Here is a 144179-nt window from a genome sequence, read left to right on the forward strand (position 1 = left end):
GCTCTCCTCCAATCTCTGAAAAAATTAAAGGAAGATGAGGGAGGTAGCCCAGGACAGGAGCTCAATGTCTGATGAGGAAAACACCTGTAAATACATACACACACGTCATGCGTAGTACACAGAACAGCCCTCCTCATTCACCAAGGCTGCTTTCATCTTGCACATTCAAGGAGGATGAGGTTGATATTTTAAAAATGATGACATGTAAGATACTATAGGGTTTATTTTGCCAACAGAAATCCAATTTTAAATTTTATAAACTACCTTATTCCGTTATTTATGATGTTCTTGAATATTTTATTTACATTTTGCTTTATTAGAGATATACAGAACATGGATTCTGAAGAATTATCTCTCAGATTGTCAATAGACCTACTAGTTTTACCTAAAGCCAGCTGATTTACTTCCTAGCTGACACCCATGGGCCGTCAGACAGCCCTGTAAACCATGAATATTTAGAAACCTGCTTTAAAAGACTTTATCAGAAATGAATGATGATAACCTGCTTTGTTACTTCTGGATACTCTGCAATACTTAGCCAGTGTCTACTACTACTCAACACTAATTGATGATTCTTTTCTAGATTTCGGAACTCAGAAGAGTCTCTTGAGAAATGACTTACAATGAGGGCTAATTCATAATCCAGCTCAGGACACTCTTGAGATCAAAAGGAGGAATTATTCCAAGACAGGGAAACAACCTAAATGTTCACTAATGAATAAAGATGTGGTACATATGTGCAATGAAATAGTGTTTAGTCATAACAAAGAGTGAAACACTGCCATTTGCAGCAACATGGAAGTGCATACTCAGCGAAGTAAGTCAGACAAATATCATATGATATAGCTTATATATGGAATCTAAAATACTACACAAATGAACCTATCTACAAAACAGAAACAGACTCACAAACAGAGAGAACAGACTTGTGGTTGCAAAGGGGAAGAGGGGGTGGGGGAGGGATGAACGGGAGTTTGGAATTAGCAGATGCAAACTATTATACATGTTAATAGAATGTATAAACAGCAAGTCCCTACCATTTAGCAAGGGAACTATACTTAATTTCCTATAATAAACCATAATGAAAAGAAATGTGAAAAAGAATGTATGTGTGTGTGTATATATATATGTATAACTGAGTCACTTTGCTATACAGCAGAACTAAGACAAATTGTAAATCAACCATACTTGACATTAAAATAAAAAATTTTAAAAGGAGGAGCTATTAATAAATATGCCAAACAAGAGATATAAACCAGCAAATAGAAACCCATGATCACCCTAGCTGAGTTTTCAATCAAACTACCTAAATACAGAGTCTAGGACATTTGCTTTTCTTGAATAGAAGAATAAAAATGTAACTCTGAAGGAAGCAGATGTCACAATGTGAGGAGATACACGCCATGTGTGGAGACTCATGGCTGAGCCGTGTGTCTCCTCAGCTGCTTAAACTGCTAAAGATAGAAGCAAGGAAGAGAGGAAAAAGATTTGATCTGACACCTCACTGCCCACACAGTGTCCACCTCCCCCAGATGGTGGCTAACTCATAGGCTCTCTGACTTAATAACTAGAGTGCTCAGGATGAGTAGGACATTGACTCATGAACCATACAGTCCCATCACAGAAAAGCAGAGCAACTGGGAGCAAGAGACATTCCAAAAGAGCAAATTTTGCCAACTCACTTACAACTTGCAACTCTACAGGATTGCTCTGGGGAAATTTAGACTAGTATAATTTGCCAACTATTTATATTTAAATATAAATTATTTTCTCAGTACCATCTTCCTAGATTCCATATATATGTGTTAATTGCAGGGCAGCAATGGAGTCGCAAATATAGAAAGCAGACTTGTGAACACAGTGAGGGAAGGAGAGAGTGAAACAAATTGAGAGAGTAGCATTAAAACATATACATTACCATATATAAAATAGATAACCAGTGGGAATATGCTATATGATACATGGAACCCAAAGCAGGTGCTCTGTGAGCAGTGGCGGGGGTGGGGGGAGATGAGGAGGGAGGTGGGAGGGAGATTTAAGAGGGAGGTGACCTATGTATACCTATGGCTGATTCATGTTGACACATGGCAGAAACCAACACAACATTGTAAAAATTATCCTCCAATTAAAAATACATTTTAAAATAAATAAATAATAATTTTCTCTATTAATATCTATACTAGAACCTTTTATGTCAACAGAACTCTGACATTAGGGTTATTTATGTAACTTAAGGTTATCTCTCTGATATAGCCAGCAGATATATCCTGGATCACCTCCCATATTCAGAAAGCTATAGATAAGTGCAATTTTCTAACGACCTCTCAGAAAATGGTGGGTTATGCCAAGAGTATTTGTGTTTATTCCTGAAACAGAAAGGCATAACTTTATTTGAATAAATTACCTTTTTGGAATTATCTTTGCCACTGATACATTATCAAAATGGAAAATCATGAACTTATAACACATTCTTTCTAGGCTTTCATTCATGTGTTCATTCATTCATTTATTCAACAAATATTTATTTCTACCAAGCAGGAGGCATTGTGCTTGGTTATAAGGACAAAGTGATGGATAAAACACAGCGTGGCTTCTGCCTTTATAAAGCTTTCCACTTAGTGACAGAGACAGACTACAGAGAAGTAAATAAACCTACAGATCAAGAATATGGTCTGAGTCACTAGGAAATAAAAAGGGGATATATTTAAATAGAGTGGTCAAAGAAGGCTCTTGGAGAAGGTCTCCACTTGCTCCATTCTTCGTTACTGCCTTTAGATTCTCTCTCTCTTTTTTCATTTCTTCAAATTTCTAATCTTAAGTGTCATACCCTTAAGAATTCATTTTATTTCTTCTTCATATTTATTTGGTTGTCTTATTACTTCACACTTTTACTCCCTCTTGTGTATGTGGCCTGACAGCTAGCAATTCTTATGAAAATTCCCCATTTTTCTCTGGTATATGGAAATTTAAAATCAAAACTTTATTCATCATTCACCTCATGTTTACAACTTTGTCACATTATACTAGAAAATACTGTTTAAGATGTGAAACAAGGGTCAGAACATGTTATGCAACCTTTTATTTGAAATTTATTGTATGACCAGTATTGTTTTTCTAGAAAAAAATAATCGAATTGGTTAGTGAGGCTACTTGTCCCATGAACATAACTTGGGTTTCTGATTTCCTGCCCTGTGGCTCAGAATTTTACTTGGATTCTTCTCAACACTTAACAAAGCATCTGCAACATCAGATCAAGGCATAAGAAGGTGTTTCTGATCATTTTATGTAAGCAAGTCAACAAATTCATTAAACTGCATATGGTGGGGTATTGCATACAGTAAGGTATGTAAGCATAGCCTTGTCCCTTCAAGCTCATAGGCCAGTAGAGCAGAGAAATTTGCTTTTATTACTAGGTAACATCCATTTATCTAAGCTTCAATAGTCTATTGGTAATAAATGGAGCTCATATTAACAATAATAACTCTAATTTCACTAGTTCTTATCTGATTGCTAAAGCATAGACTTCAACTCCATGCTGAGCCCACACTAATATTTCTGGTATCTGCCAGGTACTATATTCTGCTCCTCCCAAGGGACAGAAGTTCTGCATGCACTGCTCTCTCACATGCAGAACACAGTACTGTCAATGTTTATTTATAACCTCATGCTTAATTGCTCAGTCATGTCTGACTCTTTGCAACCCCATGGACAGTAGCCCACCAGGCTCCTCTGTTCATGGGATTTTCCAGACAAGAATACTGAAGAGGGTTGCCATTCCCTTTTGCCAGGTCACCTTTCCAACCCAGGAATTGAACTGGGGTCTCCTGCATTGCAGGCAGATTCTTTACGAACTGAGCTAAATCTAGTCTCTTCCTAGTACTCAGCTTTGTTATTAACCTGATCTATTGTGCCTGAATCCTATTCTTGAAATGAGTAGGTTCCTTTTCCTGTAAAAATTAAAAATAATTTTTTTCATCTTTGTTCTCTATAAAAGTCATTGGGCAAGTTTTTTTTTTTCCTTGCATCATAAATCTACTTTCTATTTGATATTTTGGGGTTCCACCACATGATTCCTTACACTATGAATGATGACTTTATAGCTGAAGCTTCGAACCATCTCTCTAAAAGCAAATTTCTATATTAAATATTAAGGCTTTACAATTAAAAAGGTAAGAGACACAGGTAGAGGAAAGATAATTAAAATTACAAAGAAAGAACTAGACAGGAAAATAAGTGATCTAAGTATAATTCTGGGTTGTCAAGAATTTTTTAAAATTTCAAAGAACAGAAAAATCCAGATCTCTCTGCACTCATTTATCTCTTTCTCTATCTGCTGATCTAATATCTGCTATCAGTCTCTAGCACTCAAGGCAATCCTTAGACCTCAAATGAAGGTATACAGATTTTCCTGAAATTTTTTGTTTGTGATTACTTTGCCTTAAAGAATAGAGGAAATGGGAGTTGCCAGTTGTCAAGTATGTTTATATAGCAAGTGTTTTGTTTGTTAATATCCTGCCTTAAGGAAAGAAGAGATGGGAGTTTTGAGTTGTCACATTGATTTTAGTGTTGAATAGATTGCTTTAAAAAGACAGGCATAAGCTTGCATTTGTCAGCAATTGCTAACAATAAAATTGTCTATTTCTAGCAGGGTGATATTTTATTTCACTAAGAAGTCAAAAGTTAAAGGCTTGATAAAAAATAAATCTACTTGCGGTGACTGAAATAGAAAAAGGCACACAGAGACGATCAAAACCAGTGAGAGGACCACAACTTCACCAAAGAGCCCATCCTGTTGTTCTAGAGCTTCTTGGAGACACAACCCAACTCCCTCAGCTTTGGATGAGTGTTAGAACTATGACCCAGGAAGGCAGGTCCAGTGCAATGAAATTACTGACCATCTCATCCACTGTCATCTGCGCAAATACAGACCACTGGCCTCCACCTAAAGAGAGACCCATCCCCACAGGGGAAGTAGCAAATGGATGTTTTGACTTTGAATTCTGTATTAACATCCATACTCCAATAGGAAAGGGTCTTACTCAAATACTGAGAAAACTGTGTGGGCTTGAATTTATCTATATTTCTTGGTTATGGGAGTTTTAAAGAAAAGAGGCTTCTATGGTTGGGACATTCTTTAGAGCACCCTCTAAACTCCATATCAGGACTGTGACTTCGTTTTTGGTCATACACTTCAGAGAGGTCAGCAGTATACTTAGTTGCCTGAGTCTGGCTGATGGCAAGTGACACTGATGAGCCCTGTACGTCCGATTAGTGCACGAGCCTCTGTACAAAACAGGGACCAACTGCAGAGGCTGTTTATCTTTGGTGATTCATATCTGGAGACTCTCTCGGGTCTCAGACTCTCCCAGCATTTATTTATGGGTTGGCTTCATGTTCTGACAGTAAAGACCTTCATTTTCCTAATTTATTCTTGAAACCTAACCAGATAAAAGGGCAACTCCAACCACAAACTTCTCCAAGAATTTTTATTAGTCTCTTCACTTTTACCAAAGTCAGAAATCACACTCAAATGAGAATTTAATATTATTCTCTAATCCCAAAAGGAAAATGAAGTATTTGTAAATCCATAGGATTAAAGAACTCTTTTAAAGGTTGATGACACAGAGTTTCATATCTACCATTATTTCATTACACAGCAATGATACTAGTCTTTCCCTAACCAAACCTGAGTGATCAGGCATCTGTCTGTTGCTTCATTATAATGTGTTCAACAGTAAGCCAAAGATAGATATCAAGCTTGAAGTAGAGGTTCATTTACCTTCATGTACTTTGCAGGGAAAGCCTCTGATGATTATGTAAGATGCCATCAGAATTAATTATCAAATGGATGAATGAATTTTAAAATGAGGTTATAATTCATTGACCAGATTCTTGTTCACCATTCTTCAATTACGGTGGGCCTAGTTCCATCTTGGATTAACATTCTTCTTTCTCTTTAATTGATCTCTTGTCATTCTTGAACAAAAAGTCATTTGTTATTGCAGGAAGCAAAGTTAAACAAGGAGCCTACTGATGCTGAAAGATTCTGTCTCATAGAAAGCATGGCATGTATGGTGCTTGCAGTGGAAAGAAATGGATTGCACACACAAATACACCATGTTAGAATTATATTAATCAGAGTTGGTATTCAAAATATGTAACAAGATCCAACCACTAGAATTAATGAAATGCCTAATCAGAGGAACAAGGCATAATCCATTGCTATAGCCATATTTCTACATTTTGATTGATATTAACTTTGGGAAATATGATTTATTTTCCTTATCTTTAATTCAATTTAAAATTAAAATGTCGTTTATAACTCTCAAGCAAGAAATTCTATAATTCTATAATCCTCATTGATATTTGCAGTATAAACCTGGAAATGCAGCCTCAAATGCAAAGGAGCAAGGCAGGAACAATGAAAAGCCAGGAAATACAGCTGGGAAAGAGTGGCAACATGTAAAACAGGAAAATGCATTCCCCAGCCAAAAGTATTCAAATTCAAATATTTGTAAAACTCTGGCCAAAAAAAATCAACAGGCTTAGATTCTGTCCCATGTTCAAACTTATGAGCATTCCTAAATCCAATAACTATCTTCAAATGCTGGAATATTTTTGAATCTAACCATCTATTTCTGAAATATACTGCACTTCTCATGATGGCCTATGTCTTTATGTCAAAAAAGTAGTTTTATTTATTTTTATTATAAATATTCTAAGACAAAAACTTCCCTCGTGCATCATTTAGATTATAAACTGGGCAGCTGAGGATCCCCTCTTAAATCATCCCTCTACACCTAACATGGTGTTCCTCACTTTGTGTTACCCAATGCAGAATGAATTTTTTTAATTTATTAGATCTTTTAATATTTTATAATAAGAAGGCTTTAATTTTTCCAGATGAATAATAATAAGGTATATATATGGACTACTTCACAATTTGTATGGAACTACAAAAAAACCTCGAATAGACAAAGCAATCTTGAGAAAGAATGGAACTGGAAGAATCAACCTGCCTGACTTCAGGCTCTACTACAAAGCCACAGTCATCAAGACAGTATGGTACTGGCACAAAGACAGAAATATAGATCAATGGAACAAAATAGAAAGCCCAGAGATAAATCCACGCACATATGGACACCTTATCTTTGACAAAGGAGGCAAGAATATACAATGGAGAAAAGACAATCTCTTTAACAGGGAAAACTGGTCAACCACTTGTAAAAGAATGAAACTAGAACACTTTCTAACACCATACACAAAAATAAACTCAAAATGGATTAAAGATCTAAACATAAGACCGCTTGTAAAAGAATGAAACTAGAACACTTTCTAACACCATACACAAAAATAAAGTCAAAATGGATTAAAGATCTAAACATAAGACCAGAAACTATAAAACTCAAAATGGATTAAAGATCTAAATGTAAGACCAGAAACTATAAAACTCCTAGAGGAAGACATAGGCAAAACACTCTCTGACATAAATCACAGAAGGATCCTCTATGACTCACCTCCCAGAGTAATGGAAATAAAAGCAAAAATAAACAAATGGGACCTAATTAAACTTAAAAGCTTCTGCACAACAAAGGAAACTATAAGCAAGGTGAAAAGACAGCCTTCAGAATGGGAGAATATAATAGCAAATGAAGCAACTGACAAAGAATTAATTTCAAAAATATACAAGCAGCTCCTGCAGCTCAATTCCAGAAAAATAAATGTCCAATCAAAAAAGGGGCTAAAGAACTAAACAGACATTCCTCCAGAGAATACATACAGATGGCTAACAAATACATGAAAAGATGCTCAACATCACTCATTATCAGAGAAATACAAATCAAAACCACTATGAGGTACCATTTCATGCCAGTCAGAATGGCTGCGATCCAAAAGTCTACAAGCAATAAATGCTGGAGAGGGTGTGGAGAAAAGGGAACCCTCTTATACTGTTGGTGGGAATGCAAACTAGTATAGCCACTATGCAGAACAGTGTGGAGATTCCTTAAAAAACTGGAAATAGAACTGCCTTATGATCCAGCAATCCCACTGCTGGGCATACACACCGAGGAAACCAAAATTGAAAGAGACACGTGTACCCCAATGTTCATCGCAGCACTGTTTATAATAGCCAGGACATGGAAGCAACCTAGATGTCCATCAGCAGATGAATGGATAAGAAAGCAGTGGTACATATACACAATGGAGTATTACTCAGCCATTAAAAAGAATACATTTGAATCAGTTCTAATGAGGTGGATGAAACTGGAGCCTATTATACAGAGTGAAGTAACCCAGAAAAAAACCCACCAATACAGTATACTAATGCATATATATGGAATTTAGAAAGATGGTAATGATAACCTTGTATGCAGGACAGCAAAAGAGATACAAATGTATAGAGAAGTCTTTTGGACTCTGTGGGAGAGGGTGAGGGTGGGATGATTTGGGAGAATGGCATTGAATCATGTATATTATCATATGTGAACCAAATCATCAGTCCAGGTTCAATGCATGATACAGGGTGCTTGGGGCTGGTGTGCTGGGATGACCCAGAGGTGGGGGATGAGGAGGGAGGTGGGAGGGGGGTTCAGGATGGGGAACACATGTACACCCATAGCAGATTCATGTCAATGTATGGCAAAACCAATACAATATTGTAAAGTAATTAGCCTCCAATTAAAATAAATAAATTTATATTTAAAAAAACACTACTTCACAAAAGTGAATATAAATCATGAGGTAACAGAAAAGTGTGTAACTAAATTAAAGGTCCAGTTACTTACTCAATACTAATAAAAGCTAGATGGAGAAAGAATAAGACCACACATACCACCCACAATTTTTTTATCCTCTTAAAAACTTTTGCCAACTTAGTATGGCAAAAGTCCTCTATGAGCATCTTGAAACCTACAAAGTTATCCAGAATTGGCAGACCAACATATCATTGATTCATTCAATGGGATTTCATGAGAACCATAGCAAATTTGTTTTGGGAGAAATATCAATAACCTCAGATATGCAGATGACACCACTCTTATGGCAGAAAGTGAAGAAGAACTAAAGAGCCTCTTGATGAAAGTGAAAGAGGACAGTGAAAAAGTTGGCTTAAAACTTAACATTCAGAAAACTAAGATCATGGCATCCGGTCCCATAACTCCATGGCAAATAGATGGGGAAACAATGGAAACAGTGGGCTCCAAAATCACTGCAGATGGTGACTGCAGCCATGAAATTAAAAGACCCTTGCTCCTTGGAAGAAATGCTATGACCAACCTAGACAGCATATTAAAAAGCAGACACATTACTTTGCCAACAAAAGTCCTCTAGTCAAAGCTATGGTTTTTCCAGTAGTCATGCATGGATGTGAGGGTTGGATTGTAAAGAAAGTTGAGTGCCAAAAAATTAATACTTTTGAACTGTGGTGTTGGAGAAGACTCTTGAGAATCCCTTGGACTGTAAGGAGATCCAACCAGTCCATCCTAAAGGAAATCAGTCCTGAGTATTCATTGGAAAAACTGATGCTGAAGCTGAAACTCCAATACTTTGGTCACTACCTGAATGTGAAGAACTAAATCTTTGGAAAAGACCCTGATGCTGGGAAAGATTGAAGGTGGGAGGAGAAGGGGATGACACAGGATGAGATGGTTGGATGGCATCACCAACTCAATGGACGCAAATTTGAGCAAGCTCTGGGAGTTGGTGATGGACAGGGAGGCCTGGCATGCTGCAGTCCATAGGTTTGCAAAGTCAGACACAACTGAGCGACTGAACTGAACTGATAGCAAATTTGTTAGCATGCCATAGAATCAATGCAGAAATCCCTTGCGTATGCTTCAATCCTAAAGGCACTTCAAGGAAATTCTTTTAATTATGGAATGCAGGTGAGGAAGGCATAGTCAAGATGGAATAGAATACAGCACCCAGTTTTTCTTAGGCTTGATACTTCTCCAGAAAACCACACACAATGTAGTCATTCCTCAAGATCATGTATACTCTGCCCTTCATATCCTCATCCTTAGGTGCTTGGTTTCAGGATCCCTACAGATACAAAAATTTGCTGATGCTGAAATCCCTTATGCATTTGCATATAACCTATGCAATCTTCACATAAACTTTAAAGCATTTCTAGGATATTTACAGTATCTAACACAAGGTAAATGCTATCTAAATAGTTACCAGAGTATGGCAAATTTGTTCTGTTTTGTTGAACTTTCTGGCAATTTTTCCCAAATACTTTTAATCCACCATTGGTTGAACACTTGGATGCAGAACCCATAGATGCAGAACCTGTACATATGAAGGGCTGACTTACATCGAGAAAAATACTATGTTTACTATATATGTGAAGTGAAACTGTTCATTGCTCAATCATGTCCAGCTCTTTGTCATCTCCAGGCTCTTCTGTGCATGGAATTCTCTAGGCAAGAATACTGGAGTGGGTAGCTATTCCCTTCTCCAGGGGATCTTCCTGACCCAGGGATCAAACCCAGGTCTCCTGCATTGCAGGCAGATTCTTTACTGTCTGAGCCACAAGGGAAGGCCACCATACCATATATACTAGTTCTCATATACAAAAAGTCTACTTCTTCATTTTCCCCCAATGCCCTGCTTTGTGTATCTCAAACTTCAATATCTTAATTTTGTGGCTAAAAATTAATTCAAGAATTTGAAAGAGTAAGCTGGAAGAATAGGTATAAAAATGTAAGAGAATTAAGTTATAACACTGTGACATTCATTCTTGATGACCACATCTCAAGGTCATTGGACAAATGATAAAAATAAAACATAAAATCGAAGGTTTTTCCAAAGTAATAGCAATTAGAACACTGATCTCATGCCAAGAAAATGCGTCAGTACACACTTTGTAAAGCTTGGTCGCAAAGAATTAGAAACAATACCATATACTAATTATAATTCACATTTTAAAATGTATTTTGAGATAAAATTGGTGTATCACACTGATGACATTTCTTTTCTTGCTGCTATGCCAGCTTGCATGTGTGGTAGGTGATTAAAGATCAGCATCTCCCTGCTTTGGCATTTGATGAAGTCTGGAAAAAATATTTCTTAAACAGAATTTGTAATAGCAACATTAATCAGATTTTCAAATCAGTTGATTCTCAAGATGATATCACAGTTTTTTATCTTTCTACTGACTATTAATCTCTTAAGGAGAAAAATGTCATGTAATGGGTAAAATGTACATTTATTTACATTTCTACTTTTAAATAGCTACCAACTTTTAAATGCCTTGATATAAGATAGACTATTAATTGCTTCAATAAAATCTATCTCAAAGATAAATGTTTAGATAGTAGACTATAGGATAAATCAGAGAATATATTTATTTCAAAATGTTAAAAATTTATTGAGAAGTCCCATTATATCTTAAAATAAATATGTGTGTGTGTGTATATGAGGACTTCCCTGGTGGTGTATATATATATATATTTAAAAATCATTACTCAGATCCCTTGTTACTGATATCAATGAATTCTTGATTAGAACATTATCTTCATATACATTCATTATTCTAAGGTATCAAGTATATGATTTTGTCAATCTAAATAATAAGATGATAATTCTAGTATAATCAAAGATTTTACAGTGAATCTTAATTAATCTCTTGAATACCTGTGGGATGAGTAAAGCAAAGATTTCTACAATCTAGACAAAAGCAACATTGAAAACAATTTTTCACATAAGCTACCAACTAAAGACTTTAAATGAAAACCCAGAGAGCCAGCCTTGAATGTAGGTAGTCTTGTGAGCCCCTAAACAGGAGACCTACTTGACCAATTCTCAGACTTCTGACCCATAAATATTGTTAAATTAAAATGAGAGGTGTTGTAAGCTTACCTCAGGAAACAAGAAAACTCTCAAAATCACCTAACCTTACACTTAAAGTAACTAGAGAAAGAAGAACAAACAAAATCCAAAGTTAGTAGAAAGAAAGAAATCATAAAGATCAGAGCAAAAATAAATGAAATAGGGACAAAAACAGAAAAGATCAATGAAAATAAAAGATGGTTCTCTGAGAAGATACACAAAATTGATAAAATTTTACCTAGATCCATCAACAAAAAAGGGAGAGTTCCCAAATTAATAAAATCAGAAACAAAAAGGGAGAAGTCATAATCAACATCACATAAAGGATCAAAAGAGACTGCTGCAAATAACTATATACCAATAAAATAGACAGCCAAGAATAAATGGATGAATCATTAGTAATGTACAGTATCCTAATACTAAACCAGGTAGAAATAGAAAATAAAAACAGACCAGTTACCAATAATGAGATTGAAGCAGTAAATTTAAACACTTTGCATCCATGAGGTCACAAAGAGTCAGACATGACTGAGCACCTGAGCTAGAAAACACACACACACACACCCACACATACCCATCACTGATAAAAATAGACACAAAAATCCTCAAAAAATATTAGCAAGCTGAATCCAACAATACATTAAAATGCTCATCCACCATTATCAAGTGGGATAATAATTTTTCAAACTCCACACATCAATCAATGTGTTATACCACATTAACAAAACGAAGAATAAAAATCATATGATTGTCTCAATAGATACAGAAAAAATACTTTTGAGAAAATTAAGCATGTATTAATGATTAAAATCTCTCCAGAAAGTGGGCATAAAGGGAATCTACCTCAATATAATAAAGCCAAAATATGACAATCCCATAGTTAACATCATACTTAACACAGAAAAGCTGAAATCTTTTTTCCCTAAGATCAGGAACAAGACCAGGATGCCAGTCTCACCTTTCATTCAACATAGTACTAGAAGCCTTTGTCACACCAATCAGAAAAAAGAAGAGACAAAAGGAATCCAAATTGGAAAGGAAGAAGTAAAACCATCACTGTTTGCAGATGACATGATGCTATACCTAGAAAATCCTAAAGACACTATGAGAAAACTATGAGAGCTCATCAATGAAGTGGCTACCAATGGGGTGAGAGACAGATGGAGAGCAATATAGGAGTAGGGGATAATGAGGTATAAACTATCATGTATCAAATAAGCTACAAGGATATACGGTATAATACAGGGAATAGAGTCAGTATTCTATAATAACTATAAGTGGATCACAATGTTTAAAATTGTGATTTACTATACTGTACACCTATAACTTATTTCACACTATAAGTGTGAAACTTTATATGAAAGTATGAAACTATATCTCATATTTTTAAAGAATATCTGTGGAATAGAATTATTAGGCTAAAACATTGATACCAGCAATATGAACACATTGCTACCTAAAAATAAACTATTTCTTAGAAATTTTTAAAGTGTGTTGTTTTAAATAACTAATTTGTGTTAATTCAGGAGAGACTACTTCCAAAGACATCCCCTGCTCTGTGTGATAAAACTGTTTATACTATATACTCTTCCCTTCCCACCCCCATAGAAACAATATTGTCTTAGGAGAAAGGTTAACTATTAGTACAGCAATCGAGACACCAACCATTACCCAAGTCAACTGTATAAATGGCCACATTATACTTGTTTTACACTAAAATTTATACTTAAGTACTTCTCTGCTTTCTCTTCCTGAATCCCAACAATTAAACTCCAAATAGAATACCATATTTTTAACAAATAAAGTTTCAAAATTGCATCTTGTTTGAAATCAAAGTTTCAGTGTTAATTGTACATTCTAGCCCCATTTCACTCATATCACAACTCTGAAACTAATTTTTTAGTTATTTAAAATTATAAAATACCTTAAAGAATGAATCCCTTCAACTAACTCTCTAGAATTATGTTCAACCTTATTCCTAAGATGGTTTTGCCCCGGAGACTCAGTAAAGACAGACAATTAGAAGAGACTCATTAAAGAATATGCAATAATATTATCCATCTAAATTCATAAAATTAACAATTTATAAATGCCTGAAAGATCACAAGATTTACCTTCTCACTATTTGTTGGGTATAATTCATATAGACCTTTTGTTCTCAAATCCCTTTGGCATTTGGAAAACGTAAGTTCTAAGCACTAAGTTTTATTATCCTCCCAAGTGAAGGAAAGGCATTTTGAAGAAGAGTAGCCCAAAGCAATCTCAGTTTCCAAATCTCTCAAGATCTGCAACCTAGGAGTGATGTCAGAAACATGGTGAAGTGAAAACCTACTTCTGTCTCTCGTATTCAGCCTATAACCATTAAAGCATCCATAACCCAACAAAGGTGCCTCTGCCCAATACAACAGGATGCCAGAGAATTCCACATAGCTGTACCTCTAAAGGCAGGTGGATGGGATCACACAGAGGAGGTGTACCTGAGGGAACAACAGAGAGAGTGTCTGTACACACAGCCCTCCGACCATAGCAATGGAGCCCAGATCTAGAGAAAATTCAGAGCAGCAGGAAAGATGGCACACACAACTCCATCCACTCAACCACAACAGCGTCCATGGAAACAGGTAATGGGGCAGCAGTGGAGCCGGAGCCTGAGACCCCATCCCTCCAGCAACTGAGGCACCCTGACCCTGGTGCCTGCCCTCCCCCATCTGCAGTAGCAGAGCCTCTGAACTTCACAAAAACAGGATATGGTAGAGGAGCCTGCACAACCCTGGCTCTTCCCTCTCGGTTTCCTTCCCTCTTTAGAAGGCCTGTGTCTCAGGGGATCCCAGGTGCAAGGAGAGAGCTCTGCATATCAGGGACAATAGAGGCTCTGGCAGAAGCAAGTCACCAATGCCCCCTGTGAGCCACACCTCTTAAAGAGAGATCAGAGACTGGAAAGTGCCACTGTCAAGTATAACTTGTGGTCACTCAGGTAAAAGAAATAAAAAGCTTGTGTGATAGTGCCATCTGACAGAAAATCAAAGAACAAAGTCTAACTTCTAACCTGTCATTTAATTTCAAATGCATCAGCGGAGCAACAACTCATCAAGCAACATAAAGAACCACAGATAACACTACATTGCAAAAATAAATAAATAGATAAATAAGACTAAGGCAATTCTCTAGAAACCAAACTTACAGTCACAGAAGATTATGATCTAACTGATAGAGAATTCAAAATAGCTATCATGAAGAAACTCAGTGAGAGAAAGAAAACTCAAAAAGGCAGTTTAATGAGCTAAGAAATAAAATTGATGAATAAAAGGAACACTCTACCTAAGGTTAAAACTGTAAAAAAAAAAGAAAAAAAACAGAAATGTTGGAGCTAAAGAACACAATAAATGAGAAGAATGCATTAGAGAGCAGTGGAAATAGAGCAGGCCATATGGAAGAGAGAATTAGTAAGCCCAAAGATAGAAATCTAGAAACAATACAAGTAGAAGAGGAAAGAGAAATAAGGTATTTTAAAAGTGAGGAAATCCTGCAAGAGTTATCTGAATCTTTTAGGAAGGGTAACATTAGGATAATGGGTTTCCCATAAGAGAATAGAGGACAAAGTGACCAGATTATTTAAAGAAATAATAGCTGACAACTTCCCAGGTATGGTGAGGGAACTGCATATAAAAGTCCATAAAGCTTAGAGAAAACCAAATGACCTCAATGCCAAAAGATCTTTTCTAAGACATGTAATATTAAAACTGTCAAAAGTCAATGACAAAGAATTGTAAAGGCAGCAAGGGAAAAAGAATGGTAACCTACAAAAGAACCCCCTAGTAGGCTATCAGCAGATTTCTCAGCAAAAACCATGAGGGAATGGGATGACAGTCTCAAAATACTGAAAGACAAAAACTGTCACCCAACAATACTGTATCCAGCAAGTTTATCACTCAGATGTAAAAGAAAAAAAAAAAAGATTTTCCTCAACAAAAGCTGAAGGAATCCATCAACACTAGACCTGCCTTGGCACCCCACTCCAGTACTCTTGCCTGGAAAATCCCATGGATGGAGGAGCCTGGTAGGCTGCAGTCCATGGGGTCGCTAAGAGTCGGACATGACTGAGCGACCTCACTTTCACTTTTCACTTTCATGCATTGGAGAAGGAAATGGCAACCCACTCCAGTGTTCTTGCCTGGAGAGTCCAGGAGACGGGGGAGCCTGGTGGGCTGCTGTCTATGGGGTCGCACAGAGTCGGACACGACTGAAGCAACTTAGCAGCCGCAGCAGCAGACCTGCCTTACAAGAGACAGTGAAAAAAACTTTTATCAGAAACAAAATAGCAAAAACTACACAAAACTTTTTAAATACTTTATTATAGTATAAAGGTTAAAGGTGGGAAAAGAAAGCAGAAAAATAACTGTAGCTATCTCAGTTTGGTAACAAATTCACAACACAAAAAAAGGGTCATTCAAGACAACAAAAACATAAAGGGAGAAAAAGAGAAGAATGTCAACCCATATAGGTAACTGAAAATAAGATGCTTTCAGCTGGAAAAGGACTTCTAGCTAAGAGATGCTTATACAAACTTCATGGTAACCACAAAATATAAACCCAGAGCAGAGACACGAAACAGCTTTTTAAAAAAGAAGTAACTGAGAAAAACAGAAAATCACCAAACCAAAATGGCATAGAGAAACAAAAAGGAAAAAATGGAGACAGAGAAACCAAAAAACAAAGTAAAAAATGGCAACACTAAGTTCTCACTAATTGATCATCACACTAAATATAAATAAACCGAACTTGCCAATTAAAAGACACAGAGTAGTTGGATAGATTAACAAACAAGATCAGACTATATGCTGCCTCCAGGAGACACAAATACTGGCCCAAACGGAAGGGTCAGACAATGCTACTTCAAACAAATAACAGCCAAAAGAAAGCAGGTACATATGTGCTCTGGAGCTTCCCTGGTAGCTCAGTGGGTAAAGAATCTGCCTGTGATTCAGGAGGTCCTGGTTCAATTTCTGGGTTGGGAAGATCCCCTGGAAAAGGGTTAGGCTACCCACTCTAGTATTCATGGGCTCCCCTGGTGGCTCAGATGGTAAAGAATCTGCCTTCAGTGCAGAAGACCTGGGTTTGATCTCTGGGTTGGGAAGATCCGCTAGAGAAGGACATGGCAACCCACTCCAGAATTCTTGTTTGTAGAATCCCCAAGGACAGAAGAACCTAGCGGGCTACAGTCCATAGGGTGGCAAGAGCTGGACATGACTGAGCAACTAAGCACAGCCCAGCACATACAGGCTTATATCACACAAAATAGTCTTCAAGACAAAAAAGGATAACAAGACACAAAAATGGACAGAATATTATAATAACACAGGGGACAATTCATCAGGAAGACTGACAGAGATTAATATATGCATCTAACATAGGAGCACCAATGTATATAAAGCAATTAGTCATGGAACTAAAGGAAGAAAATGATAGTAACAAAATAACAGTAGGGGACTTTTAACACTAATCCAATTTACATCCCTTTATCTTCATTATAGCATTATTTGCAATAGCCAATATATATAAACAATCTACATGCCCATCAACAGATAAATGGATAAGGGAGATGTGATGGACAGATAGCAGAATACTGCTGCTGCTGCTGCTACTGCTAAGTCGCTTCAGTTGTGTCTGACTCTGTGCGACCCCATAGACAGCAGCCCACCAGGCTCCCCCGTCCCTGGGATTCTCCAGGCAAGAACACTGGAGTGGGTTGCCATTTCCTTCTCCAATGCATGAAAGTGAAAAAATAAAGTGAAGTCGCTCAGTTGCGTCCAACTCCCAAGCGAGCCCATGGACTGCAGCCCACCAGGCCCCTCCGTCCATGGGATTTTCCAGGCAAGAGTACTGGAGTGGGTTGCCATTGCCTTCTCCAGCAGAATACTACTCAGCCATAAAAAAGATGAAATCATGCCATTTCTAACAACATAGATGGCCTTGAGAAAATTATGCTAGGTGACATAAGTCTAATAAAAAAAATGACTTACAATTTCATTCATATGTGAAGTATAAAAAACAAGCAAGAAAACAAGAACAAGATAAATTTACAAAGCAATAAAGCGGAAACAAACTCGTAGATACAGAAAACAGAGTAGTGTTTACCAGAGGGCAAGGGATCAGAGGAAGAGCAAAATGGGTAAAGACGATCAACTGTACAGTGATGGGTAGAAAATACATTTTTGCAGTGAGCTCATGGTAAAGTATAAAGACAGAGACAAAGAATGTTGCACAGGTGAAACAATGTAATATTATTAATCAATGTTACCTCAATAATTAATTAATTTTTAAAGGAATTGCAACTCATATGCAATAGATCTTAGGTGGCCTGGAAAGTTCCAAAAATCCACTCTTTACACTTCATTAGGAGTTGGTTCTGTCTGCAATCAGAGTGAAACGGTCAGGGTCATCTCAAAGAACTTCTAATCCTTATACGCGGCAATTCCTTCTGACCTCAAGGCTTAGAGTTAACTTATGTTTCCTCTCTTTGACATTTTTCCTTCTCTTGACTCCATTTCTCTTTATCAATCATCTCTATTTCCTTCTCTACCTCCAAACTCCAGACTCTAATAACCTCACACCTCAGTCACTTCAATACTTTCTTACCTTTCCAAAGTCCTATTTTCTTTTAGGACATTTCAGTTCAGTTCAGTTCAGTCGCTCAGTCGTGTCCGACTCTCTGCAACCCCATGAACCACAGCACACCAGGCCTTGCATTATTAGGTGAATCTTTGAAAAACATTTCTAAAAATTAACAAAACTATAATATGTGTCAATCCCCAACCTAGGCTCTAATCACTGTTTCATCCTTGGTGGTTTCCCATGCTTTGAACACCAAGAAACAGCCTGAAAGACTCTCCAGGTTCACTGGGAGATATGTCTTAGAGGGGAATTCAACTTCACAATTTTGGGTTTAACTAAACAGACATTTTTGTCTCCTAAGGAATGTCAGGCATCATGCTTGACAGTGGAGAGCAACAATGAGTAAGACACGGTCCTGCTTTTGAAGAGCTCATTGTGGTTGGAAAGAGAGTTTAAAACACCATTACCACTATAAAACATGAGGCAATTGCTAGAGAGGATTATGTGTAAAACACATGTATACCTGTGGCAGATTCATTTTGATGTTTGGCAAAACTAATACAATTATGTAAAGCTTAAAAATAAAATAAAATTAAAAAAAAAAAAACGCTATAAGAACACAATGGAGGGGCATAGTGGGAGTGAGATTAGAGAACGACCAGGGAAAGCCATGTAGGAGATACAGTTGACTGCTGCTGCTGCTGCTGTTGCACCTGATTAGAAAATTAGGGCTTCCATTCCTAAATAATATTCAAAATGATAATAAGAAAAAAGATTTCCTTAGAGTACACCTGAGGTTGTAGTTTCAAATGGAAGGTGATGGATATGGAATTATTAACAGAGAGAAAAATCAAGGGAGGGAAGGCAGAATATAAACCTGTGTAATAGAGAACTTCCAAGACTCTGCAAATCACAATACGAGACAGAAAATGAGAAAAGGGGATCGAGTTGGGCTCCAAGTTCTCAAGTCTGAGTGCTAAAGGCAAAATAAGATATTGAAGACAGAATATTCAGAACAGAACCAGGGCTGGAGAAGGGGAGAGAAATACATGGCATTTTAGATGGACTAAAGAGACTCCTGTCTGTGCAGCAGGCATTTACAGATGGCACCTAGCATACAGCACAGGTGTGTATTGGGGAACATGATAGGAACATTAGGAAAGATGTGCAAAAGAAGAGCAGGGAGCCAGGATGAGAGGTAAGGATTCATCTACATTTGAAGTCAACAGAATCTGGTGAAACTAAGCAAAGAAAAGAAAAAGGAGCATCCAGAATATTAAGAGAAGCTCATCATCATCTAGGACTTGTCAATCTTTCCAGATATTGCTTTAAAATAAAGATCATGAATTACCTTCTGCTGTAGCAAATAAAAGACCGTTCGGGCCCTTTATCTGCTAGTGGTCACAGAAATTCGAGTTAGCTTTTGAAAATTCATTTCAAACAGAGAATCTTTATAGTATGTACAAGAGTATGTTTTTCATTATGAAGTAACAATATGAGAGAAAATCTGAAGAAATGCACTATAATTCACTTACATTTTACTGAGAAAATGGAGACACATGGCTTGTCTCCAGCTGATTTGACTGCTCCCAACAGCCACACAGCTGTAAACTGCCACCAGCAAGCCTTATACTTCAAAATGATCAAAATAAAAGAACATATAAAGTTCTACATAATAAATAGTATCCTGCATTTAAAGCCAATGTGTTTTATATTTTTAGTCCTCGGCAGAGGTATCTTTCATATATGAACATTGAAAGAACCTACCAATAGTTCATAAATCCAAGGCTGTAAAACTGCACACCTCCCACTGATACTCAATATTTTAGGTTTTTATAAGCCCTCTCTGGGGTAAAGCCTTCTTCTCCACAGGCCAGAAAAGGATACTGATGAGGACTGGCCTATATTTAAGGGATAAAGAGTTCAAATAAATCTAAGCCAAAACATTAGCGATGAACAATGAAAATATAATGCAACCAACCTACACATCAGAATATTATGGCTTTTTTCCTTATATGGGAAGCAGTAGTACTTGGAGTCAGACAGACTGCTATCCAAATTCTAGTTCTGCTACCTAATACTGACGCAAACCTTGAAAATATTAGGGAATCACTGTTTCCACACATGAAAAATTGGATAGTGCGTTTCACTTGTAGGGTCATTGGAAGGGTTAAATGAAGTGGTGTATATAAATTACCTAGGACAGGGCCTGGTACAAATCTGCACTATGTAATTGGGGAGGTTAGTTTTAAAGAACAACATTAATTTTGTTTGATCTCTTTTCTCAACCATGGTTTTATCGACTTGTATTAGTTAACAGTAGTGCTTCTGTAATCTGACATTTTCAAGATTCCACATAATTAACACAATTTCCAGCAAACTGTATTGCTAATTTCTCTAGCCTTTATGACCATCTATGATTGATGCTCTCTTAGCTAGTAATAAATGTGATGATATTATGAGTTCTATAACTCGTTATAAGTAGGACAAAACAAGGTGATTTATGAAATCAAAGACAGGTGGAACAAAACATACTTGATCCTCAGTCAAGAAATAGAAAATAATTTGATAGGAGTGTAGGACCATTTGGGAGAAAAAAATACATCATGCAAAGAAAAAAGATATTATGTTTTTAATAGGTAGTATGAACCTTACATTAATTATGCAGTACAGCATCATTAACAATATGCCTTTTTTAGTTATACAGACCTCAGGTGAGTCACTGACATTCTCTGTGTCTCAGTTTCCTTTTCTGTTACATTTTTACCTCATAGGATGTTAAGGATGGAGTGAGTTAATAGTGTAGGGGAGCAGAATTCACCATCCCCAAATATGTCTCTCTGGCAGAAGTATTATTTCAGGCTGATCATTTTTTAAGAAACTGCAGAGACAGGAGAAGTTCTGAAAATGAAGAGGAATTTACCCTTCATAAGAGACATTTATAAGTACAAAATAAGTTTTAATTTGTAAAGTGTCTCCTTTGCAATACCAGGGAAAGGAGGTCAACTCCAAATTTCTAGAAACTTTTATAATGCAGAAGACAATTTAAATTTGTATTATAACTGTTTACTGTTCTTTTCTTGGTAATTTCCCAGCATCTTCTTTTATCTTTAAGTGAAGTTGGTATTTAAGGTGAGGGCTTCCTCCACTTCACAGAGTTACTCAGTTTTCCTGGGCCTGTCCCATGTACACAGGAGGTATACATGTTACTAAACTTGTGTTTGTTTTTCTCCTGTTAATCTCATGTATCAATTGAATTATTAGATCAGCCATAGACCCTTGAAGGGAAGAAGAGAAAGCTTTTCCATTTGTGAAGTACACAGCTGTCAAGGATAGTTAGTTCTCAATAACTAAGTGTTCTTATTATTTATTGAATTCATTAAGGTCTTTGAAAAAAAGAGAAAACACAGTTAGCTGACATTATGAAAAGCCCTTACTACTGGTATGATTTTCAGAGGCATGGGTAGGAAAAGCAGCAACAAAAGATATTGAGGGAGCCCAGGACTCAGAAGCCATCATCATACAAGGTCTGCAGAGGCAAAGGAGAGGAGGATATTGTGGTCATACATGGCAATCACAAAGGGACAGAGAACCACAGCAGGGAAAGGAAGAAGGAAATATCTCTATTTTCAACTGCCCAAACAAAATAGGAAACCAGAGGGCAGGGGAGTCAAGGTGCTGTAGACCACAGAAATCAACCTCCCAGTGCTCTACTAGAGCAGAGAAGGCCAAAGATGAAGAGGGTGACGAAGGGTTAAAGAGAAACTGTCCAGTCCAAATAATAATTGAATTGAAGGACACCCTTTACTCCTCAGAAATAGCCTAGAGCCTTTATTTTGTTCACTGCCTTTCTTCCTCAGTTCCTCAGACATGCCAAGTCTGTTTTCATTTTAGGAGAAAGACCTAGTATGACATCTGTGTTGCATCTGATATCTTCTGAGTTTGGTAGAATGTAAGCCTTTATTTTGAGACATATAGTTCACTTTTACTAGACCAATCTGTAGTCAAAGGGTGAAAATTCTTGATTATTAAAAAAAAAATGAACCATAAGCCAGATAAAATTTAAGTTGTGAATTTATTTATGCAGAAGACAAAGGTGTCAAAATCTAACAAGACTTAACATTTTTGGTGACTGCTTAGCAAACAGAGCAATGATTCACTTTATTTTTTTTGGTTATTTTCTATACTCTTTCCTATAGAGTGATTTATAATTCCTATACCCACTTTTAGCCAAAGATTTTATCCTTGGTCAGCAAAGAGCTTAAATGAATCATCCTAAATCTTGATAGACAAAGACTCCTTGATAGTTCAGTTGGTAAAGAATCTGCCTGCAATGCAGAATACCCTGGTTCAATTCTTGGGTTGGGAAAATCCGCTGGAGAAGGGATAGGCTACCACTCCAGGATTCTTGGACTTCCATTGTGGCTCAGCTGGTAAACAACTTGCCCGCAATGTAGGAGACCTGGGTTCAATCCCTAGGTTGGGAAGATCCCCTGGAGAAGGGAAAGGCTACCCATTCCTAATATTCTGGCCTAGAGAATTCCATGGACCATACAGTTCATGGGGTTGCAAAGGGTCAGACAGGACTGAGTGACTTTCACTTTCTTCTCTCTTTAACCAAACTTTAGTCAGGTTCCTTGATGTTCTCATTTTGGCTAGGACTTGCACTTGGACTCTGACCCTGCCTTGCTTATCGAGTTTTATCAAGAATCCTGCTGGGTTAGTTTTACAAAAATTCCCTACCCTTAATATCTGATAAAATTCCTCTTTCTATGTGGTATCCAACTCCTATTGATATTTGATCAAATTGTTTATTCTCCACCATGAATATTCTTCACTGTTGGCATGTAGGAGGGATTTCCTCCTATTCCTCTGGGTTCTTTTAGAATCCAGAATCTATTAGAATTCTGGATTCTAATAATTTGACACAAGACAAATTAACAAAAGAAAATCAAATTTAATTTTGTATGTATATAGGTCCCAGGTAGCGCTAGTTGTAAATAATGTACCTACTAATGTAGGAGACACAAGAACATGGGATCAATCCCTAGGTTGGGAACGTCCCCTGGAGGAGGGCTTGACAACTCACTCCAGTGTTCTTGCCTGGACAATCCCCATGGACAGAGGAGGCTGGCAGGCTACACTCCATGGGGTCACAAAGAGTTGGGCATGACTGAAGTGACACAGCCCACATGCACATGTGGGTCTCATAAAATGGACCTAACCAAATGACCAATGCAGCTTCCACACTTTTTAGAAAAAGAAACAATACTTTTGTGAGGTATTTGAAAAGACAAGAAATTTAGGCTCGGGTGCTTAACTAAAAGGTAAATTTACCTGTTCTTAAATTCATTAAAAACATTCCTGGCTACCTATGTCTATATGGCATTTTGAATTCACTTTTGAACCTATTATAACATCTTTTTGGTTTCCTCGATAATGAATCAGTAAATGAATTTTGACATTTTATATTTGTACAAGTCATGATTTTACCTTTTAAAAATTACTATTTAACAGGTATTACTGTTGAATAATTGAACAACATAGGTTTGACAAGTTCAAGAGTCAACAACAAGTTGACTCTTGAACAACATAGGTTTGACCTGTGTGGGTCCACTTATATGCATATCTTTTCGATAGCATATACTATCCTACTACTCAATCCATGGTAAGTTCAATCCATAGATATGGAACCACAAATACAGAGGAAGCTAGTACACAGAGGAACAGCCTATAGAGAGGGTCGATATAAGTTATACATGAATTTCCAACTGCGCATAAGGTGAGCATCCCTGACTCCCACATTGTTCAAGGATCAACTGTACTATTATTCCCAATTTTGTTGTTGTTGTTCAGTTGCCTAGTCGTGTCTGGCTCTTTGTGACCCCATGGACTGCAGCATGCCATGCCTCCCTGTCCCTCACTATCTTCCAAAGTTTGCCCAAGTTCATGTCCACTGCATTGGTGATGCCAACCAGCTATCTCATCCTCTGACGCCCTCTTCACCTTCATCAAAAGGCTCTTTAGCTCCCCTTTGCTTTCTGCCATTAGAGTGGTGTCATCAACATGTCTGAGGTTGTTGTTTCTCCTGCCTATCTTGATTTCAGCTTGTAACTCCTCCAACCCAGCATTTCTCATGATGTGCTCAGCATATAGGTTAAACAAACAGGGTGAAGCAGACAGCCCTGTCGTACTCCTTTCTCAATCTCGAACCAATTCGTTGTCATTTCCATACAGTGTTCTAACTTGCTCCTTGACCCGCACACAGGTTTCTCAGGAGACAGGTACAATGGTCTGGTATTCCCATCTCTTTAAGAGCTTTCCACAGTTTATTATGATCCACACAGTCAAGGCGTTTCTGTTGTTCAGTTGCTCAGTCCTGTCCGACTCTTTGCAACCCCTTGACTGCTACTATAGTCTACTACTACTATATATGACTACTAGATCTTTGATTATATTGGACCTTTGTAGGCAATGTAATGCCTTTGCTTTTTTCTACACTGTCTAGGCTTGTTATAGATTTTCTTCCAAGGAGCAAGCATCTTTTAGTTTTGTGGCTACAGTCATCATCTGCAGTGATTTCGGAGCCCAAGAAAATAAATTCTGTCACTGTTTCAACTACTCAATGTCAGGTCTGACTCAGTCTCTTGTGAAGGTCACTGCTCCTTTCCCTCAGTCCAGGTGGGTACAAGGTTTTGTTTGCATCCTCTGAGTGTCTTTGGTGGGTCTGAGGCTTGATTCTAAATGAGATTGCACCCCTCCTACCTTCTTGTTGGGCTTCTCCTTTGCCCTTGGGCATAGAGTACTTTATTTTTGGTGGGATGCAACATTTTCCTGTTGATGGTTGTTCAGCAGCTCGTTGCAATTTTGGTGTTCTTGCAGGAGAAGATGAGCTCACGTCCTTTAACTCTGCCATCTTGCCTAACACCCAAAGGCTTTAGCATAGTCAATGAAATAAAGGTAGATGCTTTTCTAGAATTCCCTTTCTTTCTCTAAGATATAATGAATGTTGGCAATCTGATCTCTGGTTCCTCTTCCTTTTCTAAACCCAGATTAGATATCTGGAAGTTCTTGGTTTGCATAATGCTGAAGCCAAGCATGCAAGATTTTAAGCATGACCTTACTAGCAAGTGAGATGAATGAATTGTCCAATGCTCAGCACATTCTTTAGTACTACCCTTCTTGGGAATTGGGATAAAGATTGACCTTTTCCCAGTCCTGTGGCCACTGCTGGGTCTTCCAGATTTGCTAACATATTGAATGCAACACCTTGATGGCATCATCTTTTAGGGTTCTGAATAACTCTACTGGAATTTCATCACATCCACTAACTTTACTAACAGCAGTGCTTGCTAAGGCCCACTTGACTTCGTACTCCAGAAAATCTGGCTCTGGGTGACTGACCACACCATCATAGTAATCCGGTTCATTAAGATCTTTTTTGTACAGTTCTTCCATGTATTCTTTCCATCTCTTCTTGATCTCTTCAATGTCTACTAGGTCTCTATCATTCTGTCCTTTATTGTGCCCATCTTTGGGCAAAATGTTCTCTTGATATTTCCAATTCTCCTGAAGAGATCTCTAGTCTTTCCCCTTCTGCTCTTTTCTTCTAGCTTAATGCACTGTTCATTGAAGAAGGTCTTCTTGTCTCTCCATGCTAATCTTTGGAACTCTGCATTTAATTGGATATACCTTTCCCTTTATCCCTTGCTTTTCATTTATCTTTTTTCTTCAGCTATTTGTAAAGTCTCCTCAGATAACCACTTTTCCTTCTTGCTTTTCTTTTTCTTTGGGATGGTTTTGTTCGCTGACTCCTGTACAATATTATGGACCTCCATCCCTAGTTCTTCAGGCACACTGTTTACAAATTCTAATTCCTTGAATCTATTCATTAACCTCCGCTGCATATTCATAGGGAATTTGACTTAAGTCCTATGTGGCTGGCCTAGTGGTTTTCCCTACTTTCTTTAGCCTGAATTTTGCTACAAGAAGCTGATGATCTGAGCTACAGTTAGCTCCCCATCTTGTTTTTCCTGACTGTACACAGCTTCTCCATCTTTGGCTACAAATAATGTAATCAATGTGATTTCAGTATTGACCATTTGGTGATGTCCATGTGTAAAGTCATCTCTTGTGTTGTTGAAGAAGAGTATTTCTACGACCAGTGAAGTCTCTAGGCAGAATTCAGTTAGCCTTTACCCTGCTTCATTTTGTTCTCCAAGGCCAAACTTGCTTGTTACCCCAGGTATTTCTCATCTTCCTACTTTTGCCAATTTTACCGATGGAGAAATTGAGGCTCAGAAAAGTTAGATAACCGACTCATGATTATTGAAGTCAGAGTGCATACTTTTCCCATACACTGTAACTGTATGAATATAAACAAAAATCACATGGTCTTTGTGTGGTACGGCATTTCTCAAGATGCTGAATCATATGCAGCATGAAAACCCAGCCAACTAATAATTACTGCTGATTAGATAATTAGTGACTAGACCTGCTAATTACATTTCAACATAGCTGCTGTATGGTAATAAAAATAATAGCTCAGTGAAGCATACACAAAGTAGCATTACACAAACCTGACCATCAAATGTCCCAGTAAATAATTTCAATTAAAACTCTAAGAAATCTCAGGTATAGTTTTCTTCCTTTCACAGATTCCTAGCATTAGCAGAGATGATTAGCTGGTTTTGATTGGTTTCATACTAGTGAAAAAGAAAAAAGAGAAAAGAGGGCAAGAAATGGAGAAAGAGGAGAAAGAAGAGGAACAGCAGGTTTCAGCATGTGATAAGCTAAAAATTGTTTACTTATGAGATAGGAAATTCTGTTTTGCAGTTGTGTGACACAGGGAAAGTTTCAATCACAGCCAGGTTCTATATATGTATATAAATTGGCTTAAGACCACCTACCATTAAGCTATTTAGATAAAATGAGACAGTTACTATAAACCATCTGACACATAAGTAAGTCTTCAATACATTCTAATCCCCTCTGCTCAACCCTACCCCTATTCCCATCAAAGCACAATGAAGCAGGAAAGAACAAGAATATAGAATTCACTTTAAGTGAATTAAGTAGTGCCCAAGAGCAGATGGTGAACCTAAATGGTGAACCTTCAACTAGATTTGGTTTCCAATGTATACCTGTAAGATATGAACATTAATGACAACTTACATCACAAGTAACTTCAAGACTTACACTGTGAATGTAATGAAAATGTGCTTGCCTTTAAAAATGAGAGACAAGCAAATGCCATATGACTCAGAAGTTGTGATCTCCATCAAATAGCAGCTGAGAGATTCATAGTGGTAACAGTGTGACATCCTGGAGGGACAATTTTATGCTATGCTTATTTTTGTACACAGCTGAAGTGACAAGCTAATATATAGTCTTAAAGCCATTTAAGATGATAGAATGCTCTGCATTTCCTCACTCAGCTACAGTTTTTGGAGGGGAAAAGGATGGGCGTTTGTTTTAAATCACATTTCCAATTTAGTTCATGGAGGATAACTGGCAAAACGTTGAAAAAATCAATTTTTTCCCTAGCTTTTTTTTACCTTTCTCAGTGTCTCTCTAATATCTCATCCCCCAACTCTTTCAAAATGTTTCATTTTCATGAATTCTCTAAATATAATAACACTAAATTTGTTGCAAACAATGCAAAACTAGCTCCATGCTCTATATTAAGTATAAAATGTAAATATAAACACAAAATACTAAGTAAATATTTTATTTTTCTAAGAGGTCAGTTCACAAATTGTTAAAAATGTTATAAGGTAGGTGGAGACTTTTCCATCATGTAGAGGGGGAAAGAACTGCCTTAAAGAGAGCACAAAAAGGGAGCACAGATGATGGGTCCTCTCTGAATCTCTGACAATCAATCAGTTTTAAGTAGAAAAGTCATCTTGGACACAGAGATGTCAAATAGGAAACAATTTCTTCTGAGCAGAGGTCCATTTCAGGTTTTCTGTAATTCAACTGAGTCTGAACACTTCACCATAGGCCACCATAAGACAATCTACAGGTATGTGCAGACACCATGGCCCATAACTATCTTTTCAGACATTCTTGATCACCTGGAGAGTAAAGGCCATCAAATGCCAAGGATTAAAACTATGTCACAGATACCACTTTCATAAGTTACTAATACCTTAGCAAGTTCACATGGACACTTAACCTGATGCTGATTACTTGTTGTTATTTATTTGCTAAGTCATGTCCAACCCTTTATGACCCCATGGACTATAGCCTACCAAGCTCCTCTGTCCATGAGATTTCCCAGGCAAAAATACTGGAGTGGGTTGCCATTTCTTTCTCCAGGGATCTTCCCAACCCAGGAATCGACTCCACATCTCCTGCATTGGTAGGCAGGTTCTTTGCCACTGACCACTAGGGAATCCTATCAGTTCATATGTAAATAAAAAAATGTCAGATTTATATTGTCTGATTCCACACAAGCCATATTTTTTAATTTAAACAAATACATAATGCACTTGGAAAAGGACATGATTTATCAATTATTTATGATACTCAGAAGTGATTCCCAATACAAGGCACAGATACCAATATCTAAATAAAAATGTGAGTAGAAATAAAAAGGGTGAGTTGAAGTAAAAGGAAGTTCACTGAACTCTAATATAATTGATTTTATTTGACTGAGTTAAATTTCAATACAAAGCTGAACTCATTTAACTCTCTCTGTGCATGTGCTACGTCGCTTCACTTATGCACAACCCTGTGGACTATCACCTGCCAGGCTCCTCTGTCTGTGGGATTCTCCAGGCAAGAATACTGGAATGGGTTGCCATGTCCTCCTCCAGGGGGGGTCTTCCCAACCCAGGGATTGAACCTGTGTCTTTTATGTCCCTTATTGACAGGCAGATTCTTTACCACTAGCACCACCTGGGAAGCTCCATTCAACTCTCTGCTGCTGCTGCTGCTGCTGCTAAGTCGCTTCAGTCGTGTCTGACTTTGTGTGACCCCATAGACGGCAGCCCACCAGGCTCCCCCGTCCCTGGGATTCTCCAGGCAAGACCACTGGAGTGGGTTGCCATTTCCTTCTCCAATGCATGCAAGTGAAAAGTGAAAGTGAAGTCGCTCAGTAGTGTCTGACTCTTAGCGACCCCATGGACTGCAGCCTACCAGGCTCCTCCATCCATGGGATTTCCCAGGCAAGAGTACTGAAGTGGGGTGCCATTGCCTTCTCCATTCAACTCTCTAGATGGTATCTATTCTCAAGCAGCCAAGTTTCCTTCCCTGGCACTTCTGCAAGTGAGAGCTGGATGTCAGTGGAGATGCACACAGAGATGTGAATAAAAAGGGATGCATATCTGACTGACTGTTGGGGCAAAGGCAGTAGCCACTTCTGTCAGGCAAACCAATGCAATTCACTCTAATTCTTATGAGTAAACATGTTCTGTAAGGAGAGCAGGATATTTGAGCTGGAAGAGAAACTAACGATCAACTAATCTGACCATTTCATTTTGTATATTGGAACATGAAAGGCAGATCTACTCCTCAGTCTAGCCAAGTCAGGATTACAGCTGGCCATATCATGCTGCCAGAATCACATGAGATAGGAGACTGAAGGGTGGCAGAAATTTCCTGAATAATTTTTCATTTTGATTTAAACTTATTCATTGAGATGACAATTTCAACAAGAGAGAAAAAAAAAACAGAAAAGCTAATGGTATTATAATACTTTTGTAAAAAAGTTTACAATGTTTGGAATTATCTTTTTTATATATAATATGAAAAATTTACATTAAACTCTAAATCACACTTTGTTGAGAATTTTTATTCAGTGACATTACAAGCATATATTCCTGTATCAAACATCAAACTGAACCATTCAAGACAGATTAAGAGATCAGTATGGAACACTCATATATCCAGAACACATCACTATCTCTAGTTTTAGGAATTTTAATACATACATATCACATTTCACAATAACTTCAAAGAAAGAGAGAGAGAGACAGATGCTTTTCATCAAATCAGTTAGTTCAGATAAAACTGTCCCATCTACACACAGGCAGAGTTGGCCCCATAGACAAAACTTGTGCCAGTAAATAACTGAGATCACAGAAATAAAAAGTCCAAGATTTAGAAAACAGCTTTACCTGCTAAGTGTGTTATAACTCTCAATTTATAAATGATGGGTCAGTGGATAACTAAGTAATACATCTTCCCTTTTGGGGTCCTCTGTTTCAACCCCAACTGCTCTAACATCAACAAGTATACTGAAAATCACTTGTCACATAACCCTCTGGAGTGAATGTAGACCCCACAAGTTAAGGGCTCAGTCCTCAGAAGACTGACCCTACTTAAGATGCCAACCACAAGTTCAAATGATCTCTAGGTCATTTGCACCACTGACAAACTGGCAGTGGGAATTCCCATGAGTCTTCTCACATTTGATAATTTGCTAGCACACACAGAGCTCAGGAAAGCACTATACTTATAGTTTTATTATGATGGAAACAACTCAGGGGCAGTCAAATGAAGAGCCACCTGGGACAGGATATGAAAGTGTCCCCAACACAGAGATACCATGCCCCCCAAACCATGGAATCAGCATATTACCCTCCAGGAATACTGATGAGTTCACAAAGCAGGAAGCTCCATTGAATCTCACGTCCAGAGCTTTTACTGGGGTCTCATTATGTCCTTGGTTACATGATTAAAATAAGTCTCTAATCTTATTCTTCTCCCCAGAGGTCAGGCTGGCTGACACAAGGTCGCAACCCTCTAATTACATGACTGCCTATGACCAGCCTCCTTCCTGAAGCTATTGAGAGGGCCGCCATGACTCACCTTATTAGCATAAATTCAGGAATGATTCAAGGGGAATCATGAATAACAAAGACACTTATATTCTCAGGAAATCCTAAGGATTTAGAGTCTCCATTCCAGGATACAGGGACAAAGGCCAGCCAAATCTTAATTATATAACACAGGGACATTGTACTTGTTAAAATATGAAATGAGCCAAACCCAAGACCTGAGTGTGGAACTGATGATTGAATGGTATAGTGACTTGTTCTGCACCAGAACTACAGATCAGCTTTAATTAAAGTGGTCAGCTCTCTCATTTCTTACCTTGTTTTTAGAAAATAATGGAACTTTCAGCCAGAAAATGAACCACTCCAGGGCACTGACACCATACGGATGGGCCTGCATAATCTACACCATTCAGCACTTTCGAATCCTATTAGGAGTCTATTTAGCAGACTAAGAAATTCCTGATCGTTAGCCAAAAGAGCTTTCTCCCTAAGCACTGATGGGCTTAAACAATACTATTTTCTTAGTATATCAAATTCAAAATAGCTGATGCTTATAGCAAACACTTCCAGATAAATGTAGCTATGAAATCTGCAACAGAAAGATATCAAATCATCTATCTGGTGCCTCACTGTACCTCAGGATGGACAAGATGCCAATCCTTTCAAGCTATCATTTATCTCACACTCTTTCAGTATCTCTTCTGGAGATGAGGTTTGTGAAACAATTTATCCTGTCCAGCCCTCCAATTCAGATAGAAAATAAAACACTGGAGCTGGAATTGGCAGAACTAAAAGCTAAGTACCAGCTATACCACTTTGAAAATTTTACTTGACCTCTCTGTACTTCCAATTTATCATTTTTAAAATGAAGATAATGATAATATCGTAATTATACAGTAATGATAAAATGTGATAATACATGTATGACTTTAAGGCACTCTGGAAGATGAAGCTGTTAACACAGGCAGAATCCTAATTTATGTTCTGACATCATCTTCTTCAACAAAATTCTCATTTATTTTTCTTCTGATATGCTGTGCTTTAGGAACAGTGCATAATTACACACACACACACACACACACACACACACCCATGCAAACAGTGATGTCTCTTGGTTCTAACAAAAGCTGATGAGAGACCTAACGTGTGTTCCAGTAGTTGTAGCCCCATCATTGAGCAAGGTAAAAAAGGATGGAAAATAACCTGAAAATACTTCAAAAACCTGCCAGAAGGAATTCAAATACTATCTAATGCCCATAGTTTGAGCACGCCTATAGCTCCTTCAACTTCTCTTTCTGCAGAGATGAATGGCTACCCATGGGAAGTCAGATACCGCCACATGTGTACTAAAAATGACAAATCTGACCCCCAGATTCCCGAGAGCTAAACTGAAACATTCAGAAATACCAAAAACCTAAATTTAGAGCATTCTCCAAAGATTTCATTCTAGAATTGACAGCCATGTGGTTCCAATCCAAAGACCAGAGAAGACGATTCATATTTGAGAAGGACAGTCAACCAATGTATTTTGATCTCTAAGTCATGCCTCTCTTCATGTGTTGTGCTCAGTTATTCAGTCATATACAACTCGTTGCAACTCTATGGACTGCAGCCAGCCAGGCTCCTCTGTCCACGGAGTTCTCCAAGCAAGAATACTGGAGTGAGTTGCCATTTCCTTCTCCAGGGGATCATCCCCACCCAGGGACCAAACTCAAGTCTCCTGCATTGCAGGCAGATTCTTTACTGCTGAGCCACCATGGAAGCCCCAGCCTCTCTCCATGAGCCTCTTCCCATAAGTTCTGGGTTCACAATAGTCAAAAATAGTTATAAATATTTTTGCTTTCCATTATTTCCAAATTATAATCAATATATATTGCATTTGCTTGTTCAAACTATACACACTGTTTTCAGCTACTCCTTTTCAGAAAACAGGCTATTTTCCAACACCACCTCATCTCACACCATTTTAAATTCACCAGAGTCTCCAAATTCCAACCATCCTTTCATTAAGCTATTCCTAAAACATGATTTTTGTCTTCTATTGAGTATGCTTGGAGAAGGAAATAAGATTTGTATTTTAATTTCATGTCCACAATTTCTATGATTTTTTGAATATACTAATTTATTCTTATTCTAATAGTCATGTTGCCTATTTCTTCACTCTTCAAATAATGGGTGCCTTTGAGGGACCAATACCATGCTAGGCATCAGAGACATATTGTCAAAAAGAAAAAAATTAATGTGGTATCTGCCCCCAGGAAGCTCACTTTCTGTAGACGAAGATACACACCAAAAAAAAAGAGAGAGAAGAAGAAAGTAACTAATATAAAAAATTAATTCAAAAGAAAGAAACATATGGGGCTGACAAGAGAATAGGGAGGCAGAAAAGATATCTTAGAAAGAGAGGCTCAAGGAAGGATTATGTAAGGAGGCAAAACAGGCTGAAGAATAAAGTATCAGGAGGAAAAACTGCAAGAACCTGCCAGTTAGAAGGAACTGTAATATGAGGCTATGAGACAGGAACTAGCTTGGGATGGTTTAAAGGAAAAAATGTTCAGTGTGACCAGGCGGTAGGGATTGAAATAAGAGTGACAGGCAGTACCTAGAAGTGACACTGAGTGGTTGTGTGGATAATGAAACTATTTTAAAGTCCTGAGACATGAGATAAGGGGATGTAAAAGGGAAAACTGCCTCCATTTACTGCAAGAAAACCAGCACCCTCTGAAGAAAGCTTTCAGTTTAGGCAAGGAAGCCAAAGGACTGCTTTGTGACAGGCAACTTGAGGATGATGAGAATCTGCTGGCAAGCAGGAAGGAGTACTGGAGGCACGGTGGAATTTGGGCACAAAGTGGGAGTCGGATCAAGGCTGTGCAGAGCAGTACAAGGAGAAGACCCCAGGTGTGAGAGGCTTGAGCTTTACTCCAGGAAGTAACTGGGATAAGTAGGGATAAAAGGCAAATGGGATCTGTCCTTACTGTCCTGCTGATGACAGAGGACAACCAACACCGTTACTTACCTCCACTAGGAGCCTCCAGAGATAGCTACCCATGAGACTACCCATGAGACTGTGGACTGCTTTGGTGAGATGAGGTTGGGCACTACCGTTAGCTTCCAGAGGCTAGTCAATGTGGTGTAGTAACCATCCCATTGGCATGAAATCTATAATGACCTTAAAGATTGCTGAGGTAGAGATCACAGAAAAGTGCAGAGATTCAGTCAGTGTAACAATGCTCATGACCAAAGGCTCATATTTTATATTTCTTCCTTTTATTGCAGGCAAGCTTTAAAATTATTTCTGTAATCTGATGGTGTCCTGATATATAAAATAAAAAATATACATATTTTTGAACTAACACAGAATTCATCTACTTCCCTGTTTTCCAAATGTGGGCCAAAGAAGAAATTAATAAATTCAGTGGGTTGGAAAAACTTGCCACTAAAAACAAGATAAGTGGTCAATTTAAAATTTGAGAAATGGTTATGAAACATATTTACAATTGCAATCCTCCCGCTAAAAACAAACAAAATACTCTGAAGTTAAGCAGGAAAAATATAGACAGAAACTACCATGATTGAGGGAAATGGTAAGGCTGCAGTTCTGTAAATTCCCCACCCAGTTGGGTTAAAAATGTTTAACAGCACGTATATGATTCATCAGTTACACTATATAGATCTCCTGAAAAAGAAATATTCCATTCTCATCCTCCAGCACTTGTTTTGACATATGTTCCATACATGAAAAACTCTATCCCATAGTCAACTCGTATCATCAGTTTTCCAAAACAGAAAAAATGTGAAAATAATGTTTTTACTCTTAAATTTTTCAGATTTCTCAACTTATGAAAGCTACTATAACTTCACGTGGGTATAGGGGAGTTTAATCCAGGCTGCTGCTGCTGCTAAGTTGCTTCAGTCATGTCTGACTCTTCATGACCCCATAGACGGCAGCCCACCAGGCTTCCCCGTCCCTGGGATTCTCCAGGCAAGAACACTGGAGTGGGTTGCCATTTCCTTCTCCAATGCATGAAAGTGAAAAGTGAAAGTGAGTCGGGAGACCCCATGGACTGCAGCCTACCAGGCTCCTCCGTCCATGGGATTTTCCAGGCAAGAGTTACTGGAGTGGGGTGCCATTGCCTTCTCCAGGCAGCTACTCATAAAACATAAATGTAGCATCACTGCACAACTCTTTTTGGTGTGCTGTTTGGTGTTAAAAAGAGAGCTTTTGTATTAAATGTATAACTATAGATACATACACATGTATATTATGGATTATATACTTATATATTTAATATAGAAGCTCTGTTTTTATATGAGTATATAGGGAGAGGGGGCTTCCCAGGTGGCACAGTGGTACAGAATCTGCCTAACAATGCAGGAGACACAGGAGATACAAGAGATGCAGGTTCCATCCCTGGGTCCAGAAGATCCCCAGGAGAAGGAAATGGCAACCCACTCTAGTAGATTCATCTGGGAAATCCCACGGACAGAGGAGCCTGGCAGTCTTACAGTCCATGGGGTTGCAAAGAGTTGGACATGACTCAGTGACTGAGCACAGAGAGAGAAATAGACAGAAATAGATAGCAAGCACACCACAAATGACTCAAGGTACACAGTCTTGTCTCTCTGCAAGAGTCCTCTGGGGTTAGGCTGCCCTCATTCAGGCTTCTAGCTCACCTAAAATCCCACAGTGCACACTGTAAGGTCAGACATGAGCTGAGGATGCCTTGAACAAATGAGAAAATAATTCTCTTAATGCCTTCCTCGGCAGTACACATTGCCTAACAACAGCTTGCAGCTTGTGGGTATCATTCCTTTTCTTCCCCGTATCCCACCCCAAACTCCCATTACCAGGGACTAGAGCAGTCAACCTGTACAAGTCCACATGAGAGAAGACCTATAGGCAGCCAAATAATTTCTTTCACAACATGCAAGGAAAAACACTAGTGCAACTGCCTACTAAAGCTGCACATTGGCCTGATGGTTTTGCATCATCAAAGAGAAAAAAAAACCTGAAACTAGGAGGCTGGTGTCCCTGTAGAGAGACTGATAGATATACCATGGCTCTAATGTGGCAAGGGGTATCAAGATGCTCTCCAAAGTACTGTGCTCTGATAGTATGACTTCCTAATTACCTCTAGTTTGGTGAGACATTAACCAGCTGCTTCCACAGAGAAGTCTTCAAATAACCACCTCAGCTTCGCTGAAGTGATGGTGATGAATGGCAATCCAATCCTCTGAGATGTACATGGGCAAAGAGTAGGAAGAGATCACTAAATTGCAGCTGAGAAGCAATCAGAACAGAAGGTGCAACTGCAAGAGGGAGCAGAACTAGTGCCCTGCATTATAGCTGTAGACTTGATGGATAACCATGTCGCCAACAGACTGATTTTGCAACAGCTACTAGTATGTGGGTACCTCTTTTGAGCCAAGCTTCAGGTCAACTCAGGGCTACTTTAGGTCAACTTCGGGCTTCCCTGGTGGCTCAGACAGTAAAGAATCTGCCTGCAATGCAGAAGACCTGGGTTGGATCCCTGGGTTGGGAAGATCCCCTGGAGAAGGGAAAGGCTACCCACTCCAGTATTCTTGCCCAGAGAATCCCATGAACAGAGGACCCTGACAGGCTAGTCCATGGGGTTGCAAAACATTAAACACTATTGAGCAACACTTTGTTTCATTTTCAGGTCAACTCAGAGCCTAAGCATTATAGTCACATATGGCAACCAACTCTGGAGAAAGTGAAACTTTTTAATCACAATATAAGCTTCAAGTGTAGGGACAGAGGAAGAAAACACAAAACCAACCAAGGAATCACTCACAGTAGCCTTGCTTTTGCAAGTGAGAAAGCAAAATAATCAAAAACAATGCTGCTCTAGAACACCTGAAATGTTCCTAACACCACCATCCAACACAAACATAAAATACCTTTCACTTTCAAGAGAGCAATAATTAGATGATGTTGTTGAATTGAGAAGTCTATGTTGTTTTAAATATAGTTTTTATTAGTCTAAAAGAAATTAATGCTGTTAGTAGGAAAATTATAAAGTTCAGATAAGTATGCAATAAAAAACATTGCTACCTCCCAGAGGCAACCACTATTATTTTGTCATTCCTCTCTTCTCTTTTCTATATATATATTTTTTACATAGTTGATATACTAAATATAAAACATTACATCCTACTTTTTCAGTTATTATAATAAATGTTATCCAACTGACTTTATATTTTAGTATATTTGATTCCCTTGTTACAAATTATTTCTTTTCTTTTAGGCTATACTAAGTGCAATATTTCCCTAGTGGCTCAGATGGTAAAGCGTCTGCCTTCAATGCAGGAGACCTGGGTTCGATCCCTGAGTCGGGAAGATCCCCTGGAGAAGGAAGTGGCAACCCGCTCCAGCATTCTTGCCTCGAAAATCCCGAAGACGGAGGAGCCTAGTAGGCTACAGTCCACAGGGTCACAAAGAGTCGAACACGACTGAGCGACTTCACTTCACTTCACTTCAAGTGCAATATATAGTCTAACTTGTAGATGTACTACGTAGTGATAAATTTTAAAAACAAAGTTTATGAGTTCTTACAAGGTTCAAATCACCAGGCTAAAGAGAAAAATCTAATTAAGAGTGAAGTTTCTGCCTCTAGCGGAATTAGAAATAGGGAACTCCAGTGACATTACATATAAATGAAGAGTTAGGCAGAGACACAGGGAACTCTATCCTTATGCCAATCATCATGTTGGTTACCATTTACAAATGAAAGAAAGAAAAAAATCTAAAGCAATTCTTTTGTGATTTCTCCTTCATTTCTCAACAAACTCCTGGTGTCTAAGACCCACTTCAAAATCATAGTTTCACCAACTCTCCCCATTTCCCTCTCCTCCAGGAAGATGTCATTGTTCCCCATTTGTGGTCTCATGGAACTTTAAACAAAACTCTTTGATTTAGCACATTTATTATATTATTAATTTACTGTCACTTCTTGACCCCCTTCCTGAGTCTATGAGTTTTTTGAAGAAAGAAGTATTTTACATTTATTTGTTTCTCAGAATCTAGCTGTGACCAGTAGAGAGCCAGGGCTCAATCAATATTTTTCTGAGTGATTGCAAGTAAATAAATAAAAATTTTTTTCTAAAAATTTGGTTATGTAATACTGCACACTTTCTATTCTTAATAGAGACAATAAACATATCTGAAGTCCAAAATTATTTTTAAACTATGCTCATATCGACACTTTAATGGAATTCTCAAATCAACATTTAAGATATCATCTCTTTCACTTTTTGAACAATGCAAAAAATGCATAATGATATTTGCATTTCCAAAGAACGGCATTCTGATTATTTTTGTGAGTATATCAGCAACTTGGTATCATGGTGATTAAAACTACAAATAGAACTGGTTAATGATAGAAGCCACAGAGGAGACAAACACTTTACAGCTTAACAGAGGTTTAAGAAGATTTCTTTTTAAATCAAGAGTGCCAAGGAGAACTATAAAATTATTCATTTTCTTTTTCAACTGTCACGAATCCATGTCAATAAATTCTAAAGGACAGCATAGGAGAACAGAGGACAGCTCAGATGGTTTATCCACAATCACATAACAAATCAGAAAGGAAGTGGTAATCCGTGATTATACATTTTCCTCACAAGGATTTGGGACATCTTGAGATTATTTGAAAAGCTTTTTAATCCTTTGTTGCCTGGGGAGGGGTGGGGAGAGTCTGCTCTAAAAGTTAAGGAGGGAAATGCCAATATTGTTTCTTGATTTCTTTTTTCTAATTTTATTTCATATTCTTTGTTATGTATTTTAAATTTATAGAGCACAGAAAAATAATTTTATATAAACTGTCATATTTTACAGATAACATTAGAATGATGGAAAGCTAAAATAAAAAATATATATCCAATATGTAAGACATACTTACAGGATATGTGCAGGAATACATGAGTTTCCTCACAGACAACAATTCAAATTAAATCTTACTAAATAAATTCAATTTTAATTTTGCTTGGCATTGATTCCAAATGAAGCTAGTACAGGCTCTTTGGAGGGGAGTTATCTATTATAGCAATCACCACTGCAAAGAACCAAAGAAGCAATTGAATCAGAAAAACAATTTGCAAACAGCCAAACTGATAATTTTAATAGAGATGAACACTAACATAGAGAAAGTACAAACTTTTTTTTTTTTCCTTCAGCTAACATACAGTGGTTTCTCTTTAGCCAGACAAATAAGGCTGATTGTGTTTTTGGAGAAGTTCATTCTAAGACTTGGAAAATGTCTTTCTAGAAATGCCCTTTCATTCACTAGCCCTGGAACAGCAAACATTCCTGGATAACCTGGTGCTGAGATCATTATTTCAAGCTATCTACTTGACTTAGGCAGTCTCCTATTGAGAATACTATGAAGACCCCCAAGTGTGGCTTGGGCTTCCCTGATAATTCAGTTGGTAAAGAATTCTCCTGCAATGCAGGAGACCCCAGTTTGATTCCTGGGTTCGGAAGATCTGCCGGAGAAGGGATAGGCTACCCATTCCAGTATTCTTAGGCTTCCCTGGTGGCTCAGCTGGTAAAAACTCCGCCTGCAATGAGGGAGACCTGGGTTCAATCTCTGGGTTGGGAAGATCCCCTGGAGAAGGGAAAGGCTACCCACTCCAGTATTCTGGCCTGGAGAATTACATGGACTGTGTAGTCCATGGGGTCACGAAGAGTCAGACACGAATGAGCGACTTTCACTCATTCACTCCCAATCTGGCCAGAGTCACACATTCAGGGTTTGAAAAGACACAGCTCTCCCAGTGAAAACTGACTGCCCTAGGGTGATCATTAAGTGGGGAGACATTTGAGCAGGACGATTGGAAAACAGGTGTTGACTGCTGACTAGAGAGCCCTGAGTAATCATCTTGGCTTAGTTTAAGCACATAAGGTAATGGCTCTACTGCGATATTTCATACAGCAGAGTGCATAAACCAACAAACAACTCATTGGGTATTTTATTATGATTGCAGCCATTCTGACTGTCCACTTGGAACCAAAACTAAAAAACAGAGCAACTGTATTTAAAGCATTCAAATCTATACACAGTTTTCACCACTTTTTAAAAATTAAAAATATTTTTTGGCCCTTATGAAGCTTTTAATGGACCTCAAGAAAATTATTTCAAATAACAACAAAGAATTTTTAGGAATGTCTCATTTAACTCTTCTTGGAAATTTCTATTCAATGATTCTCCAATTCTATCGGCTCCAGAGAGAAAAAGATATCATTATTCTTGGTTTTTATTATAATAATGTTCTATTAAATACAAAAAAAGGCTTATTAGTATATATTCTAAAAGTAGCCCAATAAAATGAACATTGTATACCCTCCACTAAGCTTATAAATAAAACATTACAAAAATCTATGAAGCCTCCTGTATAGCCATTCCTGAACCTAACACTTTTATTTTTTGACATTTTTAAGGTAAGTAGCAACCTGAATTATGGGTTTATCTTTCCCTTACTAATCTTTATAGTTTTACTACACAATTATGTATCTCAAAAAAACAGTAGTTTTTTTTACTTTACATATTGCAATAATTCTATATGTATTCTTTTACACTTTTCAGTTTAACAATATGATTAAGAGATTCATTCATGTGATACTTATAGCTATAATTAACTCATTTTAACTGTTGTATATTATTCTACCATATGATCATACCAATATATTTATCCATAATGGTATTGACAACATTTAGGTTATTTTCTGTTTTGTTTTTTTTTTTTTCTATAAGCAATGGTAATTTGAACTTGCTTCTTGATGACATTGGCAGTAATTTTTCAAGGATATATATGTAGAAGTAAAATATCTAAGTCATATGATACCTGTCTCTTTTTGTGTATTGGGTTCATATGACTTGTTCATGATTTAAATGAACTTGCTTTAATCTACTTGTTTATGACAAGGACCACAAAAAAGGAAGGTTGAGGTATTTCGTTGCATTAGTCATTCAGTCATGTCTGACGCTTTGCAACCCCATGGACTGTAGCCCCCTAAGCTCCTCTGTCCATGGGATTCTCCAGGCAAGAATACTGGAGTGGGCTGCCATTCCCTTCTCCATATTAAGGTATAATTGATGTAGAATAAAATTCACACATTTAAACAACTTTATAAATTTTGATATATGAATACACCCATGGATGGAGCCACCATCAAAATCATGATAATGAACATACCTAACACCCACAAAAGTTTCCTCATGACCTTTTATAATAAACTCCCCCTCTTCCCTACTACCCCGCTCCCAAGCAACTACTACAACGGAGGGCATACAATGTTCATTTCATGGTTAATTTTTTTCATGTAGACAATCAAAACACTTTTAAATGCTGTTTCTTTTTTCCTAAAACTTATTTTTTTTCTCTTGACTTTCTTCATTATTTAGGACTTCTAGCACAATATTAAGTGAAGATGACAGTAAGAGTCATTACCTTGATCTTAATTTTAAAGGAAAATAGTTTATTTAATATTTATTACATAGAATCTTTTCTTTAATATTTCCTTTTATCAAATTCTCTTGGAAGTTTCCTCTATACGTAATATCCTAGGAGTTTAGTACAGTGTATTTATGAATATTACTGTATACTTTCTTCATTTACTGGGAAATTATTTTCTCCTTAAATCTATTTATGGAATAGAAATAAACTTTCTAATATTAAACCAACCTTACTTCTGGGCTAAACCCAAACTGATCATCACAGAGTACCTTGTTTACACAATGCTGGGTACAGTTTGCTAATAAGTTATCCAGGATTTTTACTCATTGTTCATCATGGAAATTAGCGTATAATTTTCTTTGCTCCTGTAAATCTTTTCTGGTGTGTATTAAGGTCATATTAACCTTATAAAAACAGAGCCACAGAGTGTTGCCTCTTTTATTATTCTCAGAAAAAAGTCTGTATACGATCGGAATGAATTGTTATAAATATATATATACCTACATACGTATATACATCAACTCTTCTTTATCCATTCATCTGTCAAGGACATTCAGGTTCCTTCCATGTCTTGGCTATTATAAATAATGCTGTATGAACATTGGCGTGCATGTATCTTTTTGAATTAGCGTTTTCTTCTTTTCTGGATATATGCCCAGGAGCGGGACTGTTGGATCATAAGGTAACTATTTTTAGTTTTCAAAGGAACCTCCATACTGTTCTCCCTAGTGGCTGTACCAATTTACATTCCCACCAACAGTTGCCTTTTCTCCACACACCCTTGTTCTACTTTTCTTTAAATGCATTTTATACATTTTTAAATTTAAGTTTAATTTCCAATCTTTATTCTTTAAGCATGTAATGTAATAAACTGATCTTGAAATATTGCTTTAACATTTAAATCTTTTGATATATAATTTCATAGAATAAAATTCACAAATCTTAAATCTTTATTCTGATGTTTTGACAGTTGTGTATGTCTGTGTGGTATGAATCATATTGAGATCTAGAACATGTTCATTACACTAGAGTATTCCAGCATGCTCCCTTTCCTGCCTTCCTCTCAGAGGCACTATATTTTCTGATATCTTTCATACAGACTAGTTTTGGCTGTTCTTGAACTTCATACAAATGTAATAGTATAGTATGTATTCTCTTCTGTCCATACTGTTGCATGTTATCAATAGGTTGTTCCTTTTTACTGAGTGGATATATCACCACTTGTTTATCCATTCGTCTGTTGATATATACTCAGCTTGTTTCTGGTTTGTTGTTTTTGTTCAGTCACCCAGTCATGTCCAGCTCTTTGCAACACCATGGACTGCAGCACGCCAGGGTTCCTTGTCCCTCGGCATCTCCCAAAGTTTGCCCAAGTTCGTGTCCAGTGCATTGGTGATACCAACCAGCCATCTCATCCTCTGACGTTCTCTTCTCTTTCTTCTCAAACTTTCCTAGCATCAGGGACTTTTCCAATGAGCCAACTGCATCAGGTGACCAAAATACTGGAGCTTCAGCTTCATCATCAGTCTTTTCAATGAGTATTCAAGGTTGATTTCCCTTAAGATTGGCTAATTTGATCTCTCTGCTGTCCAGAACCACAGTTGGAAGGTATCAATTCTTTGGCACTCAGACTTCTTCACAGTCCAGCTCTTACAACTGTACGTGACCACTGGGAAGACCATAGCCTTGACTATATGGCCTATGTCTGCAGAGTAATGTCTCTGCTTTTCAACACACTGTCTAGGTTTGTCATTGCTTTCCTGCCAAGAAGCAGTCGTCTTCTGATTTCATGGCTTCAGTCACCATTTGCAGTGATTTTAGAGCCCGAGAAGAGGAAATCTGTCACTACTTCCACCCTTTTCCTGTCTATTTGTCATGAAGCAATGGGGCTGGATGCCATGATCTTAATTTTTTTAATATTTGGTTTTAAGCTGGCTCCTTCACTCTCCTCCTTCACCCTCATCAAGAGGTTCTTTAGTTCCTCTTTGCTTTCTGCCATTAGAGTGGTATCATCCACATACATGAGGTTGTTGATGTTTCTCCCACCTATCTTGATTCCAGCTTGTAACTCATCCAACTCGGCTCCGTGTATACATTAAATAAACAGGGTGACAGCAGATAGGGCTGTAGTACTCCTTTCTCAGTCCTGAACCAATCAGTTGTTCCATTCAGGGTTCTAACTGTTGTTTCTTAACTAGCATACAGGTTTCTCAGGAGACAGGTAAGACACTCTGGTATTCCCATATCTTTAGGCAATAGGTTTCTGCTTTGCTGCTGCTGTTAAATTGCTTCAGTTGTGTCCAATTCTGTGCCACCCCATAGACGGCAGCCCATCAGTCTCCCCTGACCCTGAGATTCTCCAGGCAAGACCACTGGAGTGGGTTGCCATTTCCTTCTCCAATGCATGAAAGTGAAAAGTGAAAGTGAAGTCATTCAGTCATGTCTGACTCTTAGTGACCCCATGGACTGCAGCCCACCAAGCTCCTCTGTCCATGGGATTTTCCAGGCAAGAGTACTGGAGTGGGGTGCCATTGCCTTCTCTGAGGTTTCTGCTTTCGGGCTCTTATAAATAATAGTTTTTTGTAAAATGTATTTTTTCCATTTTAAAAACTAAGATTTTTATCCTGACATTTATTGTAAATTTTTTAAATAATTTTCTGAACTTAGTACTTTGTCAGATATTTCTCACAGTCACTGACTTGAATTTTTATTTCTGAATGATGTGTTTTAGTTAGCAAATATTCAATTTCCAAAAAGTCCAGTTTGATCTATCTTCTTTCTGAGTTAGTGTCTTTTTTCAGCCTGTCAAAGTATTTTTGAGCACCTCAAAAGACATGAAGATATCCACACTTCTATTGTTTTCTTCTGGAAGCTTAATGATTCTAACTTTCATGTTTATGATCCATCTTGATTTGTGCATGGAATGAGATATGTTACAGTTTTAAACTCTCCACTGAAAATTTTATTTGATTACTACATCTCATTTCAAAATTTTAGTTTTATTATTTTTAACCTGCTTAATGAATTTTATAATATCTTCATTAATATTTTTGATACATTTATTTTTCAAAGGCTGTTTTTTCTTCTGTGGCTATAAATTCCAATAACTTAATTATTTGAAAGTCTCATTCTTATTTGTTTCTGCTAGCCTTTAGTCTTTGGCTTTAAGCAGTGTTAAGATTTGTGATTTTTTTTTTTTTAATTTGAGCTAGACTTTTATTGAGGGGAAGTTTGTGAGCTGGGATTAAAGTGTGTTCCTTAAGATGGAAGCTGTTCTTTTTCTGCTGCATGCTCAGGAGAACTCTTAATCAAGTATCTTCCAAAACAAAGCTTTAGATAAAGGTGTTTGTTCATAGACAGTGTGAATTTTGATCTTAAACCCACTGGGGAAAGGACTTAGGATTCAGATATTCATTCCTCTCTCCATTGGTAGGTGGGATTTTCCTTTCACTGAGGATATAGCTTTTTTGGGGTCCCTGGTTTGGGCAAGATTTCCTTTTAGATTTCTCAATGAATGAAGGCTAGTTTTTACATTTTTTTTCTCAACCTTTCCAAGATTTTTAAGTGTGTCCTCAGGGTCATTATTAATTAATAGTTGCCCTAGGATAACCAGCTATTTTGTGCTTGGTTAACTTTCTGAAGTCCAGGTTACATTCCGTTTTTAGCCTCTGATTATTTTTTCAGAGTTAGTTTGATGGCATACTTAAAATACAACTAGTATTTTTCAATGTCTCAATTTATTTTGAAGTAAAATGCTTGTTGAGGATTTCTACTCCACTATATTGTCACAAATTGAAAACCCATATTTTCTTTCAAACTGTTTACAGTCTCATCACCTATTGATGATGTAATCCATGTGGTAGCCATCAACAACATTAAAAGACAAAATTGGAGGTATACTGCATCTCACAGCATAATTACACACTATACTGCAGTACAGTGAACACAGATGATGTATGACACTTTGTGTATCACTGTGGATCAAAGTGACCAGAGATTTCTGTTGATTAAAATATTAACACTTAAATTGATGTTAATTTAATCACTTGCAAGTTAATCACTTGCATTGATGCTTAAATTAACATAGAAATGAATAAACATCTTCTATCCTCTGGAAGAGGGAATGGCCACCCATTCCAGGACTCTTGCCTGGAAAATTTCAAGGACAGAGGAGCCTGGCAGGCAACAGTCCATGTGGTCACAAGGAGTAGGACACAACTGAGTGACTGAGCATCTCTGAAATGCTCTGCATATTTTATGGGGGTGGTAGTATGGTGTAATGGATAGGCCCCTCTCCTACCTGGATGTGAACTATCCAAGAAGGGGCTGTGAATGAATTCCACTTTAGACCTCAGGGAAAACACTGAAAAGATACTCTAGTCTTTTGGCCTATGTTCTGCTGACCTTCTGAATACTAGGAATGCTAGGAACAAGGTAAATCTAAAGAAAATGTGCCAAAGAGATCTTGTATCAAGCAGGAAGGAACACTCTTGATTCACATGTGCATCTTCCCAATTCATCAGGACCAGGCAAATCTTCTCAGCATTTGGAGTCAAAGCTCCCTAGCAATGTCTCCACTGGAGGATTAGGAAAGTGGAAGGGAGGAGGGCTCTCCACGTACCCACCCCCCTCCAACTCCAGAGATTCTGATCATGTAAACAATGTGTGAACCCCTGCTATATTTAAAATGGATAATCAGCAAGGACCTATTGCATAGCACATGGAACTTTGCTTAGTGTTATGTGGTTATGTAGCAGCAGCAGAATGGGAGAGGGATTTGGGCAGAATGGAAACATGTATATGTATGGCTGAGTCCCTGCTCTGTTCACCTGAAACTATCACACCATTGTGTGTTGATCAACTATACCACAAACAAAATAAAAAGCTAGGAAAAAAAAAAAAAAAAGACTGTGTGAATAAGGTGAAAGAAGAAATACAAATGAATAACAGCATTTCTCAGAGCCCTCTTTTTACATCCACTGTGAACTGAAAAGGAGGTAGAAGACTGACTGAGAATTTGTAGCCTGAAGGTCCGAGCCACCTCTCACCCCTTCATATATACAGTGTATGAAAAGATGACTCACGGCAAGAAAAGAACCAAATAAAACTACCTTCACTGAGTTATTACACACATAAATAGTTACTCAATACACAGTTCAACTCACATATTTGCATTTATTTTTGATTAAAAATATTACCCTGGGTGACCTAGACGATTAATACCCTAATTTTAAATATTTTCTTAATGTGTTACATTAAAAAAATGAGTAAGACTCATCTTGCTGTGCTCCAAGCTGGTCTCAAAAGAAACTCTCCTCAACTTTTTCCAATCAAACAGCTCACTGTTTACAACCAACTTTTAACTCCCATGAAACACTAAGCACCAAGTTCACTTTTGGAAATACACACATCACATTCAATCCTCAGTGCTCCCTTTGTACTTTACTTCATTTCTACTAACAGGACAGAAGTTTGGGGAGCTGCCACATTCTAACAGGAACCTGGCCAGGCTTAATGAGGATTTTTCACAGTAGCCCGAACTCCACAATACCACTGGACCTCATCACCACACTGAGAAGCCAACACTAACTATAGCTATGCTGCTATCCTTGAAACTGCAATATAAAGATTCAAGACTGAGCACGTAATAGCCATCAGTGGACTCAAGCGCCACCTACAGGCTATTACATCTCTATTTAATTATTTTCCTAGTCACGAAGAGTTGGACAGACTGAGCGACTTCCCTTTCACTTTTCACTTTCATGCGTTGGAGAAGGAAATGGCAACCCACTCCAGTATTCTTGCCTGGATAATCCCAGGGACGGAGGAGCCTGGTAGGCTGCCATCTATGGGGTCGCACAGAGTCGGACACGTCTGAAGCGACTTAGCAGCAGCAGCAGCGGGACAAAATTAAAGGCAATACACCAAAAAGCGTGGTAAATCACCTGGACCAGCAGAAACTAAAGCTGATTCTTATGACTGGACTATTCATTAGTTTAACTTTAATTCAATGGGCCATAATTACTCCACAATGGGGATAACTTAAAATATAGCAGAGAACAAAGTTTCTATATTATTATCAGAGGAAGTGAATTACTTACTTATTCTATACTATTGTGCTGATATATTAATAAAAGCATGTATGCTTAAAAGATGATATAATATTAAGAAACTATTAAGATGATAAAATATTAAGAAAATATTGGCATTAATATTATTTCCTTCTTGTGCTTTTTAACCTGCTTAGATCATTAACCTTTGATGGTTAATATAAAATATCTCATTACATGTATACACTATGTCTACACAGTAGTTAATGAAGTGCTTAGAGAGTATTAGAGAAAATTTGTCTGTATAATAATTACCTAAATTATCATATTTAGTAAGTATCTACTTTGAAATGAGCACTGTAATAATAAAAAATCTATTTTGGAGACTTGCATTATGCAATTTGTCTACCTAATGGAAATGAAATCATTTGCCTTATAAAATTTGGCTACATTAACTGAAATTAAGTGATTAAAATTAAATAACTAAGAAATATTTGTTTAGTTTCTACTATATCCTCAACACTGAGCTAGTTAGGAGCGAAACAAGGAAATGAAAGGCATTTTCCCCTATTATCAGATTGGTGGCACTACAACTGGAGAGAGGAGACATACAGATGAAAATGCAAAGATAAGTTCCAGAAAGCATGTTTTATAAGAATTGAAAAACATAAGAGATAATAGAAGAACTAGGATTTTAACTGAGTCTAGAATGAATAAATTGAAGTGGAAAATAGTACAGTAAATGGAAAAAGAGGTATGGTGGCATAAATGCATGAGGTGTATGTGCTCAAAAGATATTTATGGTCAAAACTGTATTTCTTTAGCATCTGCTCTGTGATAGAACTTTTATATACTTCTTTAGTTCTCACAATAACACTTTGAGGTGGCCACTGTTATTATCCCAATTTTATAGATGAGGATATCAAGGTTGAGAGAGGTTGAATAATTTGATCAAAGTCATTGGACTAAGTAGTAAAGTCGGGATTCAAACCCAATACTTTATCACTCCGAAGTGGGTGCTGTGAATCACCATGGCAATAATAAATAAATCATCTGTCTTTAAAGAATGCAGTGTATGACATGAGATCGATTTAGAAGTACAACAACCAGGAGACACATGGTGTATTCCAACTGGGTTATGCAAGTTGAGTTTGAAGCAGCGAATATTTATAAAGGTGTGTGCAAAGATGAAGGGAAACCACAAAAATAAGAGAGGATCCCAACACCAGTAAAATCATTTCCATCCCTTAGCCTGAAAGATGGAGTGGAGAGAGATAATTACCAAATCTGATAATTTGGTAATAACAATTATTATTCCCCAAAATAATAATTTGGTAATGATAATAATTACTCCCCAAAAGGGCAGTACCCATTTGGCATCTCATTTGGCATCCCTCTCAAGAGATGACTTTTCAGTAGAAAGGAGGAATCTGGAGGAATAAATTCCCTGGCTTCATTCTCCTTCCTTTCCATTTCTCACTACGGTTCCCACTGATGTAGTTCATGCAGATCATCCACCAGGGCTGCAGAGTAGTTGAAGAAGGGTGGAGAATGGATCTGGAGAAGCACATGGAAGGGAAAAGATGCTAGAATATTCTGTGAGGTTCTCAAATGTTAGGCTGAACTATTTAGACTTTTTTCTTTTGGGGATAAAGGATCAATAAATGTCCAGGGGTGAGGGAACTGCATATGAAAGAACTGCCCTGAGAAGATTAACTTTTCATGAATGAGGATCGAATGAAAGACTGGCAGCAAGAACACTTCAGATAAGTCTTGGCAGAAAGTTCCAGTGGGACACTTCATGAGCCTAAGAGTGAATAGTAGTAGCAGCAGAAGAGAAAGGAAGAGGCTATGAGAATTAACTTAAAGTGGACTTTAATTAGAATGAGAATTAAAAGAAGTGGACTTCCAATCTCAGAGTCAGTGTGATCTATTGATGAGAGTCACCCTTCCTTTTCTATTTTGTACCTTTTGGGATTTATTTGAACAAGTTATTGCCTTTCAGTCCATCATCAAAATCCTTGGCTAACCGATGCCATTCATTACAAGAGTTATATATAAGTTGAGGGGTTAAGACAGTAGATCTCAGCATTAAGGACCTTACTTGAGTTGTTGAGGGAGAATAGGGAGAGGAATGAAAAGATACCACATACTGAAATATTACAACATGCGATTGGTCCTCCTCAGCAATTTTACATTTACATTTCCCAATACAACTGGGAGTAGACATTTATAGAAAGAGACATTTGTTAAAGTTCACATAGACAGTAATGATCCTTATAAATAACAACAATAATAATAAGTTACATATAAAACTTAAGAATATGTAAATGTTCATGAAATCTGGGTCTGTACCCTTGTTTTATGTTGCAACTTAGTAAGCCTGATTGAAATACACTTAGTATCACAATTTATGATTTATTTTAAAATATATCTTCCAAAATATATTAATTTGATTCCTAAAATAATCAATTTGGTAAGGTAATATAAACAAAAGAGGTCCAAGAGATAGTGACTTTCCTACAAGACTAGTATGTCAGAGCTATCAAACTCAGCAGCTTGTATGTTCTTCTTTTAAATTATCACATTATGTCATGTCTCTTGACTTAATACATTACATCAAGATGTGCATTTAAGCACACTGAAGTTAAAAAGGGACAAAATCCTCAAAACCAAAGCTGGAGGATGAATGCCTGTAAAAGCATCTTATTGTTTCATAGGTGTTTCTTAAATACACACACAAAAAACAAGAGACTAATGGTGGGAGTTGAAGTTAAGAGAGAACCTGGTTTCCTCCTTGCCTCCTGGGAGAAGTTCTCTCAGGGTCACTTGAGATACTGCCTCTTGGGCTTGAAGTCCTAAAAATTCCCACTAAATAAAACATAATTCTCAAAAACAGAGAGAGAGAAAGAAATCGAAAGGTTCATTTCAGGACTATAATTTTCACTAGTTTTCATAGCTCTCAATGATGCCACCAAAGTGAAGAGACTCCTGGAATGGCAAATAGAAAATCGAATGGGCTCAAACCAGGTAATCCGAAGTGCTATTCACTCAAAGTTCCACTTTTGGGGAAGAAAAACTATGCTAAGAAATGAATTGAAAGGAATGACAAATAGAACACCGAAGCAATATTTTCAGCTCAAATTCAGCAAAATGCAGTCAAAGCCAGAGAAATTTCTGTTCGCAGAGATAGAAAATCATAAACCAAAGAGATTAAAGCCTGTACAGGATAATCTAAAAGTTGGAAGTTTTGAACTTTTCTATGTATCTAAGTGAGTGTATCCTCTAATTGAGAGCTATCACCATTAAACAATGGTATTTCTTTTCACTTTCATAAATTATATGGGTAATTATTTCCAAATAATACATCAGAAACCAGCAAAATGAAATAATGCCCTCATGCAGGCACCTACCTCTATCTCTGGCTGCTTAGAGGTGTATCAAACTACCTTTACTTTTTTATTCAAGAGTTCAGGGTGCTCATTCCTATGTTTGGAACATTTAGAAACAGTTAAACAAAATAGGTTCTCCCTGGTGATACAGTGAAGGAGAGGTAAAAGATGCGGGTTCAGTCCCTGGGTTGGGAAGATCCACTGGAGAAAGGCATGACAACCCACTCCCCTATTCCTACCTGGAGAATCCCATGGACAGAGGAGTCTGGCGGGCTACAGTCCATAGGGTCACAAAGGGTCAGACATGACTGAAGCGACTTAGCACACAGTGATCCAGTAGTAGCTGCAAAGTGGAGTCCAGAAAGTAAAACTTGAAGTCCACACAATTAAAAGAATGACATGATTAGGCAACAATGGACACTAAAATGCGTTTGTGGGGAAAGCTAATTAATATTGATTGACAGCTTTTCTTCAAAGAAGCAGAAGCACAAGGAGAGAAAGGGAGACTTCCCAACTCCATAAAAGGGACGATGTTCTCCAGGTTTCACCAAGAAATACAATTTCAACTTATGTTTTTAAAAATTCCAAGGCAATGCCTGTATGGCAAGTCTATAGAGATGGAAACTCGGGCACAGAACTACACTTCGAGCCATATCAAAGACTCTGATGTGCACAGGCAACATGGTAACTGAAGAGCTGTCTAATTTCAAAGAACCCAGAGAGACTAGACCATGGACAGGTCAGAGATAAGCAGTCTGGACACACGTGTGTGCTCAGTCGTGGCCCATTCTTTGCGACTCCATGGACTGCAGCTCACCAGTCTCCTCTGTCTGTGGAATTTTCAAGGCAAGAATATTGGAGTGGATTGCCATTTCCTCCTCCAGGGGATCTTCCTGACCCAGGGATCGTACCTGCATAGTGTTCGTCTCCTGCCTTGGCAAGCAATAATTTACCACTGCACCAGCTGGAAAACCCCATGGGTTTTTCCCCATGGGTTTTTCCCCATGGAAAACCCTCAACATGTATATATTATTATACATGCAACATTGTTTTAAAATAAAGTTATGTGTGGCATTAGACTTAAACTCAAAGTATAAAGTAAATATACTGATGATTAGATAGCTAAATAAATGGTGGAGAAAAGACAAATCATTCTTATAGAATTACAAGTAATACATAAAGATACTCCTCTATCCAGGAAGTACTTTAACTCTCCCCGCACTATGGGTGAGCTGGACTTAGCTACTTGCTTCCAAAAAATAGGTAAAAGCAAAAGAAGAGAAACCTAGCTAGAGTGGAGAAACCTAGCTAAGAGTACCTTAACATCACCATTATCTCATGTGGATACCATGTTCCTCTGATGTGATAAAAAGAGAGTCTCACCTCCCAGTCGAATCATTGGTCAAACATTAGACAACCCCAGACTGGAGGACACTTCTAAGGGACCCCTAGGCAGCACTCCTCAAATTAGCAAGGTCATGAAAAACAAGGAAAGACTGAGAAGCTGTCACAGAACAATAGATACCAAGAATACATGACAACTACAATGTGGTCACATAGGCAGGATCCTGCACCAGGAAGAGGACATCAATAGAAAGACTAAGGAAATCCAAATACATCCTGAAATCTAACATTAATGTACCAAAACCACATTTTTAATTTTGAAAAATGTACTACACTAATCTAACAATGCCAGAAACTGAATGAAGGCTATCAAGAAAATCTCTTTGCAAGATTTATTTAAATCAAAAATTACTCAAAGATAAAAAGCTTGTTTAGAAAAATCAAGTTATGGCCAAGATCCAAAGAACAAACAAATACAAAAATACGATTGCTGCCTTGAAATTGGACTCGCTGATATTAGTGGGTATTGGTGAAATTCTGGAACATCTGAAAGCATGTAGTAATACTAGACTATCCAAGGCAAGACAGCTATGGTTATTATGATGGGCAGATAATTATGGTAACTGTGTACTAAGAAAGGAAAGGACTTCCCTGGTGGGCCAGTGGTTAAGAATTCACCTTGCAATGCAGGGACGTGGGTTCAATCCCTGGTCTAAGGATTGAACTAAGCTCTCACATGCCAAGGAGCAACTAAATCCGTGCAAGTCTGTGCACCACAAAAAAAGATCTCTCATGACGCAATGAAGACACTTTTTGCAAGTAAGATCAGATGCAGCTAAATAAATAAAAATCTTAAAATACATATAAAAAAGGGAACTAGATACTTTTTGATATACAGCTATTTATTGAGCAAGTGCTTTTTTCTATACCCAATGGAAAGGATCAAAATCAGTTTGTTTTTTCAATCAAAGACAATAGTAAAAATTAACTTTTTGGTTCATGAAGCTTTATTAACTTTCAAGTTTTCTATCATATAAGTCTATAGGGACCTTCATTGACTGGATGTTCCTTATAACATTAGGTTATAATATTATATTGATAATATAATGCTAATTGTATGCAGAAAATGCAAGTGTCAAGTGACTTATATGCTAGTGTTCCCATCGTAGACAGTCTGAGATTAAACACTCTGAAGACTCAAGGGCCTGACATATAGACATATCAACAATGTATTTATAGACCTACTTGACTGCAGAATGCCAGAATAGCGCTAATGAAGAAAGAGAAAATCATTGAATGTATGCCTCCCACTACTATGAAAGTGACAAAGCACTGATGGGCTTGAATGCGTTTCTGAAGTAAGAATACTGCATATGGGAGTGTTTTTTTGTCTCATTTATAGGATGACCCAGGCTTCCCAGGGGGTGCAGTGGTAAAGAATCTGCCTGCAAATGCAGGAGACACAAGAGATGCAGGTTCGATCCCTGGGTGGGGAAGATTCCCTGGAGAAGGAAATGGCACCCCACTCCAGTGTTCTTGCCTGGCAATTCCAAGGACAGAGGAGCCTGGCGGGCTACGGTCCATGGGGCCACAAAGTGTCAGACACCACAGAGCAACTGAGTACTCACATAGAATGACCCACAAAAATGCCCATTTTGAATGGAACAGAGAATAATAATAAGTTTTACAATAAGTCTAGGCTGTGGTGCAAGCTACCCTATGAAAGTGAAAGTGAAGTCACTGAATTGTGTCTGAGTCTTTGCAACCCCATGGATTTCTCCAGACCAGAATCCTGGAGTGGGTACCCTTTCCCTTCTCCAGGGTATCTTTCGAACCCAAGTTTCCCACATTGCAGGCAGATTCTTAATCAGCTGAGCCACAAGGGAAGCCCAAGAATATTGGAGTGGGTAGCCTATCCCTTCTCCAGCTGATCTTCCCAACCCAGGAATCGAATTGGGGTCTCCTGCATTCCAGGCAGATTCTTTACCAACCAAGCTATAAGGGGAGCCAAATGATCTTGGCTCCAAATGATCTTGAAGATCCAATGGTGCTGGAAATACCTATAATGGATTAGGATTCTTGTTGGTTTTCCATTAAGACCCAATCATAAAATCCAAGTATAAATATGAGGACTTCTACTTCTACTCCATATGAGGAGTGATGAGGGCCAAAGTTAGAATAATTGAAACAATGGCTTTCAAAATTCAGGGAGCAAGCACATCTGTCAGTGATCCCAGGAGACATGAAATAAATCATGAAATGCCATAGTTGCCCATTTTACTACCTATAGATAATTTATAGACCACAGTACAGAGACAGTGAACCTAGGCCAAGGTCCACAGAGACTGCCAGATCTCCCTGTGAAGTAGGGATAAATATGGAAGCCTGGAGAGGCAAAGCCAACCAAAAATCACATTACATGGGAGGAGAGGACTTCAAAGAGAGCATTGGAGAGCTTCAGAGGGTTAACCTAAAGTCTCCAGCTAAGTACTGATCAACATATACATGTGATAGATCTATTTGAGGAAAGAACCAACAGAATAGGATTCGAGACAGAAATCTATGAAATTCACATGAATTTTCTAAGTTTCCATTCAGTAAAAAATTAATCACACCAAATATCTTAAAGGGCTTTGAGAGAAAAAAAATAGCTTGCCATATACCTGGATCCCATTAACAGTCTTGATGTCAATGTCATTTAGTACATATAAATTGCGAATAGAAAAAAAAATACATTAAAGGGAATTCTCCTAGGGACTTAAAATTTTGCGTTTTATCTTATAGGTTTCAGGAATTTGACTTTTTGCTATTCCCTTGCTAATTATGAAAAGGAATCATTATAGATTGAATATAATGAAAAAAAAATGGAAAACAGAAAAACTTGGGAGCCCAGAAGAGATTCAAGAGCTGAATAGCAGCCTTTGAAAAACCACTTTCTTTCTTCAAGCATCATAATCTTATATTAAAGGGCCCTTAACTTAAAGCCAGGGACACACTTGTTGAGCCATATTCAAGAAGGTAAATGATATTCAGCACATCTATCAGTTAGATATCAAAAGGATAGAAAAATCAGCTTTGCCATGATAGAAATTCTGGGCAAGCAGCAACTGAGGATCAAAACTCCATTATTAGTTGGAAGCTCTAATACTGTGGTCACCTGATGCAAAGAACTGACTCATTGGAAAAGACCCTGATGCTGGGAAAGATTGAGAGCAGGAGAAAAAGGGGATGACAGAGGATTAGATGGTTGGATAGCACAATCAACTCAATGCACATGAGTCTGAGCAAACTCCAGGAGATAGTGAAGGACAGGGAAGCCTGGCGTGCTGCAGTTCATGGGGTCACAGAGTCAGACACAACTTAGTGACTGAAAAACAACAAATTAGTTGGAAAGCAGGGATGTAGAACACAGAGAACCTAGAATTACAGCATAAAAAATAGAGAAGGTGAAACAAATTCTTAAAACATTCTTCTGCATTAGTCAGAAGCAACTTTTCTTAGAAAAAGCAGAGGTCCTCAAGATAAATGTCTATGGGGATCCATTTATCCAGTGAGCTACTTTAAATATTACACTAATTGTCAATACTGTATACTATTATCAAATGTGATATTCTGAATTAAGCTGAAAATTAATGCAGTAGCACATACTTTTTATGCCCAGATTCACTCAGAGTCATTATATTTAAAATATAAATAAAAATTACTAAGAACCAGCTTCAGAAGTGCAGAAGGCAATGGCAACCCACTCCAGTGTTCTTGCCTGGAGAATCCCAGGGACGGTGGAGCCTGGTGGGCTGCCATCAATGGGGTCGCACAGAGTCAGACACGACTGAAGCAACTCAGCAGCAGCAGCAGCAGAGCAGCTTCAGAAGGATGCAACAAGACACTGATTTTCTCCATTTTGAAAGACACTGATAAGGAATTACCTTGTCTAGTTGTACTAAATGTCACTACCTCTTAGATAATTTGTATACAATAAATTGATAAGGAAAAAAATTTCCTTTTTAATAAGGCATATCTATTGAAAGTCTGAGTTGAATATTAGTGTTTCACATATGATAGAAATTCTGAAATCATATTAAATTAAGGCTAAATGTGCTTACAGCATCTCATTCAATCAGGTTTTAACTGATTAAAACCTGATTTTTTTAATCAGAGAGATAACAGATAAACAACGGGAGTTCGTGCTTTAGGGGATTTGAAAATTAAGTCAATAATTTGGGTATTTAAGCATAGAAAATAATCGATGACCTGTAAATTTCAATCACACATATGAAGAGAATAAAAACGTTCCCTTGACTTTTTATCCAATATTAGAAAAATAAGTACATTTGTGGGACTGATAAATGCATGAGTCTCTTGTTTAGAAAAGCTGACAATAAATTCCTGAAAACAGAAATCCCCACTAATCATTTGGAAGTGATTCTGTGTCTTGTCATGAGAAGACTGGAGGCCAGACTCTCAAAGAGCAGTTTGATTCCTGGACCTAGAGATGGAAACACTTTCTGGGTGCAACAAATCTAATGTGTCAACATTGAAAGAAGATGCTGATCCAAAACCAGTCAAGAGAGACATGATCCAAAAAGGCACCAGAACACAGCCCTCTAAATCAAAGGAAACCAAAGGCAGCTATGAAAGCTCCTGCACAGTAATAAGCCTCTGAGTCCAAGCTGCTGAGAGGACATGCAAAGCATTGAGGCACAAATGATGTCGGGGGGAGGGCCTGAGCAGTCAGCACAGAATGGCGAGGCAGGGTTTTCTCTGGATGTCTACTGGTGTGTGATGAAGTGGGGCGCTCTTTTGAAGGCAGGTACAGGTGTGGGTAGGGGCTTCAGGAGGACTGACACACATTTACCAAATGCATCAAGAGAATTCATGGACTGTTTTTCTCGGCGGAGAGAAGCAGCTCTCCAGCAGTTTTCACAACCTGGCACAGGCTAGATGTGAAACAGCACATCACATACACAATCACAGAGCACTGTTCTCTGCCGAGCGCAAAACTAACATTTCATATAAGAGATACAGTTTGATAAGGTCTTTTAATTACTAGAGCTATTTATACCAAATTTTCTTTCTTTTGATTCTGAGGATAAGTGGACATTCTAACATGCCCTGGTTATATGCAAATACAAGTGAGTCATGGCCCATTGCTAAAAAGCACAATTTCTGGGAGTACAGCATGCTAATTACAGTACTTATTGAAAATCACCATTCTGACAACTATAATTTTGCCACCACCTTTCCAAATCCTAAACTGAAAAGTATCCTGGAGCAAATATATTTTAACTAAAATATACTTTTTGCAGCTGGTAAAAGTATCTGAGATTGAGTCCTCTTTTATGAACAATGCTGATTGCTCAGGCAAACAAAATGAATCATAGTAAGGGATACCACATGACACTTTTAAAATATTATGTTGAATACCATAATTGCCCAGTAACTGTTTTACTTTTTAAGACTATACTTCCCCATAGTGCATACAATAATTATTAATAACAAACTTCTATAAAACAATATCCAATTAATATTTATTGAGGGCACAACTACATACCAAACATTGTGCTAAGCAGTGTACACGTAACTATCTATTTTCTCTCCTTTCTGTCTGTTTCTCGAATCTGCCCATCTGTTAATAGCTACTGGAACAACTACACTATTGTGTTCTAAATTCTACTCCTTTCAACTAACATTATGGTATGAGCAATTTAAAAAGAATCAAAAGTATAATTAGAGGAAATCATCTAGTTTATATAAGTTAACAAACATATATTAACTAATAAAGACAAAGGCTTAAACAACTTAAAATGTTCAAATATGACAAGCTTACTTGATGATGTGTGATACTTACTATGTGATAAACTGAACCTCATAATCAATTTCAAAGTGAAAGGTTTGTGAAAAGATTTGCAATGGTCATAAAATTTTACAAAATACTAGTAAATATTTCCACTGTTTATCTTCAAACAGAATACTATAAAATAATCCTGAGGAAATGTAGATACTTTGCATTGTTATAATTAAGGAGTCATTGTAGCACCAAATGGAAAAATCATTATTGCTAGACTTCAGGAAATAAATGTATAAAAATTGGGGGGAAATAGGTGTTGAATAGGTTATGCCCTTTAGCTACTGTCTCAAAAGACACTCCCCAAAACTCAGTGATTTAAAACAACGAGCATTAATTATTGCTTGTAAATCTATGGGCCAGTGTGAGGGTTCTACTGAACTGGGAAACACTCAGCTGATCTTGGCTGGCCTTGTTTTGTATCTGGGGACAGCTAGTATGTTGGCTGGGAACTGGTGCTCTAGGAAAGCCTCTTTCTCACTGCAGTTATTGGCTATAGGCTGAACAACAGGGTTGTCAGGATAATGTGTCTTCAGCATCCAGCAGGGTGGCCTGGACAGAGAGTTCAGAAAAAGAACAGAAGTGCCAACCTTCTTGAGGCCTCAGAACTGACACAGTCTCACTTCCAATGTCTTTGGCCAAAACAAGTCCAAGGCCAGCACAGATTCAACAACGCTCCATCTCTTGATAAGAGGAATTTCAATGGAGTGGGTAAAGTATTTTGCTTTGTTTGTAACCTGTTTTATCACATGAGAGTGAAAAGGAAAAGAATGTTGATGGTTCCCCATGTGTAATCCTAACATAGATTACACAGGGGTGTATAATGCAGCAGTTTTCTCTGAGAACTGTTCACTCCAACTATGGAGGTATCCTGTAAATAGCAGGTCTTTTCTTCTTTTATAAAGGGAACATGGCCTTCTAGTCAGAAATAACAGAATATAGAGGGACATATAATTCAAGATGGGTCAATCAAATCAGCACTCAATAATTGAACTGGGTGATTTACAGACTTGAATTCGAGATTAACAGCAGAGCCCTAGGGGATCCTGAGTTGAGATTGAAAACCTGGTCTAGATTTCACCTTTCAGAAATTCTAATAATTAGTATTTCCTTAGATTATGTGGCATAATCCTGGACCATTCCATTCAATATCCTTTCTTGAATAAGCTTGCTTATATTGATTTATAGACCTAGAACCAAAGCAACTTTAAAAAAAAAAAAAAAGGTGCTGAATAAGCTTCTTTTTTTTAATCTTCTGTTTCTAAATTTTTCTCCTAAAGCAAAGCATCTTCACAGACATTAACAGACAGCAAAGACTGAGAAATGCCTAGTTATTTTATCTATTTTGAATATTTTTTATGAGTAGTGTTTTTCCCCCCTGGACACCATAACACTTGTACTTGCTACAGGAATTCACTTACAGCACTGTATTATTAAATACTTATAAATATTCCAAGAGTTAGAGCCATGAAATGGGAGAATTTTATAAGTGCATGGGACCTTGATTAAAGATAGGAAAATGTTAGTGATTAGCTCAAAATTAGAAGAAGTTAGTGAAAGAACTGCTTTATATTTCACTGACATTTCTACTATCCTCATGAAATAAAGTGTTTTTTATGACATTGAAGGTTCCAACTTTTAATTTGGCAGCTAAAAATAAACTGTAATGTAACAACTCCTCTGGACTTATACTGCATATAAAACAATAATAATACCTACATATTATCAGAATGTTTTGAGAATAATAAATGAGTTAATACATGTAAAACTGATAGAAGAGCAATAGCTTATATAACAGGTGCTCAATACATATCAATACTAAGCATTTTTACCTGTTGTTTAAATATATTATTTTAAAAAATCAACTTTGATCATAATTTACATAGAATAAAATGCACCATGTTAAGTAGAAATTTAGGTGAGTTTGGACAAATGTTTATGCCTGCGTAAACACCACCACAATCAATATAAACTACACTTCCATCGATTTAGACTTTTATTATTGTGCTTCCTAGCCAATATTCACCCCGAGAAACTAATAACTTGTTTTTGTCACTATAGGTTAGATATCTGCTTTCTAAGTTTCAGATAAATGGAATGATACAGTAATCATTTGTGTCAGGCTTCTTTAACTTACTATTGTTTTTGTGACTCATCCATTTTTAAAAATATGTTGAGTACTCAACTCCTTTCAATTGCTAACTATTACATTGTATGATCACACCATAATTTAACCAGTCACACATGTGTGTGCTTAATCGCTCAGCCATGTCTGCCTCTTTGCAACCCTTTGGACTGTAGCCTGCCAGGCTCCTCTGTCCATGGAATTTCTCAAGCAAGAATAGGAGAGTGGGTTGCCATTTTCCTCCTCCTGTAGATCTTCCAAACCCAGGGATTGAACCCGAGTCTCCTGCATCGGCTGGCAGATTTTTTTTACCCCCGAGACACCCAGCAAGCCCAAGCAGTCACATATTGATATATAAATCTTCCAACTTTGTTCTTCAAATTGTCTTAGCTATTCAAACCCCTTTCTATTTTCATTTGAATTTAGAATCAACTTGACAATTTCAGCAAAGATAGTTGTGGTGGTTTTGACTGGAACTGTGCTGAATCTTTACACCAATTTAGGAAGAATAGGTATTTTAACCATATTGCATTATGAACATGGTATATCACTCAATTTATTTAGGTCTATAAAATTTCTCTCAGCAGCATTCTTTAGCTTTCATTATACAAGTTTGGCTTTAGGTCTTTTATACTTTTTGGATGTTACTGTAAATGCTTTTTTTAAAATTTAATTTCTAATTGCTAATTTCTAGAATAAAGAACTACCACTTTATATTGACCTTGTATATTTCAATCTTTTTATAATTACTTCTTAGCTATAGTAATTTTTGTGATTTAAGACAATTTTACTCCATTTTTCCCATTTGTATGTCTTTTATACAATATTCTTGCCTTATTATACTAGCTAGGATTCTAGTAAAATCATGACTCACAGTGGCATTACCCATGTCAGAGTATAAGCATGCATTATCTACCTTTAAGTATGATAGTTACTGTGGATTTTTCATAGAGCCCCTATCAGACTGAGAAAGTTCTCTTCTGCTCCTAGTTCACTAAAAAAAAATTTATCATAAATCAGTGTTGCATTTCTTGATGAATAAGCTCCATGACAAAGGTCTTGGAAATTATTTTTTTGACATGAGACTAAAAGCACAGGCAACATGAGCAAAAATATACTCAGGGAACCAGATCAAATCTCTGTACAACAAAAGAAACAATCAACAGAATAAAAAGACAACCTATGAGATGAGAAAAAAAATATTCACAAAACACACATCTGATAAGGCGTTAATATCCAAAATATATAAGGAACTCACATAACTCAATAGGAAAAAGCTATAAACAAAATAATTTAAAACTTGGCAAATGGTTGGCAAAAATGTGAATAAAAGGTAACACTTGTACACTGCTGCTGAGAATGTAAATTGGTTGCAGCTACTATGAAAAATTATATAGTTTCTCATAAAATTAAAAATACAACTATAATATGATTCAGCAATTCCACTTCTGTGTATTTACCCAAAGGAAACAAAAACACTAACTCGGAAACATAGACGCCTCACCATGCTCACTGCAGCACTATTTACAATAGCCAAGATATGGACTCAACCTAGGTATCTATTGATGAAAGAATAGCTGAAGAAAACATGGTAATACAGATATCCCACAACTTACAATGGAGTTTCATTGCAATAAATCCATTGTATATCAAAATGTTTTAAGTCAAAATTCATTTAATACCCTTACTCTACTGAACATCATAGTTTAAGTTCAGTTCAGTTCAGTCGCTCAGCCATGTCCGACTCTTCACGACCCCATGAATCGCAGCACGCCAGGCCTCCCTGTCCATCACCAACTCCTGGAGTTCACTCAGACTCACGTCCATCGGGTCAGTGATGCCATCCAGCCATCTCATCCTCTGTCGTCCCCTTCTCCTCTTGCCCCCAATCCCTCCCCGCATCAGAGTCTTTTCCAATGAGTCAACTCTTCACATGAGGTGGCCAAAGTATTGGAGTTTCAGCCTTAGCATCAATCCTTCAATGAACACCAATGAAAACTGATCTCCTTCAGAATGGACTGGTTGGATCTCCTTGCAGAGCAAGGGACTCTCAAGAGTCTTCTCCCGTAAATATGCTCAGAACACTTACGTTAGCCTTCAGTTGGGGAAGATTATCTAACACAAATATATTTTATAATAAAAGATTGAATATCTCCCGTAACATATTGAATATTGTACTGAAAGTGAAAAATAAAATGGTTGTGTGGGTAGTGAATGGTTGTACATGTATCAGTTATTTACCCTTGTGGTCCATCACAAGGCTGACTGAGAACTGCAGCTTATAGCTGCTTCCCAGTATCAAGAGTATCATAATACATATCACTAGCTCAGAAAAGATCAAAATTCAAATTTGAATTAATATAGTTTCTACTAAACTTGTATTGCTTTTGCACCATCATAAACTTTAAAAACAGGGAATCGCAACATTATTCAGGGACCATCTGTATATACAATGGAATGCTATTCAAATCATAAAAAAAAAAAAAAAATTCTTACCATTTACAATAAACTGGATATACCATGAGGCGTTATGCTGATATAAGTCAGATAGAGAAAGACAAACATCCTATGAGCTCACTTATAAGTAGAATCTAAGTTTTAAAAAAAGAAAATTAAGTTAATACATATGGAGAACAGATTGGTGGTACTCAGAGACTTGCCTGGAAAAATCCCACGGACAGAAGAGCCTGGTGGGCTGCAGTCCATGGGGTCGCGAAGAGTCGGACACGACTGAGCAACTTCCCTTTCACTTTTCACTTTCATGCATTGGAGAAGGAAATAGCAACCCATTCCAGTGTTCTTGCCTGGAGAATCCCAGGGTCAGGGGAGTCTGGTGGGCTGCTGTCTATGGGGTCACACAGAGTCAGACACGACTGAAGTAACTTAGCAACAACAGAAGTGAATAGGAAGTGGGTGAAATGGATGAAGGTAGTCAGAAGATACAGACTTCCAGCTATAAAAGAGTCATGGGATTTAGTGAACAGCATGGTGACTATAGTTAATAATACTGTATTGTATATTTGAAAGTTGCCAAGAGAGTAAATCTTAAAAGTTCTCATCACAAGAAAAAAACTTGTAACTGTGTTGATGGATGTTAGCTAGACTTATTGTGGTTATTATTTTACAATATGTACAAATATTGAATCACTCTGTTTTACATATGAAACTAGTATAATGTTATATGTTAATTATATATCAACAAAATTAATTATATCTAAAATAATTAATGTATGAAGAAAAACTTGAGAAAGGAGATAAGTTGACATTGTCTACATAATCCAAATCAGTAGTTATATTTCATTATACAGAATAATGTATAAAATTCAGAATTATCAGTAGAATTAGAATAAATCAGAATAGGGTTTTTTGGTGCAAAATTCTGTTCTTTCTGATCTATTTTCCATTGTTCTCAATCTTATTCACTTGCCACATGGGCTGGGTTCTGGAAGATAAGAGAATTTGGCAGCTATGTGCTTACAGATGATATTCTAAACAGAAATATGTATTCAACTGACTCTAACAAAGGATTAGGTACTCCCACCCTCTGTGCACTCAAAAACTTTACAGTTGACCCTCCACATTAGAGAATTCAGCCAACTTTGGATAGCATAGTGCTCTGCTACTTTTTTTATTGAAAAAAAAAAAAAACCATATAAAGTGGACCGATGCAGTTCAAAACCATGTTGTTCAAGGGTCAACCATATTTGTTTTTCAATAAACTAAAATAACAGGGAGAGAATTCCCGGGTAAAGGCCACCATGAAATTTATCATAAAGCTGATATGTCTGGTTCTGAACTTCTTTCCAAATCAGGCATTACTAATTCTTTAATTCATCTTTGAAAGTAAATAAGTGGAACTATGGTGTTGGAGAAGACTCTTGAGAGTCCCTTGCTCTGCAAGGAGATCCAACAAGTCCATTCTGAAGGAGATCAGCCCTGGGATTTCTTTGGAAGGAATGATGCTAAAGCTGAAACTCCAGTACTTTGGCCACCTCATGCGAAGAGTTGACTCATTGGAAAAGACTCTGATGCTGGGAGGGATTGGGGGCAGGAGGAGAAGGGGACGACAGAGGATGAGATGGCTGGATGGCATCACTGACTCGATGGACGTGAGTCTGAGTGAACTCCGGGAGTTGGTGATGGACAGGGAGGCCTGGCGTGCTGCGATTCATGGGGTCGCAAAGAGCTGGACATGACTGAGCGACTGATCTGATCTGATCTGATATCAAGGGATCAAAAAGAAATAGTAAAGGCAAAAAAAACCCCACCTAGTTCCTACTTTCTCACTAGTATCAATAATGTGTTAACTACATAAGCTAATTTGAGAGGGTATTATGCCAATTCATAGTGTTCTATTGTAGACAACAAATTTTAGTTTTATTAAATTGAAATGTACCTTTAATTACCAAATTAATATTTTAGTCTTTTTGAACTACATTTAATTTTTTTTATAAAAAATATTTTTATATAGTTTTTATCTATTTCTTAAGTATCAACCTTACAAGGGCTTCCCAGCTTGTGCTAGGGGTAAAGAACCTGCCTGCCAACACAGAAGACATAAGAGACACAGGTATGTGCTTGGTTCCTTATTTCAATATTCAGCCCTTGAACCTTTCCCATAACCATGTGTAGTATACACCAAAATTCTAAATTCAGCCTAATCTGATACAATGTTGTGACACTCAAGAGTTAAAACACTTTCGAGCAAAATGCATATGACTCAGTAAGTAAAAAACCAAGTAAGGGCTCATAGAAATAAGGGTTATATAGTTAAGTACTTTCCCCTAGGATCTTAGTGGGAAAACTAAGAAACTGTGAATCCAGGATATTACTGTTTCACTCCACTTTTTAATAAAATGTTCATCAGATAACACAACTTTTTCTGGCATTTTGAAGAATAGGTCTATTAACAGCAACATGTAAATTTTTCCTCCTCCTAATGAGTATTTTAGAAAGCTTGTTCACTACACTAATGGAAAATACCTTCCAATAATCAGAGGGAAAAAAAATGGTTTTTGCAATGACAAATAGTTTAAAGCAGAATCAAAATGTTTGTATAATATTTCTTAAACCTGACAAATATTCAGTTCAGTTCAGTTGCTCAGTCGTGTCTGACAAATATTAGGCAACTTGAATATGCCAATACAAAGTACACCCTCTGGTTTTAAATTTTATTTTATGGCTAGAAGGAGGACGTTTTAGATGAAATAATGACACTGTAAGAATGAGATTGACAATTTGATAAAATACACTTTAGCGAGGGTTTAAGTATAAGCTTTTTTTAAGTGTCAAGTTTTGAGAATATAAATAAGTGTTATTTACATTAAATTACTTCACAATTGTGAATATGTTGATCATACTCCAAATTCCTAAAGATATCTAGAATTTATTTTATTTGTAGTCTATCCATAGATCTTACAAATTGAATTATTGTAAAAGTATTAACTTTCAGTGTCTTTTGAAAGCGCAATAAAAGTAGCCTTTTTATTTAGGCATTAATTAACCAGAAAAAACATGTTTTTAAAAGCTACTTCATCAAAATAAGATATCAGTGTTGTCTCGTTACCAAGATTCAATTTGGGTTGTCTCAAATGGCTTTCCTTTCCTAAGCAAGTCTTCTTTTCCTATCTCTTAAAAAATCATTCAGTGAATAAAAGGAGTTTTGTAAATATACATACTGTAATTATTTTTAAAATTTCCCTGGGATATTACCCTAATTGTCTTACTGAATACAGAAACAATAAATTATAGTTCTCTATTAATAATAACTTTTTTCTTATTTTCATAAACATACATATTACTGGACAGAGAGTTGGTATTGAGTGATATCAGAATTGCTAACTTCCACAATTTTTCTGGTGATAAAAATTTTAATAAGCTAACTTTTACTATTTAACTTAAAGAGCAATCGTAATCCTCTACATATAAAGGAAAATGCACAAGATATGTTAATTGGACTTTTTTTATTTTCTCAGTGTTGGAAGACACTATCAATAAATCATGATGACAAGGACTGAGAATGGATTCTGACTTTAAGATATTCAAAAGCTACTAGGGAAATTAAATAAGTATACAGAAAAATAAAATATAAAGTGAAATAAGTGACATGACGACATGTTACAGAAATTTAGAGATGAAAAATGTTTCCTGTCTAAGGGGCAAGGAAAGGAAAGTCAGAAGACATTTATAGCAGAAATCAGTTTGCATATAATAGTAAGGATCTAAAAATTAAGGATAACCAAATATATACTGAAAATAAATAAAACTTCACTGCTATACATTAAAGCTGTTTTAAAGTGTTTATAGCCTTTTTTATGTTTAGGAAGCCACAACTTAAAATGTTCACGTTCACTTTACTCAGTAAGGACAAAAAACCATACTTTTTCACTTATTTATTTCTTACAATGCTGTACCTTGGATATAGCAGTTGCTCAATCAATAATCTCTAAACTAATGAAATACTTACTGTAATCCTACTTCATGGAATGTTAATTTAATTGTATAAATAAATGATATAATCAATGTCAAGAAACTGGATACTTCTATCATAGACATCAGTTTTTTATGCTAGGCAAATAAATTTGTTGTCAAATGTGTTATAATACTGCATTCATAGTTTGTCAAAATATAAAAATTCCATAAATTTAAGAAAACTGGATGTTTAATAATTCAGGCAATGTGCATTTTATGTTGCATAGTGTCTTATAATGAAACTGTTAACTTTGTTCCAAGCAGGTAAAAAGACAACTAGTCTCATTTTAAAACATAGACTTCCAGGAGGGTGGGGTGAATTGGGAGATTGGGACTGACATATATACACTATTTTGTATAAAATAGATAACTAATAAAAACCTACTGTTACAGCACAGAGAACTCTACCTGGTACTCTGTGGTGACCTAAGAGGAAAGGAAATCCAAAAAAGTGGGCATATATGTATACACATGCCTGATTCATATTTCTGTACAGCAAAAATGGACACAGCAGTATAAAGCAAGTATACTCCATTAAAAAAGGAATCTAAAGAAGAAAGAAAATATGTATATTTATAACTGAGTCACTTTGCTATATACCTGAAACTAACACAGCATTGTAAAGTATACTCCAACAAAACTAAAATTAAAAGCAAAGATATAGTATATTTACACAATGGAATACTACTCATACAACAAAGATATAGTATATTTAACAATGGAATACTACTCAATACAACAATGAAATAAATGCCCTTTGCAGCAATGGATGGACCTAGAGATTGTTATACTAAGTGAAGTGAGTCAGAGAAAGACAAATATCATAGTTGAACTTAAATGTGGAATTTTAAAAAATAATACAAATAAACTTATTTATAAAACAGAAACAGACTCACAGACACAGGAAATAAATTTATGATTACCAAAGGAGAAATGGGGTGGGGAGGAGATAAATTAGTCACTTGGGATTGACAGATACAAACTACTATATATAAAGTATAAAGAATATATAAACAAAAGGGTCCAACTATGTAGCACAGTGACCTGTATTCAATATCTTTTAATAACCTATAACAGAAATGGATATGAACAAGAAAAAATACATATAGATACAGATATAAAACTGAATCACTTTGCTGTACACTAGAAAACATTGTAAATCAACTATACTTCAATTAAAGCTAAATTAATACCTTAGGCCTTAAAAATAAAATTTAAAAATTACAAAAATCCAATAAATAAAACACAAACTTCCATGTCTCTGTATATAAAATGTGTCAAAAATAAAGAAGGGTTGTGGGTATGAGAAGTAAAAGAATGTTAACATTAAAACATAAAGAGCAATAGCAATCAGACAGCTATAAGAGAGATTATAAGAAACGTATCTTCAATCATCCCTGGTGGCTCAGACAGTAAAGTGTCTGCCTGCAATGTGGGAGACCCGGGTTTGATTCCTGGGTCGGGAAGATCCCCTGGAGAAGGAAATGGCAACCCACTCCAGTTCTCTTGCCTGGAAAATCCCATGATGGAGGAGCCTGATAGACTATAGTCCCTGGGGTCGCAAAGAGTCAGACACGACTGAGTGACTTCACTTTCACTTAGCTTCAATCATATTTATTATTTCCATAAAAAATAAAGTCTATCAAATTGTCCCTTAAGACAGTCTCTGTACTATTTCTAGAAGAGAGTAAAAAAAGCTTTCATGGTGGATGCTTTGTCTTTTGAAACATTTGCAATTCCCCACTTGTTTAATATTTCAAGCACAACAAATACGATGCCTGTTATTTATCTAAATAATAAGAAGGAACTATATTTTAGTAACAGTAAACTTTGGAATGAACTACCCCATTTAAAATGGCATATCTTTTTTCATTTTTATCATTTAAATCACTTTTTTCCCTTAAACTTTGGAGTTATTTAAGAGATTACAGTGAAGAAGAATAACAATTTCTATATTTTCCTCCAGGATCAAAGAACTCAAACAGACTTTCGTTTTTGGGGAGAACTGAAGACGAAATAACATAACTGAGTCTGCCACTGAAACAAATGTTTTAATGTATGCTAAAGCACCAGAAAAGATGATGCTGTGAAAGTGCTGCACTCAATATGCCAGCAAATTTGGAAAACTCAGCAGTGGCCACAGGACTGGAAATGGTCAGTTTTCATTCCAATCCCAAAGAAAGGCAATGCCAAAGGATGCTCAAACTACCACACAATTGCACTCATCTCACACGCTAGTAAAGTAATGCTCAAAATTCTCCAAGCCAGGCTTCAGCAATATGTGAACCGTGAACTTCCAGATGTTCAAGCTGGTTTTAGAAAAGGCAGAGGAACCAGAGATCAAATTGCCAACATCTGCTGGATCATTGAAAAAGCAAGAGAGTTCCAGAAAAATATCTATTTCTGTTTTATTGACTATGCCAAAGCCTTTGACTCTGTGGATCACAATAAACTGTGGGAAATTCTGAAAGAGATGGGAATATGAGACCACCTGACCTGCCTCTTTGGAAACCTATATGCAGGTCAGGAAGCAACAGTTAGAACTGGACATGGAACAACAGACTGGTTCCAAATAGGAAAAGGAATACGTCAAGGCTGTATATTGTCACCCTGCTTATTTAACTTATATGCAGAGTACATCATGAGAAACGCTGGGCTGCAAGAAACACAAGCTGGAATCAAGATTGCCAGCAGAAATATCAATAACCTCAGATATGCAGATGACACCACCCTTATGGCAGAAAGTGAAGAGGAACTAAAAAGCTTCTTGATAAAAGTGAAAGAGGAGAGTGAAAAAGTTGGCTTAAAGCTCAACATTCAGAAAACTAAGATCATGACATCTGGTCTCATCACTTCATGGGAAATAGATGGGGAAACAGTGGAAACTGTGTCAGACTTTATTTTTTGGGCTCCAAAATCACTGCAGATGGTGACTGCAGCCATGAAATTAAAAGATGCTTACTCCTTGGAAGCAAAGTTATGACCAACCTAGACAGCATATTTAAAAGCAGAGACATTACTTTGCCAACAAAGGTTCTTCTAGTCAAGGCTATGGTTTTTCCTGTGGTCATGTATGGATGTGAGAGTTGGACTGTGAAGAAGGCTGAGTGACAAAGAATTGATACTTTTGAACTGTGGTGTTGGAAAAGACTCTTGAGAGTCCCTTGGACTGAAAGGAGATCCAACCAGTCCATTCTGAAGGAGATCAGCCCTGGGATTTCTTTGGAAGGAATGATGCTAAAGCTGAAACTCCAGTACTTTGGCCACCTCATGCGAAGAGTTGACTCATTGGAAAAGTCTCTGATGCTTGGAGGGATTGGGGGCAAGAGGAGAAGGGGACAACAGAGGATGAGATGGCTGGATGACATCACTGACTCGATGGACGTGAGTCTGAGTGAACTCCGGGTGTTGGTGATGGACAGAGAGGCCTGGCGTGCTGCGATTCATGGGGTCACAAAGAGTCAGACACAAATGAATGACTGAACTGAACTGAACTGAAAGCACTAGAAACATTATTTAAAATATATTAATATGGTTGGACTCAATGAAAATGAGTTTGAGCAAACTCTGTGAAGTGGTGAAGGACAGGGAAGCCTGGTGTGCTGCAGTTCATGGCATGATTGACATGCCTGAGCCAATGAACAACAATGAACAAAATCCCAGTATGACAATAAAAAAATAAGCTTGGTACATTTCACCACTTTTCCCACAGTCCCAAAATACAGCCTTACTATAAATGGGAAGAACTATCCTGGTGGCTCAGATGGTAAAGCATCTGCCTCAAATGCAGGAGACCCAGGTTCAATCTCTGGGTTGGGAAGACCCCCTGGAGAAGGGAATGGCAACCCACTCCAGTATTCTTGCCTGAAGAAGTCCACGGACAAAGGAGCCTGGTGGGCTATAGTCCATGGGGTCACAAAGAGTTGGACATGACTGTGCAACTAACACACCATGAACAGGAAAAAAGAACACTGAATGTAGATATTCCATGGGGGCATTTGTTATACACGGTTGGTCTTGAAATCTGGTTATCAATGACATAATGTTTAGGGGACCCAAGAAAAAGGTGTAGATGCCTAAATCAAGGCAGTATTTTATCATTAATTTATCCAACAAAGACTGACTGACTTCTCTTTGGTACCCCACTATGCTCTGAAAATACAGCAGTAAGTAAAATAACTAAAACCTCCTCCACAAAGGAGATTGTATCAAAAAGGTTAATTCTAATATGTTTTAAATATATTTTAAAATATGAAATATAAACTATTCAAACATAAAAAATCATAAAATAAATATTAAAAAGGAAAAACTGACAATATAAATAATGTTATAAAATGACCAAATAGAGCTTAGAAAAGAGATATTAAATGAAAACTTTAATCGATGGCTGAATATCACTGTTGTATGTAGTGTCTATAATGCACAAAAAATTTTAAATTCAAAAACACATTCAGGAACATGTAGAACAGAGGGAAAAAGTTCTGTAAAAAAAAAGTTTGAGGATGAGAAAAATACTAAAATGGAAAAAGGTTCAGTTCATTTCAGTTCAATTGCTCAGTAGTGCCTGAGTCTTTGTGACCTCATGGACTGCAACACGCCAGGCCTCCCTGTACATCACCAATTCCCAGAACCTGCTCAAACTCATGTCCATCAAGTCAGTGATGCCATCCAACTATCTCATCCTCTGTCAGCCCCTTTTCCTCCTGCCTTCAGTCTTTCCCAGCAGCAGGGTCTTTTCCATTGAGTCAGTTCTTCACATCAGGTGGCCAAATAATTAGAGTTTCAGCTTCAGCATCAGTGCCTCTGATGAGTATTCAGGACTGATTTCCTCTAGGATGGAGTGGTTGGATCTTCTTGCAGCCCAAGGGACTCTCAAGAGTCTTCTCCAACATCACAGTTCAAAAAAGTCAATTCTTCGGTGCTCAGCTTTCTTTATAGTCCAACTCTCACATCCAAACATGACTATTGGAAAAACTGTAGCTTTGACTAGATGGATCTTTGTTGGCAAAGTAATGTCTTTGCTTTTTAGTAAGCTGTCTAGGTTTGTCATAGCTTTTCTTCCAAAAAGCAAGTGTCTTTTACTTTCATAGTTACAGTCACCATCTACAGTGATTTTGGAGCCCCAAAAAATAAAGTCTGCCACTGTTTCCATTGTTTCCCCATCTATTTTCCATGAAGTCATAGGACCGGATGCCATGATCTTAGTTTTGTGAATGTTGAGCTTTAAGCCAGCTTTTTCACTCTCTTCTTTCACTATCATCAAGAGGCTCTTTAGTTCTTCTTCACTTTCGACCAGAAGGGTGGTGTCATCTGCATATACTAGGTTATTGATATTTCTCCCAGCAATCTTGATTTCAGCTTCATCCAGACCAGGATTTCACATGGTGTACTCTGCATATAAGTTAAATAAGCAGGGTGACAATATACAGCCTCGACATACTCCTTTTCCTATTTGGAACCAGTCTGTTGTTCCATGTCCAGTTCTAACTGTTGCTTCCTGACCTGCATGCAGATTTCTTAGGAGGCAGGTCAGGTGGTCTGGTATTCCCATCTCTTTCAGAATTTTCCACAGTTTATTGTGATCCATACAGCCAAAAGATTTGGTGCAGTCAATAAAGCAGAAGTAGATGTTTTTTGGAATGCTCTTGCTTTTTTGATGATCCAGCAGATGTTGGCAATTTGATCTCTGGTTCCTTTGCCTTTTCTAAAACCAGCTTGAACATCTGGAAGTTCAGGGTTTACATACTGCTGAAGCCTGGTTTGGAGAATTTTGAGCATTACTTTGCTAGTGTGTTAGATGAGTGCAATTGTGCGGTAGTTGAAAATTGTTTGGAATTGCCTTTCTTTGGGATTGGAATGAAAACTGACCTTTTCCAGTCCTGTGGCCACTGCTGAGTTTTCCAAATTTGCTGGCATGCAGTTTATGGCATGAGCCAGACATCCTGGAATGTGAAGTCAAGTGGGCCTTAGAAAGCATCACTATGAACAAAGCTAGTGGAGGTAATGGAATTCCAGTTGAGTTATTTCAAATCCTGAAAGATGATGCTGTGAAAGTGCTGTACTCAATATGCCAGCAAATTTGGAAAACTCACCAGCGGCCACAGGACTGGAAAAGGTCAGTTTTCATTCCAATCCCAAAGAAAGGCAATTCCAAACAATTTTCAACTACCGCACAATTGCACTCATCTAACACACTAGCAAACTAAGGCTCAAAATTCTCCAAGCCAGGCTTCAGCAATACGTCAACTGTGAACTTCCAGATGTTCAAGCTGGTTTTAGAAAAGGCAAAGGAACCAGAGATCAAATTGCCAACATCTGCTGGATCATCAAAAAAGCAAGAGCATTCCAAAAAAAATCTATTTCTGCTTTATTGACTATGCCAAAGCCATTGACTGTATGTATCACAATAAACTGGAAAATTCTGAAACAGATGGGAATACCAGACCATCTGACCTGTCTCTTGAGAAACCTGTATGCAGGTCAGGAAGCAACAGTTAGAACTGGACATGGAACAACAGACTGGTTCCAAATAGGACAAGGAGACGTCAAGGCTGTGTATTGTCACCCTGCTAATTTAACTTATATGCCGAGTACATCATGAGAAACGCTGGACTGAAAGAAACACAAGCTGGAATCAAGATTGCTGGGAGAAATATCAATAACCTCAGATATGCAGACGACACCACCCTCATGGCAGAAAGTGAAGAGGAACTAAAAAGCCCCTTGATGAAAGTGAAGGAGGAGAGTGAAAAAGTTGGCTTAAAGCTCAACATTCAGAAAACTAAGATCATGGCATCTGGTCCCATCACTTCATGTCAAATAGATGGGAAAACAGTGGAAACAGTGTCAGACTTCATTTTTGGGGGTTCCAAAATCACTGCAGATGGTGATTGCAGTCATGAAACTAAAAGATGCTTACTCCTTGGAAGGAAAGTTATGACCAACCTAGATAGCATATTTAAAAGCAGAGACATTACTTTGCCAACAAAGGTCCATCTAGTCAAGGCTATGGTTTTTCCAGTAGTCATGTATGGATGAGAGAGTTGGATGGTTTAGAAAGCTGAGCGCCAAAGAATTGATACTTTTGAACTGTGGTGTTGGAGAAGACTCTTGAGAGTCTCTTGGTCTGAAAGAAGATCCAACCAGTCCATCCTAAAGGAGATCAGTCCTGAGTGTTCATTGGAAGGACTGATATTGAAGCTGAAACTCTAGTACTTTGGCCACCTCATGCAAAGAGTTGACTCATTAGAAAAGACCCAGATGCTGGAAAGGATTGGAGGCAGGGGGAGAAGGGGACAACAGAGGATGAGATGGCTGGATGGCATCACCAACTCGATGGACATGGGTTTGGGTGAACTCCGGGAGTTGGTGATGGACAGGGAGGCCTGGCGTGCTGCAATTCATGGTGTCACAAAGCTTCGGACACGACTGAGTGACTGAACTGAACTGAAAGAACTATGAATGGAGGTTCATAACATTGCACAGAAGGCAGTGATCAAGACCATCCCCAAGAAAAAGAAATGGAAAAAAGCAAAATGGTTGTCTGAGGAGGCCTTACAAATAGCTGAGAAAAGAAGAGACGCTAAGGGCAAAGGAGAAAAGGACAGATATACCCATTTGAATGCAGAGTTTCAAAGAATAGCAAGGAGAGATAAGAAAGCCTTCCTAAGTGAACAATGCAAAGAAATAGAGGAAAACAATAGAATTGGAAAGTCTAGGGGATCACTTCAAGAAAATTACAGTTATGAATGGATCTTTTCAGGCAAAGATGGGCATAATAAAGGACAGAAATGGTATTGACCTAATAGAAACAAAAGATACAAAGAAGAGGTGGCAGGAACACACAGAAGAACTACACAGAAAGATCTTAATGATCTGGATAACCACAATGGTGTGATCAGTCACCTAAAGCCAGACATCCTGGTGTGTGAAGTCAAGTGGGTCTTAGGAAGCATTGCTACAAAGAAAGCTATTCCAAAGGTGGAATTCCAGCTGAACTAGGTCTTAAAAGACCATGCTGTGAAAGTGCTGCACTCAATATGCCAGCAAATTTGGAAAACTCATCAGTGGCCACAGGACTGGAAAAGGCCAGTTTTCATTCCAATCCCAAAAAAGGGCAATGCCAAAGAATGTTCAAACTAGCACACAACTGTACTCATTTCACACGCTAGCAAGGTAACGCTCAAAATCCTCCAGAGTAGGCTTCAACAGTATGTGAACCTTGAACTTCAAGACATACAAGCTGGATTTAGAAAAGGCAGAGGAACCAGAGATCAAATTGCCAACCTCCACTGGATCATAGAAAAAGCAAGAGAATACCAGAAAATTATCTCCTTTTCTTCATTGACCATACTAAAGCCATTGACTGTGTGGATCACAACAAACTGTGGAAAATTATTAAAGGGATGGGAATACCAGACCATCTGACCTGCCTCCTGAGACTTATGTCGGACAAGAAGAAATAGTCAGAACATGAAATGAAAACAATGGACTGGTTCCAAATTGGGAAAGGAGTACATCAAGGCTGTATATTTTCACATTGCTTATTTAACTTGTATGCAGAGCACCTCATGCAAAATGCCAGGCTGGATGAAGCACAAGCTGGAATCAAAATTGCTGGGAGAAATATGAATAACCTCAGATATGCAGATGACAACACCCTTATGGCAGAAAGTGAAGAGGAACTAAAGAACCTCTTGTTGAAGGTGAAAGAGGAGAGTGAAAAAGTTGGCTTAAAATTCAACATTCAAAAAACTAAGATCATCACATCAAAAAACTAAGTGAAGGTCCCATCACTTCATGTTAAACAGATGGGGAAACAATGGAAAGACTATTTTTCTGGGCTCCAAAATCACTGAAGATGGTGACTGCAGCCATGAAATTAAAACACACTTGCTCCTTGGAAGAAAAGCTGCAACAAACCTAGACAGAGTATTAAAAAGCAGAGACATTACTTTGCCAACAAAAGACCGCATAGTCAAAGCTATGGTTTTCCCAGTAGTCATGTATGGATGTGAGGGTTTGACCATATAGAAGGCTGAGCACTGAATTGATGCTTTTGAACTGTGGTGTTGGAGAAGACTCTTGAGAGTCCCTTGGACAGCAAGGAGATCCAACCAGTCCATCCTAAAGTAACTCAGTCCTGAATATTCATTAGAAGGACTGATGCTGAAGCTGAAGCTCCAGTACTTTGACCACCATATGTGAAGAGCCAATTCCTTAGAAAAGACCCTGATGCTAGGAAAGATTGGAGGTACGAGGAGAAGAGTCAACAGATTATGAGATGGTTGGATGGCATCACCAACTCAAAGGATATGAGTTTGAGCAAACTTGGGGATTTGGTAAAGGACAGGGAAGCCTGGCACGCTGCAGTCCATGGGGTTACAAAGAGTCAGCTGAACTGAGTGACTGAACGACAAGAAGAAAAATAACAACTTTAAAATCATATAATTCAAAGATTATACTTTTCTTAAAAGTTAAGAATCATGGAAAACATAATTTAAAATAGAAGATATTTTACAATGAGTTATAATAAAACTACTACATAAAAATTTATAGGATACAGCTATCATTAGTCAGTCAGTTCAGTCACTCAGTCATGTCTGACTCTTTGCAACCCCATGACTTTGCAACTCCATGACTGCAGCATGCCAGGCCACCCTGTCCATCACCAACTCCCGGAGTTTACTCAAACTCATGTACATCAAGTCAGTGATGCCATCCAGCCATCTCATCCTCTGTTGACCCCTCCTCCTACTGCCTTCAATCTTTCCTAGCATCAGGGTCTTTTCCAAGGTGTCAGTTCTTTGCATCAGGTGGCCAAGTATTGGAGTTTCAGCTTTAGCAACAGTCCTTTCAATGGATATTCAGGACTAATTTCCTTTAGGATTGACTGGTTGGATCGCCTTGCAGTCCAAAGGACTCTCAAGAGTCTTCTCCAACACCACAGTTCAAAAGCATCAATTCTTTGGTGCTCAGCTTTCTTTATAGTCCAACTCTCACATCCATACATGACTACTGGAAAAACCATAGCTTTGACTAGATGGACCTTTGCTGGAAAAGTGATGGCTCTGCTTTTTAATATGCTGTCTAGGTTGGTCATAACCTTTCTTCCAAGGAGTAAGTGTCTTTAATTTCATGGCTGCAGTCATCATCTGCAGTGATTTTGGAGCCCCCCCAAAATAAAATCTGTCACTGTTTCCACATCTATTTGCCATGAAGTGATGGGACCAGACTATGAAGTGAGTTGGTCTTTAAAGAAAGCTGAGCACCAAAGAATTGATGCTTTTGTACTGTGGTGATGGAGAAGACTCTTGAGAGTCCCTTGGACTGCAAGGAGCTCCAACCAGTCCATCCTAAAGAAAATCAGTTCTGAATACTCATTGGAAGGACTGAGGCTGACACTGAAACTCCAATACTTCAGCCACCTGATGCAAAGAACTGACTCATTTGAAAAGACCCTGATGCTGGGAAAGATTGAAGATGGGAGGAGAAGGAGACAATAGAGGATGAGATGGTTGGATGGCATCATCAACTCAATGGATATGAGTTTGAGGAAGCTCCGGGAGTTGGTGATGGACAGGGAGGTCTGGCATGCTGCAGCCCATGGGGCTGCAAAGAGTCAGACACGACTGAGTGACTGAACTGAACTGAACTGAACTGATGGGACCAGATGCCATGATCTTAGTTTTCTGAATGTTGAGTTTTAAGCCAACTTTTCCACTCTCCTATTTCACTTTCATCAAGAGGCTATTAGTTTTTCATTTTCTGACATAAGGGTGCTGTCATCTGCATATCTGAGGTTATTGATATTTCTCTCGACAATCTTGATTCCAGCCTGTGCTTAAACCAGCCCAGTGTTTCTCATGATGTACTCTGCATAGAAGTTAAATAAGAAGGGTGACAATATACAGCTTTGATGTACTCCTTTCCTATTTGGAACCAGTCTGTTGTTCCATGTCCAGTTCTAACTGTGGAAATGCACAAAAATAAACAGCTTCAAATACTTATTTTAGGAAAGAAGAGGCTGAAAATTCTACATTAGGCACCAACATTAGGAGATTAACAGAAAACTAGCAAAAAATAGCCCAAAGAAAGTAAGAAGAAATGAAATGATCAACATAATAGAGAGTCAGGTCCTAGGCAGGTTGATAGGGAGTCTAGGGGTCCCCAAGGAGAGAGGGGTCTGGAATTCTCAAGGAGGAAGAAAGGACAAACTTCTGTTCTTTCTCCACATTCCTTAGGATTATATAACAATAATGTATCCTGCCTAAGGACAGTCTTTGGATTCAACCTTCTGTTATCTTAAAATGTTAATTATGGGAGTAGACCTGGTCTTTACAAGGATGTATCTTGCCTAAGGACAGTGTTATCTTAAAATGTAAATTATGGGAGTAGGTCTGATGAGGTCTTTACAACCTCCAGATATTCTTTGGATTATATAACTTCATTGTTAACACTAGCAAGCGGGTACTCTTTCTGCCCCCTTCTGATGCCTATGTCAGAAGCTTTCTCTATCTCCTTTATACTTTAATAAAATTTTATTACACACACACACACACACACAAAAGAAAATCTAATGAAATATAATGTATATAATAGAAAAGTTAAATAAAATGAATGATTCCTTCTTTGAAATCTATAATAAATATCTCAGACTTCTGCTAAAATATACCACAACAAAAAGGAAATAAGGCACAAATATTAGGAATGGAAAAGAAAAACCCACATAGTTATGAATGCAACAGATATTAAAAAGATATTATGACTAATATCCTTTATTAGTCATAGGAATAAAAATATAGATGAAACTGACAAGTTGTTAGAAATTTTCATTTTGTCAAATTTACTCAAAAATAAATAGAAACAAAAAATAAATAAATAAATAGAAACTACACCTCCCCCCGAAATCTTAGAAACATTAAGGAATATTAAACTAAGTATTTAATTCATTAGACAGCTTTCATGTTCCTATCAATGCCCCACGTGAATAGAAATATACTATATCAAGTCAGCCAATCTCAAATGCCAAGCCAACACTGGGCCTTCCCATCCTAAATAAGAATGACTATATGGCCTCAGACAATCAGTTATATTCTATTCTTCTCATTGTTTTTCTTTATTCTTTGTCCTATAAAAGCTGATTTCTACCTTATTTTGCAGTTCTCTGAAAGGAGTCATTCTGCTTCATGATGTGGTAAATGTCTGTATCACCTAATTTGTTTTCTTTAACCATTTTTTTTTTTTTTTTTTTTAGCAAAAGGAAAGCCTTGAAAACCAATAGAGATCAAAAAAGAATCACAAACAGAATTGGGGACACAAATAATGACTGACTTCTCATCAAAAAATAATGAAGGTCCAAAGAGAATGGAGTAGTACCTCTGTAGTACCGAAAGAAATAGAAACTGTCAAGCCAGAAATTTATCCTTTAAGGAGGGTAACATGAAACATTTAAGACAATTTATCACAAGAGACCTGTAATACAAGAAATGATAAAGGAATTCATCAAAAAATAAAGTTAACTTCAAGAAGAGAAATATTACTAATGATTAAGAAGTTAATTTCTCAGTAAGTAACATTAGCTCTTGATATTCCTAAATGTATATAAACCTAACTGAGCTTCAGAATAACCAAAGCACCACCTACCAAAACTGAAGGAAGAAACAAACAAATCCATAACCATAGTTACATCTTTAACACCTACCTCTTTACAATAGATAGAAGAATTAAACCAAATAATCAATAAGAATACAGAATACGTGAACACTGGCAACCAACTGCAACATGTTTTCAAGAAGTAGAACAGGTTGTACAATGAGAAGGATATTATATGAAATGCATTTTAAAGAACACTCCCAGAATTTAAGAACATGAGTTTCCAAATTGATAAGTTCTATCATTTGCCCAGCTCAATGGGTGCAAACACACCCTCACAATTCACGTCATCATGAAACTTCAAAATTGCAAAGACGTGTGTCCAAAAATTATCAGAGAAAAAGCAAAGAACAAATAAAAACAAAACAAACATCATACCATAAATCAGAAATCTGTTTAAATGTACAGTTTCAGACGTGGCACAGTGACTAGTATGGGACTTAGCATCCCACTATAAGCAGTATAAAATTAAACAAAATATATGCAATCACTTTTTTCAGGGTTTGAGCAATAGCTATATAAAGCAATAATCCTTGAGAGAAGGGAAAAACCTGAGATGAATCACATTCCCTCTGGGGGCACTTCCTAAACCTACTATAGAGAAGTGGAGGCCCAAAAGACCAGAGATCTTATTAGGAAAACAGACTGGAGTTCATTGCTGATGCAACAAATTACCATAAGTTCAGTGGCTTAGAACAACATCCATTTATTATGTCATGGTTTTCATGAATCAGAAATCTGGACACAGTGAGGATCTTAGCCAACTCCCTGCTTAGGCTATCACAAGACCAAATTCAAGGTGGTGGCAAGGGCAGAGTTCTTTTCTATGGCTTGAAAGAATGATCCTCCAAACTCATTTAGGTTGTTGGCAGAAATGAGTTTCTTGAGGTTAAAGAACTAAGGTTCCTATTTTCTTGCTGGCTTTGAGCCAGGAGCTTCTTCAAGCTTAAAATCATCTGCATTCCCGGTCATATTGCCCCTTCCAGCTTAAAGACCTGCAAGTGTATGACAAGTACCTCTCACACTCAACTCTGACTTCACCTTCTGTCACACCTATTTGACTAAATATTTATATTATGTATAACCATCTTAAAATAAGACACTGGTGAACTATATCCCATTTTCATTGAAGGAGAAGCAAGAAATACTGGTGGAAAGAAGCTATATTATATAAAAATAGCATGTGCATTAGCCATGGGTCCATCTAAGGTCTTTATATTAGAGGCACAAGTAGTAGTTAAGTAACAGAAAACCCATGCATATACTGTGGGCTGCAAGTAATCATGGGATAAGCAAGAAAACCATTTTTTTATATTACCCAAGAAGAAAAATCCAGAGATAGTCTTTCATGATGTCATCAAATACCCAGGCTCCTTCTCTCTTTACATTCTACTATCCTTTCAAGCACTTGCACTTCCCATTAAAGTTGTGAAATGACTCTGAAGCCCCAGATATTAAGCCCAGGTTCACTGAAAAAATAAGGAAGTGAAGACATCAGATGCATATGTTCCTTTTATCAAGAAAATAAGTATTAATATTTTCCAGAATCCCAATAAGAGTTCTGCTTTTATCTCATTAATAAAAAGTATGTCATATGCCCACTCCTAGCTGCAGTAGGGACGAAAATCAGGTACTAAGCTATATAAGAGGATAGAGGGAAAGGAGGGGAAAGGGAATTGGGAGCAAGTCATTCGGTTTTTTGGCCAACAGTGTCTGCTACAGGTAGAACACTTTCATCCACATCCCAAGCCTCAATCTCCACATACGGAAAATATCTTCCTTCTGTTGGGAAACTTAAATAGTAAGATATATGAAAGCATTTAGAATAATGTTTGGCACATTCAACTAATGATATTACTTTTCCTTCTATTCAAGACCAAAATTTCTCCTTCTTACATATTAGCATGGATACATAGCTGTTCATTATATATTTCTCTTTTTCTAACTTAAAAACTAAAGAACTTCACATATTGTTATAATTTGAAACCTGAACTAAATGAACTCCAACGGACAATTATAGCCTAGACTCCTGCGTTTCTAGAGTGGGTATATCTACTTATACTATGTGGTCTTAGATTTATTATACATTTTTTCTTTTTCTTTACTTTCCCTCAATACTCCCTCAGATCAATATCCTATTCTTAGATACCAAGTTAAGTACATATATATTGGTTAATACATCTCAGCCATAAGTGACAGGAACCTAATTCAATCTGGCTTAAATGAGCTTAAAAATGGAGACTTATGCCTATGAGTCTAGTTCTATTTCATAAATAAATTTATTTGTATCGTTTCTTTATATTCTATATATAAGTGATATTATATGGTATTTATAAAACAGAATGAGACTCACAAACACAAAAGACATATTTATGGTTACCAAAGGCAATAGTGGCAGAGGAGATAAATTAGGAGTTTGGATTAACAGATACACACTACTATATATAAAACAGATAAACAACTTGGACCTACTTATAGCACAGGAACTGTATTAAATATCTTGTAATAACCTATAAAGGAAAATCACCTGAAAAAGAATATATATAACTGAATCACTTTGCTATACATCTGAAACTAACACAACATTGTAAATTAACTATATTTCAATTTTTTTTAAAAAGGTTAAAATAAAAACAGAGACCTAATCACTCATGTAGCTTACAATTTCAAGGGAATAACAGCTTCAAATAATGTCATAGAATCTGTTCATCTCTTGTCTCTATTTTTCTCTGTTACTATCAGTCTCAACAGCCTCTCCATTCAGAGAGAGGGCAAGATGATTACTAGCCTGTATATGTAGGTCTACATCCTAACAACACAGAAATCTCAGAACAATTTTCAGAATTAGACCAACTCAGAAAACATGCCTTTAGGTTAACATCACAGGCTCTACAGCCAGAACAAGCAAATACAATAGATTTATATCATGACTCGTGACTAAGCAATTGTACCTTTTTGATCCAGTCATTTAACTTAGCTGTAATCTTGTCACTTGAAAAATGATACTGACTGCTTGAATCAATTGGATAATTAAATTATTAATATCATCAGTAAAATAGTATATACTTCTTTACAGATTGTAATTAATACATCTAAAACCCTTAGTTCTTGGCATCAGTAAGTGCTATCTCAGCATCAGATAGTGATGTTACAGCTCTTAAACAACTGCTACCACTAGGTGGATGAGGGCAAAACGCCCTAAGGGATGTGCCCAACCTGGGGGAGGTGTGCTTTCCCATGGACTCACAAATCAAAAGAAATGGTGTCGTACACAGGGTTATTGTTATCATCTTTCTAAATTCCATATATATGCGCTAGTATACTGTATTGGTGTTTTTCCTTCTGGCTTACTTCACTCTGTATAATAGGCTCCAGTTTCATCCACCTCATTAGAACTGATTCAAATGAATTCTTTTTAATGGCTGAGTAATACTCCATTGTGTATATGTACCATAGTTTTCTTATCCATTCATCTGCTGATGGACATCTAGCAAAAGAGACACTGGTGTATAGAACAGTCTTATGGACTCTGTGGGAGAGGGAGAGGGTGGGAAGATTTGGGAGAATGGCATTGAAACATGTAAAATATCATGTATGAAATGAGATGCCAGTCCAGGTTCAATGCACGATACTGGATGCTTGGGGCTAGTGCACTGGGACGACCCAGAGGGATGGTATGGGGAGGGAGGAGGGTTCAGGATGGGGAACACATGTGTACCTGTGATGGATTCATTTTGATATTTGGCAAAACTAATACAATTATGTAAAGTTTAAAAATAAAATTAAATTAAAAAAAATTTCTGATGACTATAGAAAAAAAAAAAAAAGAAGTGAATACGGATTGTCAAGTGATAGTTTTAGTATAGTCATTCTCATGATTTTGGCATTAGTAATGGAAAATTCTATCTGTCAATGCTTAGTCTAACACTTTTTTTTTTTTTTTGCCAAAAGTAGTAAAAGGCTAATGTTTGACTGCTAAGCATTCAGGGCTTGGGTTAAAGTGTATTTAATGTTACAGATGAGACAGTTCTTTCTTCTCATTGTTTTCATGCTTTTGAGTGGAATTTTGGCTATGTCATTTTTTATGTTCATAAAAGCTAAAGACTATCTTTGTGATATAATAGCAAAAGGAATGTGTCTAATTAGCCAAACAGATGGATTGTATAGTTAACCCAGATTGATTGTTCAGTATTTGGTCATGATGTCCTAAATAAAGGATCTTATCAATGGTTAAAAAAAAAAAAAAAAGAAATGGTGTCCCCAAAGAAAAGTCGAAGCTCAATTATTAGAACAAAGAGAAATAGATGCTCTTGAACCAAAAAAGAAGACATCCACTAACTGTCTAAAAAGTTCCTTTGTTGCTTTGAAAAAATTTACAGATCTTTGTATTAGCTTCAGTAATTGATCTGTAAGACAACATCTAATTCTGTATCTCCCAATGAGTCTTGACAAGCACATGTCTACTACCTGTATTATACTAAAATATTAAGGGGCACCATTAAGGGACATTAGTCATTAAGGGGAACCAAGGAATAAGGGCCATTTTAGATTCTTGAAAAGAGAGAATCTTGAGAAACATAATTTCAAGAAGCTGCTGAAGAATGTTGAACTCATTTAAATAATTGTTGAATTTAATATCACTACCATAAGCCTAAAACACACTCTACATCAAAAGCACAAAAGACAGTCTTGCTTTCATTCATAAATTGGAAAAGGCTTAAGCAATTTTCTGTAAAGCAACCAGAATCCATATTTACACGCTGGTCCCTTGACATTAGTAGTGATGGATTCACGATGCATGCTTTTAAATAGATGACTGCAACTCCTCAGCTCTTAATTTGACCCCCCAGTGCCTCCTTCCACACCACACCATACACACACACACACACATACACACACACACACCCTACACATGTCATCATGCACAGAGGATAAAATGTTTTGTTTTTATTTAAAAAAAAAAAAACACATATGCATATGTATCAGTTCAGTTGCTCAGTCGTGTCTGACTCTGCAACTCTATGGACTGCAACATGCCAGGCTTCCCTGTCCATCACCAACTCCTGGGGCTGGCTCAAATTCATGTGCATCAAGTAGGTAATGCCATCTAACCATCTCATCCTGTGTTGTCTCCTTCTTCTCCTGCCTTCAATCTTTCCCATCATCAGGGTCTTTTCCAAGGAGTCAGTTCTTTGCATCAGGTGGCAAAAGTATTAGAGTTTCAGCATCAGTCCTTCCAATGAATATTCAGGACTGATTTCCTTTAGGATTGACTGGCTTGATCTTGCAATTCAAGGGATGCTCAAGAGTCTTCTCCAATATCACAGTTCAAAAGTATCTATATTTCGGCGCTCAGCTTTCTATATAGTCCAACCCTCACATACATATGTGACTAGTGGAAAAACCATAGCTTTTACTAGAAAGACCTTTATTGGCAAAGCAGTGTCTCTGTTTTTTAGTATGCTGTCTAGGTTGGTCATAGCTTTTCTTCCAAAGAGCAAGAATCTTTTAATTTCTTGGCTCTAGTCACCGTCTGCAGTGATTTTGGAGCCCAAAACAGTCTCTCACTATTTCCATTGTTTCCTCATCTATTTGCCATAAAGTGATGGCCAGATGCCATGATCTTATTTTTCTGAATATTGAGATTTAAGCCAACGTTTTCACTCTCCACTTTCACTTTCATCAAGAGGCTCTTTAGTTCTTCTTCACTTTCTGCCATAAGGGTGGTGTCATCTGCGTATCTGAGGTTACTGATATTTCTCCCGGCAGTCTTGATTCCAGGTGTGCTTTATCCAGATGGGCATTTCACAAGATGTACACTGCATATAAGTTAAATAAGCAGGGTGACAAATGGAAAACCACTTCAGTATTCTTGCCTTGAGAACCCCATGAACAGTATGAAAAGGCAAAAAGATAGGACACTGAAAGATAAACTCCTCAGGTAGCTAGGTGCCCAATATGCTACTGGAGAACAGTGGAGAAATAACTCCAAAAAGAATGAAGCAATGGAGCCAAAGCAAAAACAACACCCCGTTGCAGATGTGACTGATGATGGAAGTAAAGTTCAATGTTGTAAACACAATATTGCATAGGAACCTGGAATGTTAGGTCCATGAATCAAGGTAAATTGGAAGTGATCAAACAGGAGATAGCAAGGGTGAACATTGACATTTTAGGAATCAGTGAACTAAAATGGACTGGAATGGGTGAATTTAACTCAGATAACCCTTATGTCTACTACTGTGGGCAAGAATCCCTTAGAGGAAATGGAGTAGCCCTCATAATCAACAAAAGAGTCCAAAATGCAGTACTTAGATGCAGTCTCAAAAATGACAGAATGATCTCTGTTTGTTTCCAAGGCAAATCATTCAGTATCATAGTAATCCAAGTCTATGTGGCAACCAGTAATACTGAAGAAGCTGAATGGTTCTATGAAGACCTACAAGACCTTCTAGAACTAACACCCAAAAAAGATGCCCTTTTCATTATAGGGGACTGGAATGCAAAAGTAGGAAGTCAAGAAATTCCTGGAGTAACAGGCAAATTTGGCCTTGGAGTACAAAATGAAGCAGGTCAAAGTCTAACAGAGTTTTGCCAAGAGAACGCACTGGTCATAGCAAACACCCTTTTCCAACGACACCAGAGAAGACTCTACACATGGGCGTCACCAGATTGTCAACACTGAAATCAGGTTGATTATATTCTTTGCAGCCAAAGCTGGAGTAGCTCTATATAGTCAGCAAAAACAAGACTGGGAGCTGACTGCGGCTCAGATCATGAACTCCTTATTGCCAAATTCAGACTTAAATTGAAGAAAGTAAGGAAAACCAAAAGACCATTCAGGTATGACCTACATCAAATCCCTTATGATTATACAGTACAAGTGAGAAATAGATTTAAGGGACTATATCTGATAGACAGAGTGCCTGAAGAACTATGGATGGAGGTTCATGACATTGTATTTGAGGCAGTGATCAAGATAATCCCCAAGAAAAAGAAATGTAAAAAGGCAAAACAGTTGTCTTAGGAGGCCTTACAAACAGCTGAAAAAGAAGAGAAGCAAAAGGCAAAGAAGAAAAGGAAATATATGCCCATTTGAATGCAGGGTTCTAAAGAATAGCAAAGAGCGATAAGAAAGCTTTCCTCAGTGATCAATGCAAAGAATGGAGGAAAACAATGCAATGGGAAAGACTAGTGATCTCTTCAAGAAAATTAGAGATACAAAGGGAATATTTCATGCAAAGATGGCCACAATAAAGGACAGAAATAGTATGGACCTAACAGAAGCAGAAGATATTAAGAAGAGATGGTAAGAATACACAGAACTATACAAAAAAGATAATCATGACCCAGATAACCACGATGATGTAATCACTGACCTAGAGCCAGACATCCTGGAATGTGAAGTCAAATGGGCCTTAGGAAGCATCACTATGAACAAAGCTAGTGTAGGTGATGGAATTCCAGTGGAACTATTTCAAATCCTAAAAGATGATGCTGTGAAAGTGCTGCACTCAATATGCCAGCAAATTTGGAAAACTCAGCAGTGGTCACAGGACTGGAAAAGGTCAGTTTTCCTTCTAATCCCAACGAAAGGCAATGCCAAAGAATATTCAAACTACTGCACAGTTGCACTCATCTCACACACTAGCAAAGTAATGATCAAAATTCTCCAATCAAGGCTTCAATAGTACATGAACCATAAATTTCCAGATGTTTAAGCTGGATTTAGAAAAGGCAGAAGAACCAGAGATCAAATTGCTAACATCCATTGGATCATTGAAAAAGCAAGAGTTCCAGAAAACATCTACTTCTGCTATTGACTACACCAAAGTCTTTGATTGTGTGGAAAAATCTTCAAAAGATGGGAATACCAGACCACCTGACCTGCCTCCTGAGAAATCTGTATGCAGGTCAAGAAGCAACAGTTAGAACCAGACATGGAACAGCAGACTCGTCCCAAATTGGGAAAGGAGTACGTCAAGGCTGTATGCGTATGAATACATGATAGCAAATACCCAGTAACTATTTAAGATGAATACTCTTGGTTACTGCATGGGCTCTATGATCTTTGATCTTTGTGACTGGTGAACATGTCAGAGAGAGTTTTATATTAGGGCTTCATTTGATGCTTATGTTTTGTTGGGAATATGATATAAAGAGGCTCTATGCATAGTATATGGTGTGGGTTGGCAGTATTTCCTTAAGGTAGAAGAATTTGTATTATAGTAAGCTATTTGAAAAGTATGGGCATGGCATATGAGTAGTGTTTAAATGAGGTAGGTTTGTGTGTGGGTATGATAATCAAAATACTAAATATAACCCATTTCCTGACCAATCAGAATGAACCACTGACAAACTACAGGAACTGAAGCTATAAACAACCCACACAGCCTTAACAAATCACACTGGTTAAGTATCAATCATGTGTGTGTGCACATTTCTCATGGTAGCCACACAATATGAATTCAGCATATGCACTGGCATTTATTAAGAGTGTTCCACATGCTGGACTCTGTTATGACGAGGTTGCAGAAAAGCAAGCAGCTGCTTTGGGATATACAGTCACATACGCATATATATGTGCCCCAATCTGTTTTCTACTCTCTCTGGTGAAAGGCCGGGTCAGTATGTGGTTCTATAATTCATAGGAAAGTCCCATATTTAGCAAGTTAAGAAATACAGGCTTATTTATATTTTGCTCACTTGTCTTTGCTTGTATCTCCAAAACTAACATATTTGCCTGGGAAATCCCATGGACAGGCAAAGGGATTTTATTTTTGGCCCTGTACTTTTTTCTTTGCCTGGCCAACACACATCAAATAACCAGTGTAAATAACCTTATATGTTTATTTCCATATTTTTCTATGCATATATAATAGAACCAAACAGCTTTTTGACACGGTTTATTTTTAATGTAATCTGACTGTATTTTATATATATTTCTGCAACTTGCATTTCTCACATGTCATTACATCAAGCAAATTTGTGCTGGCCACTAGGTAAAGCTCTAACCCACTCCTTATAATGGATATACAACATCCTGGGCAATGGATGTACCACAGTTTATTCAATCAATCTCCTCTTTAATTGGCATTAATTTCATTTTCAGTTTTTTGTCATTGTCAACTGTATAGCACTATACACTCTTCCACAAATCTTTATACATTACTTTTATAATTTACTTACAATAGATTTGATCTGGGTCAAAGTTTATGTATATACTTAAATTTTACAGGTCCTGCCAGGCTGTTCACTTAAATGACCATAATAATTCATATTTTTACTACAATTATATGAATGTACACTTTTTTCCAGCATCCATGCCAGCAAAAGGAATTATCACTAATTTAACTATCTGCCAATCTAATGGAGGTGAATTTAGAGCTCATTGTTACTTTAATTTTCATTTTCCTAATCACAGTAAGACTGGGTTTGTCAGTCATTGTCTTTTCTACGAATTGTTTTTGTATTCATTGCTCATCTTTCCATGGAATTATTTATCCCATTTTTTCACTCTTGTAGGAACAGTTTATATTTTATTGAAATTTTCTGTTCATCTCTCATATATTATACAAATGTATTTCCTAATTTATTAAGTTTTAATGTTATTTACAATGTCTTTGGCTTACCAAAAATTGCACAATGTATATAGTCACATATATTCATTTTTTCCTTTATAGCTTCTGAGTTGCTAGATTTTGTCATAGATCTCCCCAAACATTCAACTACAACATAATATATTCTCATTTTTCCTCAATTAAGCAACCAAACTAGACTCTAAATATGCTTCTCTCACCCTTATCATTTCAAATATTTCATATAGAGAAATTTAGAGGACTTAAAAAAATTTTTTTAATTAAAAAAAAAATTAAAAAAAAAAGAAAGAAAGAATGATCATACAAATAGTAAAAATATATCTAGGACTTTCTCCAGTTTTGTTGTGAGTATTGTGGGTTCAGTTCATTTTTGGCTAGTTCCTTGGTCCGACTTATATTTCTCAAGATCTATAGGCCCCTTCCTATGTAGTTGGTAGTAACCACAGGGTTTTAATCTATTGCCTGTAGCTTCCAAGGCGGTTCCCTCTGTTTTAGCTTCTTCTGTTTGCTGGTCTCTTCAGTGTCTGGTTTCCGCCCTGACACAAAGGGGACGGTGGAGGACACTTTTGTTTTTTGTTTTTTAGGCTCACTTGTTCAGTCGCACTGAGGGGAGGTAGGGAGGGATGCTGCAAACAAATAACACTGGCATGTGCTCGCAGTGCCTCAGCCACACTGGGTCTGCCCCCCCATTCACGGCACGTGCAAACACATGAAAAGATGCTCAACATCACTCATTATCAGATAAATGCAAATCAAAACCACTATGAGGTATCATTTCATGCCAGTCAGAATGGCTGCGATCCAAAAGTCTACAAGCAATAAATGCTGGAGAGGGTGTGGAGAAAAGGGAACCCTCTTACACTGTTGGTGGGAATGCAAACTAGTACAGCCACTATAGAGAACAGTGTGGAGATTCCTTAAAAAACTGGAAATGGAACTGCCTTATGATCCAGCAATCCCACTGCTGGGCATACACACTGAGGAAACCAGAAGGGAAAGAGACACGTGTACCCCAATGTTCATCACAGCACTGTTTATAGTAGCCAGGACATGGAAGCAACCTAGATGCCCATCAGCAGATGAATGGATAAGAAAGCTGTGGTACATATACACAATGGAGTATTACTCAGCCATTAAAAAGAATACATTTGAATCAGTTCTAATGAGATGGATGAAACTGGAACCTATTATACAGAGTGAAGTAAGCCAGAAAGAAAAACACCAATACAGTATACTAACGCATATATATGGAATTTAGAAAGATGGTAACAATAACCCTGCGTACGAGACAGCAAAAGAGACACTGATGTATAGATCAGTGGACTCTGTGGGAGAGGGAGAGGGTGGGGAGATTTGGGAGAATGGCATTGAAACATGTATAATATCATGTATGAAATGAGATGCCAGTCCAGGTTCGATGCACGATACTGGATGCTTGGGGCTGGTGCACTGGGATGACCCAGAGGGAGGGTATGGGGAGGGAGGTGGGAGGAGGGTTCAGGATGGGGAACACAGGTATACCTGTGGCGGATTCATTTTGATATTTGGCAAAACTAATACAATATTGTAAAGTTTAAAAATAAAATAAAATTTAAAAAAAAATTCTAAAGAAAAAAAAAAAGAGAGAAATTTAGCCCTCTGCCAACACTTAGCTATCTCACAAGATCAGAAAGCCCTGTATCTAAGCAGTCTTATGTAAGCACTCACTCAAGAAATCAAGACTTTTACATGGGAGTTAGTCTGCTACTCATGTAATATTTTCAACCTATTATTTTATTTCTTATTGAATTTACACGTTGAAAATTACTATTGAAGACTCAACTACTGTTGGGAAAAACAATTCAGTATAAATTTTTGTCTAATAAATAACCTTGGAAATTATTGATCATCAAGTTAAATTGCTTTCTGTTATAAAGTATCTTTTCAAATTGTAGTTAAAATAGCATATAACCAACTCAGCTTCTCAGAGGGGCCACATGAATGCCCATGGACATACCACTGCCTGAAAGGACTGGAAGTATGATGGAAAAGAAGTTACAGAAGAAAGAGATAGTGAATTCAATCAAAAGCAAGTAAAATAGCCTGCTCTTTCAAACAAAAGTAAACAATCATCTGAATACATGTAAGGGCATCTACAAGGACCACATAAGCTTAAGCTTCACTGGCTTCATAGTAAACCATACTTTGGCGTCTGCCATATTATTTCTTTCTAAAAATGTCTTCCAAGAGAAAAGAAACAACTCCACCAGAATGACTAATTATATTAGAAGAATATTTCTGGAACAATCTCATGCTACCATCACCTCCTCTTCCTGTGGAGTCCAGAAACCCCCGATCTATGTGTCTTCCTGCCCTAGATTTTTCCCTACAATCAGTGTCTCAGGGTTTTTCTCTTTACAGATCTCTCCATCTCAACACTGACCATGGGAGTTGGACCATTCCATTTGGGTTTTTATTAGATTGCTTTTCTCTTGAATGGTATAAGCTACACATCTTCAAACTTCCATCTGTGTAGAACAACAGATGTTTGGCACAAAACTGATTAGGTCCTAAAACTGCAGATGTGTCCAAAGATAGATGCATGTGTGTCCAAAAATAAGAAACACAGGTGTGTCCAGAGGAAAATGAAACAAGCAAACTCAATCTTCATTACCTTTTTCCCCTTAGGAAGCTGAATCCACCTGCTCAGGAATTAGCTCCAGCGTCTCCACATGTCAGGGTCTTTCCTTGACGTCTATTGGCCCATTTACTGGGCCAACATCTTGAACTTTTACTCTCCAAGTCTATTTTATTCTACTGACATGGGGAGTATATATTGGGAGCCTGCCCTGGCTCTGCATTCTACATGCTCCAGTGTTTTTCTAAGATGCAATAGACCAGGCAACAATCTATACATCAGAAGCAAGTTTTCATGGTCATTCATCTGTTGGGAGTATGGTCACAGGGCTCTCTCTGCCTTATACAGTAAAATATTTGTATTTTCCCCCACTCCATCCCACACCCATCATCTGAGATCAGAACTTCGATTGCCTACAGTGAACTAATAGAGTAATACAGATATCTGACCCTGGAGGGTTTAAGGACAAATAAAAAAATCAACCATCAGAAATATTTTTAGTCCAGTATTTAGTGATGTGCTGGTAAACTAGCTCTCTAGGGGGAAAAAAAGAAAAAAGGCCTAGTTTCTAGGGTTTTCCAATTTCTATGATGTTAAAAAATCCTACCATTGATTATTTCAAGCTACCAATAATTTAGCAACCAGCATAAGACATTATGCTAATGAAATAAGCCAGTCTCAGGACAAATGTGTATGTCTCAGGACAAAGTGTATGTTTCCACTTATATGAGGTCAAACTCATAGAAACAGGGGGTAAAATAGTAGTTGCCAAGGCTGGGAGGTGATGAAAACAGGAAGTTGCTGTTCAATAGGCATAAAGTTTCAGTGATGTAAGATAAGCAAGTTCTAGAATCTAGAGATCTACTGTACAACATTATGCCTATAATTAATAACACTTTCTATTTACTTAAAAAGTTAAGAGGGTAGATACCATATTAATTGTTACCACAATTTTTAAAAAATCCTAAATATTTAAAAATCAGCCTTCAGGAGCCAGTATGAACTAACTGTAGCACACCACTGAAAATATGGTTTTAGCACATAAAATATTTTATATATATTATTTTCCAAATATACAGGCAATAATAATGAATATTATATATATATATAATCTTAGATCATGCTATCAAATCTAAATTAAAAAAAATAAATCCTGGGAAGTATAAAGATTTTTTTGCTAATTATTGTTGGTTATCCATTATTGTTGCCTGTATATATGAAAAAGAATATCTATAAATTGTTTGTGCTAAGACAGTGATATCTAGTCATATTTCACAATTTGATACACAGCACAAAATTCATTCTTAACGCCTCTAAATGGCATAATATTTAACTTTACTCAGTTTCATAACAATAACTATGTTTACATATATACTTCTACATGCCAATATGTTATCTGCACACTTGTTTTAATATTTAGGGTAATTTCTCTTGGAAAATGTGTAAGCAATTAAATTCAATTTCAGTATCACATTTTACTATAGTTCAATAACTTTCACACATTTTCCTTTATCCCAATAATATAAATTAAAGCAGAGCAACTGAACATGTGGTTCATTTTCATAAGCTAGATATCAGGGAACATTTTTGGGAATCTATTTTTAACTTTCCAAATTTTTCAAATTTAGCACATTTTTATTTCTGGTAACTGGCAGCATGGAAAAAGGACTGAAATTCTGTTGACAAATGATTTACCCAGTGACTGCTTCATTAGGAATAAGTAAATTGCATCTTCCTTTTTTTAATTATTAAACTTTGATAGGGAGCTCTAGGTTCACAGAAAAATTAGTGGAAACCACACAGAGTTTCCAAATACTGCCCGCCCACCCCACACACACAAACTCTCCCACTATAAGAGCTTTTGATGTAATCGTACATTTGTTACAATTGATGGAATTGTGTTGACAGGCTTTATATGTTTTAAAAGGCTATTTTTTAATACTCCTTCAGAGCAATGTTGAACTTATCGAGATAGAATTTTGATATATACCTAAAATTCCAAGTCTTTCTTTCAGCCTTCAATGTAAGCTGAGGCAAAGATGTACTCTAAAATGACATGTATAAGCCCATTTCTCAAGTGGGACAAAGACTTTCTTTACCACAACATAGGCAGATCATAGGTGTTAAATTCAATAGCTAATTCATTGGCAAAGGTGTTAAAATGTCTATGTCTTGAGCAACAGCAGTGTATACAGTTTAATACAACACATATAGTGTTAATTACCACATCCATGATATGCTGTAATCCCAATTTTCAGCATGGACTGAATGTCCAAAATTCATATGGTAAAAATCCTAACCCTTAATTTGATGATATGAGGCAGTAAGGAGTTTAGGGAATGATGAGTTCATGAGAATGGGACCCTCATGAATAGAATTAATGGCCTTATAAAAGGGACTCCAGAGAACTCTCTCCTGTTCTTTCTACCATGTGAAGATAAAGGAGAAGTAGTAAGTCTCCAAATCAGAAGAGGGATGTCACCAAAACCTAACTATGCCGGCACCCTAATCTTGAACTTCCAGCCTCCGGAACTGTGAGAAATAAAATTCTATTGCTTATAAATCACATAGTTTATAGTAATTTGCTATAACAGCCTGAACTGAGTATGCCAACTAAAAGTCTAAAATTTCTTAAAAAGTTAAATATTTGACCAGCCATTCCACACCTTGGTGTTTACTGAATAGACATGAAAGCAGAAGTCCACTCAAAGACATAGATGTTAATGTTTACACCAGTTTTATTGGAATAGCCAAAAGACCAGCAACAAACCAATCACTGATCAGCAGGAGAGTGGATAGAACATAGTAGCCATGCATACAATGAAACATTGTCCAATAAAAAGAAATGGATTACTGATGCAATATGTATAAATTAGTGAAAGGAGTCCAAAAGAGTATATACTATTTGATTTCATGTATATAATGTTATAGAAAATAAAAACTAATTTATAGTGACCTAAAGGAAATATAAATTTGCCTAAACACAGGCATGGAAGAAAGAACAAATTACAAGTGGACACAAGAAAACTTTTCAGGTGATAGATATGTTCATTATCTTGGTTGCCAAGTTGGTTTCAGAGGTGTTACATATGCCAAAATTTATCAAATTCTGTAATTAAAACTGTGAACTTTATTAAGCATCAATTGTACCTCAATAAAGTTGTAAAAAAAAAAGTAAAAGTCTACTTTGTGTCAAACCAAGTATTCAGGAAATCTTAAAGGTATTAAAATAGTTAATATTAGAGTGTCCCAATAGAATAATGATATTGATTCATTATCTATGTATGCACAATACTTGCTACTAACTGATAACAGACATCTAACTTCTGATGGAGCTTTTAGAAAATATCAGAAACACTACACAAACGCTTTTTATGCAATTCACCTACATTACTATTAGCGACTTCACTTCTATCAGGTAAAGAGAAAGATTTGTTTATGCATCTATATCCCCTAGATGAACTCATGCGCAGGTAGTAGAGATGGTAGACACAATCCCTTAAACCACCACTCAGTGGTGTATCTCCATATGCTACCAATGTCCTCATTACTGAGAACTGTTACACTTCACCATAATTATGTACTGCTGCACAGTAATTATTTGCCTTCCCTTACTCCAAACACAACAAACTGACACTTTTTTGTATTTTTTCAATTGCTATTTTGATTATTTGTTTGGGAGAGATGCCTCCAATTTCCCTATGTCTAAAATTATTAACTACTTCTATGTTTCAAAAGAAATATTTGAATGAGTGAATATAAAAAAAAAAAAAAAACCTCAAGTACTTTTATTACATAGGCTATTTGTCACTTAAGTTATTGAATATTATCCGGCAATTTGGAATTTTCACAAATGAATTTCAACAATTTCCTTTTATGTTTTCCAGCAAAATTACAACACAATTATTTTTAAAATTATAGACACATCAAAGCTTATCTTTATCAGCTTTGAGCTATATGACATTAATTTATTCTTTCCCAGAGAAAAAGAAACATGTGCAGAGTAGAAGGTTGATATTCACCAATACATTGCTATGGATTATCATATTGCTACAATGACTAACAGTAATTAAGTTATTTGAAAAATGAACTGACTGCAGTTATTTGTTCTAAAATCAGCCTAGACCTAAGCTGTTAATTATTTCCACTATGCCTAACAGCAATTTCAAAAACTCTAACTGCAGTTAAAGAGCATATGTAATGAACTTGCCAAAGAGGCACTTTTATGATGCATATTAAATGCAATGAAAATGTGAGAGTTGGAAACGTAAAAAAATTAACACAGGGAACATTACAAGTTAAGGGTCCCACACTATTGCTAATTTCCACATTGCACATTTGTCAGATTAAGGGAATGAAATAAGTATTACTTAGCTATGCAGTAATTGAAGAACTTGATAGGAATGCATAAATCTGTGAAGGGCACAAAATGCAATAAAAACATTATTGAGTATTATTGTGAAACGAGTCATAATTAGAAACATTAAACAGGCACTTATTACAAAAACTGATGAATGAGTGCAAAATTCCAGACTTCTTTAAAGAGCTATCAGAAAATGCATTTTATTTCCAGGCTTCTAATAAGCCTAGAAACTGCAAAGATAGGCATTGGGTTCAATGGGAAAGCAGAGGATTTGGCATCAGGAAAGTAAAAGTGAAAGTTTCTCAGTCATGTCCAGTTCTTTGTGACCCCATAGACTGTGAATTCTCCAGGCCAGAATACTGGAGTGGGTAGCCATTCCCTTCTCTAGGGGATCTTCCCAGCCCGGGGATAGAACCCAGGTCACATTGCAGGCAGATTCTTTACCAGCTGAACACCAGGGAAGCCCCCAAATAGCCTAGGGTGCATAGCCTATTCCTTCTCCAGAGGATCTTTCTGACCCAGGAATCGAACCGGGGTCTCCTGCACTGCAGGAGGATTCTTTACCAGCTGAGCTACCAGCAAAGCCAAGAACACTGGAAATTCATGCCTGACTCTACTGTTTACTTATTGTATGAGGTCAGGCAAGTTATCTAGCCTCTCAGACTCTCAGTTCCTTCAATCATACACAGTAGGAATAATAATAATACCTACCTTCAGAGGATTGCCATTCAGATTGAATGAAATAATATGCATGTGAAGTACTAAACACAATGCATGACAATAGATCTCAATAAACGGTACCTGCCTTATTGCTGGGCCATTTCCAAATTGCAGAAACACACTTGAGCTAAATCAGAAAGATGACAAGACTTTCAAGACCCACTTTATATTCTGTAACACTAAAATATTTAAATACAAGTGCTCAAATAGGCAACTATGTCTATCATTTAAACTCAAGAAGAAAAATGATTTCTTATACTTTTTTGTAGTCCAATAGCAGGACATTTTGCACAAATTGAGTGCTTAGTCAATTTCAGTGAGTTTTTTCCAAACAAATCATAATTCATCAACTCTCTATAAGCAAATAATCTTCCATAGTTTAAAAAACTTTGTAAGAGAAAAATACGCATAGGAAATAACACAAGATCACGTTTTACTGGCAGATAGGCTGGGAAATGCAACCTAAATGCAAAGGTAGGTTGGGAATTCTCAAAGTGTGCTCAAGTAGCAGTACACAGTTTTGATTTATATTAATAAAGCATTGTTGATTCTTCCATTTTCTTCACTTCACATCCAATCAGGTACAAGCTCATGAACACCTCAAATGCTCCGCACTGCTCTTCAATTTCAGTGCCACTTGGCCAGCAGCCATGGCTTCTCACCTAGATTTCTATAGCAGCCTCTTAACCTAGACTTCCTTTCTGACCTTCTCTGTCTCATGAATCAACTTTACATGTGGCAGCTGGTATGATTTTTCTTTTTTCTTTTAGTGTTTTTATTTTTAAAAAAAATTTATTGGGGTATAGTTGATTTATAATGTGTTAGTTTCAGGGGTACAGCGAAGTGAATCAGTTACACATATACATACATCCACTCTTTTTTAGATTCTTTTTCCACATAGGTCATTACAGAGCACTGAGTAGAGTTCCCTGTGATCTTTCTAAAATGCATGTTGCTTCTCTCCCTAACACCCTCAGGGGCAACTATTTCCCTCAGCTAACATTCCAAAGACATGAGTGTTGCATATAAAGTTCTCCTGGTGAGCTGCTCTGTACTTACATCTTCAACCATATCTGTGACCACTCTCTTACCCCAACTCCCCTCCAAAATACAAATCACACACCAGTTGGAATAAATAGTTTCAGTTCTTCAAACACACCATTCTTTCTAACACACTCATTTTCTCCATCTGGAACACTCTTTTTCTACAGCTGGTTAACACTTACTCATCTTTTAGGTCTAGGCTTAGAAGTCACTTCTTTAAAAAAAAAAAAAAAATCTCTCCAGAGCCTCTCCTTTTGGATTAGGTTCTCTCCTATACATGATCATAGCAATCTAATTTTTCATTTATTTAACCATTTATTCACTCAAAAAATGTTTGTTGAGTATATACTACTTATAAGCTCTATTCTAGGCACTGGGATTTAGTATACAGCGCTTCATGCCCAAATTCTCTAGAACTCATATCACAATGGAGTAGGCAGGACATTTTCAAGTAAACCATATTTATCAGCTGTTCATAAGTGCTTTGGAGAAAAAAGAAATCAGAATAAGGGAATTAGGATGTACAAAGCTGAGGTGTGATGCTATGTGCTAGCATGTCAAGGAAAACTTCGGAGAGAAGATGAAATTTGAACGGAGACGTGAAAGAGATGAAGGAGCGAGTACAGTGAATTTTGAGGGAGAGGAGTTGCAGGCAATGCCTGTACGTGGTGCTGGTCTCAGGTAGCGAACAGCTTGGTTGCCTGCCTTATTTGAGGAACAGCAAGGACGCTAGTGAGGATGGAGCCGGGTAAGGAAGGGAGAAGAAATGAGATCAGAGAAAGAATGGGGGAGGGCAGATCATTTCAGTCCTTGGAAGCATCGTAATACCTTTAGATACTTCACCACATGAAATGGAATACCCAAAAGGGGCTTGAGAAAAGCATAAGAGGAGCGCCTCTTCTGACTTGTGTGGCACAAGTAGAACACAGCATCAGCAGCAGAGACGGGGAGATCTCAGGTTGCTGCGATATACATGATGAGAGCTGATGTTGACTCCAAGTAGCAAGGAGTGGTCAGCGTTTGGATGTATTTTGATAATAGGACCAACAGCACTTACTGATAGATGGGCTTTGAGACGTGGAAATCAAAGATGGCTCCAGGGTTTTTGATCTTAGTAACTACACGAATGCTGCTACTGCTGCTGCTAAGTCGCTTCAGTCATGTCCGACTCTGTGCGACCCCATAGACGGCAGCCCACCAGGCTTCCCCGCCCCTGGGATTCTCCAGGCAAAAACACTGGAGTGGATTGCCATTTCCTTCTCCAATGCATGAAAGTAAAAAGTGAAAGTGAAGTCGCTTAGTCGTGTCCGACTCTTAGCGACCCCATGAACTGCAGCCTACCAGGCTCCTCTGTCCATGGATTTTCCAGGCAAGAGTACTGGAGTGGGGTGCCATTGCCTTCTCCTAACTATATGAATGGAATTCTCCGTACTGAAATGAGGAATGTTACAACAGCAAGTGATGACATCAAATAAACAGGTGTGTAAACAAATCTGCAGTTTGGTGGGGAATTCAGGATATAGATATCCATTCGTGGGTCATTGGCAATCCTATATGAGATCACCTAGGGGAAGAGTGGAAATAGAAAAGAGATGAAGCCCAGGGACTGAGGCCTCATTTGGGAATATGTGGACAAACTAGTGAAAGAGACTGTAAAGACATGACTGGCGAAATAAATTTAAAGAGAAGGTGAAACCCTGAAAGCTAAATGAAGAAAGTGTTCTAAGTAGGAAAGGTCACTGTGTCAACTGAAGCTGACAGGTCAAGCAAGGTAAGATTAAGAAATAATCATTTAATTTAGCAACAGGGAAGTCATTGACAATATTTTTTGTTAATATTCTTTGAATATTTTAATTATTTAATTGGAGGATAATTGCTTTACAATATTGTGTTGGTTTCTACCACATATCAATGAGTCATTCATAGGTATATGTATGTCCCCTCCCTCTTGAACCTCTGCTTCCCACCCCTCTAGGTTGTCACAGAGCACCAGATTTAGCATTGACAATATTCATAAGAGGTATTTTGATGGAAATGTAGGGTGAAAACATAATTATATAACATTTGGGAAAGAACAGAAGGAGAGAAAGCAGAATCATTGACTACTGGCCAGTTTTTCTTAGAAATTTTTCTACAAAGAGGCCTAGAGATAAACAGCATGGCTGGAAGAAAATGTGAGTTCAAGGAAAAGTTTCTTTTTGATTAGGGGTTTAGAAACATTGGTGTGCTAATAGAAAAAAAATGAATGAATATTCAGTAGCAAAAGGATTATTGATAATACTGAAAAAAGGGCATATTAATATTGAACATTTATGATACATCAACTTTCAAGTAGAAAAGTTTTATCTGTAAAACATAACAGTAAAACAGATAACAAAGAGACCGGACATAAATATTTTTAAACATTTGTATCTGTTTCATTATCACAAGGATTAAATAGTTCATTTTCAAATATCAAGGCAACATATTCCTAGATTTCACATCTGCTACAATTCTCTTTAAAACTTCTTTAAAAGAAGTTTTAAAGAGAATTGCTATATTCTCTTTAAAAGAACAGATTGCTATATTACTGTCTTTTGTATTCTAGAGTGAATTTTTTTGTATCTATACCAATGACTTGGGAAGAGAAAGAGATCAATGGACAAGGAGGATATAGATATGAATATTCATTTATCTTTGGTTTTATAATGCTCTGTCCTTCCAAAGGATTTCTTAGTGATAGGCTTATATTTAAAAGAAGTTTTAAAGAGAATTGCTATATTCTCTTTAAAAGAACAGACTTGCTATATTACTGTCTTTTGTATTCTAGAGTGAATTTTTTTGTATCTATACCAATGACTTGGGAAGAGAAAGAGATTAATGGACAAGGAGGATATAGATATGAATATTCATTTATCTTTGGTTTTATAATGCTCTGTCCTTCCAAAGGATTTCTTAGTGATAGGCTTATATTTTTTATATGAAGATCAATTAGAATTATTTTGGGGGGGAGGAGCCAAGATGGCAGAGGAGTAGGACGGGGAGAACACTTTCTCCCCCACAAATTCATCAAAAGAGCATTTAAACGTCGAGTAAATTCCACAAAACAACTTCTGAATGCCGGCAGAGGACATCAGGCACCCAGAAAAGCAACCCAACTCTTCGAAAGGAGGTAGGAAAAAATACAAAAGACAAAAAAAGAGACAAAAGAGGGAGGGACGGAGTTCCGTTCCGGGAAGGGAGTCTTAAAAAGAGAGAAGTTTCCAAACACCAGGAAACCTTCTCACTGCCAAATCTGTGCCAACCTTTGGAAGCACAGAGGGCAACATAACAGGGAGAAAAAATAAATAAATAATTAAAACTCGCAGATTGTGAGCCCTACGGTAACTCCCCCAGTGGAGAAGCAGCACAGACGCCTGCACACACCATTAGCAAGCGGGGGCTGGGCAGGGAGGTGCGGCACGGGCTGCATCGCTTAGAGTAAGAATCTGGCCTGAATACCCCAAGCGCTATCTGAGCGAAATAATTTGGGCTAGCAAACAACACTGTGGGATATCTACCACGCGAAAAGCCAGCCCTAACCTAAGACACTGCCAGGCCCGCGCACGGAACAAAGGACTGAACAGAGATAGCCGGCTGCAGACCATCCCCCTCTGGTGACAGGCAGCCAGAGCCAGAAGGGGACAATCGCAGCCCCAGAGAGACATTATCTATAAAACTGTAAGCAGGCTTCTTTGCTAACTAAAACTTCTTGGGGGTCTGGACGGTCAACATCTGCCTGAGAAGGTGCGCTGGTTTTACACCCAGATAACCGAGTGGCGGGGAGGCGATAAGTCGCAGCATTGGCGCTCGCCAAACACCTCATCACCTGAGCTGCTCGGACCTGGGAAGAGCACAAAACGCAGGCCCAACTGAGTCTGCGCCTCTGAGGACTACCCGAGTGCCTGAACCTGAGTGGCTTGGACCTGGGAGGTATATGCAGCCCAGGGCTGGCCTCGGATTGTTCCTGGCGGAACAACCTAGAGCCCGAGCAGCGTGGGCAGGGAGGCTACACGCGCCGTGAGCGGGGGCAGACCTAGTGTGGCTGAGGCACTGCGAGCGCACGCCAGTGTTATTTGTTTGCAGCATCCCTCCCTCCCTCCCCACAGTGCAACTGAACAAGTGAGCCTAAAAAAAAAAGTTTCCTCCACCGTCCCCTTTGTGTCAGGGCAGAAACCAGACACTGAAGAGACCAGCAAACAAAAGAAGTTATAACAGAGGGAAACGCCTTGGAAGCTACAGGCAATAGATTAAACCCTGTGGTTACTACGGACTACATAGGAAGGGGCCTATAGATCTTGAGAAATATAAGTCGGACCAAGGAACTAGCCAAAAATGAACTGAACCCACAATACTCACAACAAAACCAGAGAAAGTCCTAGATATATTTTTACTATTTTTACGATCATTCATTCTTTCTTTTCTTTTTAATTAAAAAAAAATTTAAGTCCTCTATTGTTCCTTTAATTTTCATTTTTATAACCTATTACTTTGCAAAAAAATAAAAAAGACCCTATTTTTTTCTTCTTCAGCAAACTTCATATATATATATTTTATAATTTTTTGACTTTGTTTTTTTTTCTTCTTCTTCTTTTCTTTAACATTGTATTTTTGAAATTCCAAACTCTACTCTAGTTTTTTAATTTTAGCTTTTTGGTATGTTATCAATTATGTACCTGTAGTTTTTTTATAATTTCTGTGACTTTTTTTTTTCCTGTTTCTTTCTCTTCTTCTTTTATATAACATTGTATATCTGAAATTCAAAACTCTACTCTAGATTGTTAATTTATGCTTTTTGGTATTTGATATCAATTTTGTACCTGTATTTTCTTTATAATTTTTGCGACATCGTTTGTTTTTGTTTGTTTGTTTGTTTTCTCTCTTTGTGTTTCTTCTTCCTTTTCTTTAACATGGTATTTTTGAAATTCCAAACTCTACTCTAGATTTTTAATTTTTGCCTTTTTGCTATTAGTTATCAATTTTGTACCTGTATTTTCTTTACAATTTTTGCGACCTTGTTTGTTTTTCTTTGTTCGTTTTTTCTCTCTTTCTTTTCCTTCTTTTCTTTAACATCGTATTTTTGAAATTCCAAACTCTACTCTAGATTTTTAATTTTTGCTTTTATGTATTAGTTACCAATTTTGTACCTTTAAGAACCCAATCTTCAGGACCCATTTTTCACTAGGGAGTGAGATTACTGGCTTGACTGCTCTCTCTCCCTTTGGACTCTCCTTTTTCTCCACCAGGTCGCCTGTGTCTCCTCCCTAACCCCTCTCTACTCTACCCAACTCTGTGAATTTCTGTGTGTTCCAGACGGTGGAGAACACTTAGGGAACTGATTACTGGCTGGATCTGTCTCCCTCCTTTTCATTCCCCCTTTTATCCTTCTGGCCACCTCTGTCTCCTTCCTCCTTCTTCTCTTCTCTGTATAAATCCGTGAACATCTCTGAGTGGTCCAGTTGTGGAGTGCACATAAGGAGGTGACTACTGGCTACCCCACTCTCTCCACTACTGATTCCACCTCATCTCATTTGGGTCACCTCTAACTCCCTCCTCCCTCTTCTCTTCTCCATGTAATGCTGTGAACCTCTCTGAGTGACCCTCACAGTAGAGAAACTTTTCATCTTTAACGTAGATGTTTTATCAATGGTGCTGTATAGAAGGAGAAGTTTTGAAACTACTGTAAAAATAAGACTGATAACTGGAAGCAGGAGGCTTAAGTCCAAACCCTGACTCCAGGGAACTCCTGACTCCAAGGAACATTAATTGACAGGAGCTCATCAAACGCCTCCATACCGACACTGAAACCAAGCACCACACAAGGGCCAACAAGTTCCAGGGCAAGACATACCAAGCAAATTCTCCAGCAACAAAGGAACACAGCCCTGACTCTCAAGATACAAGCTGCCCAAAGTCACCCCAAAACTATAGACATCCCATAACTCATTACTGGATATTTCATTGCACTCCAGAGAGAAGAAATACAGCTCCACCCACCAGAACACCAACACAAGCTTCGCTAACCAGGAAACCTTGACAAGCCACCTGTACAATCCCACACACAGCGAGGAAATGCCACAATAAAGAGAACTCCACAAACTGCCAGAATACAGAAAGGACACCCCAAACTCAGCAATTTAAACAAGATGAAGAGACAGAGGAATACCCAGCAGATAAAAGAACAGGATAAATGCCCACCAAACCAAACAAAAGAGAAAGAGATAGGGAATCCACCTGATAAAGAATTCCAAATAATGATAGTGAAATTGATCCAAAATCTTGAAATTAAAATGGAATCACAGATAAATAGCCTGGAGACAAGGATTGAGAAGATGCAAGAAAGGTTTAACAAGGACCTAGAAGAAATAGAAAAGAGTCAATATATAATGAATAATGCAATAAATGAAATTAAAAACACTCTGGAGGCAACAAATAGTAGAATAACAGAGGCAGAAGATAGGATTAGTGAATTAGAAGATAGAATGGTAGAAATAAATGAATCAGAGAGGATAAAAGAAAAACGAATTAAAAGAAATGAGGACAATCTCAGAGACCTCCAGGACAATATTAAATGCTACAACATTCGAATCAGGGGTTCCAGAAGAAGAAGACAAAAAGAAAGACCATGAGAGAAAACTTGAGGAGATAATAGTTGAAAGCTTCCCTAAAATGGGGAAGGAAACAATCACCCAAGTCCAAGAAACCCAGAGAGTCCCAAACAGGATAAACCCAAGGCAAAACACCCCAAGACACATATTAATCAAATTAACAAAGATCAAACACAAAGAACAAATATTAAAAGCAGCAAGGGAAAAACAACAAACAACACACAAGAGAATTCCCATAAGGATAACAGCTGATCTTTCAATAGAAACTCTTCAAGCCAGGAGGGAATGGCAAGACATACTTAAAATGATGAAAGAAAATAACCTACAGCCCAGATTATTGTACCCAGCAAGGATCTCATTCAAGTATGAAGGAGAAATCAAAAACTTTTCAGACAAGCAAAAGCTGAGAGAATTCTGCACCACCAAACCAGCTCTCCAACAAATACTAAAGGATATTCTCTAAACAGGAAACACAAAAACGGTGTATAAATTTGAACCCAAAACAATAAAGTAAATGGCAACAAGATCATACTTATCAGTAATTACCTTAAACGTAAATGGGCTGAATGCCCCAACCAAAAGACAAAGACTGGCTGAATGGATACAAAAACAAAACCCCTAAATATGTTGTCTACAAGAGACCCACCTCAAAACAGGGGACACATACAGACTGAAAGTGAAGGGCTGGAAAAAGATTTTCCATGCAAATAGGGACCAAAAGAAAGCACGAGTAGCAATACTCATATCAGACAAAATAGACTTTAAAACAAAGGCTGTGAAAAGAGACAAAGAAGGTCACTACATAATGATCAAAGGATCAATCCAAGAAGAAGATATAACAATTATAAATATATATGCACCCAACAGGGGAGCACCACAGTATGTAAGACAAATGCTAACAAGTATGAAAGGAGAAATTAACAATAACACAATAATAGTGGGAGACTTTAATACCCCACTCACACCTATGGATAGATCAACTAAACAGAAAATTAACAAGGAAACACAAACTTTAAATGATACAATAGACCAGTTAGACCTAATTGATATCTATAGGACATTTCATCCCAAAACAATGAATTTCACCTTTTTCTCAAGCGCACATGGAACCTTCTCTAGGATAGATCACATCCTGGGCCATAAAGCTAGCCTTGGTAAATTCAAAAAAATAGAAATCACTCCAAGCATCTTTTCTGACCACAATGCAGTAAGATTAGATCTCAATTACAGGAGAAAAACTATTAAAAATTCCAACATATGGAGGCTGAACAACACGCTGCTGAATAACCAACAAATCACAGAAGAAATCAAAAAAGAAATCAAAATTTGCATAGAAACGAATGAAAATGAAAACACAACAACCCAAAACCTGTGGGACACGGTAAAAGCAGTCCTAAGGGGAAAGTTCATAGCAATACAGGCACACCTCAAGAAACAAGAAAAAAGTCAAATAAATAACCTAACTCTACACCTAAAGCAACTAGAAAAGGAAGAAATGAAGAACCCCAGGGTTAGTAGAAGGAAAGAAATCTTAAAAATTAGAGCAGAAATAAATGCAAAAGAAACAAAAGAGACCATAGCAAAAATCAACAAAACCAAAAGCTGGTTCTTTGAAAGGATAAATAAAATTGACAAACCATTAGCCAGACTTATCAAGAAACAAAGGCAGAAAAATCAAATCAATAAAATTAGAAATGAAAATGGAGAGATCACAACAGACAACACAGAAATACAAAGGATCATAAGAGACTACTATCAACAATTATATGCCAATAAAATGGACAACGTGGAAGAAATGGACAAATTCTTAGAAAAGTACAACTTTCCAAAACTCGACCAGGAAGAAATAGAAAATCTTAACAGACCCATCACAAGCATGGAAATTGAAACTGTAATCAAAAATCTTCCAGCAAACAAAAGCCCAGGTCCAGACGGCTTCACAGCTGAATTCTACCAAAAATTTAGAGAAGAGCTAACACCTATCCTGCTCAAACTCTTCCAGAAAATTGCAGAGGAAAGTAAACTTCCAAACTCATTCTATGAGGCCACCATCACCCTAATACCAAAACCTGACAAAGATCCCACAAAAAAAGAAAACTACAGGCCAATATCACTGATGAACATAGATGCAAAAATCCTTAACAAAATTCTAGCAATCAGAATCCAACAACACCTTAAAAAGATAATACACCATGACCAAGTGGGCTTTATCCCAGGGATGCAAGGATTCTTCAATATCCGCAAATCAATCAATGTAATACACCACATTAACAAATTGAAAAATAAAAACCATATGATTATCTCAATAGATGCAGAGAAAGCCTTTGACAAAATTCAACACCCATTTATGATAAAAACTCTCCAGAAAGCAGGAATAGAAGGAACATACCTCAACATAATAAAAGCTATATATGACAAACCCACAGCAAACATTATCCTCAATGGTGAAAAATTGAAAGCATTTCCTCTAAAGTCAGGAACAAGACAAGGGTGCCCACTTTCACCATTACTATTCAACATAGTTTTGGAAGTTTTGGCCACAGCAATCAGAGCAGAAAAAGAAATAAAAGGAATCCAAATTGGAAAAGAAGAAGTAAAACTCTCACTATTTGCAGATGACATGATCCTCTACATAGAAAACCCTAAAGACTCCACCAGAAAATTACTAGAACTAATCAATGACTATAGTAAAGTTGCAGGATATAAAATCAACACACAGAAATCCCTTGCATCCCATTCAATACTAATGAGAAAACTGAAAGAGAAATTAAGGAAACAATTCCATTCACCATTGCAACGGAAAGAATAAAATACTTAGGAATATATCTACCTAAAGAAACTAAAGACCTATATATAGAAAACTATAAAACACTGGTGAAAGAAATCAAAGAGGACACTAATAGATGGAGAAATAGACCATGTTCATGGATTGGAAGAATCAATATAGTGAAAATGAGTATACTACCCAAAGCAATTTATAGATTCAATGCAATCCCTATCAAGCTACCAACAGTATTCTTCACAGAGCTAGAACAAATAATTTCACAATTTGTATGGAAATACAAAAAACCTCGAATAGCCAAAGCTATCTTGAGAAAGAAGAATGGAACTGGAGGAATCAACCTACCTGACCTCAGGCTGTACTACAAAGCCACAGTTATCAAGACAGTATGGTACTGGCACAAAGACAGAAATATAGATCAATGGAACAAAATAGAAAGCCCAGAGATAAATCCACGCACATATGGACACCTTATCTTTGACAAAGGAGGCAAGAATATACAATGGATTAAAGACAATCTCTTTAACAAGTGGTGCTGGGAAAACTGGTCAACCACTTGTAAAAGAATGAAACTAGAACACTTTCTAACACCATACACAAAAATAAACTCAAAATGGATTAAAGATCTAAACGTAAGACCAGAAACTATAAAACTCCTAGAGGAGAACATAGGCAAAACACTCTCTGACATACATCACAGCAGGATCCTCTATGACCCACCTCCCAGAATATTGGAAATAAAAGCAAAAATAAACAAATGGGACTTAATTAACCTTAAAAGCTTCTGCACATCAAAGGAAACTATCAGCAAGGTGAAAAGACAGCCTTCAGAATGGGAGAAAATAATAGCAAATGAAGCAACGGACAAACAACTAATCTCAAAAATATACAAGCAACTCCTACAGCTCAACTCCAGAAAAATAAATGACCCAATCAAAACATGGGCCAAAGAACTAAATAGACATTTCTCCAAAGAAGACATACAGATGGCTAACAAACACATGAAAAGATGCTCAACATCACTCATTATCAGAGAAATGCAAATCAAAACCACTATGAGGTACCATTTCACCAGTCAGAATGGCTGCAATCCAAAAGTCTACAAGTAATAAATGCTGGAGAGGGTGTGGAGAAAAGGGAACCCTCTTACACTGTTGGCGGGAATGCAAACTAGTGCAGCCACTATGGAGAACAGTGTGGAGATTCCTTAAAAAACTGGAAATAGAACTGCCTTATGATCCAGCAATCCCACTGCTGGGCATACACACTGAGGAAACCAGAAGGGAAAGAGACACGTGTACCCCAATGTTCATCGCAGCACTGTTTGTAATAGCCAGGACATGGAAGCAACCTAGATGCCCATCAGCAGATAAATGGATAAGAAAGCAGTGGTACATATACACAATGCACTATTACTCTGCCATTAAAAAGAATACATTTGAATCAGTCCTAATGAGGTGGATGAAACTGGAATCTATTATACAGAGTGAAGTAAGCCAGAAGGAAAAACACCAATACAGTATACTAATGCATATATATGGAATTTAGAAAGATGGTAACAATAACCCTGCGTATGAGACAGCAAAAGAGACACTGATGTGTAGAACAGTCTTATGGACTCTGTGGGAGAGGGAGAGGGTGGGGAGATTTGGGAGAATGGCATTGAAACATGTAAATGTAAAATATCATGTATGAAAGGAGATGCCAGTCCAGGTTCGATGCACGATACTGGATGCTTGGGGCTAGTGCACTGGGACGACCCAGAGGGATGGTATTGGGAAGGAGGAGGGAGGAGGGTTCAGGATGGGGAACACATGTATACCTGTGGTGGAGTCATTTTGATATTTGGCAAAATTAATACAATTATGTAAAGTTTAAAAATAAAATAAAAATTTAAAAAAAAATAAATAGAATTATTTTTATGAGAACCGTCAATGTTTTTTTTCTCCCAGAAATAAGGGTAAAAAGCAGTAAGGCTATCTGTCTGGGACTAGTAATAATTCAGCTAATAGAACAACAAAATGACAACCAAAACCCCAGCAACAATGACCAGTTACCATAGAACTGATGGGCTTCACAGGTGGTTCAGTTGTAAAGTATCTGCCTACAGTGCAGAGACTCAGGTTTGATTCCTGGGTTAGGAAGATCCCCTGAAGAAGGGATTGGCTACCCACTCCAGTATTCTTGTCTGGGAAATCCCATGGACAGAGGTGCCAGGAAGCTATAGTCCATGAGGTCACAAAAGAGTCAGACACAACTTAGCGACTACACAACACCAACAGCAAAGAGCTGATATCTGTTTCTTGCTGTGCTTGGTGCTTTTCAGCATTGTCTCTACTTTTCACAAAAATCTCTGACTCTAAATTATTATCCTCATATAAAATATGAGGGAGCTGAAATTCAGAAAGAATCTATAACTTGGTGAATGCTTCCCAATTTAGAAAGATATACAGCTGGGGAGTCAAACTCAGGACTGCTGGGGTTCCAAAACAAACTCTCCAACACACCATGCTGCCTCTCTACTACCAATGTTCTGCAATTGAGTAGGTGAAATCTGTGTATACTTCTCAAAAAGCTCTCTCTGTTTCCCTTTAGATGTTATCTGACTATCCATATGCTCCTAAAAACAATTCTATCATTATTGCAGGTGAATATTAAGCAAACATACCAGCCCCTAATAATAAGTATCTGTCCTTCTAGGTTTCCACTGCCTTGAAGAGCACAGACTGAAGGCAACTCTGCCTCACACTTGACCCAAACAAAACTGTGATGACTATAAGAAGTACATAAATCAGAATTCTTATTAGTATGCTATGTATCCTTTGGTTAACTATTCTGAATTTTTATTTCTTACATAATTGCACTTTGAGAATATGAAAATGTTAAACATTAACAAGCATCACATTGCTGTGACAATAAAAGACGTTTTTTGATTTGGTGACAATGAGAGAAGATGCGAAGTGGGAAAAGGAAGGTCTGAGTGGAGTCTTTTATAGGAATACAAAGTTTAAATGACAGGGCTCTTTATAATCCTGCCAAAATATAAATTCTTGAGTATATGAAAGACTAAAAGCTTCATCTGTTTAAAACTGACAAAATACATCACACTTTAATTGGCAGTAGAGTGATAATGGAAATGAGATGTGGCTTAATTGGAGTTCTCTCCCTGAAAAGACCAAATTTCATAGTGTCATTTTAATTATTTCTAGCCATTAATCCTGCAATCATCTATCACTTTCTCCATATATTACACCAGGAAGCACTCCCTGCTGTAAATGCTATGATATTTAAAAAGCAAATGCCCAGTGAAAACAAAAAGACCCAGACTAGATTCATTGCCATAGCAAATTGCTCTGAAGTAACATAACCTGACTTTTAAATCATGAATGATCAGGATGGAGAACATGGCTAATCTAATTATAAACACTGTTGTTCAGATGTCCATCTAATCTAATCATGACTCTTATTTGTTGTGTTAATTAATTATTCAAGTAGTTAATGTGATACTTAAGAAGTTTCCCTTCTTAATGATGAATCTTTGATTATCCTAGCACCGCTTTTACACAACTGGATAAACACAACACTAAAAACACACTGCAATAATTGCCACTGGTAACCGCTGTAATTGACAGTCTTCCTCAAAATATGAAGTACTATATAAAAGGAAGACATGGTCTTAAGCATTCTATGAATCATTCATTTCATGTACAAGTCACAGTCACTACTTTTTTGGTGTGTGCTTTTTCAAGTGCCCACAGACTCAATAGATTCTTTTTTTTAATATATATTTTTTTAATTTTTACTGCATATAACTACAAAGGCTGTTGATGCCCGCTGATCTAAGTAAGCAATTAATGTACACTAAAGTCCATGAATTTAATTTTATGATTCTCATTTTTGGAAGGACTGATGCTGAAGCTGAAGCTCCAATACTTTGGACACTTGAAAAGAAAAGCCAACTCATTGGAAAAGACCTTGATGCTGGGAATGGTTGAGGGCAAGAGGAGAAGAAGGTGACAGAGGATGAGACGGTTGGAGGGCATCACTGACTCAATAGATAAGAGTTTCAGCAAGCTCTGGGAGACAGTGAAGGATAAGGAAGCCTGGCATGCTGCAGTCCATCGGGTCACAAAGAGCGGGACACGACTGAGTGACTGAACAACAATATTTTACCCACCCATTTTCAGAGGCTTTATTTAAATTTAATTTATAAATAGTAAAACTTAAATGTTTAGCCATTTTTAAAGGTAAATGTTCCAATTAGTATTTTACTTCCAATCATAATTTCTAAGTATCATCCTATAAAATTAAAATCAATACATGAACCATGATAGTCTAGCCCAGAAATATGCCAAAAAGTGTATTCTAGTGGGAGTAAAATATAGCCTAAAAATTGTAATTATCTTTTTTTTAATTGTAATTATCTTAATTTTTCAAGTTTCCTCTCATTCCTCCAATTCTTTTTGTAGATGTTTTCAGATTACAACTCTCTGATATTACATTAAAAATTAATGTTTATTGAATCACACAGAGTTGATTGATTTTTCCCAAGTGCTTCCAAAGCAAAAATGCATTCCACTATATTCCACTGTAGCAGAATACCAAATGTAAGTTGTTGATGGTCATTGGAGACCCTTTTAAGATTGGATGCGATATAACACTAAATTAAAAATGCAGTGCCAAAACTTATCTAAATGTGGCTGTTCTCAAATAGTAATGTTTTCTAAGAACACTTAGGAAAAAAATATTAGGAATTTATTTTAATAGCTAATTTCCAAGATATCTGCTTGAAAATTGAAAGTGTTAGTTGCTCAGTCATGTCTGAGTCTGTGCAACCCCATGGTCTGCAGCCTGCCAGGCTCCTCTCTCCATGGAATTCTCCAGGCAAAAATATTGGAGTGGATGTCCATTGCCTTCTCCAGGAAGACAGCTGCATGTGTAACTACAAATTCAACCTAGATTTCTATACATGTGGTCTCTAGAATAAGAACAGATGCCTATGAACTTTATGCCTAGACATGGAAAAATCTTTAATGGAAGCAAAATTGAGTTATACTCAAAGAATAAAGGCACAAAAGTGAAATCATCTTACAGAAATTTCCAACAAGTGAAACTAAAGGAGGATATTTCTGGCCAACCAATCACAACCAGGGAATAGAGTAGTAATTAGGAGTTCTGGAATCTAAACACCTGAGTTCAAAGTCTGAACCATCACATGTTTGTTTAAACTTAGTAAGAAAATAAACTTCCCTGTGTAGCAATTACTTAATCTGTGAAAGAGGATAATAATTATTTCTACCTCATAGGATTGGTGTGAGTATTAAATGGGATAATAAATGTACAGCACCTACAAGAGTTATTAGCATATAATAAATTTTCATAAATGTTAGATATTTATAATTATAATATACACTTTTCTTCTCTTTAATTTATTCTGCATGTACTCTATTTTGACCTAATATAGGTGGATGCGGCACATTGCTAGTCTATATACAATTTTAGTATTCATACTTACAGAAACGTTAACCCATAACACATTATGATACTCTTTTTAGATTCCAAAAGGAGCTTACGAACACTGGAAATAAAAACAAAGAATTTTCCCATTTTCTGTTTCCACTGCTATTTCTCAGGTGTAACCAATATCATAAGACTCTGGTATACATCCTTCAAATATTTTTCTAGGTTGTTCAATTATCTTTAAATAATTTTTCTTGGCTATGGTTTGTTCTATAAATAAGGAAAATTTTAGATTATGGGAATGTTAGATTATATGTACTGGGCATAGTTTATAGTTTCATAGCTTAACTTTTTCTAATCTTCAGTCATTTTTGTTTCATCTCCTCACTATAACATAGATAAAACAGTCAAATTAATTATGATAGGAGGTTGATTAGAATGGGTGCATGGAGAAAGGCTAGGAAAAAGTAAAACAGAATGACCTATACATCCCATATATATATATATATATATATATATATTGTGTGTATATATATGTGTGTGTGTGTGTGTGTGTGTGCGTGTGTGTGTGTGTGTATTTATACTAGGGATATATATTATAAAGTGAGAGCCAAAATATAAAAACCAGAAATTTTAAAAAATAGATGAAGTGCTTGTGAAAGGAACATAAGCCCATAATCACTCCAACGCACTTCATCAGACATTTAATAAATACTCAACAGTTCTATTAGTACCAAGGCAATGAACAGGAAGAAAATAGAGCATCAAGCAGGAACCACTCCCACGAAATGAAATCATGAGCATAAACTTGGTGATTAAAAGATGAAACACTGCAGCACAAAGCTGCATAAAATAGATTCTTGTGTAGCTTGGAAAATTACTTGTAAGAAAATGAAATGGAAGTTGGGTACTTGAATTTACTTGTATGATTTCAAATGTCTCTGGAAAAAGATACTGAATCCCAAGAACACCCATTAAATACCCCAAGCCTACAAGTAGTTACAGAACAAAAAGAAATTTCAGTTTGCCTTTATTTAAGCAAAGAGGAAAAATTTCATGAAGTTCAAAGTAGTTTTCATTTTAAAACCAGACCACCTTACCTGTCTCCTGAGAAACCTGTATGCAGGGCAAAAAGCAACAGTTAGAACCACACATGGAACACAGACTGGTTCAAAATTGGGGAAAAAGTATATCAAGGTTATATATTGTCATCCTTATTATTTAATTTATATGCAGAATACATCATGTGATATGTTGGGCTGGATGAAGCCCAAGCTGGAATCAAGACTAAGAGAAATATCAATAATCACATATGCAGATGATACACTAATCACAGAAAGTAAAGAACTAACAAGCCTCTTGATGAGGGTGAAAGAGGAGAGTGAAAATGCTGGCTTAAAATTCAACATTCAAACTACAAAGATCATAGCATCTGGTCTCATCACTTCATGGCAAATAGATGGTGAAAAAGTGGAAACAGTGACAGATTTTATTTTCTTGGGTGCTAAAATCACTGTGGACAGTGACTTCAGCCATGAAATTAAAAGACACTTACTCCTTAGAAGAAAAGCTATAACCAACATAGTGTGTTGAAAAGCAGAGACATCACTTTGCTGACAAAGGTCCAACTAGTTAAAGCTATGGTTTTTCCAGTAGGCACATACAGAGGTGAGAGTTGGACCATTAAGAAGGCTGAGGGCCGAAGAATTGATGCTTTTGAATTGTGGTACTGGAGAAGACTCTTGAGAATCCCTTGGACTGCAAAGAGATGAAACCAACTGATTCTAAAGGACATCAGTCCAGAATATTCATTGGAAGGACACTAAAGCTGACACTCCAATACTTTGGCCACCTGATGCAAAGAATTGACTCATTGGAAAAGACCCTAATGCTAGGAAAGATTGAGGGCAGCAGGAGAAGGGGACAACAGAGGATGAGATGGTTGGATGGCATCACCGACTCAATGGACATGAGTTTGAGCAAGTTCCAGGTGTTGGTGATGGACAGCCAAGCCTGGGGTGCTGCAGTCCATGGGGTCGCAAAGATTCAGATACGACTGAGCAACTGAACTGAACTGATGGGAATAGACAACTCATTGGAAAAGACCCTGATGCTGGGAAAGATTGAGGGCAGAAAGAAAAAGTGGAGACAGAGGATGAAATGGTTGGATGCCATCACCAATTCAATGGACATGAGTTTAAGCAAACTCCAGGAGATAGTGAAGGACAGGGAATCCTGGTGTGCTGCACTTCCTTGGGTCACAGAGTTGAACACGACTTATTGACTGAACAACAAAACATCAATAAACTATACACATATTTGATTTCAGTGAAATGCAGTATCTATGAACTATTTTAATTAGCTTTATATCATAGTATTCATTCTAGAGAAATGATCATCTACTTTTTGATCACCTACTCTTCATTCTTTAATTCTTTAAACCCTTTAAGGTTTAGTTCAAACATCTGCCTTCATAAATCCTGTGGTTCTAATTTAACTCAGGAAGAGAAATCTTTTGAGAAGGTATACTAGCATTTCTTGAAGTTAAATAAATGTTTTTAAATATTGGATTCATATATAGCTTCATGAGTTATTACAGTTAAAAAAATGATTTAAAATCATTTCTCAATGTCAGCAAGTCTTTTTTAGAGGCTTTGATAAATTAGTTGAACTAAGCAGCTAGCCCACCAGGCTCCTCTGTGTATGGAATTCTCCAGGCAACAATACTAGAGTGAGTAGCCATTCTCTTCTCCAGGGGATCTTCCTGACCCAGGGATCAAACCCACGTCTCCTGCATTGCAGGCAGATTCTTTACTGACTGAGCCACCAGGGAAGAAAGCCATTTTAAAGTGGTATGAAATGTGGAATTTTACCAAATCTCTTCTAAGAGTTCTCTTTATGCTGGACTATAAGGCTAAGTGCCCCAAACTTTGAAAGTGTATATGATGAACACAAATAATATTAAATCTGTTAGCTTCAAAGAACAAATGACCTGGATGCCCTGTTGGTCAAGCAGCTAATAACCTACCTCGCAAGGCAGAGGACGTGGGTTCCATCCCTGGTTGGGAAACTAAGATGCCACATGCCAAGGTGGCTGTATCTCCTGAGCCTGCATGATGCTGAAAGATCTCACATGAGGCAAAGAAGATCCTGAGTGCTGCAACTAAATGCAGCCAAAGAAATTAATTAATAATTTTTTTTTAAAAAAAGAACAAGTGATCTCCACAAACCTTTATATAGACAGATTGGGAGAAAAAAGCGAGTTGACCAGCCTTCAACACGCATTATCTTTCAGCCCATTTGTATTATATAATAAATTTAGGCGTTGCTGCATCTAGTGAAACAAATCTTATAATTGACAAGATCAAGACCAAAATATTCCATAATGTTCTGCTAGTAAAGGCAATCAAGGTTAAAATCACTTATTGGCTAATCTAAATAAAACAAGGGACACTAATTTTCAAAGTCTTGAATTTGTTCAGACATCAAGCTCTCTCCTGCCAAAACAATAGCATCTCCTACTACATTCCTCCCTGCCTTTGAGCTTAGAATCACCCCAAGATGCCAGCTGATCCACTAGGTACTATTTGCCTCTGCTGTGCTGTTTTCCTGACATGAAATACAGTTGCTTCCTTCTCCACTTTTTCTTATCGTGCTTGTTCTTTAAGGCTCAGCTCAAAGTGCCATCCCCTCCTGTGACCTCCCAAATTTCCTTCTTTACCTTCTGACTCTGAGCATAAAATCTCATTCATTATTTCCTCTGTGAAGCCACTGCTCTTTGCTCACAATACTCTTCAGATACACCAAGGGTTTTTTCGTACAAAGACCTGCAATAAAATATTTCTTGATCCTTTCAAATTCAGGTGGAATAAAGACTGATCTTGAAGTAACACCAGTTTTTCTGCTTTAAGCTTCACAAAATGTAAGCAGAGGTGAGTTACAGATTGGACAGGTAAGTGGCAGAAGGAGAAGACACATACGATATTGTCAGCATGAACTGCATGCCAGAAGATAAGCTACCTATTTTATACCTGTTGATCACTTTAACTCTAAAATTAACACTGTATGTTAGGTATCATTATACAGCTAACCCTTGAACAACTGGAGGACAGACTTCCCTAGTGGCTCAGACAGTAAAGTGTCTGTCTACAATGTGAGAGACCTGGGTTTGATCCCTGGGTTGGGAAGATTCCCTGGAGAAGGAAATGACAACCCACTCCAGTACTCTTGCCTTGAAAATCCCATGGACGAAGGAGGTTGGTGCAGGCTACTATCCATGGGGTCACAAAGAGTCAGGCATGACTGAGCGACTTCACTTTCTTTCTTTCACTTTCACTACCTGATAAGAGGAAAATCCACATTTATTTGAATCTGTTGACTGAGCACAAATGCACACATCGCTCAGTACACACGGGTTCCTCCCGACACACAGGTTGCTCCTTACCTGTAGGTTCCCCCTTATCTGCAAGCTCCATATTTGTGGATTCAACCAACCATAGATGATATTGTAGCTACTACTGAAATAAATCCTCCTGTAAGGACCCATCCATTTCAATCAATTGTTGTTTAAGGGCCAACTGTGCACATAATCTTGAGTAGAAAATTGAAACTCAGATAGTCACCAGTTTTACATAACCCAGTGGTAAATATGCATAGCTAATCAAAGGAGTTAAAATTTAAAACATCTTACTGAAGGCTGATAGCCAGTTCCCTGGTAGCTCAGTTGGTAAAGAATCTACCTGCAATATAGGAGACCCCGGTTCGATTCCTGGCTCAGAAGATTTGCTGGAGAAGGGATAGGCTACCCACTCCAGTATTCTTGGGCTCCCCTTATGGTTCAGCTGATAAAGAATCCACCTGCAATGAGGGAGACCTGGATTCAATCCCTGGGTGGGAAGATCCCCTGGAGATCTTCCAGTATCTACTCACTCCAGTATTCTGGCCTGGAGAATTCCATGGACTGTATAGTCTATGGGGTTGCAAAGAGTCAGACACAACTGAGCAACTTTTACTTATGCAGTATGGCATAGCAATTAAAAGCATTTGGGATTTTTAAACAATTTTATTGGAGTATAGTTGATTTACAATGTTGTGCTAGTTTCAGGTATACAGCAAAGTGAATTAGTTACACATACACATATACCCACTCTTTTTTACATTCTTTTCCCATATAGGCCATTACTGAGTATTGAATAGAGTTCCCTGTGCTATACACTAGGTTTTTATCAGCTGTTTATTTTATATATAGCAGTATGTTTATGTGTGTGGCATGCTCAGTTGGGTTGAACTCTTTGTGACCCCATGGACAGTAGCCACCAGACTCCTGTGTCCATGGGATTCTCCAGACAAGAATACTGGAGTGAGTTGCCCTTTCCTCCTCCAGGGGAATTTCCCAACCCAGGGATCAAACTCCATGTCTCCTGCATTGGCAGGCAGATTCTTTATCACTGTGCCACCTGGGAAGCCAGTACGTTCATACTCCAACACATATATTGGGACATATACACACTATTTGTAGACCATATGATCTCCCAGTTTATCCCCCTACTCTTACTCCCTGGTAAGTCAATTTTTTTTTCTGTATCTGTAACTTTATTTTTTAAATTAATTTAACTGGAGGCTAATTACTTTACAATATTGTATTAGTTTTGCCATACATTCACATGAATCAGCCATGGGTATACATGTGTTCCCCATCCTGAACCCCCCTCCCACCTCCCTCCCCATCCCTTCCTTCAGGGTCACCCCAGCGCACCAGCCCTGAGCACCCTGTCCTATGTATCGAACCTGGACTGGCGATCTATTTCACATATGGTAATATACATGTTTCAGTGCTATTCTTTCAAATCATCCCACCCTCACCTTCTCTCAAGAGTCCAAAAGTCTGTTCTTTTTTTTTTTTTTAATTTTATTTTATTTTTAAACTTTACAATATTGTATTAGCTTTGCCAAATATCAAAATGAATCTGCCACAGGTATACCCACGTTCCCCATCCTGAACCCTCCTCCCTCCTCCCTCCCTTACCCTCCCTCTAGGTCGTCCCAGTGCACCAATCCCAAGCATCCAGTATCGTGCATTGAACCTGGACTGGTGACTCGTTTCATACATGATATTTTACATGTTTCAATGCCATTCTCCCAAATCTTCCCACCCTCTCCCTATCCCACAGAGTCCATAAGACTGATCTATACATCGGTGTCTCTTTTGCTGTCTCGTACACAGGGTTATTGTTACCATCTTTCTAAATTCCATATATATGTGTTAGTATACTGTATTGGTGTTTTTCTTTCTGGCTTACTTCACTCCGTATAATAGGTGCCAGTTTTATCCATCTCATTAGAGCTGATTCAAATGTATTCTTTTTAATGGCTGAGTAATACTCCATTGTATATATGTACCATAGCTTTCTTATCCATTCATCTGCTGATGGGCATCTAGGTTGCTTCCATGTCCTGGTTATTACATCTCTGTCTCTTTTGCTGTCTCACATATAGGGTCATCATTACCATCTTTCTAAATTCCATATATATGTGTTAATATACTATATTGGTGTTTTTCTTTCTGATTTACTTCACTCTGTATAATAGGCTCCAGTTTCATACATCTCATTAGAACTGATTCAAATGCATTATTTTAATAGCTCAGTAATATTCCATTGTGTATGTGTACCAAAGCTTTCTTATCCATTCATCTGCTGATGGACATCTAGATTGCTTCCGTGTCCTAGCTATTGTAAATAGTGCTATGATGAACTTTGGAGTGCATGTGTCTCTTTCAATTCTGGTTTCCTTGGTCTGTATGTCCAGTAACGGGATTGCTGGGTCTAACTCCTAGAGGAAAACATAGGCAAAACACTCTCTGACATAAATCACAGCAGGATCTTCTATGACCTACCTCCCAGAGTAATGGAAATAAAAGCAAAAATAAACAAATGGGATCTAGTTAAACTTAAAACCTTTTTCACAACAAAGGAAACTATAAGCAAGGTGAAAAGACAGCCTTCAGAATGGGAGAATATAATAGCAAACGAAGCAACTGACAAAGAATTAATCTCAAAAATATACAAGCAGCTCCTGCAGCTCAATTCCAGAAAAATTAACGACCCAATCAAAAAATTTGCCAATGAACTAAACAGACATTTCTCCAAAGAAGACATACAGATGGCTAACAAACACATGAAAAGGTGCTCAACATCACTCATTATCAGAGAAGTGCAAATCAAAACCACAATGAGGTACTATTTCGTGCCAGTCAGAATGGCTGCTATCAAAAACTCTACAAACAATGAATGCTGGAGAGGGTGAGGAGAAAAGGGTACCCTCTTACACTGTTGGTGGGAATGCAAACTAGTACAGTCACTATGGAGAACAGTGTGGAGATTCCTTAAAAAACTGGAAATAGAACTGTAACTCTATTTTTGTTTTGTAGATAAGTTCATTTGTATCCTTTCTTTTATATTTCACATTTAAGCAATATCAGATTTTTTTCTTTGGCAGTCCCCAGGTCCCTCTATGTTGCTGCAGATGTTATTATTATGGTTTTTATGGCTGAGTAATATTCCACTGTATATACACACCACATCTCCTTTACCCATTCCTCTGTTGATGGACATCAGGTGGCTTCCATGTCCTAACCACTGTATATACTGCTACAATAAACATTTGGATACATGTATCTTTTCAAATTATGATTTTCACCAGATATATGCCCAGTAGAAGGATTGCTGGATCATTCAGTTCAGTTCAGTCACTCAGTCATGTCCAACTCTTTGTGATCCCATGAACTGCAGCACACCAGGCCTCCCTGTTCATCACCCAACTCCTAGAGTTTACTCAAACTCATGTCCATTGAGTCGGTGATGTCATACAACCATCTCATCCTCTGTCATTCCCTTCTCCTTCCACTTTCAATCTTTCACAGCATCAGGGTCTTCTAAATGAGTCACTTCTTCGCATCAGGTGGCCAAAGTATTGGAGTTTCAGCTTCAGCATCAGTCCTTCCATTGAATATTCAGGATGGATTTCCCTTAGGATGGACTGGTTGGAGCTCCTTGTAGTCCAAGGGACTCTCAAGAGTCTTCTCTAGCACCACAGTTCAAAAGTATCAATTCTTTGGTGCTGAGCTTTCTTTATAGTCCCACTGTCACATCTGTATGTGACCACTGGAAAAACTATAGCTTTTCTTGATGGACCTTTGTTGGCAATGTCTCTGCTTTTTAATATGCTGTCTCAGTTGGTCATAACTTTTCTTCCAAGCATCTTTAATTTCATGGCTGCAGTCACCATCTGCAGTGATTTTGGAGCCCCAAAAAATAAAGTCTGTCACTGTTTCCATTGTTTCCCCATCTATTTGCCATGAAGTGATGGGACCAGATGCCAGGATCTTAATTTTATGAATGTTGAGATTAAGCCAACTTTTTCACTGAATCATATGGTAGCTCTATTTCTAGTTTTTTAAGGAACCTCATATTGTTCTCCAACTCCCAGAGCTTGGTCAAACTCATGTCCATTGAGTCAGTGATGCCATCCAACCACCTCATCCTCTGTTGTCCCCTTCTCCTCTTGCCAGGGAGTTGGTGTTGGAAAGGGAAGCCTGGTGTGCTGAAGTCCATGGGTCGCAAAGAATTGGACATGACTGAGTGACTGAGCTGAACTGATATTGTTCTCTGCAGTGGCTGGAAAAATATACATTCCAAACAATAGTGTAGGAGGGTTCCCTTTTCTCCAAAAGCATGTGATTTTGAAAGCAACAAATTTAGGCTTGAATATCAGTTCTGCAAAATCAGTTCAGTTCAGACGTGTCTGACTCTTTGCGTCCCCATGAAACACACACAGCATGCCAGGCTTCCCTGTCCATCACCAATTGCTGGAGTCCACCCAAATCTATGTCCATTGAGTCAGTGATACCATCCAACCATCTCATCCTCTGTCATCCCCTTCTCCTCCTACCTTCAACCTTTCCCAGCATCAGGGTCTTTTCAAATGAGTCAGCTCTTCACATCAGGTGGTAAAGTATTGGACTATCAGCTTCAACATCAGTCCTTTGAATGAACACCCAGGACTAATCTCCTTTAGAATGGACTGGTTGGATCTCCTTGCAGTCCAAGAGACTCTCAAGAGTCTTCTCCAACACCACAGTTCAAAAGCATCAATTCTTCGGTGCTCAGCTTTCTTTATAATCCAACTCTCACATCCATACATGACTACTGGAAAAACCATAGCCTTGACTAGACGGACCTTTGTTGGCAAAGTAATGTCTCTTCTTTTGAATATGCTGTCTAGGTTGGTCATAACTTGCCTTCCAAGGAGTAAGTGTCTTTTAATTTCATGGTTGCAATCACCATCTGCAGTGATTTTGGAGCCCCCAAAAAATAAAGTCAGCCACTGTTTCTACTGTTTCCCCATCTATTTGCCATGAAGTGATGGGACCGAATGCCATGACCTTAGTTTTCTGAATGCTGAGCTTTAAGCCAACTTTTTCACTCTCCTCTTTCACTTTCATCAAGAGGCTTTTTAGTTCCTCTTCACTTTCTGCCATAAGGGTGGTGTCATCTGCATATCTGAGGTTATTGATATTTTTCCCAGCAATCTTGATTCCAGCTGTGCATCCTGCAGCCCAGAGTTTCTCATGGAGAACCTCTATACAGTCAGCAAAAACAAGACTGCGAGCCAACTGTGGCTCAGATCATGAACTCCTTATTGCTAAATTCAAACTTAAACTGAAGAAAGTGGGGAAAACCAAAAGACCATTCAGGTATTACCTAAATCAAATCCTAAAGTGGAAGTGAGAAATAGATTTAAGGGACTAGATCTGATAGACAGAGTGCCTGATCAACTGTGGACAGAGATTCATGACATTATATAGGAGACAGGGACTAAGACCACCCCCAAGAAAAAGAAATGCAAAAAAGCAAAATGGCTGTCTGAGGAGGCCTTACAAATAGCTGTGAAAAGAAGAGAAGTGAAAAGCAAAGGAGAAAAGGAAAGATATAAGCATCTGAATGCAGAGTTCCAAAGAATAGCAAGGAGAGATAAAAAAAAAAAAAAAGCCTTCCTCAGCGATCAATGCAAAGAAATAGAGGAAAACAATAGAATGGGAAAGACTAGAGACCTCTTCAACAAAATTAGAGATACCAAAGGAACATTTCATGCAAAGATGGGCACAATAAAGGACAGAAATGGTATGGATCTAACAGAAGCAGAAGATATTAAGAAGAGGTGGCAAGAATACACAGAAGAACTGTACAAAAAGAGCTTCACGACCCAGATAATCAAGATGGTGTGATCACTCACACTCACTTAGAGCCAGACATGCTGGAATGTGAAGTCAAGTGGGCCTTAGAAAGCATGACTAGGAACAAAGCTAGTGGAGGTTATGGGATTCCAGTTGAGCTATTTCAAATCCTAAAAGATGATGCTGTGAAAGTGCTGCACTCAATATGCCAGCAAATTTGGGATACTCAGCAGAGGCCACAGGACTGGAAAAGGTCAGTTTTCATTCCAATCCCAAAGAAAGGCAATGCCAAAGAATGCTCAAACTACTGCACAATTGCACTCATCTCACATGCTAGTAAAGTAATGCTCAAAATTCTCCAAGCCAGGCTTCAGCAATACTTGAACTGTGAACTTCCAGATGTTCAAGCTGGATTTAGAAAAGCCAGAGGAAGCAGAGACCAAATTGCCAATATCTGCTGGATCATGGAAAAAGCAAGAGAGTTCCAGAAAAACATCTATTTCTGCTTTCTTGACTATGCCAAAGCCTTTGACTGTGTGGATCACAATAAATTGTGGAAAATTCTTAAAGAGATGGGAATACCAGACCACCTGACCTGCCTCTTGGGAAACCTGTATGCAAGTCAGGAAGCAACAGTTAGAACTCGACATGGAACAACAGACTGGTTCCAAGTAGGAAAAGGGTACGTCAAGGCTGTATATTGTCACCCTGCTTATTTAAGTTATCCTGCCAATTATGACACGAGAAACCTCAGCCTGAACTGCCCCAAGTGCACTGTGGGGACAATAGTGGTACCACCTCCCAGGATTTCTATGTAGGGTGTCAGATTCCTATAGGATCTTGGCACAACACAAGTAATATAAAGTCAAGTCCATCCTCTTGGAAGTGTACCATTTCCTTTTTGCCAAACTTCTTTCCAAAGGAGAAGTTGTTGTTCTAAAGAGTGATTTATTAAGTACTGGGGATTTTAAAGAAATGTAGTCTGTAAGGTTACAAAAGACAGGTCTTCGTTCTTACTAATTCTTGCCCCATAATCTCCTTCTCACTTCTTGATGGTGGTTTAGTCACTAAGTCGTGTCTGACTCTTGTGACCACATTGACTGTAGCCTGCCAGGATCCTCTGTCCATGGGATTTCCCAAGCAAGAATAAGGAGTGGATTGCCATTTCCTTCCCAACCCAGGAGATGTTCCCAACCCAGGAATTGAACATGGGTCTCCTGCATTGCAGGCAGATTCTTTACCACCTGAGCCACCAGGGAACCCCTCTCACTTCTTAAACAAATAAAAAAAACTCTCTGAATTAAAATCAAGGATGGTGAAAGCAGGATGGAAAATAAAGCACATGCATCCCTAAGAAAAAGAGCAGGGAATTAATTTAATTTGAATCAATTTTATGGTGTTTTTATAAGCTTTAATTTCATGTAGACTTTGGTCCTTTGCTCATAAGAAGGAGGATTCTTCACTAATGCATAAGTCCACACTTTACAAACTACATTTATTATGGGCAAGTTGAAACAGAAAGCAGCCCAGTAAAGAATGGCTGGGCTCCAAATACAATTCCCTCACAATATCTCCACCTCCAAGGATAGTATTATAAATAAGAGGACACATCAGAGGCTGCCAACCTGCCACAAGATTAATGTACCACCAAAGAAACAACAGAATTTAACCCAAGTGATTAAACTGTGCTGGAGCCACTAATTCAAAACCACTAAACATTCATTTTGAAGTCTGGATGCCACTGAGGGCTTCTGAATGATACCCTTTCATTGGCTCATCACTCTCATCCTATTTAAGCTCAAGAACCTCCTGTAACTGTTCTGTAACTCCTGTAACTGTTCTACTCCCTAGTTTCTCTATCTTCCATTTCACAGAAACCTTGTAGGTAATAATGAGATTGTGTAGGCTGCATCTGTGGTTTCTTTTTAAAAGCCATGTGTGCTTAGTCGCTCAGTTGAGTCCAACTCTTGCGACCCCATAGATGTAGCCTGCCAGGCTCTTCTGTCCATGGGATTCTCCAAGCAAGAATACTGAAGTGGGTTGCTATTTCCTTCTCCAGGGGATCTTCCCAACCCAGGAATTGAACCCAGGTCTCCTGCTTTGCAGGCATACTCTTTACTGACTGAGCTATGAAGGAGGCCCCTTTTCTATTGTTAAAAGATAAATTGAGGCACGTTAAATTTTCAGAATTCATTTAAGCAAGAATCGATCTTACCTCAGTTCAGTTCAGTCCAGTCACTCAGTCATGTCTGACTCTTTGCAACCCCATGGACTGCAGCATACCAGGCCTCCCTGTTCATCACCAACTTCTGGAGTTTACTCAAACTCATGTGCAATGAGTAGGTGAAGCCATCCAACCATCTCATCCTCTGTCGTTCCCTTCTCCTCCCGCCTTCAATCTTTCCCAGCATCAGAGTCTTTTCCAAGGAGTCAGTTCTTTGCATCAAGTGGCCAAAGTATTGGAGTTTCAGCTTCAACATCAGTCCTTCCAATGACTATTCAGGACTGATTTCCCCTAGGATGGACTGGTTGGATCTCCTTGCAGTCCAAGGGACTCTCAAGAGTCTTCTCCAACACCACATTTCAAAAGCATCAATTCTTTGGCACCCAGCTTTCTTTATAGTCCAACTCTCACATCCATACGTGACTACTGGGAAAACCATAGCTTTGACTAGATGGACCTTTGTTGGCAAAATAACATCTCTGCTTTTTAGTATCTTAACTGGTCAGTACCAAATGGGTGGTAGCATTTAGGAACAAGCAGGAGCTGAAAAAAAACTTTTCTAGAGAAAAAATGGAAGCAGTAAGGAAATTATTGAAATTAGTGGCAAGCCTTAGGTTTTGATTTCATAACCTTCAGGTATTTACAGGTTTAGACTGTGCTTTGTTGAGGTAGGTGCCATGGCATTAGAGCCACTTCAATCTAATGACTTCCTTGTTTAATTAATACTCTTTAAAATATCGTCACATTTTCTAGTTAGATGAGTCCCAAATTAATTTTAAGAAAATAAAAATGTACAAGTGTCATGATAAATTAAAAACAATACTTCCAAGAAATAAGGAAAACATGTGCCACACATAGACAAGTAGTACATGATAAAAACTGACTGAACTTAAATGTCTTTTCTCTTTCTTTATAAACCTAAAGGAAATATTTTTATAGACAAAACTGACAACTGAATTTATTCACCTTTGTACTTATCTAATTATGGTCAGAGTCTCACTCATTTTTCCAAGGTCCATTTGAAACCTAAACCACAACTCGACTAGTACCTTTCCTGTTAATTACCTGTCTTATCCAAGTTTAAGATATTCAACAACTATCATATTAATTATGTCTATCTGTTAAATTATTCCCACCAGTCCCATAGACATTCTTTGAAATGGAGCATTCATTTTGTTTTTATGCATATTTCATTATCTTCCAGAACATTTTATTAAGAAAAGCAATCATAAGGATTGCCTTTCATGATAAATAACATTATATTCACAGTCTTTCCTTTGTGCTTGCTTAGTCATACTCATTTTCATGTTATGTGTTAGAGAATAGGAAAATTGCTGCATATTAGGATTGTGAATATCTGGCTACCTTTGCTACATTTTAGTCTCCCCTGAAGCCATAGTGAGGTTGATAGATATAACTTTTAAAATAATATCATATAGTTCTTTATACCACATAATTATAGAGAAATCTAAAATTACCAGTACTTTTCGGAGTATTTTAGACACATGATGTTACCTGTATATTTATTCAATGGCAGAAATGGCAAAATATATATATTTATTTATATTTACATTATATAACATAACATTATATGTGTTTATGTATATATACATATATATGTGTGTGTGTATATATATACGTATATATCAGGGCTTCCCAGGTGGCCCTAGTGGTAAAGAACCAGCTTGCTGATGCAGGAGACATAAGAGACGTGGGTTTGATCCCTGGGTCGGGAAGATGGGGACACGGCAACCCACTCCAGTGTTCTTGCCTGGAAAATCCCATGGACAGAGAAACCTGGAGGGCTATGGTCCATAGGGTTGCAAAGAGTTGGACACAACTGAAGTGACTTAGCACACATGCACGCATATATATATAAATATGTTTACTTATTTATAAGCACACATGCTCTTAGATGCTTAAATCAAGCTCACTTGAAGTGGCAAGATGGGAGACCTTTCATTCATTTAACCAGCTTTCACTTAACTCTTGCAATTTGCTAAGCCTTGTTCCATACTCCAAGCAGAGGGGTTACAAGGTCGAAGAAGATGCAGTACAATGACAAAGATATGCGCAGGGTATGTGGGGAAATAAATGAAGAATTCTTTTAGCCAACGGTGTAAAGGAAGTCTTCCATGTCCCTCAAAATGAGACTTACAATTTAAATAACACTTGGACAAAAATAAAGTCTCAGAAAGACATTTAAGGAAGGGCAAGAAACTATAAAAGTGTCCCTTGCTTTTAGCTTCAAAGTTGTCAGTGGTAATTTGGTAAAAATCAAATTCAGTAGGATGGTGGAGGCAGAAATCAGAATGTAAAAAAGTGTTTGAACAGTGAGGGAAAGAGGACAACAAATAAACTACTTCTGTAAGAAACTTGGATATAAAAAGCCAGACAATGAAGACAAAAAATATAGAGAAGCTTTGTGTTTGTTGGTTGAAGGTATGAATTACTCCAGTATTTTTCTGTGCTGAGAGGAAAAGAACAGTAGAGAAACAAAAGTTAAAGAAGTTGTTAATTGATAGAGTTGCCTTCCCCACCCCACTCCCTGCTCCCCACCAAAAAATAGGAGGGGACTAAATAATTTGCTTTAAAGGAAAAAAAAAATATAGTCCTCTTTTGCATTTGGAGAGAAGAAATAGGAGGAATTATAAATTAACTTATGCACGTATAAAAAGAAAGTTAAAGAACTTAACAGATCATTTTTCATTTTAAAAAGAGTAAAGTTGTCTTCTGAGATGCAAAGGAGTTTGGATCTTCAAGAAGCATTGTGACAAGGAACAGGTAAGAAACCTGAAGGATGAAAGATTGTCAATTATCACTTGGAACCCAAAGCCACTGAACAAGTAAACCACAAATTCACAGGGACACTAACTTTCACATTTAGCTGATTTTTGAAATTAAGCTAATTAATAGTTCAGCATATGATAAATAGGGTAGATGCTTTGAAAACTTGAGAGGTTTAAGGTTAAGGCCATGGTACTATAAGGTTGAACTCATTATGGAGACACTGGTGGATGGAAAAAAAGGCAAGTCATAAAGAAATGATGACTCTGGAAAATATAACTTCCACACTGGAGATCTTGATGGGTTAGTAATAGAGCTGAAAAGACAAGTTCATGATGAACGTTTCATGTGCTGGAATAGAAGACATCAGAGGTGATAGGACACAAGAGTTATGGGCTGTGTTGTGTCCGTATGTTGAAGTCATAGCACCTAGGACCTTAAAATGTGACTCTCTTTTGGAGATAAGTTCTTCAAAGATACGATTAAGTTAAAATGGGGTCATAAGTGAGGGCTGGCTAATGTAACATGACTGCCATCCTTATAAGAAAAGTAGATTAGGACACATTCACAAGCAGAGGAAGACCATGGGAGCACACAGGGAGAAGACTGTCATTTACAAGCCAAGGAGAGAGAACTCAAAAGACACCAATCCTGCAAACACATTGATCTTGGACTTCTCACTTAACAGAAGAGTAAGAAAATTAATCTCTGCTGTTGAAGCCACCTAGCCTGTGACATTTTGTTATGGCAGCCCCAGCAAACAATCACAATGAGCAACAGGAACCTGCAAAGCAGTGATGAGGAAGTTACCCCCAAAGACCCTCCATATCTCTTGCCACCATAAGCAAGATGAGAGACATTTACAAAAGCAGGCATGATATAAAAAGAGGGTATCAGCTGGATATTTTAATCATTAAATGTAGTAAAAATGTGTTTTAGGTTAAATATATGCAAATTAAATGTGTTGATACAACTTTGGGTTTGTGTGCAATGTTTTGCTTCTATATCCAGCTTGGTTATAAGGCCACAAGCTCGTTGAGAGCAAGGATTAGGTGTCACTTAGTATTTCTCATGTCTTCATACTTCCTGCACATAGAAAGTCTTTTGTAAAGGCTAGTTGAGTTAAACTAAAAAATATAGTCCTTGAAAAATAACACAGTGTGCTTTATTTTGCTATATAATCTCAGAAATAACACATGTAATAATACATGCTAAAGTGCTTATATGTATAAAGCTTATTATCTAAGTTCCTCTTGGCAGCAAGTATAGGTAACAGGAGCTGTAAACATACAATTCGTTATTATAAATTACAATAAAACAAAATTTAAAAGAAAAGTTGGCTATGATTACTGTAAAGACGATGTGTGTATTTCTTCATTCCTTTTAATGGTAAAGACAGCAAGAAGGACAGAATGATAAAGTGGTATATTCATTGTTGGCATGCTTCTAGGCACCCTGGATAATATGCCAAAGTAACAAAAGGTCAGATGCTATTAAAGACACACAGCACAAAATCACTGTAGAAGTGTTCATTAGCTAGAGTGCTTGGAGACCAGGTAGCTTTCTGAAAGATGATATAAAACACCTTTGATCTCAAAATTTATGGCCAAAATGTCCTTGATCATGTTAACACCATTGCTTTTTGTTTATGTTTCACTGTAATCATGATGGATTTTCTTAAGATGTACCTTTCATCTTCAGATGCAAATAATATAAGATATGATTAATGCCTGGCACTAAATTGGATTTTTTTCATATGTGGGAAAACACTCATAAGGCAGACAGCAGCCACATTAACATTCACAAGAGAGTGTCTTTTTCAAGGAATCAGCATAAAATAAAGTATCGAAAATCTAGTGCAGTGTCAAGTTCATATGGGCAAATGAGAAAGTAGCTGTGTCGGTATAAGTTTCATGGCTGTAACACTGTGCTGCTACTATTTGGAATGAAATCTAAAAGTCGGAACTGTATTGAAGAGCCATGAGCCCTGGATGAGAGGCAGAACCCCTGGAGACCTCGAATCTCACTCTGAAACATTCATTCAACATCTAATCCCCATACTTACAGTTCAGGTGCCCCCAGCAAACTGTCTGCTTCCCAGTAATTCTAACAAGCCACTGAACTAATCAAAAACAAGAAAATAAACACCTAGAGGGTGTTTTTCCTTCCTAAACTTGACTTCAACTTAAATACTGGAGAAGGAAATGGCCATCCACTCCAGTATTCCTTTCTGGAGAATCCTATGGATAGAGGAGCCTGGTGGGCTATGGTCCAGGGGGTCACAAAGAGTCGGACACAACTGAGTGACTAACACACTCACACATACAGAGAAATGTTGACTAAAAAGATACACAACATGAGAATTGTGAGTTAAGTTTTATTTGGAGCAAAATGAAGACCATAGCCCAGGAGACAGCACCTCAGAGAGCTCTGAGACTGCTCCAAAGATGCAGTGGCAAAAGGTCAATGTATAAGATTTTGGTGAAAGGGGGAGTTCAATGTAATCAAGCACTTATTTTACAAAAGGTTTTCTGCTAGTCACCAGGAGCTGATGTCACCATGAAGGGATTTAGTACTTCTCTAGATATCAGACCAGATTAGTTAGTTGTGGAAAATTCTTCAAGACATGGGAATATCAGACCTCATGACCTGCCTCCTGAGAAATCTGTATGCAGATCAGGAAGCAATAGTTTGAACTGGGCATGGAACAACAGACTGGTTCCAAATCAGGAAAGGAGTATGTCAAGGCTGTATATTATCATCCTGCTTATTTAACTTATATGCAGAGTACATCATGAAAAATGCTGGACTGGATGAAGCACAAGCTGGAATCAAGATTTCCGGGAGAAATATCAATAACCTCAGTATGCAAATGACACCACCCTTATGGCAGAAAGTGAAGAAGAACTAAAGAGCCTCTTGATGAAAGTGAAACAGGAAAGTGAAAAAATTGGCTTAAAACTCAACATTCAGAAAACTAAAATCATGGCATCTGGCCCCATCACTTCACGGCAAATAGATGGAGAAACAATGGAAATAGTGACAGACTTTATTTTAGGGGGCTCCAAAATCACTGCAGATAGTGATTGCAGCCATGAAATTAAAAGATGCTTGCTCCTTGGAAGGAAAGTTATGACCAACCTAGATAGCATATTCAAAAGCAGAGACATTACTTTGCCAACAAAGGTCCATTTACTCAAAGCTATGATTTTCCCAGTAGTCATGTATGGATGTGAGAGTTGGACTATAAAGAAAGCTGAGCACCAAAGAATTGATGCTTTTGAACTGTGGTGTTGGAGAAATTCTTCAGAGTCCCTTGGATGGCAGGGAGATCCAACCAGTCCATCCTAAAGGAAATCAGTTCTGAATATTAATTGGAAGGACTGATGCTAAAGCTGAAACTCCAATATTTGGCCACCTGATGCAAAGAAGTGACTCATTTGAAAAGACCCTGATGCTATTGAAAGATTGAAGATGGGAGGGGAAGGAGACGACAGAGGATGAGATGGTTGGATGGCATCACCAACTCAATGGACATGAGTTTGAGTAAACTCCGGGAGTTGGTGATGGACAGGGAGGCCTGGCATCCTGCAGTCCGTGGGAACACAACTGAGCAACTGAGCAGAACTGAACTAGATATCAGAAGATTCAAGGATTGGGATCAGGAAATCAGTTCCTGAAAATATCTAACTATCTAAAGACATATCCTGCCAGTTTCCCTGGATCACAGAGTGCCTCACTCTTCATCCTGAATCCCCTTCAGGAAGTGTCAAAAATCAGCAGCTACGGCAGCATAGGCAGATGACAAATACCCTTGTTGTTCGTCACTAGCAAATACTCTTGGCAAGTACCAATTTTTAGTTGACAGGAAAAATAAAGTTATTTTGGAAATAGAAGTTGCAGAACTTTTTATATGATCATCAGATTTTAGCATTAGAAGACATTTTTAAAGGCATTTAGACCTTGCCCTCATTCAAAGGTCAAACAACTCCTCTAAGATCAGGAATTCTCAAACTTTAAGTTGTCTCAGAATTACCCGGATGGTTTGTTAAAGCACAGATATTTGAGCACCACCTCCAGAGTTTCTGATTCACTAAGTCTAAAATGGGACTGGAGAATCTACATTACAAGTAAGTTCGCAGGTGACACTGAGATGCTGGTCTGGGGGATCACACTGGGAGAACTTCACAATTTTTAGTCTTTGCTTGATCATCTTTAGGAGTTAGAAATCACTAACTCAGTTCAACAAATAGTAATCAAGTGTCTGCTCTCTGATTGGCATTGTGCTGGAGTGTAACAAATATAGAAAACAGTTACTGATCTTGAAGAGCTTTAGTTCAGTGGGAAAAACAGAGTGCTTCAATATAATATTAATTAACAAGATAGACATAGACAAGTGAGTGATGAGAGCATAAAAGAGGAAAATATTCCCAAACTTTAGTTCAGGGAAGCCTTCCTAGAAGGCCTGTCACATGAACATGGCCTTGAAAGGAGGATGATAAGGAGCTTCAGTCTGAGGAAAGAGGAAGAGAAAAGGTACAGAAACATAAAATAGCTAGGGATAGGAAATGTAGACAACAGGGCTTACAAACACACACTTTTGTATTACAAATTACAATTTTAAAATTTTTCAATGAGTTGGCCAGCATAACCATAAAGGACCTAAATGCATTTTTAAATTCTTCTTAATAATACTTAAAATATCAAATATGACAGAGGATTCTACATACCTCTAGTAACTGTACACACGGCTATGAAAGATTTCATTAGAAAAACCATCTGATTATAAGAATAAACATACCATGCATATAGAGCACCTATTGCATGAATGTCCCAATGGCTTAGACAGCTCCTTTCCATTTAAAGGGATAGGAGTGTTTTTAATGCTGCTTTTCCAAAGTAAGGCAAAAGCATTTCACCTTGTTTTCAAATGAAAACAAAAAGGTGCCTCCCCAGAGGCACTTTTATTAAGACATAAAATTGATCCTTGAACAAGGAAGGAAGGGGTTAATCTGAGTATACTTTAGAGTTGGCCCTCAATATCCATAGTTCCTCCACATCCTCTGATTCAACCAATCAGGGATCATGTGGTACCATATTTACTATTGAAGAATATCCACATATAAGCGGACTCAGGCAGTTCAAATCCATGCTGTTCAAGGGTCAACTATAGTACTACTTGAGTCAGCCTGCAGTGGCCCTTAAAAGTCTAGTAACGAGGTGCCAGTTATCCTCTCTGTAAAAGCTTTTAGAAGGGAAGACAGCCACAAAACCCTACCATCATCATAGCACCCTTCATCAGGCTGCCTCCTGTCCAGCTGGGACCCTAGGGGAAGGTAGAAGGGCCTCTTTATATATGAGTTTCAGTGCCATGGTGGAATGTGTTGTGACAGAGAATAATAAAAAACAGAGAACTATTAAATGAGTAAGATGTTCTCAGGGCCTGAGGGAAGGCAACAGCCAACCCAGTTCATACTCAAATGAAGCAAATGGTATCACAACGGAGAACTTGTAAAACATATACAATGTTGAGTTAGAGTCTAGATATCATTAAAGCTATATAGTTAAGATCAAATATAAACACAACCAAATATAGGGATAAATGTCAGAATAATGAGTTACCTTTGGGGAGAAGAAAAATATTGTGATTGAGAGGGAGCAATGAGGTGTGGGTTGTGGCAATGTTCTAATCTTTCACATGGGTGATGGCTACATGAGTATTTTGATAATTTGTTGAGCTGCAAATATGCTTTTTATACTTTTTCTATATGTGAGTCATATTCATAATAAAAGAGTTTTTTAAAAAAAATAACAACTTCGGTAAACATCCCTTCCTCTTACTTGGTCATTAAGCTTTGTTCTTAAATATACATATGACCTTCAATCCTCACAACTCACATAAACATGGGCCATAGTGAAGATTGTATTTTGGCAAATGACCTGTTTTCTGAATGAAACAGAAAGCTGCTGTTTCTGTTGAGATGATTAGGGATAGAACTGAAGCAGAGAGGTACCAATAGTGAGACAGGATAAATTCAAGAGAATTTTCAAAATAGCCTTAATGGGACATAGTGACTAATTAAAAAGAAGTTTGGCAAAACTAATACAATATTGTAAAGTTTAAAAATAAAATATTTGACTTTTTTCTTGTTTCTTGAGGTGTGCCTGTATTGCTATCAACTTTCCCCTTAGGACTGCTTTTACTGTGTCCCACAGGTTTTGGGTTGTTGTGTTTTCATTTTCATTCGTTTCTATGCAAATTTTGATTTCTTTTTTGATTTCTTCTGTGATTTGTTGGTTATTCAGCAGCATGTTGTTCAGCCTCCATATGTTGGAATTTTTAATAGTTTTTCTCCTGTAACTGAGATCTAATCTTACTGCATTGTGGTCAGAAAAAATGCTTGGAATGATTTCTATATTTTTGAATTTACCAAGGCTAGCTTTATGGTCCAGGATGTGATCTATCCTGGAGAAGGTTCCATGTGCGCTTGAGAAAAAGGTGAAATTCATTGTTTTGGGATGAAATGTCCTATAGATATCAATTAGGTCTAACTGGTCTATTGTATCGTTTAAAGTTTGTGTTTCCTTGTTAATTTTCTGTTTAGTTGATCTATCCATAGGTGTAAGTGGGGTATTAAAGTCTCCCACTATTATTGTGTTATTGTTAATTTCTCCTTTCATACTTGTTAGCATTTGTCTTACGTACTGTGGTGCTCCCATGTTGGGTGCATATATATTTATAATTGTTATATCTTCTTCTTGGATTGATCCTTTGATCATTATGTAGTGACCTTCTTTGTCTCTTTTCACAGCCTTTATTTTAAAGTCTATTTTATCTGATATGAGTATTGCTACTCCTGCTTTCTTTTGGTCCCTATTTGCATGGAAAATCTTTTTCCAGCCCTTCACTTTCAGTCTGTATGTGTCCCCTGTTTTGAGGTGGGTCTCTTGTAGACAACATATGTAGGGGTCTTGTTTTTGTATCCATTCAGCCAGTCTTTGTCTTTTGGTTGGGGCATTCAACCCATTTACGTTTAAGGTAATTACTGATAAGTATGATCCCGTTGCCATTTACTTTATTGTTTGGGGTTCAAGTTTATACACCGTTTTTGTGTTTCCTGTCTAGAGAATATCCTTTAGTATTTGTTGGAGAGCTGGTTTGGTGGTGCAGAATTCTCTCAGCTTTTGCTTGTCTGAAAAGCTTTTGATTTCTCCTTCATACTTGAATGAGATCCTTGCTGAGTACAATAATCTGGGCTGTAGGTTATTTTCTTTCATCATTTTAAGTATGTCTTGCCATTCCCTCCTGGCTTGAAGAGTTTCTATTGAAAGATCAGCTGTTATCCTTATGGGAATTCCCTTGTGTGTTATTTGTTGTTTTTCCCTTGCTGCTTTTAATATTTGTTCTTTGTGTTTGATTTTTGTTAATTTGATTAATATGTGTCTTTAGGTGTTTCTCCTTGGGTTTATCCTGTTTGGGACTCTCTGGGTTTCTTGGACTTGGGTGATTATTTCCTTCCCCATTTTAGGGAAGTTTTCCACTATTATCTCCTCAAGTATTTTCTCATGGTCCTTAAAAAACTGGAAATAGAACTGCCTTATGATCCAGCAATCCCACTGCTGGGCATACACACTGAGGAAACCAGAAGGGAAAGAGACACGTGTACCCCAATGTTCATCGCAGCACTGTTTATAATAGCCAGGACATGGAAGCAACTTAGATGTCCATCAGCAGATGAATGGATAAGAAAGCTGTGGTACATATACACAATGGAGTATTACTCAGCCATTAAAAAGAATACATTTGAATCAGTTCTAATGAGGTGGGTGAAACTGGAGCCTATTATACAGAGTGAAGTAAGCCAGAAGGAAAAACATAAATACAGTATACTAACGCATATATATGGAATTTAGAAAGATGGTAACAATAACCCTGTGTACGAGACAGCAAAAGAGACACTGATGTATAGATCAGTCTTATGGACTCTGTGGGAGAGGGAGAGGGTGGGAAGATTTGGGAGAATGGCATTGAAACATGTAAAATATCATGTAAGAAACGAGTTGCCAGTCCAGGTTCGATGCACGATACTGGATGCTTGGGGCTAGTGCACTGGGACGACCCAGAGGGATGGTATGGGGAAGGAGGAGGGAGGAGGGTTCAGGATGGGGAACACATGTATACCTGTGATGGATTCATTTTGATATTTGGCAAAACTAATACAATTATGTAAAGTTTAAAAATAAAATAAAATTAGGAACAAAAAAAAAAAAGAATAAGTGAAAGCTAAAAAATAAATAAATAAATAAAATAAAATTAAAAAAAAAAAATAAAAGCCTGATAATACCAAAATAAATAAATAAAAAGAAGTTAGGGTAAAAGTTTCAAATAACTCCAGTATTTCAGACTTGAGTGACCATGTGGCTGGTAATTGATTTTAACCAATAGAGAAAAGCTGGGATGTCAGTTCTGTCTAGGCCACAGTACTTGCTCAGCCAGAAATATGCATAAATGTAAATATCTCCTTTTTCAAGAAAAGGTTCCATTTCTGTGCATTCCTGATTTAGTTGAAAACAAAAATGTTTTGATTGCTATCTCTACAGAACTTACAAATGTTTTAGCAGTGGTGGTCCCATCACTTCATGGGAAATAGATGGGGAAACAGTGGAAACAGTTTCAGACTTTATTTATGGGGCCTCCAAAATCACTGAAGATGGTGACTGCAGCCATGAAATTAAAACACGCTTACTCCTTGGAAGGAAAGTTATGACCAACTTAGATAGCATATTCAAAAGCAGAGACACTACTTTGCCAACAAAGGTTCGTCTAGTCAAGGCTATGGTTTTTCCAGTGGTCATGTATGGATGTGAGATTTGGACTGTGAAGAAGGCTGAGTGCCGAAGAATTGATGCTTTTGAACTATGGTGTTGGAGAAGACTCTTGAGAGTCCCTTGGACTGCAAGGAGATCCAACCAGTCCATTCTGAAGGAGATCAGCCCTGGGATTTCTTTGGAGGGAATGATGCTAAAGCTGAAACTCCAGTACTTTGGCCACCTCATGTGAAGAGTTGACTCACTGGAAAAGACTCTGATGCCAGGAGGGATTGGGGGCAGGAGGAGAAGGGGACAACAGAGGATGAGATGGCTGGATGGCATCACCAACTCGATGGATGTGAGTATGAGTGAACTCCGGGAGTTGATGATGGACAGGGAGGCCTGGCGTGCTGCGATTCATGGGGTCGCAAAGAGTTGGACATGACTGAGCGACTGAACTGAACTGAAGATTAGACGTGAAGGCTTTCTCCCTAAAAATATTGTTCTGCCTGATTGATGGCTAAAGTTCCATCATTAAAGATCCATCTATGCTTAAGAATTTTCTTCTCCCTGATGTTTTCTTGAAATTTCAAATTATCCTGAGAGTGACGTGATGAGTCTATCACATGACTTATCTTTCATTGGCAAGTTGGAACAAGCATACACAAACATTTGCTGAAGTTAATACTAATTTAAATATATATTTGGCATAATGATGGCAGGGATATAGCAAGTGCTTAGTATTTTCTCTAACACAGAGATCAAAAAGTAGCAATTACAATAATTTTATAAGTTTAACTCCTTTAATTTATTGCTAGGATTGTTTGAGTGACTTTCCTCTGAAAAAATTAAGAGTGAACACCATCCTTCTGAGTTTATTTGAGCAATATCAGAAGTTGGGAACACCAATCAATTTTTTCTAAGCTCTCACTCATAAAAATATGCAGTAAGCCCTTAGCTAATTATAACTATTTAGAAGCCACAATGGGCTGATATAATGATAATAGCTAAATAAACACCAAAGTAGTTTGTACACTGGCAAACCAAATATATTGACAAAATCTCTGCAGGGATCTTTGAGCCTTACAGCAATAGACTAAATTATACACCAAAATTTTGGAGAGTAAAGCAGTGGCTCTAAAACTATGCATTTGAATTATCTGGAGAGCTTTTCAAAATCCCAATGTCAGATAACAGCTAATACCAATTAAGTCAGAATATCTGGGGGTAGAAGCTAAGCATCAGTATTTTTTTAAGACACCCAATTAGTTCCAACGTGCAGCAAAATTTGGGAGCCACTGGAGTAAGGTAACAGTTTTATATCCAACATAACTGTTTTAAAAGTATTGGAAGATGTTCATTACAAGTTTAATTTGGAAAGGTAACAGGAATAATTCTTTGATCCCTTCCTCCCACTAGTCTATGACCACCATTCTCCCTAAGCTTTTCCCTTGACAATGCAACAATATCTGGTTTGGGGGAGAAGACAAGAAAAGTGAGAAAGGTTTTTAAAAAGATCAAAATGTGCAGTCACTTAGTATTAGAAGACGTGAGTTATTATGATTCTGATTCTCACTGTCAACCGCCTATTACCCACCTTGTGTTCAACACTCTGAATATTGACACCATCTCCACTTGCTTATGATTAAGGTCAAGATAAGAAGCACTAGGGCTCTAATGGCTGCCTGCAAGCTACACCTAGACTCTAAGCAGGAGAGACATTATTAATGTTAAGTACAGGAGTTACACCCTTCCTTCTTGCTACATCTGAAGGGTCTAACTCCCCCTTCAATTGATCCTTTCCTCAGGGTCAAAAGCCTCACTTTAGATTTCTGTTGTCTTCATTGTGTCATGGAATCTTTTATTAGGGGGATTCCCCACAACTTTGTGGCCCTGATTCTAGAACTCCAACTGATTCTCACAGTGAAAAATCTAAAAATATCCCTGTGTGGCTCCAACAGAGGTAGAGGATAAGTAATCATTGTGAAATATCCCTAGAACTAATTCCATATCAAGGCCTACTCTCCAGAAGATAAGAATAGAATTCCTCCCACACCATCCCCCTTTGGTATTCCTGCCTTCCCAAAGAGAAAAATAAAAAAAATCAATAATGGTTGGGAATTCAATGAAATATATTTGGAGTGCTGCATCCAGGGAAGACAGGAAGGAACAGGAGTGCGGGAAATCCATATTAGTGGAGAAACAATTATGAAGATCACAGCTCTGAGACATAGGTCACTGAAACACTGAGACTTAACTAGAACATTAGCACTCTTTCTCCCAACAGCTTACTGTAACACAGGGCTCCAGTGGATTACAACTGAGAGAACTGTAGGACAGTTTCTCCATGAGGAAGAGTATTTAGGAAAGCCTGAAGTCAAGAGGGGTTAAAAAAACAAAGATGGTAGAGGAACTTGAATTCTCTGGCATCTACAGCTACAGAAAACATTAAGCAGACCAAATCCTAGCCATACTAACATATGTCCTTTTACTAAAGCCCTATTTAGCCACCTGGGCTTTCCAAGTGGCTCAGCAGGTAAAGAATCTGCCTGCCATACAGAAGGAGACATGGGTTTGAACCCTGGATCAGGAAGATTCCCAAGAGGAGGAAAATGGCAACCCACTCTCTTGCCTGAAAAATTCCATGGACAGAGGAGACTGGCAGGCTAAAGTCCAAAGGGTCACAAAGAGTTGGACATGATTGAACAACCAAGCACATTTACCTCTGCTCCTATTATCCTATTCAATAAGCCTGGCTTTCAAAAAGGATTATAAGGAATGAGGAAAGGCAAGAGAAAAAATGGAGGAAAAGCAATTAACAGACTCAGATGTTACAGAATGGTTGAAATTATAAAACAGGAGATTAAGCCTGGTGGGCTATAGTCCACAGGGTCACAAACAGTTGGACATGACTGAGTGACTTCACTTTCACTTTCACTTTATGATTTATATGCTAAGGGCACAAATATTAAAAGCAGACAACACAAGAATAGACACATGTAAGCAGTGAGAGGAATACTCCAAAAATGAATCATACAGAAATGCTAGAAATCAAAAACACTATAACATATATAAATAATCCCTTTGAGCAACTAATCAGAAGACTCAAAATACCCGAGGAAAGAATCAATGAGCTTAAAGACAGATTAATAGAAACTTCCCAAATTGAAATGTAAGAGGGAAAAAATGAACTAAAAAACAACAAAACAGAGCATTCAAGTACTGTGGAAAAATGTTAAAAGGTGTGAATTACACCTTTAACATAACTGGAATACCAGAAGGCAGAAAGGAGAAAAAACACAAAGGAGGAAAAATACTCCAAGTACTTAAAAAGTAAATAATACATGTAACTCATGTCTTGAAAAGTGTTTAAATACTTTTTAACAAAGGAAAAATAAAATACATATAATAGAAAATAGGAAAGATACAAAATCAATAGCTTAAGCTTCCACTTTAGAAAACTAGAGAAAGAGGAACTTAAGCTTAAAAAAAGCAGAATAAAATAATAATTTTGAGCAGAAAACAATGATACCACACCCAAGAAAATAAAGGACAAAAATCAATGAAACCAAAGGCATACTTTGAAAATATCAATTAATTGATAAACGTCTCAATTCAGACTAAGCAGGAAAAAGAAAAGAGAGAAGACACAGATTACCAGTATCACAAATAAAAGATAGGTCATCACTACTGATTTTGTGAAATTAAGCACAAAACAAAGAACTAGTATGAATAACTTGATGCCTACAAATTTGATGACTTAGATAAAATGAACCATATGTAGATAGTTCAGTTCAGTTCAGTTCAGTCGCTCAGGCATGTCTGACTCTTTGAGATCCCATGAACTGCAACACGCCAGGCCTCCCTGTCCATCACCAGCTCCAAGAATTCACCCAAACCCATGTCCGCTGTGTCGGTGATGCCATCCAACCATCTCATCCTCTGTTGTCCCCTTCTCCTCCTGCTCTCAATCTTTCCCAGCATCAGGGTCTTTTCCAATGAGTCAGCTCTTCACATCAGGTGGCCAAAGTATTAGAGTTTCAGCTTCAACATCAGTCCTACCAATGAACACCCAAGACTGATCTCCTTTAGGATGGACTGGTTGTATCTCCTTGCAGTCCAAGGGACTCTCGAGAGTCTTCAACACCACAGTTCAAAAGCATCAATTCTTCCGCACTCAGCTTTCTTTATAGTCCAACTCTCACATCCATACATGACATTGGAAAAACCATAGCCTTGACTAGACAGACCTTTGTTGACAAAGTAATGTCTCTGCTTTTGAACATGCTGTCTAGGTTGGTCATAACTTTCCTTCCAAGGATTAAGCATCTTTTAATTTCATGGCTGAAATCACCATCTGCAGTGATTTTTGGATCCCAGAAAAATAAAGTCAGCCACTGTTTCCACTGTTTCCCCATCTACTTGTCATGAAGTGATGGGACCAGGTGCATGATCTCAGTCTTCTGAATGTTGAGCTTTAAGCCAACTTTTTCACTCTCCTCTTTCACTTTCATCAAGAGGCTTTTTAGTTCTTCACTTTCTGCCATAAGGGTGGTGTCATCTGCATAGCTGAGGTTATTGATATTTCTCCCGGCAATCTTGGTTCCAGCTTGTGCTTCTTCCAGCCCAGCGTTTCTCATGATGTACTCTGTGTATAAGCTAAATAAGCAGGGTGACAATATACAGCCTTGATGTACTCCTTTTCCTATTTGGAACCAGTCTGTTGTTCCATGTCCACTTCTAACTGTTGCTTCCTGACATGCATACAGGTTTCTCAAGATGCAGGTCAGGTGGTCTGGTATTCCCATCTCTTTCAGAATTATCCACAGTTTATTGTGATCCACACAATCAAAGGCTTTGGCATAGTCAATAAAACAGAAGTTTTTCTGGAACTCTCTTGCTTTTCCAATGATCCAGCAGATGTTGGCAATTTGATCTCTGATTCCTCTGCCTTTTCCAAAACCACCTTGAACATCTGGAAGTTCACGGTTCACCTATTGCTGAATCCTGGCTTGGAGAATTTTAAGCATCACTTTACTAGTGTGTGAGATGAGTGTAACTGTGCAGTAGTTGAGCATTCTTTGGCATTGCCTTTCTTTGGGATTGGAATGAAAACTGACCTTTTCCAGTCCTGTAGCCACTGCTGAGTTTTCCAAATTTGCTGGCATATTGAGTACAGCACTTTCACAGCATCATCTTTCAGGATTTGAAATCGCTCCACTGGAATTCCATTACTTCCACTAGCTTTGTTCATAGTGATGCTTCCTAAGGCCCACTTGCCTTCACATTCCAGGATGTCTGGCTCTAGGTGAATGATGATGGTAGCACACTTTAAATGGATGTATAAATTTGTCAAAACTCATCAAAATGTATTCTTAAAATATGTAGATTTTATTGCATATAAATTGAAACTAAATAGAATTTTTTAAAAGACAAATTTCATGAATTTGAAATATGAAACTTGAAGAATGTCCTTCACCTTTGAATCTCATTTCTTCTTGTGCTGAGTTGAAATATTAGAAGCAGTATGTAAGAAAGCACTTCACATGATACATTTCACATTTAGGTAGTTAATGAAAATGAGTTTCCTTTTTCTGTTTCCTGAATAAAAGTTATCATTCCTAAAACATTAACTTAATCACATTTTGTACTGTGTTACATACCTTAATCTTTAGCACAGATTTAGCAAATAAGTCAAATAATGGTTGACTTCAAGGATAATTTCTTCACCTACCTAATCCAATTAATCCTTGAAGACTGTATTTAGGAGTTATTTCATCTAGGAAGACTTCTCTCACCAATACTACCTCCCAATGCTGTCATGCCAGGAGACTGTAGGTTCCTCTCCTCTCCACGTCCATGCTGATATGTCTCTGTATCAATAACACCTGCTATTGTCTATTACCTAACACAGAGTCTAGGCCAGAGAATATCATTGTTGTTGTTGTTGTTCAGTCGCTCAGTCGTGTCTGACTCTGTGACCCCATGGACTGCAGCACACCAGCTTCCCTGTTCTTCACTGTCTTCTGGAGCTTGTTCAAATTCATGTCCATTGAGTCGGTGATGCCATCCAACTATCTCATCCTGTGTCGTTCCCTTCTCCTCCTGCCTTCAATCTTTCCCAACATCAGGATCTTTTCCAATTTCGTATCAGATGGCCAAAGTATTGGAGCTTCAGCTTCAGCACCAGTCCTTCCAGTGAATATTCAGAGATATCTTCCTTTAGGATTGACTGGTTTGATCTCCTTGCAGTCCAAGGGACTCTCAAGAGTCTTCTCCAACACCACAGGTCAAAAACATCAATTCTTCGGCACTCAGCTTTCTTTATGTTCCAACTCTCACATCCATACATGACTACTGGAAAAACCATAGCTTTGACTAGACAGACATTTGTCAGCAAAGTAATGTCTCTGCTTTTTAGTACCCTGTCTAGGTTTGTCATAGAGAATATTGCCTAAGTAAGTTATCACAAGGATGCTCACAGAAGGAGGGCAAACATGCTCACAGAAGGAGGGAAAACATGATAGTGTGGGAGAAAAATCCAGGTAAGGATTTAGTCTTGGGCCTCAGCTGAAACCCAGCTTTGGTTCAATCCCCTAGAGAGCCCCAGAGTATTTCACTGCCACACAGGGTACATCCCAGCCTGACACAAGAAACTAGCCTTTTCCTCTTCAACCATTCACACCCTCCTGCCTTCCCCCTCACTCACCCATAAATCAAGATCACTACCCATGGGCTATCCTACAAAAGGGTATAATCTCTGAGCTAAGATGGCAGTTCTTATAAGAAAAAGGCAGCTGTTAGCCATTAGCAGCCACACACATAGCAAGTTGGGGAGAGTGTACCAGGCTAGTAAAGGGGTCTGTGCTGGACACCAAAAGTATCCGCTACTCCAATGTAGATTTACGCTCTAGTACATGTTTAAAACATTGTGCAGAAACATGAGCTCTTGAATCAGATGGCCTGTAGATAAAAATCCAATTATGTATCTTTGTGCAAACCACTTAACTTCTCTAAATGTTAGTTCCCAAGATAAAAATAGCAGTATCTATTGCATATTGCTATCATGAGAAGTAAATGAAATAATATATGTAAAGTGTTCAGGCCTGTGTCTGGAACATAAGAACTTAATACATGTTCGTGTTACTGTCATTATTGCTGCTGCTGCTATTATTATTATTATTATTATTATTATAGCAAGTTCCTTACATATGAACCTTCAAGTTGTGAACTTTCAATGATGTGAATATACATTCACATGTCCAATCACGTAGGTCAGTTCACGTGCCTGGTGTACACTGTCATGCGTATGCACCTCTACAAGTG

The sequence above is a fragment of the Bos javanicus genome, chromosome 7 (assembly GCF_032452875.1).
Source record: "Bos javanicus breed banteng chromosome 7, ARS-OSU_banteng_1.0, whole genome shotgun sequence".
Classification (NCBI taxonomy): Eukaryota; Metazoa; Chordata; class Mammalia; order Artiodactyla; family Bovidae; genus Bos; species Bos javanicus.